The 144,179-nt window shown below is 39.8% G+C and overlaps 2 protein-coding genes and 1 long non-coding RNA gene across 5 annotated transcripts; 2 read left to right on the forward strand and 1 right to left on the reverse strand.

Moving 5' to 3' along the window:
* The first annotated feature begins 640 nt into the window (after positions 1–640).
* Positions 641–51,827, forward strand: LOC139085274 (uncharacterized). The gene is made up of 3 exons (XR_011543512.1): positions 641–892; positions 31,130–31,293; positions 50,933–51,827. It is a non-coding gene; the product is annotated as an uncharacterized lncRNA (long non-coding RNA).
* On the reverse strand, positions 14,678–81,510 carry ATAD2 (ATPase family AAA domain containing 2). Of its 3 annotated transcripts, XM_070631984.1 has the most exons (29): positions 80,960–81,507; positions 69,802–69,950; positions 65,087–65,136; positions 63,574–63,739; positions 63,130–63,232; positions 62,794–62,881; positions 61,733–61,915; positions 61,020–61,137; positions 54,674–54,781; positions 52,419–52,527; positions 52,041–52,156; positions 47,685–47,859; positions 46,718–46,806; positions 43,090–43,249; positions 42,250–42,340; positions 41,283–41,597; positions 34,667–34,799; positions 34,109–34,295; positions 33,212–33,397; positions 26,795–26,930; positions 25,370–25,566; positions 24,646–24,805; positions 21,834–21,956; positions 21,585–21,728; positions 19,672–20,067; positions 17,978–18,111; positions 16,770–16,898; positions 15,970–16,021; positions 14,678–15,070 (listed from the first exon to the last, which is right to left on the reverse strand). In XM_070631984.1, the coding sequence occupies exons 1-28, from the start codon at positions 81,275–81,277 to the stop codon at positions 15,977–15,979; spliced, it is 4,308 nt and encodes a 1,435-aa protein (XP_070488085.1). In that variant the 5' UTR covers positions 81,278–81,507; the 3' UTR covers positions 14,678–15,070; positions 15,970–15,976. The 3 variants fall into 3 exon arrangements, with proteins under 3 accessions (XP_070488085.1, XP_070488084.1, XP_070488086.1); XM_070631983.1 differs by having other exon boundaries at positions 14,678–16,021; positions 80,960–81,510; XM_070631985.1 differs by lacking the exon at positions 80,960–81,507 and adding an exon at positions 80,435–80,868 and having other exon boundaries at positions 14,678–16,021.
* Positions 81,511–90,008: 8,498 nt separating this feature from the next.
* Positions 90,009–112,257, forward strand: NTAQ1 (N-terminal glutamine amidase 1). Its single transcript, XM_070631998.1, has 6 exons — positions 90,009–90,841; positions 100,825–100,924; positions 101,706–101,756; positions 105,529–105,677; positions 106,308–106,432; positions 111,577–112,257. The coding sequence occupies exons 1-6, from the start codon at positions 90,753–90,755 to the stop codon at positions 111,684–111,686; spliced, it is 624 nt and encodes a 207-aa protein (XP_070488099.1). The 5' UTR covers positions 90,009–90,752; the 3' UTR covers positions 111,687–112,257.
* The last annotated feature ends 31,922 nt before the right edge of the window (positions 112,258–144,179 follow it).

A 144,179-nucleotide genomic window follows, 5' to 3' on the forward strand; every position in this document is an offset into this window, starting at 1 on the left:
AAGTGCAAACCAAAGCCAAGAGAAACCACGCACCATCCAAGCTACTCAGCACAGTAGAGTAGTAGAGTCACGGGCCTGGACGTGTGAGAGCGTGGTGCCTTGATGTTCAGTCCCCACCGCAGTCACGGACCCGCTGTGCTTCGACTCAGCGCTCCACTGAGCCACGTTAATCCTAAAATATGCAGTTGCTTACAGAGAAAGCCTGATCGTTGAAATCAACGTACACCAGCTTGTTTTTATTTGTATGTTTCGTCTTAGAATCCCAGAACTTGTGGAAGCAGAATCGAGCAAAGCTTAATGATCTTATAAGCAGAGGTGTTCGCTCCTGCCATACTCAACACTCTGTATTTACAACAAAAATTGAATACCACTTTACACTCCCGGAATTAAATTCATAGATAATGTAAACTACACAAATAATTTCAAGAAACCAATGTAATGTTCTATTAATACAAAGGCAAAAAAGAGGAAAGTAGTTTATTCTAAAATACAATACTAACATCAATAAAAGATAATACGTTTTTCACTATACAAATACACTGGCACCAATATGAGAACAATACCCAACAAAAACTGCCCCCACAAAATTTCAATATGCCCCCCAGGGGGCAGTACTGTGCCCACCGAGAACCTCTGCTTTAGGACTTGAAGAAAGGAAACGCTTCAGATACAGAAATTCATTCTTCCGTTCATGCATTTAACAATCAGGTTTTTGAGCACCAGCGTATTATATCAGGCACTGTGGGAGCTGCCAGGCTGAGTCAGGCGATATTTCTGTCTTCAAGGAGATTACAGTCTAGAAACCAAGCAAAAAACATGAGCATAAAAACATCAAGCAAGAGGAGAGGTGAGAAGAGATCAAGGAGAGAGACATAAAGAGACCCCTTTAAAGGTACGGATTGACGAATATAAATGTCACCTTCCCTTCTCTCTCCTTCCCTCCGTCTCTCTTCCTCTCCCTTCTTCCCTCCCTCCCTCTCTTCCTTTTTTCCTTCCTTCCTCTTCTCCCACCCATCCTCCTCCTCCTCTTCTGTAGTACCAGTTTATAGAGTCACCTCCTTCTCTCTATAAGCTGTCTGCCTGGTTCACTGCCCAATGCCAGTAGCCCAGAGTCCTTCCAATTTAGGGCCATGCCCACAGGGCAATTCTGTCCAGGAAAAGAATTTCAATAGCACAGTGCTGAGAACAGTGTCCTTAGCTGAATTGCTGCCAATTATTTGGTATCCTTTTACAAAGCAAGACTGTTATCACACTCAAAAAAATTGGTTGCAGACCTAAGCATTATGAATATATGTTTAGCATAGCAGATTGTGCCAGCCCACATAAATCTGTTTAGAGATCATGCTCAGAGTAACTTGTTTTTATTAAAATAAACTCATTTGTAAAAATTGTAAATATGACTGATTTCAACAGCTGTGGGACTCCAGAAGTAAGATTTTACCCAAGGATTGGCTCAATTAGAAGAGTCTAGATTTTTTTATGCATATGTTTTGCGGTTTGTCATACACAGTCTGGTGTGGCAAAACTTCAGTAGTGTTAGAGATGAGAAGTTGTCCAACAGGCTTTAAAAAGCACAGCACTCTTGCTATTTAGAGCCTCGTCCACCTTTGCAACAGTGAAAAAAAATATTTGTAGGGAATTCAAGAGCTTTGAATCAAAAGTTCGAAGCACTGGTGTCAGCTTAAGAGGAACAGGCTTCCAACAGCACTTTTTGGGGTAGTTTCCTTCTGTTTTTATTTTTCCTTTTTCTACTTTTGGTGACAAAGTCTCCTAAAAAACTTGATATCATGAAACAGATCAGCCAAAAAGACATCAAGCTAACATACTTTAAACTCTTAGCTATAGTTAGGTGAATTTGAGAATTTTGCCCTAGTGAAACACTCCCACAATTCCCTCTAACGGCTGCTTCAGAAGGTGGACAGAACATTCCTGCTAAAGCTAGTTCAGGCTGAACAAACTTTCAAAGTCAGTTCAGGGTCAGGTCATTCCCTCTTCCTTTGAATGCTTGCTTTGTGAAAATAATAGTGTTATTGATAATAACAACAATAAGGACGAGTTAATATTCTTGGTAAATGTCCTCCCACTCCACTCTTCCCATACTTCAGTATCCAGTATGAGACCATATATTTCTATATAGGACTATAGACTCAAAAGAGGAAAAATAGGAAAAACTGATTTCCCAGTGTTTGTTCAAGGAGTAACATGTTGATACACCTCTTTTGAAAACAATCATGGTGTCGTCTGGGTTGGTTCATTCATCGGTGTGCACTCTATTTCCACCAACAAGTTAGTGTCTATGTCAACACTCTCTGAAAAAAAGATGCCAGTGTATCTTTTTTGACTTAAAATCTTAGGACGCAAATAACTTTAGGAGAACATCCAACCAGAAGGCAATGCTAGAGTAAGAAAATGCTAGTTTTCGCTGTGTTTTAAAGTCTTAGCAGAGGAGTCTAGAGCAGCAGGTCTTAAACTTTAATGTGCATGAAAATTATCAGGGAACTTTGTTTAAAATGTAGCGTCCCCCAGGAGAGTCTAATTCCGTAGGTCTGGATGAGGCTGTGAATCTACATTTGACAGGCAGCTGATGACCCTTCACTTTGAGAAATAGTGATCTAGAAAAGTGGTTATAATTGGGGGAAAACTTATTGCAGCCTTGTAGAACCAAGAATTACAAGCTATAAAAAGTCACTATCTCTAAGAAGAGGTATCCATTCCTAGAACTGTGAGTTGGTTGGACATCAACACTGAAGGGGAATTCTACTTCAGTCATCAAGAACTTTTGGACCCATTGCAGATTTCCATCTTCCGGGAAACCTCATGGCTCACTAAACTCTGGACACTTTAGATATACTATCTCATTTTACCCTTCTGGTGTCTCTGGGAGGTAGTTGGTATTGTTTGCAGTTAACATGAGGAAGCCAAGGTTTAGAGAGGGTAACCTGCCTAGTCAGTTGCCCAGTAATCTGCAAGGAAAGGTGGGTTTTGAACCCACGCTGACTGATCCTAAAATCTAATGACGATGCTACATATGCTGCTTCCCAGAAGGAAGGCATTGGATTCGCCAGGTGACAGTGTGCAGAAGATTTGAGAGCATTCACTGGTGTTGAAGTCAGATGGTCCTCTGTTCAAGTCCCAGATTCTCTACAATAGCAGTTGTTGCTGCGTAACAAATCCACCAAAGTTAGTGGCTTAAAAGCCTCAGCAATCATTTAGCTCATAAGTCTGTGTGTTGGCCGGGTGGTTCTGATGATCTGGGCAGGGTTTGGCTGATCTTGGCTGGACTCACTGATGCATCTGTGGTTAGCAGGTGGGTTGTCTAGGGGCTGCCTAGTCCAGGATGAAATCATTCTTACTTCAGTGGATCATCCAGGCGCTGGCTCATCTAGGACAGCCTCAGTCACACCTCCAGTGGTTGGCTGGCTATTGGTCACAGGGGTGACTGATTTTCTCATCTTGATTTCATGATGTTCCAGTTAACACTCTTCTGGTTGTGGTACAGAATCCCGCTCAAGCTGGCTCAACCAAAGAAGCGAAAGCTACTGTTTGTCCCTGCATGTGCACTCCATCCTCTCCTCCCTTGACTCTCCTTTTAAGATTCCTCTAGAACGTGGCCCAGCCAAGTGGCCTTAACCTAGGAGTCTTTGTTCCTTAGAGCTAAATGGCCTGGTTCTCAGTGTCCCAACTTCAAAATCGAGAGAGAGAATCTGATTGGTCCAGCACATCTTTTCTTAAAAAGTTCGCTTAGTCCAATCTGCCATGGCAGGAGGGGTGGGCAGACCTGGGGGGAAAGGGCAGCTTTATGTGGGCAGCAGAGGCTGTGAGCAAGGGCAGTTCCTCAGAAGATGGGTGTGAGCCAGCAGACACAGTCACTCACGTTACCCGGACACAGGCAGCCTTCTCTAATATTTTAAGCTACCGTCCCATCATATAGTCAAAATACTCAACTTCCGGGCCCGTATAAAAACCCACCTCCTCTCTGAACAGCTCTTGATAAAGTGGAATCAGGGTGGCTATTTCTCCCACCCACTGACCAAACACCTACCACGCCTTCAGCTGTGCACAGGTGTACTGGTTTGCTAGGGCTGCCATAAGGAAGTACCACAGACTGGCAGAAACAGTCCCAGAGACCCTCAGTCCAAGACCAAGGTGTCGGCAGGGTTGGTTCTTTCTGAGGGCTGTAAGGGAAGGATCTGGTCCAGGTCTCTCTCCTTGACTTGTAGACAGACGGTGGTCTTCCCCCAGTGTCCTCACATCATCTTCCCTCGGTACATGTCTGCGTTCAGATTCCTCTCTTATAAGGGCACCAGTCATATAGGATTAGGGTCAACCCTAATGGCCTCATTTTAACTTAAGTACGTCTGCAAAGATCCTATCTCTAAATATAGTCACGTTTTGAGGTGCTGGGGTTAGGACTTCTACATGTGAATTCTGAGGGAGTCACAATTCAGCCCATAACAACACGAAAACAGTCATCGCTATAAACAATGTAAATGGTATCTGAGCCTGTTCTTTCCGTTGCAACATCACTGGGCTTATCTGCAGTTCTGCTTATCGGAATGCCCTTCAGTCCCTGAGAGCATCCAGTAACTATTTATTGACTCTTTGTGTCTGCTATTTATAAATAAGCCTTTTATAAAGCTCCACGTTTGTGAAAAAAGTGGTCCCACTATGTACTTTGAAGTTTTCTTTTATTATGAAGGCTTTATTTTAGATTATATATAATCAAATATTTCACTTACGCATTGCCTAAGGCAATGTTTCTCAACATTTTAAAAACACATCTAGGGGCCCGCCCTGTGGCTGAGCGGTTAAGTTCCCTTGCTCTGCTGCGGCAGCCCAGTGTTTCGTCAGTTCAAATCCTGGGCGCGGACATGGCACCGCTCATCAAGCCACGCTGAGGTGGCATCCCACATGCCACAACTAGAAGGATGCACAACTAAAAATATACAACTATGTACCGGGGGGCTTTGGGGAGAAAAAGGAAAAAAAATTAAAAAAATAAAAACACATCTATACTCCAGCCCCACCTCCAAAGATTCTGATGATTTGGTTTAGGGTGGGATACGGGCACTGATTTTTTTTTTTTTTAAGCTTCCCTAATAATTCCAAAATGCAGTCACTGTTGAGAACCGCTGGCCTCAGGTAAAGAGTAGCGGAGGCAAACAACTCTTATGAAGCATCCCTCCCTGCCAGGCCCCCAGCTCAGTGTTTTTCTATATAATTTAATTTTCAAAACAATCTTATGAATATTAGTACTACATCCCCCTTTTTATAGACTAAGAAACTGATGCTCAAGAAGATTGCCTTGGTCGGGTCCCACAAGTTGTGGGGGCAGAAGGTTATTCAGGTTTAAATATTGGGTAGAAGGGGCCTGGGTTGGGCTGGCAGCTGGTCACATCTTTTCCACTGTTTGTGGAGGGGATCAGCACAGAAAGACACATCAATTTTTGGCCACTTTTAGAAAACAGATCTCATAGTCTCGCCTTCACACTGATTCCTCCATCACAGGTTCAACAACCATTAAGTGAGTATATTAGTATTTCTGTTTGTCAAAACAGACTAGGCTGTGCTGCTGTAACAAACCCAGCTACCCTGGGCTTCACATGTCAGGATTTCTCATTCATCGAGCTGTCTTGTAGCTCTCAGTGTCTCTCTGGGGCCACTCCCTACCGAATGGTGGCTCGGGGATCCAGGCTGCTTCCTCTTTTGGGCTATGTTGTGTACAGGTCTTCCAGGTTGCCCAGGGTGGGGGAAGTGAGATTTCCACCAGCTATTAAATGTTTCGGTTTAGAAGTGACACGTGTACTTCTGCTTAGAGTTCTTTGATCAGCCCTAGTCACCGGAAACGTGGAGGAGCACAAGGACAGTCTGGTGAGAGGTAAATATCTCGGCCATGTTACCTTAACAAAGGCATCTTTTGTGGAGAAGATGTTCAAGAAGATTGAAACCCATATTGATTCCACAGGCCCTCCTTTTCCACCAGAGTGAAGTCAATAGTCCATCCTCTCAGCCTTGGATGATAAAGTAAAGGCAAACCTAATTTCTTTAGTGAAGTATGAGGCAATTTAGGTGTGTTGATATGTAATTTTACCGTGCTGTACATTCTTTGGGGGGCAGGGGCCACATCTCATTCTTCTCTCTCCTAATGCCTTGCACACAGTAGGTCCTCAGTAATACATATATACATAAATTCAGCAAATATTAATTGGACTAAACAGAAATAGTCCCTGCCCTCATAACTACAATTAAAATACTCTAATAATAACATATGAGTGTTGTGTCTTGTCATTTGTAATGGAGTTTAACTCCCATTATCTCATTTTAATTGTGAATGTTATAAATTGAAAATACAGACCAGTTGGCTTGGACGTGTCATTAAGTTAATTTCTCAATTTGCAATTTCCCTCATCCTTACACATTTCTTTCCCTTCTGCTTCATAGCTGCATGAGAGGTCGGCAGCTTACAGCCAGCAGGGTAATATAACACTAGGCTTATGTTATGCATGTACCCAAAGGTTACACATCTCCTTTCTGAGCACACAGATAGGTCTGCAGACTTTTAACAACTTTTTTGAAAAACACTTGCCCAAAGACAGTTAGGGATAATATAAAAATACACGGACATAATTTTTCAGTTTAGATACACAAGAATATTTTTTCTGATTTTTTACCTTCCTTTAAATATTTCAGATTTCATAATTAAAATAAATACTAGAGCTTAAAAGTAACTTTTATGTTTTTATAAAACATTTGTATTACCAAAGGAATATAATCACTTTGCGGAAACTTAAAAAAAATAGAGATAAGACTCTATCCATGGTTCTCTCTTCCTAACCACTATTAGCATTTTGATGTATTTCCAGATTAGCTATTTTTAGATGAAAGAAAATACGTTCAGTTATCTTTGTTTCTTCTCCTGCAAGGTTATTTTGTGTAAGAATATTAGAAAATTGTCATTTTGGATAGACATTTTCATTTAGCTAGTATTTTAGTGATTATATTTCATGCAACAGCTGTGAGGTGAAGGTTCAGAAGAAACCAGGGAATTCATTTGAGTGATGGTGGTAATTTACATTTTCTCCCTAGTGGGGGGGGAAGGAGACAAGAAAAATTTAAGGAAGAAACAGAAGAGACATATGCTGTGTTCCTAAATATAAAACACGTAAACTGAATGAAAAAAATAATTACAGAACGTAAGATTCGGTAACTTATTTTTCTTCCTAAATGATTAAAGCAAAACCTTGTGTCTTTTTTTAAGACCCTGCTTTTCTTAAATATTCAGCACAGTAAATAGCTATAATTAGGATTCATCACACGTAATCAGTTTCCAAATTATTTCATGAATACATTATCTATTGCAACGAGCCACCCTTTCTTCCCCCCAGTCAATCTTTAAGCCAGTTGAAGTTTCACAATGGTCCTTTAAACCAACACTTGTAGCTCACAACGTCTGCATGTTCAGGGGCCCCATGTTGGGCACTGTTTGATCCATTAAGGGTTCCAGTCCCTTATCTTGTGAATGTTGAAATCATTTGGATTTGGCGTGTGCTCTGAAGGTAGTGGTATTCCCGGAGCCCTCTCGCTGCATGTTAAGTGCTGTTCTCTGACTCCCAGCCAGAGCGCGGATGTTGGCAGGGCTGATTGCTCAAATGTAGTGATCTCATTCCCAACCTTTGCATACTAAAATTACATAGCCTAAACATGAAGCTTCCAGATTTCTCCTCTTAAAAGCAGAATAAAGACATAATTCCACATTGCTCCAAAAGAATTAAGATAATCTTTGAAATGGGAAGAACTTTGAAAATAAAATTGTTAGGCCGTCACAATAAAATATTAAGGAAATAATGCTGGTTTGTGAGGTTCAATAACAGCTGAGAAACCTAAAAAAATTTTATAGTTATTGTCAGGGCGTTTCATATTTTTCTACTTTTTATCAAGGGAGCTTAGGTTGGGTTCTCCCTAGAGCATCCCCTGAGTAAAGGATGCGAGGGCAAGGGGTTACTTGGGTGGCGATGCTGAGAAATACAAGCAGGGGAGTGGAGGAGTGGGTTGGGGAAGGGAAGGAAGCTAACATAGAGCGCAGTTTGGGGCAGGTGATTGCTCTGAGACTCGGGCCTCAATCCCAATGGGAAACCTAGAGACAACGTGTAGAACACACCTCAGAATTGTCCCAACTCGCATCTATGTCTGGATGGCAGCTATTCCCAGGCATGTTAACTTCCCTTCACTTCTAGCCTACATCCAGCATGGACCATGAGAAAAGCCTCAGGTGTGGTTTACAAATGTTTGCAGGAGGTTGCCAATGGCACGTACCTGAATGTTGGATGCCAAGAGCATATAAGAAGGGCACCTGCAGTGTCTGTTCAGGGGAGGTGCTTACAAACATGGGTTTCAATCACACAGACCTAGCGGAGTCCTGCTTCTGCCACTTATGTGTGAAACTGAGCAAATTAATCTATCTAAGCCTTTCTTTATTTGTAAAATGAAAATAATACTAGAATTTACCTCCTAGGGTCTTTGTAAGGATTAAATAAGATACAGTGTGCAAACTGCACACAAGGTGAGAGAGTTTCACGTGTGTCTCAGAGAACTGGCTCAAATGGATACTGGAAATTATGTCAGTAATTGCAGCTTTGTTAACCTTTATGACAGACAAATCTTAGGGTAGCTGCAGGGTTCACACTTCCTTATAATGGGGGTTTCCTATAGCAATGTCTAAATTATATGGCCCTGGTCTCTAGCCATAGCTAGGAAGGACATCAAGACCAATCCAATTCTTTGTTAGGGGAAACTTGGAAATCTAAAACAGAGAAACACTGGGTCTGGGTGTCTCTGTTGAGTCACATTAATAACAATTAGAGCAGCCCTGTTTCTCTCCAGCGACTTTTGGTTGTTCTGACCATCCACGAGATAACTTACATCCTTTCAAAAATACGCCTTTTTTGCTAAAGTTAGCCAGAGAGAATTTCTGTTGATTGCAACCAAAAGAATCTTAACCAATAAAACCCATCTATTCGTAATCCAACACTTTAACTGATAGCTACTCTCTTATCACTATTTATATAGAAATATAATTCATTTTTATATATAATAAACAATTAATTTATATATAAATTCTATCTTATGTTTATTTTAAATATAATTTATTGTAAATATATAAATATATAGTTACATATACATATATATTTCTTGGTATTTTGTGCTTGTTTCCAGAGCTAGTCAAAAAACAAAACATAGGGCCAGCCCGGTGGCATAGTGGTTAAGTTCACATACTCTGCTTTGGAGGCCCAGGGTTCACAGTTCAGATCGCAGGTACGGATCTACACACTGCTCATCAAGCCATGCTGTGGCGGTGTCCCACATAAAATAGAGGAAGATTGGCACAGATGTTAGCTCAGGGCCAATCTTCCTCACACAAGCAAACTAACAAAAAACCCCACAACCTTCCAGTCTTTTCACAGTCATTTTATGGAATGACTATGAAAAGCTAAAAAAATACAATTATTGATTAGACGGGTTTCAGTCTCAGGAGGATGCCTAATACGTGGACAATTAACTCTCAGCAAACCAAAGTGAAAATGTGTTCTTACATAGCCTTGGAATTGGATAAATCTAACAGAAGCAGCTCCTAAAAATAAAATTGGGATGACTTTGTGTCTTTTTAAAACTTAGACGCTATTAGGTAGATCCCATTCTCCTTTTCTGAAGTGTGGGCTTCCCCTCACCATAGCCCCCATGGGCCTCCATTTTCCATTAACTTCCTATCTTCCTATTCTGCTCCTTAATCTTCTGCTCTCCTTATCCATTACCCAGTCATGAAGTCAACTGAGACTTATTTAGTGTCACCTATGGTCCTATTATGGTAAGGGCTGGATCTACAGTCATAAAACAAAACAAACTTAGCTCCTGACCTTAAAAAGCCTATGTCTCGTGGTGAGACAAACATTAAACAAATAAACATTATAAAATATACAGCTACAAATTACGAAAAGTGTCATGTAAGAATATTGGGGATTAAATGAGAGATTAAAATAGGAAATACTTAGATTGAGGAGGGTCAGGAAAACTTCTCCAAGACAGTGACTTTTATGCTGAGAAATGAAGAATAGGAAGAGGATTTTGAAAAGCCTAGAGGTAGAAAAAAAGAACTGAAAAAAAGCTATCATGGGTGGCGTATTGTGGGCCAGGAGAAAAGTGGGGAGATGAAGCTGAGAGGTAGGCAGGAGCCATAACAAGCATCAGCAATGGGAAGCACTAATGAGCACGAGCAAATGATGGCATCAGATCTGAGTTTCTTAAAAGAATATTTTGGCTACTGGTTGGAGAATGGATGGTGGGGGCAAGAGTATAAGCAAGACTCATCAGGAGGCTCTTGCTGTAGGACAGGCATGTGATTATAGTGGGTTGAGAGAGCCGGGGAGGAAATGGAGAGATCTGAGAGGTATTTGGGAGGCAGAAAATCAGGACTTGGTGATGGATTGGAAGTTGAGAGAGAGGGAAGCTTTAGATTTCTGGCTTTGGCGTTTGGATGGATGGTAGTAGATGGTAGATTCATTGAAAAGAGGAACTTGGGAGGAGCAGCAGGTTTCAAGGAAAGATCAAAATGTGTTGGTCTGTAGTTCAGAAAAGTGATATGGCCTGGAAATATAAATTTGGGAGAGGTTGATATACAGTTGAAATACCTGTATTTAAAGCCTTGAGAGCAGGGAACCACACCTGGAGAAAGAGCGCAGAGAGAAGAGAGCTCAGGATCAAGCTCTGGAGAACAACATGAAGACTAAGAGTAGAGGGAGGTCATCAAAAAGGAAAAAAAGTACAGAGCAGCTCTTTTCTGGACTCCGGAGGGAAACCCACGAGCGTAGCGTCACGGCAGGCAGGAGAAAACTCGCTTCAAGAAAGACGCGCTCTGTGTCACGGAAGGATGCAGAGTGGCAGAGTATGAAAAAGACTAAGGCGTGTACATTTGATTTAGGAAAATGGCAGTCACTAGTGGCCTTAGTAAGAATAGTTTGAAGAAGTATTTTTGCAACCTGTCCTGCCCCATTCCAATCATGCCCTTCTCCCTGATTAAAACAAGAGAAAAACAAGCAAAGCTATTCTCCTTCCTTTTGCTTTGAAACTGGCAGCACTCCTACCACAAGGTGAGAAATCCCCCTCCGTATAAAATCCATTCAGAACCTCTTTCGTTTCCTTCCTCATTTTACTCTCATGACAACTTCCTCTTCTTCTTAGGGAGACTCATCTCAAGGTGACTTAAAATGGTGGTTCTTTCTCACCACTGGTACTTCCAGACAACCACAACTCCTTCAGTTCTGGAGGCCAGAAGGCCAAAATCGGTCCCACTGGGCCAAAACCAGTGTGGGTAGGGCTGCTCTCCTCCGGAGGAACTAAGGGAGAGTTTGTTCATTGCCTCTTCCACCTCCTGGAGGCTGGCTGCCAGCATTTCATTGGCTTATAGCCACATGACACCAATCCTTGACTTGACTGTCACATTGCCTTCTCTTCTAAAGTCTCCCTGTCTCCCTTTTATAAGGATACATGATTGCATTTAGGGCCCACACAAATAATCCAGGACACTCTACCTCAAGATCCTTAATTTAATTACTTCTAAAAAACGCTCTCGTTTTTCATTTTGCCACTAAAGGAAACATTCACAGGTTCCCAGGATTAGGATGAAGGTATGTCTTGGATGGTCATGTTTCAGTCTACCACGAAAGTTAGGTGCAAAATATAGACTAGGAAGACTATACTGTCTTCTGCCTCTCCAGCATCCCTATATTACCCGAAAATCAAGATGTTTCCAAGTGTACCCAACTCATCCCTGAAATGGGCACCTGTTCTCTATCGCTGTCAATATCCCCACCGATCCCCTGAGAGTTTATCTTTACAACTCCGGAATTATCTTTAAGGTGCATTGTATTACCAAACAAGGCCTTACTAAGCTTTCCTTTACAAAAACACCTCTGAAGACTTCCTTTTCATTCTCCTTCCTCTAGCCTGTCACTTTTCTAGACCATCCAAGAAAAGCTTTCAAGTCCATTTGATCACGCTACCTGTGTGCTCAAGGAGGCATTGTCTTCTTATTTTTCCAGCTTTTACTTCCTATAAACAGCAAGTCCTGAATAAGACCTTTTGAGTCCCTAAGCATCAAAAATATTGTCCCCAACTCTTTATGTATCCTTTCTTGCAGTCCCTTCTCAATAATGGAGATCCACTCGACAACAGCAACTTAAACAAGATAGTTTATTTCTCTTTCAAGTAAGTCCAGATACAGTTAAGGGCTTGAACAGCAATCCCCTAAAGTGATCATGAGCAAGGCTCTTTTTCTACTTTTATGAAGTAGGGCTTGCGTTCCATCTTTAAGGTCACCTCATAGTTCAAGATAGCTTCTAGAGTTCCTTGTCATTATATATATACAGCCACTTTATATTTGTATAATATATATTTTATTATATATATTTTACATATTTATATAATATACACATATATATTTCAGGCAGCAGGTACAAGGAAGCACAGAAGGGCAGAGAGGGCTCTCAAAGAGCTTTCCTAGAAATTGTGCTCACTTTCCTTTGTATTTCATTGGCCAGAACTTAGTCACATCTTGCTGCAATGGAAGAAAACATTTTTCAGCAGGAAAATTTTTATTATTTTATGAATTAATTTATTTTTACTTATTTCCAGGACTTTGTTACAAGGAATGAGAGAATGGATATTAGGAGGCAAACTGGCAATCTTTTTCTTAATGTCCTAATATAAAGTGAGTTTTTACGCCCACAGGATCCCTCAGCAAAAAGTAGTTACCTTAAATTCAAGTCCTAACAAAGTCCCTTATGTTATGGAGCACTCTCTCAATTGCAATATTTTGAGCAACAAAGTACTGTGTGTGCATGTGCGTGTAGTGAAGACAAGTGAGTCTGAAATAACCTCAACTGATCCCATAGTGCATATTTACAGGGATCCCTGACAGAATCAGTTAAAAACAAAAAGGCAAAGGGGAGCCTAACTCTCCACTCCTTAAGAGTGGGCTGTGCATAGTAATCTTTCAAAGTGTAACACGAAAAGGGAGGGGAAGGCAATTTTACAATGGACAAACCTGAAACTACTTCTGCAGGTGATCAAGGTCAATCAAGTCATAAATCACATTGATAACATGTAACCTTGATACAATCACTTTACTTTCGTGATCTTTCTCCCAACAATCCAGAATCCCAATCAAATCATAAGAAAAACAGACAAATCTCAAGAGGGGCATCTTCCAATATACTTGACCAAACACCTCAAAATTGTTGTCATCGAAAACATTCACATCCGTTATTGGATTCTTTTTGTTGTTGAGTTTTAACAGTTCTTTATGATAGTATCTGTACTAGAAGCATGACTGTTTTTAATTTTGATGAAATTGTATTTATCTAGTTTTCCTTTTGTTGCTAGTGTTTATGGTGCCCTATTTAAGAAATCATTGCCAAACTCAAGGTCATAAAAATTTGCCCGTTTTTTTCTAAGAATTTTGTAGTTTTAGCTCTTAAATTTAGGTCTTTAGTCCATTTAGTGTTAATTTTTGTATATGGTGTGAGGTAGAAGTACAACCTCATTCTTTTGCATGTGGCTGTCTAGTTTTCCAGCATCATTTGTTGAAGAGACTGTTCTTTCCTTATTGAATGGTCTTGGGCACTACTGTCAAAAATCCATTGACTATAGATATATGGATTTACTTCTGACTCTCAATGCTATTCCATTGATAAGTACGTCTGTCCTTCATGCTAGTACCACAGTTTCATTAACGTAGCTTTGTATAAGTTTTGGAATATGGAAGTATGAGTCTTCTAAAATTTTTTTCAAGCTTGTTTTGGCTCTTTAGGGTCCCTTGCAATTCCATTATGAATTTAGGAAAATTCAAAGGGCCATTGGGATTATGGTAAGTAAGTATTGCACTGAGTCTACAGATCGCTTGGGGAATATTGCCATTTTAACAACATTAAGTCCTCCAACCCATGAAGAGAGGATGTCGTTCTATTTATTTAGGTGTTACTGAATTTCTTTCAGCAACATTTTTGTAGTTATCAGTGTACATATCTTGTGCCTCCTTGGTTAAATTTATTCCTAGGTGTTTTATTGTATTAGATGCTACTGTAAATGGAATTGCTTTCTTAATTTCCTTTTTGGATTGTTCATTCCTAGTGTACAGAAATACAACAGATTTTTACGTGTTGATCTTCTATCCTGAAACTTTGCTGAATTTATTAGCTCTAACAGATTTTTTGTGGATTCTTTAGGATTTTCTACATGTAAGATCATGTCATCTGTGAATAGCGTTTTACTTCATCCTTTCCAATTTGGATGCCTTTTATTTCTTTTTCTTGCCTACTTACAATAGACTGCACTTTTAAGCAAAAAAATGAGAAAAACATTCTAGGTTTACAATTTTAGCATGGTTTTGAAAGTCTACATAGAAATGTAGACATATTACTTCCTACGTCTGTTGACAGTATGTCATGAAAAGGACAGGAAACACATTAGTCTTTGTAGCTAGAGAACATATACCATACAAACATTCCAGTGTGAACAGCATTTTAAATTATGAATAGTAATGAAACAGATTTTTGCACTTGTTTTGCACTGAATTATCTTTAGGACATTTTAAAATAATGAAGAAACAAATAATTTTGAGACGCAATTTTCACCTTTAAAATTTATTACAGAAGCTATACATACAAAATGAAATCCTAGTTACATAAGATGCATCTGGAATAAGTTATAATAAACTTCAATACACATGAGTATATATGTGTGTGTGTGAATTCAGGAATATACACATAGTACTTAAATGTTTCCAGTGACTGACATTGCTTTATGCGTTACATAAGATAGTATCTACTAATTAAGCTATCTGAATTACTCGGTTTTAGAAAGTTTTAAATACAATATCCACATAAATCAATAACAAAAGGCAGCTCAACTTTGAACCTGTATTAGAATCCGGAATCTCTCATATGAGATCATTATTCCCTATTCCTTTGAAACAAGTTTCCAACAGAAGCTATTTTACAAACTAATATTAGAATGTCTCCTAAAAAAAAAAAAAGAATATGCATGGTGATGAATGGCTTTATTGCTTTAAGAAAGACATATATTTTTGGTATCATTAATACAAAATTTATAATATTTATATTTATATAATTGTATATAGAAGCTATCTATAGAATACAACCTAAGCATAAATTTAGAATGATATAAACAGTTTGCAAATATAAAAACTTTGTGGTATTAAAAAGCTGTTTAACAAAGTAGTTATTAATACATTTGTTGTGTGTATAATCATAAAAATAACCCAAAAAATATTTAAAACTTCTATTAACCCAAATCAGGATTAGAAAAATGTTTATATAAAAAGCATTAATTTTGAACAGTCAAGTACAGAATTGTGGTGCAGCCAGAAGTTGTTCATGTCCTTTTGCAAATCATGACTTGAACATTGGCTTTTAAGTGAATGGGCAGGGGAAGCTAAAGGCAGATCAGAGATGGGCACCAAGGAGGACAAAGACAACAAAAACAATGGCAAAGACACAATGGTTAAGTAAATTTCTAGTCTGGTACAATAAACTATTTTTAGGAAGGATAAAATTAAAAGTGCTTAAAACAGAAAATGTCGATGTCACTAATTACTCGTAAATGCCATAAAACATTAGTTATCAAAATAACTTCATTACGAGTTGGCCACACTTCAACTACTGATATGCCACAGCATTACTCTTACTCTGCCTTGTTCAATCCAACTGCCAATATTTATCACTTATCTCTGTAATTTATCTTACATATGTACATAAATACTAGGAAAGTTTAAATATTTTTATTTTTATTTACTATTTTAATCTTTTCCTTAAAGATGCAGGATTTCATCTTGCATCAGTTATGTGGACACGACAAAGGTGGATTAAATAGGAAACGAAGATAAAGAATATTCAATACCATGACATCATGATCTGGAACAACTGAAGTTTTCTACCTCTTGCTCCATTTTCTAGATAAAGGGTAGGAAGGAAAAATAGTAAGTTTCAATATCGAAAAAGCTAAAGAAACATTACTCCATTGCTGTTTTTCTTTTTTCCCAGTAAACAACCTTAAGGATATTATTACCCATGTATATATCTGACAGTGAAAATAGAAATTTAGTTCAGTATTTAAGACTATCACATCTATTGATATTGCTGATGGGACTTCATTATTTAAATCCCTTTGAAATGAGTCTGAGATGTGTTCATCTTATGTTAATTTCAAATAGTTATAATCAAGGCACTTAATAGATATTAATATTTTATAGGCACTAGTATTACATACATATATTATATTATGTAGGTACCATAGTATACTTTAGTAAGCATACTAAATCCTATTCATATTACATATTAGTAGGTACCAGTAATATATGTATTATACTATATAGGTATCATTCAATATCTATTTTTAAAAGTTAGTACTCTAACGCTCACTATAAAGCAAGATTAAGTAAAGACCAATAGGTCTATCTTAAGTCTACCTTAAAAAGGAGCCATATATCTTCATTAATACACACATAAAATAAAGATTTTTCACAGTTTACTGATACTATAGGACCACTTTTTATTAAAGAAACACAAACTAATGAAGTGCTAGATTAAAAAAACTATGGAACTCAGCTATACCTAGAAATAATCCATAATCCACATATGAAAAAATGGTCTCTAAAAATTCTTATAAAATCATTTAATTTATTATATAGATTAGTTTACCTGAATAAGTGTTGTTTTGTCATAGTCCCTGCGATGCTGATAAATACACTGGCTGATTACTGCATACAAATTTTCCAACTGAAAAATATTGTACTCTCGACTTTTTTTAATGACAGTCTTCAAAAGATTCTAAAAGAAAACATGAGTGTTTACATACCTAAGAGATAAATTCCCCAAGACGAGATTATTTTAATTTTGAAGATTCTTGGAATTTCTAGCATATAAGCCAGAGAGAGGGCAGACCAAATCATTTGACAAGACACGGCAGCCTCTAATAGCGCCTCTGACATTTAGCCGTTGTTAGCTATCAGTATTCTATCATCCTGGCCTCAGCCCTGGGTAACTCCCATTCTAAAAACTATAGCTGAGCAGGTTGCCAATTTCAATTTCTAGCCATAAATCTCTACGAACTAAAAAATAGTCTCAAATTAGACTAATAGGAAAAAAAGCAGTTTTTGCAAGGTATTTGATGGTACTACAAGTAGATTAAAACTAATTCATTATGTAAAACAAAAAGAGATGGTACATTGGGGCTGGCCCCGTGGCCGAGTGGTTAAGTTCGCGCGCTCCGCTGCAGGCGGCCCAGTGTTTCGTTAGTTCGAATCCTGGGCGCGGACATGGCACCGATCATCAGACCACGCTGAGGCAGCGTCCCACATGCCACAACTAGAAGAACCCACAACGAAGAATACACAACTATGTACCGGGGGGCTTTGGGGAGAAAAAGGAAAAAATAAAATCTTTAAAAAAAAAAAAAAAAAGAGATGGTACATAAATGGTGAACTGCCTCACCAGGTCAGGGTTCTTTCTCTTATAAAAAAATTTTCCATTGCTCAGTGTTTTTCTCACAACTGAAATGACCACACTGGATTTCCGTGATTCTTCAAGTCTGGCCCTAGCAGGCATCATTACATATCACAGTCAACAAAAATATGCCATTACGGTTAAGTAAAAACCAACTGAACTGGTCATTAAAACATTTATGGGATCAATGATGTAGACAAGTATGTTAAAAACTATAATATAAACACACTAGCCATCTCCAACCAGCGCCTTTACAAAAGTTATTCCATACCAAGTTTATCCTTTCATAAAAGATGATTATTTATTGCATGCCAAATTGACACAATGTACTATCACAGCCTCTCTTTTGGTGGGTTATGCTACTAACATGCACAATGAAAGCATTACAATTTCACTTTACATACTTTTAATCGCTCGTGGTCCACAACAAGTGAGGGGGTAGGCTGAGAAAGAATCGCCAAAGCCTTCTCAACACTGATGAGCTGCTGCTGTTCGACTTGGGAACGTCTAGCTCGAGTCATTCGCAAAACACACATTTCTACAGTGAAAAAGTACATGACTATTATTTGGTTCACAGACATTATAGTGCCTAAAATAAATATTAGACAGATTAAACAGCAGGATATATTTACTAAGACACAAACACCAATTCTGGCATATTGACTTCACTGTAAGATTAAGATGCTGCCACTTACTGAAAAATTAAGGACATTTGAGAAAGTATTTCTCAAATTGAGAATTTTAGGGGATCCTTCTACTCAGGCATAAGACTCAGAATTTAAAAGCTGGAAGGGACCTCAGTAACGTAGAATAGGAGCTGCAAACTAATACCCTAGGCCAAATCTGGCCTACTGCTATAAATAAAGTTTTATTAGTATACAACCACACCTATTTTACACACACAAGTCAATGTGGATTTTCTGGCACGGTTGAGTAGTTGTGACAGACATTATGTGGCTAAATATTTACTATCTGGCCCTTTACAGAAAAAGTTTGCCTATCCCTGATCTCTAACAATCTACTCACTGACAGATGAGAAAAATGAGGCCAAGAAGGGGGAAGAGACTTTCCTAAGGCCAACATACCTAGCTGTTGTAAAAACCAGGACAAGAACCCAAATCTCCTGATACGTAAACAACTACCTGTCCCACTAAATAGTGTCCTTTGAAAAAAGATAATGATAAAAGAAAAATAAAACAACTCTGAACCCAAACAAAACATACTAAATTATATAGCTGGAGGACTAACATTTAAAATGTCCACACTGGAAAGGCTATTATGTCCTAGTCCATTTTGCTATTACTCACACTAGGACTCATTTCAAGGAAGTCCTTGAAAAAGATTTACCTACAGCATATAAGCCACTGGAAAAAACCAGTCTCTAACTTAGTCAATACTTGTTTTTGACCAAAATAAAGTGATTGTTACCCCTCTTTTTGCTTTGTAAGACTAAATAATGTTTGGCTTTTCCAAAAACCAAACAAATCTACTTCCAAAGGTCCAGGAAGATTCAGACAGACAACAATTCCAAATGAATAACTTTGGGAGCAGGATCACTGAAATAAATGTAAATAATCTTGGACTTAACCCACAACAGGGATAGAGGAATGACAGAGGTAAGTAACAGTTCTACATCACTCAGCAAGCATCACAGGAAACTGCTTATCTTGCTTAAAAATAAGACAGTATCCTGCCAGCTTTTAAAAACTGTACAGCCAAGCACTTAGCTGCATGCTTTAGATAGATTATTTATTCAATCCTCAAAATATCTCATTATCCTGCAACTATCTACCCCAATTTTGCAGATGAGAAAACTGAGGCTGATAGGTCAAGAAGCTTGCCCAGGTCCAAAACTACTAAGCTATGGACTAGGGATTAAAATCCACGTCTGTTTGATGCTACAGTTTGCTTTTAACAATAGTGATTTACTAGCTCAATAGTCATTAAGTAAAGATAATGGTATTTTTTCCTAATTAATTAACCCCTGCACTATGAAAGACACGTAAAAAGGAAGAAATTGAGAGGGTAATTAGTTGCTTAAGAACTCTGAGTAAACATCTTTTAAAATCAGTAAGTTGTTTACTTGAGAAAGACTTACCTTTTGCTTCATTTTCATCAGGAGTATCTATTATCTGAGCGCTAGAAGCATCTCCATTGCAAACAATCTTATCTTTCCTCAATTCTGTACATGCTGTAATCTTCCCAGATTCTTCAAGTTCATTCTCAATACTACAATTACTCGAAGTATTATTTCCCAATTCCATTTTGCTTTCAGAGGCATTTTGCTGCTTCTCATTTTCTTCCATTGAAGACTCTCCTGTGTTTCCAGTCTCATTGTGGTCTACACTTGTATCTTGATTTTCCTCTGTATCACTCTCAATTTTGTCACTCACGACATTTTGGCTATCATCTTTTGTCTGTGAAATTCTCCTTCGTTTTTTTATGGTGCCTAAGTACCACTTCGACTTTTTGCGAATTTTTCTCTTCAACTGGGCTTCAAAGAATGTAAAGAAAAAGGATAAAAGAATATTGAACAATTTTCTAAAGTCTAAGTAAGTGCGAAAAAAATAGCTCCTGAGATATGAGGATAGAGAGTTTGAGAAATCACTGTAGTTTTTGTATGGTAGAATATGGAAACAAAAGTAGAGAATACGGTGAGAAGCAGGTAGAGAAGTGGGCAATAACCTGTCATTCTAAGGAGTTGGGATTCTATTTTGAATAATTTTTTTAAAATCTTGAATAATTTTAAGGAGGGCAATTATGTTATCCGTTTGATGTCTATATTTACAAAGATCACTTTGGCAGTAGTATGAGGAATAAACTGGAGGAAGGGCAAGATTAGAAATGGCCCATACTTGTTGAGTGCTTGTCATATGAGAGGAACTCTTCTAAGCCCTTTATGTGTACTAACTCATTGAAATTTCATTTTAACCTGATCAAGCTTACTACTGATAACATCATTTTAGAGAGGAAGAAACTAAGATATACAGAGATTAAATGTTTTTTCTAGACTAGACACAGTATAACCACACAGCAACATGATGTTTGGGAGATTCATCTATACTATTGCAGTACTTGAAGTTTAATCATCCTCACTGTTGTGTAATAATCCCTATTTTTCCATTCTACTGTTGATGGGCATTTGGGTTGCTCCCAGTGTTGGGCTATTATGAATATTGATTCTACGAACATTCTTATATATGTCTTTTCACGAACACAATGTATGCAGTCCTGCTGGGTATATAGCTAGGAATGGATTGTTTTAAGGGAGTCATTTTTCATGTCCTCAATTTCCATATATATACTTGCTTAAAGTTGATTTGACCGAAAGCATTCTGGCAGTGGAAGTCTCTTGCTGGTTTGCCTTTCTAATCCTCCCTTACCCAGCTTCCTTCTCCCAGTTTTACAAAAGAAGGACTTTATTTCAAATCAATTACCCCTGGATGGATAAACCTGCAATACAATAAGGCAAGGTTCCAACTCCAGTAAAATACATACACACGCAGAATTTTAAAAATTGTTTAAAAGCACTGGAGATCTAACAAGGCATTGAGGAATTATGACACCCAAATATGTGGGGAAAAATGAATAGTTGAGAGGCTAAGAAGCTGAGGAGAGTCTGACATTCATGGGGCTTAAAGAGCAAAAATTGGAATTCAGAGCCTGCCAAGGAAAGGAGTCCTCAGGAAAACCCACAGCGTTTGGGTTGGTACCCTGTGGCGATATACCCTAAGAATAATGAGAAACAGAAAATACACCAGGATTCATAGGAAATGAAAATCAGTTTCAAATCAAGTCAGCCACAATTAGATGAAGGTGAACCGGGATTGCAAGTGGTACATCATTAGGAATCTGGATTTATTTCAAGAATGCAAAGTTGTCTTAATATTAACAAAATCAATGTAACTTACTACACCAATATAAACAAAGGAAACTGAGGGAAAAAGTAAACAGCATTAGAAGAGAATAAAGTTACAATCCCCTACATAAAAATTACCCAAGCACACTTACCAGGTGTGCTGCAGGCCACAGGAGTACTGGGTGTCTTCAGTTTTTCATTCTGCTCTGGATCTGACCTTTTATCACCAACAGCAGTGGCATTTTGCTTTGGCATCACATGGTAGTAAGATGGGGCATATCTGGAGGAGCTACAACCTTATAAACAGACGTGAGATATCAAATCAAATTTCCTGATTTCACAATTACATGACTGATTAAAAGGCAGAAGCATCTTTTTCTCAGGAAAAATCATCTTCCTACCTCTCTTCTTTCTAGATTCCTGAATTTCTTCACACAGCTGCTCAAAGTCTTCATCAAGCTCTTCTTTAATTATTGCATAGGCGGTATCTCTTAAAGCACAGGCTCTATGCCTGATAAGACGATCTGAGAAATGATTAAAGAATACAATTTAAAGTTTCTCCTTTTAATAATTTACCAAAAATACACTCAGCATATTGGGCTAAGAGTGCAGTCATTACAATTCTTTTTTACTTTTACCACGAATAGTAAGTTACTGGAACTGTGTTATTCTGTTTTTGGTGGTATTTAATCTGACGTCTGGACATCTGACTGAATACAGCAGAGTAAACTCAAACAGTTTGATTGCTCTGTCCTATCTAGATCACTTTGAAATACCAAAAAAATATAAGAATCAAACAACAGCAAGACCAGACAACAACACAACAATATAACAACAAAAACAGTAAGGAAGGCTATCAGTTCACTAATGTGAACAAGGGATGTGAAAAAAATTTTGGAAGAGATACTGAGGACGGTACAACATTGACAGAAAAACTGAACAACAATGAAAGAGCAACCCTACACAGGAAACACTGGAAAAAATACTAAACTCAGAATACAAGTACTGTAAACTGGGATATGCAGAGGCAGATAGCTTGAATGCCTGGATCAGCCCCCTTCACAGGGCAGTAGGTTGCAATATTCACACCCAGGTTATAGCTGACAGCAATAGCTACCATATCAGATGGGATGTTGCAGGGGGCTTCTAACATGGCATCTGGGACTGAAGACAGGCAGGGCACATCCAAGCATTGGTTTCCGAAGTGTGGCAGCACTGGCATTACCTAAGAACTTCTCAGAAATGCAAACTCTCAGGCTCTACATTTACAGAATCACAAACTGTGGAGATGGGGCCCAGCAATCTGTATTTTAACAAGTCCTTTAGGAGATTCTGATGCCTGCTAAAGTTTGAACACCACTGGTCTAAAGTAATTTTATTTTATTTTATTTTGAGGAAGATTAGCTCTGAGCTAACTACTGCCGGTCCTCCTCTTTTTTGCTGAAGAAGCCTGGCCCTGAGCTAACATCATGCCCATCTTCCTCTACTTTATACGTGGGATGCCTACCACAGCATGGCGTGCCAAGCGGTGCCATGTCCGCACCCAGAATCCAAACCAGCGAACCCCAGGCCGCCGAGAAGTGGAACGTGTGAACTTAACCGCTGTGCCACCGGGCCGGCCCTAAAGTAATTTTAGATTGTCACAATGAACAGAAAGAGAAGCAGCAGCAGCATGATTGCAATGAAACAGAAAAAGCCCTCTGCCTCCAGGGTAAATGCTTCCTTCTTTCTACAATTAAGAGGTGTTCCCAGCTTGGTGGCCTGTTTTCCATTGTTTAACTCCAGAACTCTAAATTATCCAGAAAAGCCAGGGAAGGAGGGACAGAGGACTGGGAAGGGAAGAATAGTGGATTTCTCAACTGTTGAAGAAACTCTCAGTAGGTTCCTATGCTAATCAATCTAATTGATAAGTACTACCAATTTACATTCATGCACCACATAACATTTCAGTCAATGACAAATCACACATACAACAGTGGTCCCATAAGATTAGTACCATATAGCCTAGGTGTGTAGTAGGCTATACCAACGGGGTTTGTGTAAGTGCACTCTATGATGTTCACACAACAATGAAATTGCCTCACAATCCATTTCTTAGAATGTATCTTCATCGTTAAGCGACACATGACTATAAAAACCAAAAGCCAATGTACTGGAGGAGAGAGTTAATGCAGGAAACACAACTATTAAAAAACATATTATCCACTGAAAGAGTTAAGGACACTGCCTCCATAAAACAATTTCTAGAAAGCTAGGGAAAAGAAGCACTTGAGAAAGAATGTTTTTTGGAAATGGACAAGTTTATATCAAATATGTAGATATCTGAATATATCATATCATTTAAAAAATCTCTTACTTTATAAATTTTATTAATAGACTGAGTAGGTAAGGGTGGAATGAGTATGTGCATAGAAAAGGGCTGGAAAAATATCCCCAAACTTAACAGTGTTCATCTTTGGAGAAAGTAAATGGGGGACTTAGTTTTTAAAATATTATTATTACCAAGTATTACACTGCATTACTTTTTTAATAAAAATTATAATGGTCTTAACCAAGAAAATCCTTTCAAACCTATTTTATTACAGAGAAGTGTTTACTTTTCCACTTTTTGAGAAAGAGCACTGCTAACAAAGAAAACAAGCTAAGTTGTTATGCAATTTTTGTGTCCCATTAGAGGATATATCATGTAATTGTTGATAAACACAGAGGTTTTGGAATGAAAAAAACCTGTATTCAAATTCTGCCTCTACCACTTCCTGGGAGTGTGACTCTGAATAAGTTTTTTTTTTTTTTTGAGGAAGATGAGCTCTGAGCTAACTGCTGCGAATCCTCCTTTTTGCTGAGGAAGACTGACCCTGAGCTAACATACGTGCCCATCTTCCTCTACTTTATATGTGGGACACCTACCACAGCATGGCGTGTCAAGTGGTGCCATGTCTGCACCTGGGATCCCAACCAGGGAACCCTGGGCTGCTGAAGCAGAACGTGCGCACTTAACCACTGTGCCACCGGACCGGCCCTTGAATAACTTTTTAAACTTCTCTAAACTTAATTTTCCTCAACTATAAAATGAGGGGTAAGGTTGTTGTGAGAATTAAATGGCACTGTGAATATAAAATGTTTATAATATAGCACCTGACATAAAATTAACCCTCAATAAGGGGGTCAGCAGCCCCCATTCCAGCCCCTGAAAAAAAATCCACTAATGCTCACCTCCAGGATCTCGATCTGGATTGTATTCTAAAGCATTACTACAGATTAGATCAATATCACTCAAATAGTCTTTCACAGTCAGATACTTGTGGAGATCAATTTTACTGATTACAGACGAAAGGTCCATTGGTTGCTTTATTACAGTGACATAATCAGGAACCTAAAATTCAAGCAAATGACCAAATCATTAAATTAACTCTGAACATAAAAAACATTTGACTTAAGTTTCTCTTTCAGGGAATATAGGGGAGAGAGAATGAATATGTAAGAGATAATGACAATATATTAATACGAAATCTTTGACTCTATTTAAGGCTGGTTTTGTTTTGCATTTACTGCTACTCTTGGGCACCTATATCTCCAGTAACATCCTATACCACTTTCTTCATCCAAATGCCACCCATCCTTCAGTGTCAACTTAAGACCTCACTCTCCAGCTCACTCTAACCATGTAGGTCAGAATAATGTCATGTAGCATTAAGACATTCTCAAATTGCTTCTAGAACGTCTGGGTTGGGCCAAAGTTCGTTGCCTAGTCTCTGTAGGAAAGGAAAATGCGTTACATAGCTCTTGAAGTCTCCATTTGTCTAGGACACTACTTAACATGTTTCTGTACAGAAAAAACAAGTTAATAAAATAGAGAAGAAATCACAAACAATTCAAATATTCTGATTTTGAAGCATTATAGTTTAGAACACATTTGATACAAAGACTAAATTAATACCTCATCAGGGTCAACAGGCTTAGTAAATACTCTGAATCGCTTATCAATAGCAAGCCTATGTGTAACATTTCTTAAGAAAATCCTCAGTTCTCTAAATGTATCTTCTTCTTGTTCTTCTAGTCGTTTCACTTCTTCTGCAGTCAGTGGTCTTGGCTCAGGTGGTGGTGCTACTGGAAGCACCTCCAAGGCCTGCAAAACTTCACATAATAGAAGATTTTAGTTACTACACTCCCATCATATTAAATGATTCAGTGCACACAGCAACCAGGCTTTCAGGAGTTATCCTCCTTACATCTGCCAGAACTCAGAAGATTTGGAATACTAAAGTGCTACCATAATCTCTACCCCTACATCCCCCCCAGCAATAACTGATAACTTGTCATTTGGAATACTAATTCCTAAATCATCCTCTGTTCCATTTTAGGATCATTTAAGAGACTATTAAAACTTTGAAAATGCATTATTTCCAAGAATATTCTAACAGTGAAAAAGACTTTGAACTAATAAAGAATTGTGATATGTTTTCAAATATAACAAAAGTTTAATTTTGATTAAACAGATATGCACCGACTACTCAGGATTAAAAAGGGGCTATGACAGTGCTGCCCCAATAAGATTACAATCTATTGAGTAAGACATATAATCATAACATCACCGCAATGTCATGTAGTATGAAAAAAGTACAGTGGGTCATAAAGGTAGAAAATTAATTTTGCCTCGCTATACTAGGGAACAAAAAATGAGTTATAAAGGATGAGTAGTTCCTTAGGCAGACATGGGCGATGGGTATAGAAACAATACTGAGAGAAAGTAAGTATTAACGAAATTATGAAAGGGCAGGAATATATTGTGTATGGTTTAAAGATAAGAGTGCTTTGTAAGGAAAGAGGTGGGGGAAAGGAGGGAGAACAGAAGTGCCAAAAATGGTTTGGAAAGACAGATGGGGGCTATACTATGAATTCTGGCTCAAATTCCACATGCATTGGGGCCATACTATGAAAGGCTGTGTGTGCTTTAAGAACTTTAGTCTATTTAATGGGCAGCATAGAGATTTTTAAGGAGAGGATCAACCTCATGACCAAGGTTTTTCTGGTTTTTTTTAAAGATTTTATTTTTCCTTTTTCTCCCTAAAGCCCCCCAGTACATAGTTGTATATTTTTAGTTGTAGGTCCTTCTAGTTGTGGCATATGGGATGCTGCCTCACCATGGCTTGATGAACGGTGCCATGTCTGTGCCCAGGATCCAAATGGGCAAAACCCTGGGCTGCCGAAGTGGAGTGTGTGAACTTAACCACTCGGCCATGGGGCTGGCCCCCATGACCAAGGTTTTGAGCTTACGTTCTTAGAAGATGGCAGTGCCATTAACTGATATTTTATTCCCACTTCCTTGAAATTATTAGATATTAACTTTGATAGAAGAACTAACCTGCTTTCTTTTTTGATAGAGGAGGCTTAGCAGCTTGCTTTAGAATTAAATCTTCAAAAAATTTTGTCCGTTCTTCTTTACCAGGTAACTGGACGTTAAAAATTTCTCCATAATCACGAATAAATAATTCTTGCACCTTAAAAAAGAAAGTAAATGCATTATGTATGTATACACACACATGCTATGTATGTGTCAATTATTCAACACAACCGTAGATTATACACATTTTTAATGACAATCTAAATTGTGTATTAAAGAAATTATGTTTTAAACAAATCTTTTACATATGTTGCATTTACATAAAAACCATGTATGTAATAGATTAATAACCAAAACACATGGGATCTTCTTTAAAACTAAGACTCCAAACTATAATTCATATGGTAACTAATTTGGTTATATTTTACTTAAAAGGTTTTGTTGAGATCAGCTAATTCACTTACACAGCCAAAAGTGAGATATGAAAATAAGCAGTTGTTCAATAAGAATAAAAGCCAGAAAATAACAAATGTTGGTGAGCATGTGGAGAAATTACAGCCCTTTGCTGGTGGGACTGTAAAATGGTGCAGCCACTGTAGAAAACACTATGGTGGTTCCTCAAAAAGTTAGACACTGAATTACTGTGTAACCCAGGATATATAGCCAAAAGAATTGAAAGCAAAGTCTCAGACAGACACTTGTATACCAACGATCATAGCAGGATTATTCACAACAGGCAAGAGGGAGAGACAATCCAGAGGTTCATCACCAGATGAACGGATTAACAAAATGTGGTACATACTTATAATGGACTATCATTTGGCCTTAAAAAGGAATGAAATTCTAACAAAAGCTACAACATAGATGAACTTTGAAAGCATTATGCTAAGTGAAATAGGCCAATCACAAAAGGACAATACTACATGATTCCACTTATATGAAATACCTGGAATAGGTAAATTTGGAGACAGAAAGCTATTATAACAAAGGTTACCAGGGGCTGAGGGGAGGAAGGAACGGGGAGTAATTGTTTAATGGGTACAGAGTTTCTGTTTGGGATGATGAAAAAGTTCTGGAAATGGATAGCAGTGATGGCTGCACACTGTGAATATACTTAATGCAATGTACTTGATGCCACTGAACTGTACACTTAGAAAAATGGTTAAGATGGTAAATTTTATGTCGATTTTACTGCCCAAAAAAAGAATAAAAGCAAAACAGATGCCAAAAAGATGTTTCTAAACAAACCTCTAGACCTTTTCCAATATTATTATTAGAGGATAGCAATGTTTATTCCTTGTAGGATGCTTGTGTGCTTTATTTAGGTATCTTTGATAGCGAAAAGTTTACATTCATAGCTTTTGAATTTTCTGCTTTGCAGGGCCTTCCATGCTCCAAAATCATGAAAATGTTTTTCTCTAATACATTATGATATGAATATTTTCCTCCTGTCTCAACATCACTTATGAAATAAATCTCTACTTTTGCTAATTCATTTATTACCATGTATACAAGAGTCTACTAATGGACTGTATTCCATTAATTTGTCCATTGTGGCCCAAATTCCAGAGTTTTATTCACTAACTTTGTGATATGCTTTAATATTTGGTGGGCCAAGAACCTCCTCGTTGCTTTTTCAAAATTTTCTTGGAAATTTAAGCACTTTTTTTCTTCTACATTCAATTTTAGAATCCACGTATCTTGGGATTTTTATTGGAATGCGTACCTTTCCCCCCTTTCTGTGGTCTGGAAGTTATATGTTGTATTTCTATTCTTTTAAGTTTTAACAGACATATCGAAGCTGCTTTTTCTACCAAACTGTAAGGTTAACCAATATCTACATATCAGACAAAAATCTGAACGTGCTTTTACTTTCTTCTCCTCCTTCACTGTCTTTCCTGTCATTTCAAGTTCAGACCAAGACCAACTTAGATTTAGTTTCATATTCTTTAAAAAAATTTTTTCTATCACAATTTGTGATGTTTTACTGTTTTCTTTGATCAATGCTGGTTATATGCCACTTCTGCAAAATAAAAATCCAAGAGGAGAAATAATCCTTTAATAATTCTTTCAGTCAGAGGTTTACGGGTAATAGCTTCTTAGGCATTGCATGTTCAAAAATATCTTCTCTCGCACTCAAATGCTAACTTTCTTGGGCAGAAAATTACAAGTTCAAAACTATTTTCCTTCAAAACTTGAAAATGTTGCTCAGTTGTCTCCTTAGAAGCAAGTGTTATCAATGAAAAGGGAAAAGTAAATTGGTTTTCAGTCTTTTCTAGTAATATTTTTCTCCTGGCAGATTTTTAGATTTTTTTCTGTACTTTTGGGCTTCTGAAATTTTATCCAGATGTGGGCTTTCTCTTTTTTTGAGGATATCAGCCCTGAGCTAACTGCTGCCAATCCTCCTCTTTTTGCTGAAGAAGACTGGCCCTGAGCTAACATCCATGCCCATCTTCCTCTACTTTATATCTGGGATACCTAACACAGCATGGTGCGCCAAGCTGTGCCATGCCCGCACCCGGGATCCAAACCTGCGAACCCTGGGCTGCCGAAGCAGAACGTGCGAACTTAACTGCTGTGCCACTGGGCCAGCCCTGATGTGGGCCTTTTTATATCCATCAGTTAGAACACAAGAGGCCTTTGAAATCTGAAGACGTATGCTATTCTTTAACTCTATGAAATCTTCTATTATGTGACTATTTTCTCTTCCACATTTCTTTTTTCCTCCCATAAATCTCATTAAATAGATGTTAGACCTAAATCTAGCTCCTCTGCTTCCTTTAACTTTTTCCTCACTTTTCAATTCTTTGTTCTTTTGTATCACACACTGTAAGAGTTCCTGGCCTCATGATCTTCCATCTTGCTAATTCACTCTTCATCTGTGTCTGCTCCTTTTCAGCACTGTGGGATTTATTTGGAGGGAATTATTTCATTTATAACTCCAACTGGTTCTTTTCCACAACAGCCTGTTGGTGACGCATGGATATGATTATCCCCAGAGTTGTCCTTCCTCAATTGCATACTTAGATGCTTTTTCTGTTTATTCTAGCTTCTACTTCCAGTGATTATGGAAGAAGCTAGACTATATCGGAAACAGCATGTGCTTGTAATTTGTCCTTGGGGCACAAGGGTTCCCCATTCCTCCTGATATCAGCAGCCATAGATAAGTCATTGCTCTGCTACACTAGTCCTTGAACCCACCATCACTGCTCTAGATGAGGACAAACAACTCTGCTGACTGTTGGCTGGCATGGCCAGAAGTGAAGAAAGCCAATTATCCCAAAGTTGTCCAAGGGCTCTTTCGATTCGTTCCTAGCACTGACACAGAGTTAGAAACCACTCCCATCTTTCAAAGCAGTCCTTTCACGTTCATGCTTTGAACTGTGGTTAACCTCATCAATCTAATCCCCACTGCTTTATCTTCCATGGATTCATGAAAGTTTCTAATCCATTGACGACATTCTTCCCCATTTTCCCATACTGCTCTGAGTTGTTAGGGTCCACTCATTTTTGACTTAGAGGCTCATGCATATAGGTAGCCTGACTGCAGTTATGAGATAGACAAACTTTAATGTAGCTAATAATGGTACACCGTATTTCTCATATATTATAGCCCAATGCTATACAGACAGTATCATTGAATTACTAATCACCAAGGCTCAAAGTAGACTTGCTTATTTGCATCCATATAAACTAGATTATTCATTTTTTAAAATGAGCAATTTCTGGTCCTGTGCCCATTCCATCTTACTATACAGTGTGGTACTGGGGTACTTTACCCATTTTACAATTGTATGCTTAGGAAATATTACCCTAAGGAAACAGAGAAGCTATCCTTTAAAAACGATCTTTAAGTACAGAATTCCCACATTCTTGATAAAGTTATCCCATATTAAACTGATTACAGTTTTCCAATCTCCCCACAACCATATAAAGAAAGTTCAGCTAGTCTCTTGTTATCAAGAGTATAAACTTATTATCTTTGTTTTTAATTTCAAAATGACTAACAAAGTTTTCACCGACAGTGAGTACAATAAGTCAATGGTATAACGTGGCTATTAAACAGCATTTTTTCTTTACTCTGTTAATCAGAACACTGCTAGAGTACTTAATTCATTCTGGGTACAGCCTTTCAAAAGGAATATAAAGAGAAAGACGTTCAGGAGAGTGACTAGAATTTTGAAGAAACTAAAAATATGTGTGATGTGTGGCAGAGCCTGCTATTACCATACTCCATGTAATCTTCTTTTTGGGCACACTGCTATCATATTTCCTATCTCCCTTATACTTAGGTACAGCTATGTGACTGAATTTTAGCCAAAAGAATGTTAAGGAAATAATATGCATCACTTTCAGATGAGGCCATGAATGGGCCACTCCTTTCAGGCTGAATGGAATGAAATCAACCTGAAAAGCCATGTGATAAAAATGAGAACGCTCTCTCAGTTCGAGTGTCTGAATGACTGCATGGGGGAGAGAAGACCTGCCAATCTACTCACCTGCCTAGTATTGTTAAGTGGGTAAGAAATAAACTTCTATTGTATTAACAACCTTAAGGAATATAGCATATCATAGAAGAAATGTTTAGTGTAAAGAAGCTTGGGTCAGAGTGGGCAGAGAGAAATGAACATAAAAGAATATTCAAATATACAAAGAATGACAGATTAGGCAGGTTTCATATAGTACCTGGAAATAAACAGAGATTAAGCATTGGAAGCCTCTCAAAATAAGCTGATTTTTTAGGAGTCAGAGCTAACAAAGTGAATAGTGAAGAAAGTGTTTCCACAAAGGTGGGATATCCACATAAAGGAGAGTCCTGAACTAGATGATTAATTAAACTAGAAACCTTTAAGACCCCTTCCCACCCTAAGAGTCTGTAACATATACTTATTGTTCATTTCTCAGCGTATTCAACTTACAGGAATAATTCACAATCAACTACTAAAACAGAGTGATCAGGGACATAACCTGGTCTTTTGATAACTCTGAGACCTCATTTCCTTCTCCTCTGCCCTTCACTCATTCTAGCCATCCTAGCCTTCTTGCTATTTTTCCAACAGACCCAACACAATTTTGCTTCAGGGCCTTTGCACTTATTTTTCCTCAGTCAGGAACCTTTGTCCTTCAGATACTCAAATAGGACCCTGCCTTACCTTTTTCAGGTCTTTGCTCAAATACCATTTTCTTAGTGAGGCCTTACCTAGCCTATTTAACACTGTGGCCCTACCGCACTCTTCTGGCACTGTTTAGTTAAATTTTTCTCCATAGCATAGGTTAGTATTATATATTTTATTTATTTTTGTTTGTTTCCCCCTCAACTAAAATGTAAGCCCTAAGAGGATATGAATTCTTGTCTACATTGTTCACTGCTATATTCCCAGTGCCTAGAACCATGCACAGCACAGAATAAACACTCAATAGATAGTTCTTTAAGAAAACATTTGAATTTATCTTCCTACTACTATTCTAAAAACTGTAAAACAATTTTGTCAAAGCTATGGAAAAAAGTATTAAATTCACTCATTTAAAAAAAGCCACAGAAGCCTAGTATCTGCTTCCTATGTGCTGTGGGGACAGAGAGGTAGAAAAGAAAGTCCCTGACTTCATGTACTTTACATTCTGCTAGGAGAGACAGAGTCAAACAAATTAATATTTAATGGCAGGTAGTAATAAAAACAATGCAGAGTAAGGGAAAAGAGAGTGATGGGCAGAGGAGCTATTGCTATAATTGAGAAACCGATCAGGGAAGGCCTCTCTGAGGTGATCTGGGCAGAGACCTGAGAAAAAAAGGATTATGCCAGGCGAATATCTAGGAGAAGAGTATTCTACACAGAAGAAGCATGAACTTTTGTCGTCATTGGTAGTCATCTAAGTAGGACAGTAATGATACTGTCAAAAATTTTAAATGCGCACACTCTTTGACTAAGCTGCAGTTATTCCACTTTTAGGAAGAGATGCTAGAAAAATTCACATAGTAATGCTCATAGAAATTATAAGCCAAGGATGCTCACTGTAGCAGTTCAATAGAAAAAACCTGGAAAACAAAATACCTATGAACAAGGATTTGAATAAATAAATTACAGTACATCAAGACAATGGAAAAAGCCATGCTACTCTTAAAAAGAATGTGACTTACGAATTAGAAAATACATAAAATATATAAAGCAAACTGCAGAAGAATATGCATCATACAATCCTATTTTTGTAAGAGAAAAAAACTGATAATGTAGCCTTATTATATGCATACACTTATATACACACCATCCTGCCCAATAAGCACATATACCAAAAGTTAACAATGGTATCTTTGATAAGAAAACTCTTCCTTATCATTTTATTCACTTTTGTAGCACTTGGAACTTTTACAATAAGTTCTTATTACTTTGGTATGAATAACTCTCTTTTTAAAGTATAATGATTTTCTTCCCCATAAACTACCTCTTCTGGCAGAGCACAATGGGGTTTGTCAGAAGTTGCAAGTAGTAAAACCGGAGCAAATGAAGGAATATTCTGTAATAACGTGGTAAATGTGGCTTTGAGTGTTGGTCCAACTATTTCCCACCACAAGTGAATATGAGGAACATACACTATACTTGGTGCAGTTCTCTTAGCTTCACGAATCATCTAGTAGAGAAAAAAAATTACATTCAGTTAAAGAGTCAGCACATAAGTAATGCTAGCTTTATTAGTCTCGAGCAATGTTTTACTTTCCAAAATTATCATATAAAGTCCTCAAGTTTTCAAAATGCTTCCCTCAATCCCACAATCTTATTTTTATTTATTTATTAAAAAAATTTTTTTTAAATTATTGTAGTAACATTGGATTCCCACAATTTTATTTCTGAATGTTTTGTGCAAGTCTCATATTTAGGAAAACATAATTGCTTCAAGCAATTAGAAAACAGCTCAAGAAATCTACAAGACTTTTCTGTTGTGGTAACCAAGGTTAAATATAAATATAAAAATAGCAAACACAGAAGCAGCAGAATATCTGAGTACTTAAAACAGAGCAGTCACTGTTTTAAGTACTTCACTCATTTAATTCTCACAACAGCCACACAAGATAAGCACTATTATTATCTCCATCTTGCAAATGTGGAAAACAAGGCAGAGAGATCTAATAACTTTCCTAAAGTCACACAGATGTTAAGTGGTGTAAATGGAATTAAAACCCATACTCTTTAATGTCTAAGCAATAACGCATAGTTCCATTTTATAAACCTGAAGTTAGAAAGACAAAAAAACACAGAACAAAAAGAACGCAGCAATTCTAGATTCTGTCTCAAGAAGACTGCTTTGTCTTACAGCTTATTTGTCTGGACAACAATAAATTACCTGGGCACACGTCTCTTCAGGAGATGTAGCACTGACTCCAAAAAGAACAGGAATGTCTAATGTATATACTGCAAATTTTTCCAAAGCATGGATGACAGCTGGTGCCAAATGAGAACCCTGCCCAAATCCTGGTTCTCCCACTATCAATATTCTTGGTCGAAAAGACATAGGCTGATAACAAGCATTTCTGAAAGAAATGAGAAATAGAGTATGTTTTAGAAAAAACAGAGGTTTACATTTTCCTCCCAAATTACCAATTATGAACTTTCATAAGTCAAAAGTTTTGACTACACAGCCAGCCAATCATAACAGCACAGCTGAGACGGTTTTCGGAAACAATCAACCTCCACAGATTTTTAGGAATACTTTATACAGTGTATAGGAATACTTTATACCGTGTAATTTCTACTATAGCGACAACTGTAACAACAACAAAATTTCTGATAAGTTAAAAAAACAGCAGATTAGTTGGCATCTTTTGTCTTTTCAACCACCACCTCATTTAGTTTTAGGGAATTTACACACCAAAAGATATATTTATTTCCAAGGGAAATGTACCTATTCAAATGAAGAAAATTAAAATTTTCTTTAGGCTTATTAAAGGATTTTTGAGAAAGTCCATTTTCATATACTGATGAAACATCATCATCACTGTATGCCAAGTCACTTTCTAGCAGAGGACAAGAAATATCTATAAAACAAAAAAATTGTATATTAGTAACTTTTCAGGATTGCAAACCAAATCTTTAATACTTCAGTTAGCAAATCAGTGTACCTCGATAAATTTGTATTTTAAGGATCAAAAATATTTGTGTAGATATGAATAACAAATAAATACAAAAATGCATTCCAAACTTAAAATAGATTAAGTTAAAGGCAATCTGTGAAGTAAATTTCCTTCAAATATCCAGGCAAAGCATGACCAAATTCCTTTCATTTTTTATTGAGGAGGATTAGCCCTGAGCTATCATCTGCCGCCAATCCTCCTCTTTTTGCTGAGGAAGACTAGCCCTGAGCTAACATCCGTGCCCATCTTCCTCTACATTATATGTGGACTCCTACCACATCATGGCTTGCCAAGCAGTGCCATGTCCGCACCTGGGATCTGAACTGGCAAACCCCGGGCTGCCGAAGCAGAATGTGCAAAATTAACCACTGTGCCACCAGGCCAGGCCCCCAAATTCCTTTTAAGAGGCTCTTTATAAAGAAACACTTCCGGGGAGTGACATCAGCGACATGGTGGAGTGAGCTCACCTGGGACTCTCTCCCCTCCAAAGTACAACCAAAAGGAACAACCGCATTCCAACAAAAAAATCCTAATAGCACGGAAATCATCAGAGACCCACAGCAGCCAAACGACGGATGGCGGAGAGGCTGGAGCTGACCTCGGAGGAGCTGGAACGGGGTAAGAGAGAACTTTGCTCCCTCCCCTAGAGCCTGGGATCCCTGCTGCCGGAGGTTCCATGAGGGAAGGAGTAGGGGAGGGGCTGCACATCCGCGGGATTGTCCAGGACTCCCACAGGCCCATGCAGTGGAAACCCTCTAACGAGGGAAAGCTTTTGCGTGGGAGGACCCTATCAAGCCAGGGCCCTGGGAAACCAGAGAGCGAGCGCTGATCGGAATGCAGGTCGGCGTGCAAGAGAAAGTGCCCCTCGTCCCCCAACCTGCGCTGTGCGCCGCCATTGCGGCTGAAGTCAGAGGGCTCAGAACACGTGCTCTCGACCCCTATCTAGTGGCAACAGGCTGTAACTGCAACCGAATAATAGCATTATGCACAAAAACCGCTCCTCTACCATCCAGCAATTTATAAAAGCTCCAGACCAGAAGGAAAACAATAAAAACACAAAAGTATGTCCTGAGGACTTGGAAATAGGTAAACTAAATGACAACGAATTCAGAATAGTTATCATCAAAAAGCTCAATGAGGTAAAGGGAAATATAGACACAAGTCAAGGAGTTACTTCACAAAAGAGATTGAAACTATGAAGAAGAATCAATCAGAAATACTAGAGATGAAAAATACAACGGATCAGATAACAGAGAATACAGATTCCCTGAATGCCCTTGTAGACACCATAGAGGAGAAAATTAGCATAATCGAAGACAGACAGACTGAATGGCTCCAGATAGAGGAAGAAAGAGAACTACGAATTTAAAAAACTGAAGAAAATCTCCAAGAAATAGCTGACTCAATGCGAAAATGCAACTTAAGAATTATCGGTATTCCTGAGGGCATAGAAAAGGAAAATGGAGCAGAAAGTGTGCTCAACGAAATAATAAAGGACAACTTTCCAAATCTAGGGATTCAGAGAGAAATATGTGTGGAGGAAGATTTCAGATCTCCTAGATTTGTCAATGTAAAAAGACCCACTGCAAGGCATATAGTGGTAAAAATGCCAAAAATGAATGATGAAGAAAGAATACTCAGAGCAAGAAGGCAGAAGAAAATAACCTACAAAGGAACCCCTATCAGATTTTCAGGAGATTTCTCTACAGAAACCTTACAAGCTAGCAGAGATTGGAATGACATATTCAAAACATTAAAAGATAAAAATCTTCAGCCAAGAATAATCTATCCAGGAAAAAATATCCTTCAGATATGACAGAGAAATTAAATCTTTTCCAGACAAACAAAAGCTAAGGGACTTCGTAGCCACAAGACCTCCACTACAAGAAATCCTGAAGAAGGCCCTCATACCTGAAAAAAGAAAAAAAGGGAGAAAGGGGTCACAAAACACAGAGTAGGGAGACAAATACATAGAATCAGAGTAGTATAGCAAATATTCAACTATAGCATTAGGATAAAGGGAAGGAAAATCACCAAAGCAAAGACAATCTTATCACTCTAACCACAAACTCACAACACAAGTTGGAACAAGAGATGAAAATAATGATTTAGGAGGGGAGGAGGAAAGGGACTGAATCAGTTTAGGCTAAGGAAGTAAGAGACCACTAGAAAAAGGACTATGTTATACAGGAGATTCTGAATACAAACTTCAGGGTAGCCACTAAACTAAAAAACACAACACAGACACAAAACATAAATAAGGAAAAACCTAAGAAACCCAGCATAAGAAATTGCAGAAGTCAATGGGTAGGCTAAAACACACAGGACAAGAAACAAAGTAAACACAGGAAAACCGGAAAATGAGCGACAGAATGACAGCATTAAGCCCTCATGCATCAATAGTCACCCTCAATGTAAACGGATTTAACTCTCCAATAAAAAGACAGAGTGGCAAAATGGATTAACGAACAAGATCAAACAATCTGTTGCCTCCAGGAAACGCACCTCAGCTCCAAGGACAAACACAGGCTCAGAGTGAAGGGGTGGAAGACAATACTCCAAAGCTAATAGCAAACAAAAGAAAGCAGGTGTCGCAATACTTATATCAGACAAAACAGATTTCAAGATAAGGCAGGTAAAGAGTGACATAGAGGGCCAATATATACTGATCAAATGGACACTTCATCAAGAAAAAATAAAGCTTATAAATATCCATGCACCAAACACAGGAGCCCCAAAGTTCATAAAGCAACAATTAACAAACCTAAACCCCACTCACATCAATGGACAGATCATCCAGACAGAAAATCAACAAGGAAACAGTGGAGCTAAACAAAAAGCCAAAACAGTTGGACTTAATCAACATATATAGAACACTTCATCCAAAAACAGCAGAATACACATTCTTCTCAAGCGCGCATGGAACATTCTCAAGGACAGCCCATATGTTGGGAAACAAGGCAAGCCTCTACAAATTTAAAAAAATTGAAATAATAACAAGCATCTTCTCCGATCATAATGCTGTAAAGCTAGAAATTAATTACAAGAAAAAAGCTGAGAAAGGCACAAAGATGTGGAGACTAAACAATATGCTATTGTACAAGCAATGGATCATTGAAGAAATTAAAGAAGAAATAAAAAAATACCTGGAGAGAAATGAAAATGATAACATGCCATACCAACTCACATGGGATACAGCAAAAGCTGTATTAAGAGAAAAATTCATTGCAATACAGACACATCTTAACAAACAAGAAAAATCCCAAATAAGCAATCTTAAACTACACCAATTGACTTAGAGAAAGAAGAACAAACAGCCCAAAGTCAGCAGAGGGAGAGAAATAATAAAAATCAGAGCAGAAATAAATGCTACTGAAACAAAATAGGCAGTAGAAAGAATCAATGAAACAATGAGCTGGTTCTTTGAGAAGATAAATAAAATTGACAAACCCCTAACCAGACTTACAAAGAAAAAAGGAGAGAAAGCTCAAATAAACAAAATCAGAAATGAAAGAGGAGAAATAACAACAGACTCTGCAGAAATAAAATGGATTATAAGAGAATACTATGAAAAACTATATGCCAACAAAATGGATAACCTAGAGGAAATGGATACATTCTTGGACTCCTACAGTCTCCCAAAGCTTAGTCAAGAAGAAGCAGACAATTTGAACAGACCAATCACAAAGAAAGAGATTGAAACAGCAATCAAAAGCATCCCAAAGAATAAAACCCTAGGACTAGATGGCTTTCCCGGAGAATTCTACCAAACTTTCAGAGAGGATTTAATACCTATCCTTTTCCAGCTATTCCAAAAAATTAGGGAGGATGAACACTTCCTAACACATTCTACGAGGCCAACATCATGCTGATACCAAAGCCTGACAAGGACAGCACTCAAAATGAGAACTAGAGGCCAATATCGCTGATGAACACAGATGCAAGAATTCTCAACAAAATTTTGGCAACCCGAACTCAGCAATTCATCAAAAGGATCATACATCATGATCAAGTGGGATTCATACAAGGGACACAGGGATGGTTCAACATCTACAAATCAATCAACGTGATACACCACATCAACAAATTGAGGAATAAAAACCACATGATCATCTCAATAGATACAGAGAAAGCATTTGACAAGATCCAACAGCCATTTATGATAAAAACTCTGAACAAAATGGGGATAGAAGGGAACTACCTCAACATAATAAAGGCCATATATGACAAATCCACAGCCAACATCATACTCAACGGGCAAAAACTGAGCGCCATCCCCCTGAAAACAGGCACGAGACAAGGATGCCCTCTATCACCACTCTTATTTAATACAGTACTGGAGGTTTTGGCCAGAGCAATTAGGAAAGAAAAAGGAATAAAAGTAATCCAAATAGGGAGGTAAAAAGTGAAACTCTCACTGTTTGCAGTCGACATGATCTTATATACAGAAAACCCCAAAGAATCCATTGGAAAACTTTTAGAAGTAATCAACAACTACAGCAAAGTTGCAGGGTATAAAATCAATTTACACAAATCAGTAGCATTTCTATATTCTAATAACGAACTAACAGAAAAAGAACTCAAGAACACAATACCATTCACAATCGCAACAAAAAGAATAAAATACCTCAGGGTGAATTTAACTAACGAAGTGAAGGACCTATACAACGAAAATTACAAGGCTTTTCTGAAAGAAATGGATGACGACATAAAGAGATGGAAAGACATTCCATGTACATGGGTTGAAAGAATAAACATAGCTAAAATATTCATTCTACCTAAAGCAATCTACAGATTCAACACAATCCCATTCAGAATCCCAACGACATTCTTTACAGAAATGGAACAAAGAATCCTAAAATTCATATGGGGCAACAAAAGACCCCGAATTGCTAAAGCAATCCTGAGAAAAAAGAACAAAGGTGGAGGCATCACAATCCCTGACTTCAAAACATACTACAAAGCTACAGTAATCAAAACAGCATGGTACTGGTACAAAAACAGGTGCACAGATCAATGGAACAGAATTGAAAGCCCAGAAATAAACCACACATCTACGGACAGCTAATCTTTGACAAAGGAGCTGAGGGCATACAATGGAGAAAAGAAAGTCTTTTCAACAAATGGTGCTGGGAAAACTGGAAAGCCACATGTAAAAGAATGAAAATTGAGCATTCTTTTTCACCATTCACCAAAATAAACTGGATCAAAGACCTAAAGGTGAGACCTGAAACCAGAAGGCTCCTAGAAGAAAATGTAGGCAGTACACTCTTTGACATCAGTATTAAAAGGATCTTTTTGGACACCATGTCTTCTCAGAGAAGGGAAACAACAGAAAGAATAAACAAATGGGACTTCATCAGACTAAAGAGCTTCTTCAAGGCAAAGGAAAACAGGATTGAAACAAAAACACAACCCACTAACTGGGAAAAAACATTTGCAAGTCATACATCCGACAAAGGGTTAATATCCATAATATATAAAGAACTCACACAACTCAACAACAAAAAATCAAACAACCCGATCATAAAATGGAAAGGAGACATGAACAGACATTTCTCCAAAGAAGATATATGGATGGCCAATAGGCACATGAAAAGATGTTCATCATTGCTGATCATCAGGGAAATGCAAATCAAAACTACACTAAGATATCACCTTACACCCATCAGAATGACAAAAATAACTAAAACAATGGTAACAAATGTTGGAGAAGTTGTGGAGAAAAAGGAACCCTCACACACTGCTGGTGGGAATGCAAACTAGTGCAGCCACTATGGAAAACAGCATGGAGATTCCTCAAAAAAATTAAAAATAGAACTACCATATGATCCAGCTATCCCACTACTGGGTATCTATCCAAAGAGCTTGAAGTCAGCAATTCCAAAAGTCCCATGCACCCCAATGTTCATTGCAGCATTATTTACAATAGCCAAGATGTGGAAGCAACCTAAGTGCCCATCAACAGATGATTGGATAAAGAAGATGTGGTATATATATACAATGGAATACTACTCAGCCATGAAAAACAGAATTGTCCCATTTGCAACAACATGGATGGACCTTGAGGGAATTATGTTAAGTGCAATAAGCCAGCTGGAGAAGGACAATCTCTATGACTCCACTCATATAAGGAATTTAAACTTGTAGACAAAGAGAACAAATTAGTGGCTACGAGGGGAAAGGTCGGGTGGGGGGTGGGCACAAAGGGTGAAGGGTTGCACCTACAACATGACTCAGAGACAATAATGTACAACTGAAATTCCACAAGATTGTAACCTATCAACTCAATAAAAATTAAATTAAAAAAAAGGAAACACTTCAGCGATGTATAAAAGATTTAGCTTTACTGATAATGAAAACTAAATGGGCACCCAAGTTTCATACCTGAGTCTAATGCTTTATTTGTTCTGATTTCTGCATGTGGAAATACTCTCTGCAGGGCTTCGAGGATCTTGTGAACAGTGCCTTGCAGGAGCGGTTTCACAATGGTGGACAGTGCCTGCCCAGGTGATGTCACAGCTCTTTGGGAGGCTGGTATCATCTTGTGCATGGCTACCTCAAAATCCTTAGCTGAGATATTAATTGAAGAGAGATCCAACTGCAGTTTCTCACTAGTGGTATATATCTGTGGGTAGCGGCGACGTAGAGCACATAAAGCAGCCTCAGAGCATATCGACTTAATATCTGCACCACAGTATCCTATTCAAGGCAACCACAAAAATGGTAAAAGTAAACCACTACCCTATTAGCATAACCATGGTTAAAATAAAATTGAAAATCAGCATAGCAATATAGTAGCAAAATATTTAGGAGTAATAAAGCTAAAATCCCTCATGCACCCAATGAACTTATATGGTGGTAATAACCATCAAGAGATCAACTTTTGTGAGTGAAATATACAAGCACTAAGTACAGCATGGGGCCAAGAGCAAGAATTTTAAAATCAGACAGAGTAGGTTCAAATTCCAGTTTGTCATTTACTAGATGGGTGATCTTTGGAGAATCATTTATGATTTCTCAGCAATTTTCAACATCTGTAAAATGGGGATAATGCTATGTATTTCACAGGAATGATGTGAGAATTACTTGAAAGAATATAGGTAAATACTTAATGAGATGACCAGAAAAATGTAAAGAGCAAAGACAGCTATTATTTTTATTGTCTACTTTGCTCTCCAAGTTCCCTGATAGCCAATCTGTCAAATACCTCTATTCGATATCTGGGATTTTTTAAGAAGAAAACATGTCACAAATACGAGATGAGAAACAAATATAATCTTGCAAGACTACAACTTGTTCCATCTTTGAAACGCAAATAATATTTCTTTTTAATGCTTAAAGCAATGTTTACCAACACAGTTTTCTGCTAGTTCTTCTAGAAATACGTCCAGTGGTTTAGGATTCCAATCCCTTGTGTGAATCTTCAGAATTTCTTTTCGAGCCTACATACAAAAACAATTTCACTTTTTATATCTATAATAAAGTGGTATTCAGATTAGAATTTCAATTTAAAATATTTTACCTAAAATTGTAAAGAAATCAATACCTAATATAAACAGAAATATGAAATGGTAAAAATGAAAAAAAAGATGTATTTTTAAGACTTTAAAGAATTTATGTTAACAGATTTACATTTATAGTGCTCGAGTTCTATTCATCATAAATGTGAATGAGAGAAATTAAATAACTACTCAACTATTGTTCATTCTGGTACATAAGAAGAATTGTTTTAAAAAGTACTGACAGCTCTACCCATATTTTCCTGCTTGGTTCTCAAAAGATTAAGTGGCTTTAAAATAGCTGGGGAGGATTATATGGTGGTACCCATGAAAAAGCCAAAGCTAACAAGTTGACTAAGGACTGACTGTTCATTAGGTCATATGCTCTGAAGCAAAATAAAGATGTATGATTAACATCCAAAGGCTGTGCTCAAACTGAAAGAATTTTAAGAGCATTTTTAGGGAGGCATTATTTTATTTAAAGAAAAGAATAAGAAACCATCTGAGTTCTTTTCTTCTCTTTAAATAAAGTAATGCCTCCCTGAAAATACATACAAACATGTTTGGATATTAATCATACAGCTTTGCTTCAGAACATACAAAACACAGTCTTCAAATTTTCACTGTACCAAGACTTTTTCATGATAAAGGCAACATATTTTGTTAAAATTTGAGTGATGTTAAATTCTTACATCTTTATCAGGTAGGCTGAAAAGGAATTCTCTGTCAAAACGACCAGGCCTTCGTAAAGCAGGATCAATAGAATCCAGTCTGTTGGTAGCACCAATGACCACAATTTCTCCTCTGCTGTCCAGTCCATCCATAAGAGCTAGCAGGGTGGAAACAATAGAACTAAATTTAAAAATAAGAGAGAAGAGATTAATCAACTGAATCTTGAATGTATCATTTCTTCTTTTAGTAAGATTTAATACATTAAACATGTGAGTGAATTTTCTTAGTGCATCCCACGACTTTCAATGGATTGAAAAAAAAATCTGTAAAATAACATACTAAATAGCATGTAGAGAGTAAATCAATAGAAAACACAGATGGTCTTTAGAACGCCAAAAATAAATCCTGGAAACCATTTCACAAAGGAACTTGAGAGTTCCCAAACAAGGATACATAAAAAAAATACCAGTAAGTACTGAGTAGACAAACAGTATCTAAAAATTATAAAATGTTCCATTGTGTACACATTATCAAAGGACCCCAAAATAAAATAAAATATACATAAAGCATAAAAATAAAGGATTTTAATTACATTTAAAATTTTTTTACCATGGAGAGTAGTAAAATGGTCTCCACATCTTCATCACCCAGTTTCAACAATTAACAATATTTTTTTATGTCTTTACCCACTAGCTTGAAACAAAAACACTCAGAAAGATCATTTAATCCATAAATATTTCATGTTAAGTACTTCATGTATGTATTTCTGAGATAATGCTAAAAAACTCCCACATTACAATGATACCAATGTAAATGACAATAATTCCTTAATTTCACTGAATATCCAGTTTTCCCTAATTATATTTTTATATTTGATTTGTTCGAGCAAAGATGTACACACTGCACTTAGTCAAACGTCCCTCAGATCTCTAACAGTTCCCAGCACACCTCCCTCACTTCTTTCTTCCTCCATGCCATTTCTTTGTTGAAGAAATGGGGTCATTTGTTTCGTAGAACTTCCTTCCCACATTCTGGATTGGGCTGAATCTTTCCTGATGGGGTCATTTAACTTAGCCTCTATTTTCGTATTCCCTGTAAAATGGTAGTTAGTTCTACAAGTTTGATAGATGTAGGTTAAAACTATTTGGACAGCATATTTCATAGGAAGATACCATGTACTTCCTAAGTATATCTCAGGAGGCAAATAATACCAGTTTCTCACTTAAGATCAGTGGTTGGGTTTAGGCGAGGTGTTATATCAACTTACTCCACTCATCATAAACTTCACTGTCAACCTTTTTACCTTACTGTTTTAGCAATCATTAACAATTATTGCTTAGATCAGGGTTTCTCAACCTTGGCACAACTGACATTTTTGGCCAGAAAATTCTTTGTTGTGGAGAGCTGTCCTCTGTACTGTAGGATGTTTTAACAGCATCCCTGGTCTTCACCCACTAGAGGCCAGTTGTGGCCCCCTTCAACAGTTGTGACAATCAAAAATGTCTCCAGACATTTGCCCCCTGGGGGCAAAATCACTCCCAGTGGAAAACCACAGGTCCAAAGCCACTATTTCATAAGGTATTGCAAAATGGTGATTTTCTAATTCAATGATTTCCTTTCTGTTTATTAACTGTGATTTTCCTATAAAGAACAAGGTTACTTCATCAACTATTAAATTACCCCAAATGATGGTTACAGGGCAGGAAAAAGAAATGCTTGATTCATTCCCTTTATCAATTTTCAGAGTAATGAATCACTATCTTAGCAACTTCTGGAGTAACAAATGTTTTTTTAAATCAATAAAAACTAACAGTTTTTATGTATTTGATGCATTTCAATCTATTGCAGTCATTATTATTTTTGACGATCAAATTGCCCCATCTTTGGCCAGTGGAAACTCCCTCAAAATTGGCTATGTCATTCTGATATGACCCCAGTAGTCTTCAGTTGCTTGTTTCCATGTATTACAGGATGTTCCAGGCTTGTCTTATTTCCTGCCTCAGTTCTGCAATCCACCATCTCTGCTAAGAGTCCTACTATTTAAGGATCACATTCTGGGTGCTAGGAGTATGAAGTGCTTACCGGATTGTGATTGCTTCTAGGCCTTTTTAGTGTCCAGAGCTAGAAATTATTTTTTCTTTTAAAAAAAAACCTCATCATGAGTTCATACTTATATTTCCAATTCAAAATAAAGATTTTAGGGTTTTAATTTAACTTATTTTATATTTGGATCCTTTTAGACTAAAAATCTTACTTTCTAATGCATTCACATAATTACTTATTTGCATTATCCTACAATATTATTACTAACAATAAGATAATACGGTTTAATCACATTCAAAGTGCTACCTTCTAAAAGCCTGAGTTTAACAACAAGGTTTACTCTGAGATTTTTAAATTCTTTGGGGGAAAAAACTTGTACACTAAGTTTCTCTTTAAAAAAAAAAAATATATGTGTGTATTTGAGATGGCATGTGCTTGCTAAAATTACTCTATAATTTTTGTTGCTAAAGTTTCTCCAATTTCTTTAGAACTGTTCCAAAATACAGTAAGTACTCAATTACTTGATTGTAAAGTGATGACAGTATTGTAATTGTTTCTCCCTATTAACACATGAATACAGTATGGCTGATGATGGAATGTGGACACATACAGACATAGCTATTTTTACCATACTACTTAACATTTTAATTTACTCAGAGCAACAAACAAAATTGTACAGCATCAAGTCAAAGGAGGCCACGAGAATACAGTAAATATTGTTAGATGTTGGAGAAGACAGAACCTCCCTATCACTCACATTATTATATGCTGTTCCTCTTTTATATTATCTACAATAAACAAACAATACTGGATATATGAAGGCACACAAACATTTGCTTTAGGGTATCCCAAATTAATTAAACAATTACAGACAATTCATACGACCATTTGAAAAGAAGCTCTGAAAAAGTGAAGATGAACTGGGATTAAAAGTAATTTAAATTCAAGTTAAGGCAGTGCCACTAAGGAGAAGTGCTCCCTTGGGTAAGCAGGTTATCATAGGGAAGATGTAATTTTCCCATCCTGAAATGAGGAGGTTGGGCTAGTTTTAAAATCTTAAACTAGTAGTAATGCGCTAAGACATATTTTGCTGGGCTCAGACAGTGTCTTAAATATCCAAATTTGTTGGCAACATTTAAAGATATTTCATACAAAAATCTGAATATAAAGTGTAAGAAAGAGAGGAACTTTGTTTTTCAAGTCTGAGTCAGCTTCTGCACTTCAACAGTAGGCTGGAGCTAGAAACAACTGGCTATGCTCTTATGACTGGACACACCGCCATATTCTCAACCATAGTCCCACTCTCACCACGGGCCTGCCTCACTCATTTTATTTGCCTTACCTCATTGGACTGTGGGCACTTAAGTTTTGTATCACACGTTAAATCCGTAACCAACATTTTAATGCTGTGCTTGAGAATATCCTGCCACCCAGAACACATTCATTTTTTCTTTTTGTACTATATACTGGGGTTCTACTACCAAAAAAAGGGAAACTACTGGTTCGTAAAGTTTCTTTTACCATTTAACATTCTATCCCTCATATAACATCAACATAGTTCAGAATGTAGGAAGAAAGGCAGAAGTGCCATCAAGCAAGTTTTACCTGTGAATTTGATCTTGCCTGCTTGACCGTACTGGAGCCAGACCATCGATTTCATCAAAGAAAATAATTGATGGGCGCATCTGATAAGCCTAGAAAGTAGGTCCGGTGATTGCACATTATCATGAAAAACTTCAAATATATAGACTTACTATAAACGATTTTAATCCATTTTCATTCCAACTTGCTTACTAGCATTTATTTATAGCTTATAAATCTAAATGTAAATTCAAGAACTATGTTTAAAGATCAGACTAAATTATATTAACACAGTTCAATTTTATTTGCATTCTCAACTGGCAATATTCAAAATACATACTCTACTGGTTATATACCTTAGAATTCATATAGCTTTAGTTATTGGGACACAAAAAATATCTAAAACACCAACTGTTAAAGTAAGACAAAGAATAGAAGACAGTGATATGGCATTCCTCCATGTCAGGATGGGGAAACATTTAGCAAGATGCTACAGCTTTTTTAAAAAAAATCTATTTCTGTAAAGTTAAAATAAAGAATCTCAGTGAGTTCCATAAAAAGATTTAAAAGCATCTGCAGCAATGTGCCTCGGTAGATTAGAATGTATTATCTCACAATGTGCTGTCAATACAATCTGGGATATGAAATTGAAAGCCACTCTAGGGCAGAACTAATCTTCAGTTTGCATATTGAGACATAACTCACTACTATTGTCTCTCTAAGTATGAGACTATCACTCGCTCTCTAGGTATGGGACCTAAGACTCCAAAGAACTTAGATCCAATTATTCCTTTCTCTTCTTACTATAAAACTGTTCATCGTAGGTCAGTCTTATCTTGACATACAAAAGAAAATAATCTAGAAAGATATTTGGTCTAATTCTTCTGAGTTTATTTCTATGAAAAGTGATAAAGTGCAGGCTGTATCTAATCCTTACATACTTACATCTACATTGATTATAGACCTATATAGATAAGTTTTAATATCATACCTGATCAAATAGCAATCGTAGCTGTCTTTCAGACTCTCCTACCCATTTACTCAGACAGTCAGCACCTTTCCTCATGAAAAATGCTACTCTCTTATCCCCTTGACTGCACTCATTGGCCAGTGCTCTAGCAACCAGAGTTTTTCCAGTTCCAGGTGGACCATAAAATAAACAACCTCTGTAAAAGAATAAGTATTATTTTAGTTATACATTAAAAAGTAGACTATTTAAACAAAATGAGAAACCAATTCCATGAATGCACTTCATTAGTGAATGAAAAAGTAAATAAGACAACGGAAATATCATTTCAATCCACAAAGCACAACTTAAAACCAGGGAATTAATACTGACACCACAAAATTAACATTGAAACTAAACAAAACTCTTTATTTGAAACATACTGTCTTTTATTAATTCATCATGCCGATGTATTACCTTACCTTGCATAGAAGTCATGCTTAAAAAGAGCTGATAGTTTACTTTTGTAACATTATCAGGGGAAAGAAGAGCAGATTTCATCTACAGTCTTCGGTCTTCCGCATCAATAATGTAATACCAAAAGTTTTGCAAGAAAACATGTTGGGAATGAACAGGAGAGAAAGTAAGATAAAAGAAGAGAGAACTTAAAGAAATGGTAGTTGAGTGATAGGGACCAGGCCAATGTAAATAATTTAAAATAATTTTTGGTGACATCACTGCCATGGAATAACCTGCAGCTTTTTCATATATTCCAAAGTTATTCACTACTCTTAAGATAGAAATCTGAGGAAATGGGCTATACTCATAACTCTCAGTAGAAGTTTAAAAAGGCTGTAGAAATAGAACACGTGAGGGGTTAAATTCTACCAAAGTGGGGCTGGCCCCGTGGCCGAGTGGTTAAGTTCGCGCGCTCCGCTGCAGGCGGCCCAGTGTTTCGTCGGTTCGAATCCTGGGCGCGGACATGGCACTGCTCATCGGACCACGCTGAGGCAGCGTCCCACATGCCACAACTAGAGGAACCCACAACGAAGAATACACAACTATGTACTGGGGGGCTTTGGGGAGAAAAAGGAAAAAAAATAAAATCTTTAAAAAAAAAAAAAAAAAAAAAAAAAATCTACCAAAGTAATATGAAATTGATAACCAATTTCACATCATCAAATAACTGCTCTTGAAAAGAAACACTTAAGGAATATTCCAGAAAAACAGAAATGACAAAATAAAAGTAGCAGGAAAAAATCACAAGTGATGAATGAAATACATTAAAAGTTAAGAATGAAATATTAAAGAAAAAATAAGAAGAAATGGACATAATCAAATGTAAACACACACACACACAAAAGCAACTTTTAAGAAAACAATCAGACAAACAAATGGAATAAACCATAGTGATTTTAACAATCTTATTTGTGAGACTATCTTTTTTTTTTTTTTTTTGAGGAAGATTAGCCCTGAGCTAACTGCTGCCAATCCTCCTCTTTTTGCTGAGGAGGACTGGCCCTGACCTAACATCTACTTTATATGTGGGATGCCTACCACAGCATGGCTTGCCAAGTGGTGCCATGTCCACACCCGGGATCCAAACTGGCGAACCCCAGGCCACCAAAGCAGAACGTGTGCACTCAGTCTCACAGGGGCCTGTGAGACCATGTTAAAGAGGAATTAAGGATTCACACAAAGAGGAAGCAATGAGATGTTCATGACATTAACATTTGTGATAATGAAAACTAAATAGCCAGCAAGAGCAGAATCAATTTAATAAAACGTGATATATCCACATAATGGAATACTATTCAGTCATTAAAATGGAAAGAGAACATAACATGAAAACGGCAGGTTCACACTACCATATATTTGATTTTTACTGGGGGTAATGTATGTTGTAAAGGAGAAATGAAGAGAAAAAATTGGGGGAATTTGTTGTGTCTTTCAAATTCACTAAATTAACTAGGTACTTCCAACATTTCCTGTAAGAAGTAAATGCTATTATTTAATATTAATATGCTTCTGATCTTTAAAATTTTAAAATTCACCAATGTTTAACTGTGATTAATTTATACTACATAACTTGTATAATGGAAAGGGAAAAAAGCTTACTAATTTAAAAAAGTTTACTTAAATCAATATTTCCATACAGGGTGATGCAGGGAGAAAAGCTGTATAAGGAAAAGGGAATCAGAGACTAGGGTTTAAAAAATGGGTTAATAACATATAAGAACTAGAAGAAAAAGGAAGAGGATAAATTATGGTGATATAAAAGTTCAAGAGTGGACTTCCAGGTAAACATGACAGATTGAGTATATGGTTTTGTCTGTGCTCTTCCCTTTAATTCTGCTTAAGTGCATAAAATGAACAAAGTGAACAACAAAATGAGATGATAGCACTTGAGATATCCCAACAAAATTTTGCAAGTTAGAATGCAGAAGACCTTAGCAGACCCGAAAAAGCAAAAAAATCTAAAAAAAAGAAGCCCCCAGTAAGAAAGCTAATTTGCAAAACCCCTCACAGAATTTAGAGGCAACATATCTCAAGGCAGGAGTGAAAGGTGGGGTTGAAAACAGGAGAATGGAGTAAGACATTATTAAAGAACAGTGAGACGACCCTGATTCCCTTCCCCTACCCTGTGCAGGTAACTTGCTTGGACAGCTCACTTTCTGGTACAGAACAAGATGAGACACTGCAGGAATTAAATTAAAAACTCCATACTTAATGGTGGAGACTACTAACACTTCTCAGGTCTTCTGCTAAAACGCTGGCAGCCAGGCTTTCATAAGCTTCAGACAGAGACTGAAGGATTCATCTCTGGGATAAAACACCCCTAGATACTGACTTTGAGGACTTCTGGTGAAAGAATCAGCCCCACCAATTACCCTAAGGTGAGACCTACAAGTTAACAAACCCTACTAGTGAGATTTAAAAACATGCTTCACTCTTAAATATTAACAGAGAGTCAAGGATCACTAGACACTTAAGGAAAGCCTTGACTTAATATCAAGAGAGACCAAAACAAGAGAGAAAAGGTAAGAAGAGTAGATTAATCTAGAATGTCCAACATCCAAATGACATGAATTGAGGGAAAAGAAAAATTGGAGTGGAAAAGTTCCTCAAGTGATACCAAAAACTTTCCCAGAAATCAAGGACACGTTTCCAGATTGTGAAGGTATAGCACAGTGAAGTGGAGGAGAGGAAAAAGACATATCAATAGAGTGTGAGGTTATAGGACTGCTGCCAAAAATAAATAAAAATAACTTCCCATGCACTCTTTTTCTCAGGATATTTCTAGAACGTGCTCCATCAAAACACAGCTATAAACCAAGAAGGTCTTACTTGAACCAAGGAAGTAGGGAACCCAGCACTGAAAGCAACATAAAAGGCAATTCCATAATGATGGGGATGGAAGTCCCAAGGCTTAGCTGTGCTACAAGACAACGAGCAACCAGTCCTGACGGAAGCAGGAGAAAAAGGCCCCAGGAAGATGTGTCCAGAAAAACAAGGAGCCAACAGATTACTTGATATGTTTAACTGTACAGAAAAGAGTTTTATAGCTCTAGTGAAGACTTTGTGGATGAATTGATAAGTATATATAAAACTAATTTAAAAAAACCCACAAAAATTAGACAAGTATTAACGCTGAGGAGGCGAGAGGAGAGTTGTAAAAGAGAAGAAATGTAAGTCAATATACTATATATGGGTTAACTGTAAGAAATAGTTACACAGTCATAAAGCAAACACTGAAAACTGATTCAACAATTTTACATATGTATAAATAAACTATTGGGAGTGTATGAGGAAGGGAAAAAAAACGTGTCAATGTAAAAGATGGGGTAGGTAAAAGAGCCAAATAGTCACTATTCAGAGTTAGAAGTCTACAGATTGTGCCTAAAATAGAAAAAGCAGAAATTATAGTATAAACATATTATTTAGATATGTACATGTAAAGAACAGTTAAAGGATTGAAAGTAGTTGGCTCTAAGAAGTGTAAACCGAAACGGAGAAGGGGAGAGGAGGGACCACCACCATTGTTTCTTTGTGAAACTTACAGTGCTATTTATCTTTAAAATTATGCACATATACTACTTTGATACAAATTTAAAACTAAATTTTTAAAATGAAAGAAAAAAAAGAGTATGTATGGGAGGAATTTCAATAAATGTATGAAAAGCCACAGAGAATGATTTTTTTTCATGGAGAACTAATTTTGAAACCACTATTCTTATTAAACACTGAGAAACTAAAAATATTCAAAGCACCCAGGACCTTGCAGGAAAAGTGTAACAAATTACCGCAGACCTGAAAAATTTCAAGAGAGAAGCATTATCTTTCTGGACAATAGTAGCACAGCACAAATTTTGGCTAAAATAAAATGCATAGTTAAATTACCTTGGAGGTTGAATTTTGAATTTTTCAAAGACTTCTGGATAAAGTAAAGGAAACACCACCATCTCTTTTAGAGCTGCAATATGATTAGACAGGCCACCAACACTATCAAATCGTACCTGGTAACGAAAGGGAAACACTGACATTCTTGGATTTAGAGTCAAGATTAAAATGTCACTTCATCCCCAAGTATACCCAACCTGCACAGGGTCAACTGAGTAAGAGTATTTTAGTTGTGGTCTGAAGATTTAAAAAAAAAGAAAGAAGGAAAAAAAGTCTGTAAAGATCAAAGTTTCTGATAAAATAATTGGCTTCTGTTTTAACTTTAAACTAAAAAGAACAATATTATAGTTCAAGCACACATCTCAAAACAGTACTCACTGAAGAATCCAGTTGCATTGGATCAACATCAGCAAGGCTTGCTCCAATTTTCATTCGATCTTTATAAATTCCTTTTAATTCATCCTTCCGAAAATTTAGTGGGAGGCACCTATTTGAAAAAAGATTTTGTTAAAAAAAATCCATCAATTCACCTTCCTCCCTAAATTCCATGTTAGAATACGGACATTTTTCTTAAGAATTAAAAAAATAATTAAATTTCAACTGGAGCGATCTTGAGATTACATAATTCAACTTTCTCATTTTCTTCATAGGTTGAGAACTTAAGCATTAGAAATGTTTATATCTGAAGCTTTATTATTAAAGATATACAATCAAATGAAAATACCAGTTTTCAAGATGCCACAGCACGATAAAGTACTTCATGGTTGAAAATGCAGACAGTATCAACATTCATTACAATGACTGTGTCTAACATATATAGAGTTTACCACTTGCCAGTCATTGTTTTAGTTTTAGGTGCTTTTACATGTATTAACTCATTAAACTCTCCTAACAGTCTTATGAAGTAGGTATTATTATATACCCTATTTAAAGAAAACTGAGGCACAGAAAGGTTAACTAAAATGCCCAAGGTCACACAACTAGTAAGTGCAGATCCAAGAATCAAGCCCAAGCAATGTGTCTCCAGACCTGCTACAATACCTCTCAGCAAAATATTCATAGTCCACCAGCATTTGGATCCATATCAATCCTCTCAAGCAAGAATGAATCACTACTTTCCAAATACTTTCCAAAACAGTTACAGTAGGTTACAAAGACTACACCTAGAAGAGCCTGCTTGTTTTATAGACAGAAGAACGAAAAGTGCTTATGTTAGAGATTAAGATATTTGTAACAGAATGACTAAGCAAAGACTGACTGGTGCAGCTGAACACAAGTAAAAGCATACCATGCTCACCCCAAGTGACGATTCTCGCTAGCCCCAAGTTCCATGAGGAATTTATACTGTGCAATGTAAGATGGACAAGTTTTCAATTGCGGCTTTTAAAAGGGTATTTCTGGGGCAGGCCCCATGGCCAAGTGGTTGGGTTTGCCACTCTGCTCCGGTGGCCCAGGGTTTCGCCAGTTCAGATCCTGGGTGCGGACATGGCACTGCTCATCAGGCCACGTTGAGGCAGCATCCCACATGCCACAACTAGAAGGACCCACAACTAAAATATACAACTATATACTGGGGGGATTTGGGGAGAAAAAGCAGGGGAAAAAAATAAAGGGTATTTCTTAAATAATTCTTCATAGAAATATAACCTCATAATATAAAATCCACAACCTTTCTACGAACGAAAGCAAAGAAAAATCCAAGTTGTCTAAGTATACAGTTTTTGGATGATCTAACCCTCTGCTGTCCAATAGAAATGAAATACACGCAAAAAAGGTAATTTTAAATTTTCTATTAGCCACACTAAACAAAGGAAAAAGCAAAGTTAATTCTAATATTTTACTTGTCCAAATATATCCAAAATATTATCAACATGAAAAATCAGTATTTTAGAAATTGAGACATTTTACATTCTCTTTTTTTGTATTAAGTCTTTGAAACACAAGAGTGTATTTTTTTACAAAAACTTAGTGTATCTCAATTCAGACTAGGTACATTTCAAGTGCTCAAGAGCCACATGTGGGTAATGGCTACCATAATGGACAGGGTAGATCTAACATGATAGAAGAATAGATACAAAAAACAGTTGGTTCGCATGCCCCTTCAATTATCATGTTCTAATTGCTTCATCAAGCATTACTTTCTACCCTAAGAATGCTATATTACTAGAATCGAAGCACTGCCTTTTCATTCACCTACCCACATCTGTAAAATGGGAATAATCCTTGCCCTATTCTTCATATAATTACTGTGAAAATCAAATGAGTTGATTAGTATATATGTACTAATACTACAAGGAATTATGAAATGAGCAAACCCTTCAATATTCTTTAACAGTTCTACAATAAAAAGTATTATTATTATAAATAGAAAAAATATTTGAAATGAAAAAAAGTTATCTCCTTAAGTCAGTGTTTACCAAACACCATTTTGGGCAGATAATGGTTGTGCAAGAAAACATATGTCCTGTTATTAGTTTCAACTGTAGATCTCAAACTAGAAGTCATTCTAAGTTTACACATTAAACTGTTGTGTAATTCTTTAATCAAACTGTACCTATTTCCCAATTATTCAGCTTTCTCACCACTTAAATAAAATAGCTGGTAGTTTTGAAAGGCATCATTATGGGACCTACCTGTTGATAGCTCTATTACGGCTCCTTTTTCTTCGCCTCTCGAAGTGCTGCTCATCTTCAGAAGAGGAAGATGAAGTAGAGTCACTACTGTGGATTGCATGCCGCCGCCTAAAGTACAGAGAAAAACTGAAATCATGATGGAGGAGGACAGGGAAAAAAAGGCGTAAGACGCAAACATCAGAAATACCTAATATCCACAAAGGTTTATCATAAAATCAATATATTTCCTGAACCCATGAAGTAAGCTTATTGGCTGAATCTTTTAAAAGGCATAAAATAAAAGACTTGGATAGCTGAGAGGAAGGGAAAAAGAGTCAGGGGGCCGTGATAGAGTCAACCATCAAATGTTCACTAAGACAGGATATGGTCCAGGCAGAGTGACTTCTTAGTCTTAATATAAATCAGTTATTCTCAAAGAGAAAGATGGAATAAAGAGGGTATCATAACCTTTGAGACTGTAATTTTAAAAAGTATTTTCCAATATTATACTATATATAATTTCACATCTGAAAGCCATCACCTATTTTCAAGTGTCAACCTTAAAGGGAGAACATCAGAATTGGTTTTTTTAACTGTTTTTTAAAAAAGATTTTATTTTTTCCTTTTTCTCCCAAAGCCCCCGGTACATAGTTGTGTACTTTTAGTTGTGGGTCATTCCAGTTGTGGCATGTGGGACACTGCATCAGCATGGACCAATGAGTGGTACCACGTCCGCACCCAGGATTCGAACCACTGAAACCCTGGGCTGCCGAAGCAGTGTGTGCGAAATTAACCACTGCCACTGGGCTGGTCCTGAGAATTTTTATATAAACAAAAAGGGATCAAGAAGGGTTAAAAAAAAATTCTAGGGGGCCAGCCCGGGTGGTGCAGCTGTTAAGTGCACACGTTCCACTTCTCAGCAGCCTGGGGTTCGCTGGTTCGGATCCCAGGTACTGACATGGCACCACTTGGCAAGCCATGCTGTGGTAGGCGTCCCAGGTATAAAGTAGAAGAAGATGGGCACGGATGTTAGCTCAGGGCCAGTCTTCCTCAGCAAAAAAGAGGAGGATTGGCAGTAGTTAGCTCAGGGCTAATCTTCCTCAAAAAAAAAAAATTCTAGGAAACAGTGAGGAATAAGATGGCCTTTTATCTATAGTATATCATCAACTTTAAATTCACAACTGCCACTTAACAGCTGTGTAAATGTGGATGAGTTACTCAACCCACGTAGGCCTCAATTTTCTCCCTTACAAAAAAGGATAAAAATATCATCAAGCTGTTAGGCTGCTTGTTAGTATTAAATAAGATACAAAGCAATACAAATGTTTAAAATTTTTACTTTATTTTTTTTAAGATTTTATTTTTCCTTTCTCTCCCCAAAGCCCCCAGAACATAGTTGCATATCTTGTTTTTTTTTTTTTTGAGGAAGATTAGCCCTGAGCTAACTACTGCCGGTCCTCCTTTGTTTTGCTGAGGAAGCCTGGTCCTGAGCTAACATCCGTGCCCACCTTCATCTACTTTCTGTGTGGGATGCCTACCACAGCAAGGCATGCCAAACGGTGCCATGTCCTCACCTGGTATTCGATCAGGCAAACCCCGGGCTGCCGAGGAGCGGAATGTGCCAACTTAACCGCTGCGCCACCGGGCCAGCCCCCACAGTTGCATATCTTTAGTTGTGGGTCCTTCTAGTTGTGGCATGTGGGACACCACCTCAGCATGGCTCGATGAGCAGTGCCATGTCCACACCCAGGATCCGAACCAGCGAAACCCTGGGCTGCCAAAATGGAGCGGGCAAAGTTAACCACTCGGCCATGGGGCCGGACCCTAAAAAATTTTTAAATCACTTCTACCTTTGGACAGTGGCAAAACACCCACAGGAAAAACAAAGAACCTGGCTGGAAAACCCTTTAATCATTCTATTGGCTCAGGGTCTAGAGCTTTTCCTGAGTCAGAGTGCAATCATGGTAAGTAGGTATTTCCAAAAATATAAAAGGTTCACAATCCACTATCTGCATAATGTACGTTGAGAATCTTGTACCTAACAATTCTGAAAACAAGTTTTTCCATTATTCACTTAGCAGCAAAACATGATCTAAAATGTCATAAAGGCAATTCATAGTCTTTATTTGTCACACAGACTACGATCACTCATATATTTTGCTATAGAATATATCTGACTACGAAGTGCTGGCCTAGACACCCCTAAGATGTTAATATTACATATTATGTATGTTGCATGTTACCTTTGTAAGTCCCCTCCCCCCACAAACAAAAAATCTGAATTCTGAAACACAAATGGCCCCAAGGGTTTTAGATAAGGGGTTGTGCAAACACAAAATTAAGTGAGAAAATAATCTTCCACCATCCACCTACCCAAACACACCCAAGACCATTTTTGTCAGCAGCCTGAAACTAAAACTATCTAGTACAAGTCTGCAATTTTATATGAAGACATTTAATATTACCATTAATATTTCAAAGAGATTCTAACCTGTTATGACATAATTCACATAATTGTATGTGAATTCACTATGTAGCCACATAATTAACACTAACTTCACAATTAATAAAAAGAACATTTTGTGAGTGCTTCTTGTACCAGGTGCTTGACATATTATCTCACTTAATTTTAATTAAAACTTTGGACAAGTACTTATTATAGGCTCATTTTACAGTCAGGGCCAATGTGGCTCATGGCTTATGTAACTTGCTCAAAATATCAGAATTAGTCAATGATGGCGTCAGAATTCAAATTTATGTCTGCCTATTCCCAAAAACCACATGCTATACAGTACTACACTGGTAATCTCCAGTTGTTTACTTCACAAACCAACCAAGTTATAAGCCAACAACAAAACCTTGTAGACTGACAAAGTTTCCAATGTTTCACTTGCAAAGTAAGGATTATTTTTAAACATGAAAGTACAGTTACAATAACAAACACATATAACACTTAATATGTGCCAGATATTGCTTTAAATGCTTTACATGTATTAAATCATCTAGTTCTCACAATACCATGAGATAGGTGCTATCATCCTCATTCTACGTATCAAAAAACTGAAGCACAGAGAGTTTAACTAACTTGCCAAGGGTCACTCATAAGACATAGAGCTGAGCTCGCAACCCAGGCTGTCCTAGTCATGGGTCTAGGTTATTTATAAGCACTCTATTCTGTAGAAAGGCCATTACTTCAGTTTTTAAAAGATCCTAAACACACATAAACAATTTCACTCATTTTTTTTCATTTTACTAAAAACTTTTGAAAAATCTGGCACGAAGAAGAACTGGACCAGCACTTTGAACCTAACCAGAGCATCTAGAGTTGCCAGTTGAAAGAGGTAAGGAGCACTTTGGAAAACTGGTGAAGCAATTGTGCTATTGTCACCTTCTTGTTCAAAGGGACTAGAAAGTCCAGAAACTGCAGACTGAAGCTAAAGAATAAACCTTAGATGACCAGAGGTTAGCAATCCTAAGCAAGAAAAGCCTGCTGAAAGGCAGCATTCCTGAAGTTCTTCTATGATAAGTATGCCAAAAGACCTTTGGAAGATCCTGCACTGTGGCTGCAAGACTTCGTGACCATTTGCCATGGATACTAAGAGCACTATTCAAATGATTCTTCAGAAGTGTGCTTTGTTTCCATTGCTTACGTAGCTGAAGTAGAACATCAACTATAAACAGAAGCTGGTCTCTTCAAGAAAAAGTAAAGAGGCTAAGCAAAATGACTACCACTAAGGTTGTTAAAAGGGATGAGATGTTCACACCACCTTGGCAAGAAAGTTAATAACATAAAAAAGGTGTAAAGAGCTATATTCAGGGCCAGCCCCAGTGCCCTAGTGGTTAAGTTTGGTGCGCTTCGCTTCAGCAGCCTGGGTTCAGCTCCCAGGCATGGACCTATATCACTCATCAAGGGCCATACTGTGGCGGCAGCTCACATACAAAGAGGAAGACTGGCAACGGATGTTAGCTCAGGGCAAAGGTTCCTCAGAAGGGAAAAAAAAAGGGCTATATTCAAAAGGTCAGGTAATACAAGTGTTAGTAAAGATGTGCAGAAACTGGAACTTTCATACATTCTTTGTGGGAATGTAAAATGAAGCAGCCACTTTGGAAAATAATCTGGCAATTCCTCAAAACGTTAAACACAGCTAGTATTTGACCCAGCAACTCCACTTCTAGGTGTATACCCAAGAGAAATGAAAAAGACATGTATGAAAAGTTGTACACAAATGTTCACAGCAGCATTATTCATAATAGCCAAGAAGTGGAAACAACTCAAATGTCTATCAACTGATAAATGAATAAACAAAATATGGTATATATTTATACAATGGAATCTTCTTTAGCACTAAAAGGGAATGAAGAGCTGATACATGCCACAATGTGCGTGAAGCTTGAAAATGTTACACCAAGTGAAAGAAGTCAGTCGCAAAAGATTCCACTTATGTGAAATTGTTCTGAAAACGCTTCTGAAATTGATTGTGGTGATAGTTGCACAACTCTGTGACTATATTAAAAGCCATTGAATTGTACAGTTTAAATGAATGAACTACATGGTATATATGAATTATATCTCAATAAAGTTATCAAAAAGAAAAAGAAAAAGTAAAAGTCTTAAAGGGCTTTATCAAAACCAACACCAAGAAGGTCATTAAGTCAAATAATGTGACTCAGGGTACAGCTTAAATCTCTTAGTTCATACTTAAATTTAAATGTGTCAGAATCTTCTACTAGTCTATGAGATCCAAGGGTAGGAATCCTGGCTTAATCATTTTTATATCCATAGTGTTTGGCACATGGTAGTATTCATACATTTGTTAAATAATTGGAGGGCAAAAAAATCCTGTACCCAAGGAGCTATGCAACAATGTGAGACACTTTCCATAGGGAAAGAGTAGACTGTGAACCAGATATGGAACTTGAGCACCAAAGTGACAAAAAAAATTCCAACCTGCTGTAAGATACATTGTAGGTGACAAGTGTAGAGGCAGTCAATCAAGTATGTTACTTCCAGAAATATAAATCCATTAAAGATGGGAGAAGAAATTAAATCTCAAAGTAACTGCCCGTCTCTCACTTCTGCTGGATCACACAGAGGCCTGTCCCTTGAGTCAGGCTACCCAGACAGCTGCCCTGAGCCCCATGCTTCGTGGGGATTCCACGGAGCACTAAACCTTACTCTCCTTTTCAGAAGACTATTAAATTTCACTAGTGAAATGTCAGTCTTTAACAACATTCTAAGGGTCCTATGAAAAGTAAGAACAGTTCAACCTCTTTCCAGTGCAATTCATCTTGGGAAGGTTGACAAGTTGAGTTTGCCTTTCTGATCCTCTATCCTTCCAGGTCGTGCTTGTGTGAAAAGGGATGATGAAACAAGAAATCCAGAATGTACATTTGTAGTTTTGACACTCAGAAAATGAAATTAAAAGACCCAGAGACACAAGTAGTAGTTCATGTATTTCCTAAAAGAGAGGAATTTCTCAGCACCTATGAAGATGTCACCTTCCATGACCAAAACATGAAGAGATAGTTTGCTTCTAAGAGGAGAGATGCAAGAACAGTTCAAATAGCTGAAGTCTCATAGGACTTTACTCTTACTTCTGAGCGAACTAATAATGTTAGGAAGAAAGTACCATTTCCCACATCAGTGTCATTTCTTTCCTGCCTTTTTCGTCTTCAAGAAGCTCTCTCATTAAAGAACTACTATAATGCTTCTATTACCCAGAAAGTTCTAACGCATCAGAAAACCTTTTATTACTTGGGAGAATGAGGAAATAACAAGAATTACCTCTTTGGATTTAAATATGACAGACAAGCAACAAGCGTTGGGATGTAGAAGGAATAGTAACCCACGATTTGAATAGTCAAAGAAAATTAATATTTCCTACTTTATAAAATAAACAAATCAAAAAACACATCCAGAAAAGGATGGTCAGAGTCATGAGAAGTCTAGAAGTTACGTAACTTATAATATTTATTATGGTAGGAAAATATGTCCATGATAGCGAAGACAAGGCTAAACCGCTATTTTAACTTAATGTAAAGATTAAATGAAACAGTCTGTAAAATGCTTAAGACCAAGCCAAAAATCAAGTAAATACTGAAGCAAAGATAGCTCTATTACTAAAGTGTGGAACAAGTGGAATAAACTACCTTATCACAGTAGTTACTAACAATTCCTATTAGTGGAAGCAAAAGCAAAAACATCAGTGGTAGTGGGGATTAGAGCACTAAAGGCACAGAGCTAACTCTCCCAAATACATGATTCTAAAATTCCATCCTGATACATCCAATCCTAGGATTCTAGAATCCTATCCTAACATAGCCACAATTATGTTGTCACAAATCAATCACTATTTCAGAACCAAACCTGTTCATTCGTTTACAATAAGGACTTCTTGGTCCTGCAGAAGATAATCGATATCTTGGTCTTGCAGGAGAAGCTGGGCCACTATAAAATATGTTGGGCTTTCTCTGGTGACGAGGTTCTAAAAAAAAGAATTATAACTACATGACATATAAGTATGTATGAAGACAGTTTTGCTCTTCACCTATATACTTACAAAAGTGCTGCCTTCCATGAAAATACTAGTACGTATCTACTATGGAATATTTTACTGTTCATGTTTTAAATAATTTATGTCTGTAAGGTTGCTGTTGAAAATATGTATAGCACAGACACTAACCAACCAAAACATACACTGGCCATAAACAACCATTATGATTATACTGATGCATAACAGCTGATTATTAGCCCCCAGGTATATGCTCATAAGTACTAAGGCACAACTTTTAACATAAATCAAAAGCAGTCTTATTTATGCAGACTGACAAAATAAATTAAGTACAAAGTTATGAAATCTAAAGACATACACGAAATTTCAAAATAGCCCAATTATTTGCTTTGGTCAAGGCTAACATTTAACTTTCTTTGGCATAACTTCTTGTACATTTAGGATAGGTTAAGAAAGACAATAGCCATGAGTGTTCTGCAAACATGAAAAATAATAATAATAGAGGAAAGGTAGTAAAGATAAAGGTAATACAATTATATCACCTGGAAAAAATATATATAGCACTTACTTTCCAATGGAGCCTGGTAGTAAACAGTAGCTTTTCTCTGTCTAAGATAATATCGTTTCTGATTATCTTCTTCTCCATCTTCTTCATCTTCATCATCATCATCATCATCATCATCATCATCATCATCATCTTCATCTTCACCATCATCTTCATCTTCTTGGTCTTCACCCTCTTCAGATGATTCTACAATTAAGAAACATTTACTTTCAGAAGGACACTCACCAAAATGTTAACAATCTCTAACATGGGAAATTGGGAAAAAAAGAAAGACACCCTCCTTTAAAAATTTATCTACTTCTACATTGTTCATAGAAAGAATCTGTAATTCTTTTGCAACATTAAATGAAGATTTTTAAAAATCAAGTAAAAAATTGTAGAATTAAAAACAACTAGAGGAAGGGAAAGATGAAAGTAGAGAAAGAAGTTTAAAGGCTACTGTAAGTACCAAACTAAAGTTTATGGTATTACTGCTAATTTCATTAATATAGGTGACTATACTTACGCTTCCAGGTTAATGCAACCTCTAGACAAATTTGAGTATCTACACACTTAGTTTTTGCCTTTTAAACTTAAGTTTGACATTCTATCCAGCCCTTCTGGCTGTCACTGAGTTAGTTACATGCAGCATAAATCAATCTACTTATGATAATGTAAAATACCCTTACCAAACATTTAAAATGCATTTCAGAAAACTGGTTTCACTCAAGAAAAGTTCTAATAAATTACAGTACTAAGTCCTCAACAGAATAGCAAAACTTAATTTTAATTACCTTTTAACTAAAATATGTAGAGATATATATGTGTTGTCTGTAAATGTATTACACAAGCAAACCAATTTTATTTGATTTAGAATTGTTGATTTCAAGTAGTTTCCCAAACAAAACATACTATCCTTCTAAGCTCTCCCTTGTCTTCACTTTTTTCTTTTAAATTATGACCAATTCTCTGATCTCTCACAAACTACCATAAATGTCACAGCTTCTGAATAAAAAGGCTATATCCTACTAAATTAAAAGTACTGAAATTCAAACCCAGAAGACAGAAGAAAAGAAAAAACTAACCCACACTGCCTTCTTGATTGTCAGTTGTTTCCTCATCAGTTCTTTGAATATCTTTTTGTTTTCCTCTTGTATACATATTAAGATTCCCCTAAAAATGTTTAAATAAAAGTGATTAAACATCTAGTATATTTATAAATAAAAATACAGTAGGATCTTCCAATCTTGCTTAATTATGAAGATATTTTCAGCTATAAATGCTTACAACTCCAGCAATAACTAGTGACTGATCAAACAAATGCTGAACAAAATGAATAATTTAACCAAAAAATGGATAGGTACGTAAGAAAAGGTTAAACTGGAGATTAAACCATCCCCTTAATGGAAGAACATATTTACTTCTTCTGTTTCATTAAATACTCCCAAGTCTTCAAGTTCTCTCATTCGCTGTCTACGCATCTTCTTCATATCATCCATTTTTTGAAGTACAGCTTCAGCAGTGCTTTAAAAAAATTGATATAAATATAAGCTAAAATTATAAAAGAGTAGTATATTTTTAAAAACAATTTTTCTTCCATTGTACTCTTTGAGTGTTGGGGTGTTAAATATCTCTATAAATAGCATTGATTTACTTGTGTAAAAATATTTTTAAAATTTTTTCCTAAGAATTTAGGTACATACTGTATACAGAATCATTACAAAGTCCTCTAACAATCATTCTCCGTTACACTTTACACAAACTGAATGCGTTAAATATTCACGCTATTCAAAATTTATGATCCCGCCTCAACAAAAGGTTTTTGCCAGATAAATCATCTTACAATGTAAATAATTTTTACTTACTTTGTTATAAGTTTGTCAAACAGCACAGACTGGTTCACAGTACTATAACGACTTCTAATCCTACAACTGCGGCGAACTTCAACATCACCATTCTCTTCATGCAAGTGTTCTGTAGTCTGAACAATGTTCCTAGTCCTCAATGACCGAGTAGTTGGAATCACTTTGTCTTTACAGATGTGTACATAAAAATAATGAAAAGATTTGAAATAACAGCATTTATGAAATAATTCTAAAATGAACAATTAAATAGCTACACTTTCATATAACAAAATTTTAGTGTCTCGAACTTACCTTTCTTAAAAATATTAGAAAACAAAAATAATGTTACAAGAAACACAGTATATACTTACCATATGATCCAGCAATTCCACTCTCAAGAGAAAAGGGAAGATATATAATACAAAGATTTGTACACAACTGTTCAAAGCAGTTCTGTGATAACCCCAAACTGGAAACAACACAAACATCCATCAAAAGATGAATAAACAAATTGTGGGAAACAACCTAAGTGTCCATTAATGGATGAATGTGATGAAGAAGATGTGAAATATACACACAGCAGAATATTATTCAGCTGTAAGAATGACATCTTACCGTTTGCAATAACATGGATGGACCTTGAGGGCATTATGCTAAGTGAAATAAGTCAGACAGAGAAAGACAAATACAGTATGATATCACTTACGTGTGAAATCTAGAAAAGCTGAACTCACAGAAATAGAGAATAGAACACTGGTTACCAAGGAATGGGGGTTTGAGGGAAAAGGGGAGATGTTGGCCAAAGGGTACAAATTTCCAGCTGTAAGTAAGTTCTAGGGACCTAAGGTACAGCATAGTGATTACAAGTAATAATAGTGTATTATACACTTGAAAGTTGCTAAGAGAATAGATCTTAAATGTTCTCACCACAAAAAACAAATGGTAATTATGTGACATGATGAAGGTGTAAGCCAAAGCTATGGTAGTAATCATTTTGCAATATATAAGTGTATTAAATTAATATTTGTTGTACACCTTAAACTTTCAATTATATTTCAATAAAGCTGTAAAAAAACCAAAACAAATTGTGGTATATGCATTTAGTGGAATACTACTCAGTAACAAAAAGCAACAACATGGATGATACTCAAGGTAATTTATGCTGAATAAAAGCCAGACAAAAAAGAATGCATGCTGTATAATTTGATTTATAGAAAACTCCAGAAAAACGGAAACTAATCTATAGTGACAGAAAGGAGATCAGTGGTTGCTCAGGAATCTTAGTGGGTAGAGGCCACGGAGAGAAGCAAAAGGAGCCAGGAGGCATTATAAAGGGGCCTGAGGAAATTCTGGGAGGTGATGGTTATCTTTACTATCTTATTGTGGTGATGACTTCATGGCATATACTTATGTCAAAACCAAAAAATGTGTACACTTTAAATATGGACAGTTTCTTGTATGTACCTCAATACACCTATAAACAAAATATTAATTACATGTTTTTAAAATGTGGAAGGCCTTTAACATTACTTACCTTCTTTGCACTCTTCTTTTTTTTTATCAGCCTGCTGTCTGGCCAACTGCCTATATGAGAAAAATACATTACATAATTCAAAATAATTTTAAATCCTACATTTCCTAATACTCCAAACTATGACAAAAAGTTAAATCAGTTTGGAGAGTAAATACTCGTAGCTACCTAAAAACCTAAAAAACAGCTTCAGAATATCTCTGCTTGTATAATATAAGTTACAGTTAAACAGTCTGAGAACCTAAACAGAATTAATCAAATGAAAGTATCTTACCTAAACAGGAAACGAAATCCTTAGCCTAAGTGTTTAGGTATAATTGAACTAAGCATTGAGCAAAAACAAGTCAATGTGTTTTATGCCATAGGGATATAATGGTCCCACATCATTGAGGAATTTATAACTATAAACAAAACTAATGTCCCTTAGTGACATGTTAATTTCCTTCTAAGAACATTTGCTGGCCACAGTCTTTACACGACATGCATTAACATGTACACGTAGAAACAATCCCATTTATGAATCAGATGTCCTACCTACAAACTGGCAGACAGAATCTACTGAATCGGAAAGGTTTAAAAAAAGGTACCCTACCCTTACCTTTTTCCAAAATTCCACTGAGCAAACAAAATAGTTATGTCTTATTAACTTATTTTTAAGGATTTAATTTTCCATACTTGGATAGGCTATACCTATTAAGCAACCCATGTATCAGGCTATTTGCAACTGGGCTGGTTTTACATGTGAAATTTCAAATGTGATACTTTAAAATAAAAAGAAACCATCTTATCCAGAAGAGTTAACTCATGCATCCTCATAACAATGTAAGTCATCACTAATTCCTTCCCTTTCTTGGAACACAGATAAGAACCAAGAACAAAATCAAAACCCTTGGAGCAATCCATCTACAGGTGAAGGCCTAGTTTGTTCACAGGCTCATAGACTTTTCTCATAAAGGAGCCTCTGCCTATATACCATGTATGTCCACACTTTTATAAACCAGGCCTCTGTTAAGATGGTAGGGACACAATGACTAAAGCAGTGTTTTTCTTTTTTTTTTGCCTGTAGGGGAAGTGGGGGCACCTTTTCCCTTTGCAAGGGTTGATAAACTTTTTCTTAAGTGGATAGTAAATATTTTAGGCTTGTGAGCCATAAAGTCTGTGTTACAACTACACACACAACTCTAACACTGAAGTGGAAAAGCAGTCACAGACAGAATGAATGGGCATGGCTGTATTCCATTTACAAAAACAGGTGGCTGGACTTCTGTTAACACCTGCAAATCTGATGAAAGCTATCGATCTCTTCTCCCTAGAAAACTGCATATACACATACAAGTTTAAACATTATTTTGGAAGTTTCATGTGCCCCCTGAAAACCATGATTACTGGACTCTAGTTAAGAACCCTAGCACCAAAGAAATACAGATTTTGCCCTCAAGGCATAGTTACTCAAATCTTTCTGTTTAACAGTCTTGGTCCCCTTGTTTTTGAGCCCCAAATAGCTTGAAAACAAAGTGGGGGGAAAACACAGGAAGGAAGGAAGTAAAGAGATTACTTCAGTCAGGCAAACTGGCGACAGCAAAAAGGGTCACCCTAATAAGAAACAGGAAAACTACACAAAGCAGAATTCAAAAATATTAAAGGCCACTTTACATAATTCTTATACAAACAGATCCTGATGTTATCATTATATAAAATAATAAATAGTCCCTGTAATAATGATCTGAATACAGAGATTTTTTTTTAAGATAGGAATTCTTCTCCACAGAAGACATACAAATGGCCAATAAGCACATGAAAAGATACTTAACATTATTAACCATCACGGAAATGCAAATCAGAACCACAATGCAATACTTCACACCAATTAAAATGGCTAAAACCAAAAAGAGAGACTATGACAAGTGTAGGCGAGGCTGTGGAGAAACTGGAACCCTCACACATTGCTGGTGGGAATGTAAAAGGGTACAGCTGCTTTGAACCAAAGTTTGGCACTTCCTCAACATTAAAACAGAGTTACTATTTGACCTAGCAATTCTACTCCTAGGCATAGACCCAAAAAAATCAAAATCATACGTCCACACAAAAATTTGCACACCAATGTTCATAGCATTATTTATAATAGCCAAAAGGTAGAAACAATCCAAATGTCCATGAACTAATAAGTGGATGAACAAAATGTGATATATTCACACAATGGAATCTTATTTGGAAATAAAATAAAAAGAATGAAGTGCTGGCAAGATATTCTAATACAGACGAACCTTCAAAATATTGTACCAAATGAAAGAAAAAACAGTTTCTTTTTGGAGTGACGAAAATGTTCTCAAATTAGATAGTAGTGATGGTTGCACAATATTGTGAATATTCTAAGACCACTGAATTACACTTTAAAATTATGAATTTTATGATATGTGAATTATATCTCAATAAAGTTATTTAAAAATAATTAATTGAAAAGGTAGGAATTGAATATATTTTAGAAGGAATCTAATTAAAAAATATCAAGTCACTCATCTTTAAATCCAGATTAAAAAGCACTTATTTTAATACACTTCTTTAATACTTTTCAAGCATAAAGCCCAGCACAATGTTTCACAAACTTGAAATAATGTACACATCCTTCTAAAGGTAAAAACTTACAGGACTTCCAACATTAATTCTTTTATGTCTATCTATAAGCCAAACTAGATATAAATTCATTTATGTTTTATACAATAAAACCAACCACCAACAAAAATATTAATACAACATGAGGTTTTGCTGAAACAAAACAGCCATTTGCTGCGTGAATGTGGTACTGACTGCTATCAATTTCTCTTGAGTTTGGTATGTTATGTATCCTGTTTGTTGCGTATTGTGATGATTCAATTCATACTTCTCTTTATCTGAAGTGCTCTAAACCTTCATTTGAACAGCTTGTCATGACATCACATCACGTGGCTTTCTCTTAGAACAGACATGTCATTTATGTATTATGGTCAGATTTTGTTATCTCACAAACCTGAGATAACTAAAGCAGTATTACTTGGTGCCAATTTAGTTGTAAAAACAAATGTAGGGCCTGGAATTTTATGGCTGTTCTCTGTAGGGTAGCAATTTAGATGACCCAAAATATTTATTTTTTTCTTCAGATCATAAAACAAACTTCAAAATTCTCACAGAGAATTCATGGCCCACTCCCCCCCCACCCCAAGAAGACTTCAAGTTTCAGAAATACTGGGGTAGCTTAAATTGTATTTCACTGATTCTAAAAGTTGTACATTTCTCCCATTTTAATGTCTCTGAAATTGGGATGTCTTATAAGAGATGGCATGTTGTAGTTTAACTTTCACTACTTTTTCTTTTTTACCATCTTATAAAATAATTTTGTACGTTTCAACTGCTGTTATCTTGGATTCCCTGAAATACAACAGTAAACACTCCATAAATAATGGACGAAATAAGATGCAAATTTAAAAATATATAATAAAAGACCAAGTAACTGAAAAAGAAACACTAATGCAAAACTTAAAAGGGCATAACCTCACTTATCTGGAAAGCCTGCTACACAAAATCAAAATCAAAATCTAAATTCTGTTTAAGAGTACGAGAGTTCTCAGGTCTGGCCTTCTAGCCGAGTGCTTAAGTTTGCGTGCTCTGCTTCGGTGGCCCAGGGTTTTGCTGGTTTGGTTCGTGGGTGTGGACATGGCACCATTCACCAGGCCATGCTGAGGCGGCATCCCACATAGCACAACCAGAAGGACCTACAACTAGAATATACAGCTACGTACTGGCAGGCTTTGGTGAGGAGAAGACAACCAAGGGGGAAAAAAAAAAGAAGAAGAAGATTGGTAACAGATGTTAGCTCAGGTACCAATCTCAAAATTAAAAAAAAATCTGGTAAACATATAAAAAAAAGTAGGAGAGTTCTAGTCTTCTAAGTCATGAGCAATTTATGAAAAGAATTAATGTAAAAACAATTATTTCATCAAACAAATTTTATTCTAATTGGCACTTCCTCCCATTTATGTTAGGACCACCAAAGTGGGGGAAAAAGTGAAGGTTTTGAGCTAATTAAACTTAGATTTAAATCTGTCCTGAACCAAACAAACCCAACTTGCATGAACTACCTACTTAATTCACTGAAACTAACTCCTGGAGTATTCAAATGGAATTCATGCTACCTACCTCATGCTTCTTGGGAAACAAAGTTTAAATATGTATAAAACATCTAGTCTCATTAGACATGTCAAAAAAACCCCACATTCTGCCTCTACGTGAAGACTGCTTTATAAGCACACCAACACAGAGAAATTCAAGAGAGACTCAGAACTGATGAAAAACTTGGTAGCAAGCAATCAGAAATATAACTACTATTTTGAATAAAAGCTCTAGACAGACTACGAAACAGAACCACATATCATAAGAAAGTTACAGTCACAGTCTCTTTAGATACTCAAGTACTTAAGAGACCTGATCCCGTATCAACCAACGTTGTTAGCTGCATTCACGCACATCAAAAACATCATCTTTGGACAATAAAAACAAATCCGACTGTGTACATATTACATTTTTAATTCAATAATATTCATTTGTGGTAATTTCACTTAAATAAACAACATTTTACAACCCTGAAATCTTGATGACTGGCCAAGAATACACTTAAAAATCAAATGCAAATTCTAAATTATTACTTTAAAACTATTTTAAATTAGCATTCAACCATCTTGTATTACCTTGTAAAATGCCTGCCATTAGCATGTTTCTCCGTTATTTCCATATTCTTTTCAAAACTAGAACCTGAAGAATTCTGTGCATTTTTTCTCAAAGATCTTAAAGCACGTGTCCGGTGGTAGGTTTCAACTTCCTTAACTGAAGACCCATCCTTTAAGAAAAATTAAGAAAGCCATCTAAGTTTTTCTTTAGTCAAAATTCCCAAGTTAAACTCCTCCTAGGAGTTTTCTCTGATTATAAATTTGTAACAACTGCTATTTGTGCAGAATCATTTTGCATCTCTCTAGGGAGCTACGAAAGTTAATATTTAGAATAAACAATCATTTTATGATAAATATTAGCAACGTCTATGAAATGGCTAATATATTTATTTATGAACTATTATGAATAGTTCTATTTCATAATAAGTTGTCTAGAGAGTTTAGTTTTCCACTAGTGATAAAAAGTTGTAATAGTCCATAACAGTAAGTACACCTTTATTTTAAGGCTACAGAAATTAGAAAGATACACACACCATTCGTTGTCTGCCATGCAACCACTGGCAGCAACCTTAAAATAACTGGACCATCAGAATTGTAATTTTGGCTTGGATGACAAAAAGGAGTTATTACTATCTATTTCACCCAGATAATGAAACAACTGAATTCAGAGACTGGCTTTAGGTAAGTTAATCTGTTGTAAAACCACAGAAACTCCATGTAACTTTATTTTTGCTCAATAGACCAGAGGTTCTCTAAGTCAGTGGGCTGCTTTATGAGCTACAGAGGTTCTGTCATAAAGTATTCAAAAGTTCATACACATCTCTCTGAAATCATATAAAGAATACTTTTACACTAGAAGAGAAGGCAATAGTACCTATCAACTCTAATTCATGCATTCCTACTCTGAAGATTGACAATTTTAGAAAAACAGGCAGTGTTTTAGAAACAGTGCCCCCCACCTTAGGCTGGCTTTATTCGGTCATTTCATTGTTTTATCAGGACATTCTGTCATTAGTTTTGGGCAGAATATTTGATTGGTTCACAAGTAAAATAAGGATATTTATACAAGCATCTGTGTAAGAATTAAACAAGTACTTCATAAAATATTAAGTGACGTGTATGATTTGTTACCACTTTTATCAGTGTACCTACATTTAAGGATGTTTGAAAAAAATATCAACACTTTTAGGTAGGTATATTACTTTTTTATTTATTTATTTATTTTTTTAAAGATTTTATTTTTTTCCTTTTTCTCCCCAAAGCCCCCCGGTACATAGTTGCATATTCTTCGTTGTGGGTCCTTCTAGTTGTGGCATGTGGGACGCTGCCTCAGCGTGGTTTGATGAGCAGTGCCGTGTCTGAGCCCAGGATTCGAACCAACGAAACACTGGGTCGCCTGCAGCGGAGCGCGCGAACTTAACCACTCGGCCACGGGGCCAGCCCCGGCAGGTATATTATCTTTAAAACAACCATCTACATCTTAGATCAGTGTAGTGTAACATAAGACTTTCCAAGGCAAATATTAAGGGAATCTATTTCCAGATTCTCAACTTTCATATGTACTTTTCCTTAAAACTCATCTGCCTGTGAAGGCACCTTAACACAAGGCATCCTCTTTCATTTACCTTTCTCTCATTTTACAAAACAAAGTCATATCTCTCACTCATTCTGGATCTTACTATCGTGGACTGCCTCAAGGCATTAAACACTTCCTAAAACCAAAGAAAGAAAAACACTAGTGTAGGTGTTAAGAAATTGGCACCGGGCCCAATGGGGTAGTGGTTAAGTTTGTGTTCTCCACTTCAGTGGCCTGGGGTTTGTGAGTGGGGCTCCTGGATGTGGACCTACACACCGCTCATCAAGCCATGCTGTGGCAGCATCCCCCACATACAAAACAGTGGAAGACTGGGCTCAGGTGTTAGCTCAGCAACAATCTTCCTCACAAAAAAAAAAGACTGACCAAAATAGGCAACAAATCCTTTCCTTTGTTAGATGGTTTCCAATTATTTGCTTTCAAGAAAATTGAAAGGAGACCTAATCAAGCTAAAAGACCATTAAAAATAATTTTTGGCAAGTGATTTTCAGCATAAAAGCCAGAAAAATTGCGAGGCACTGCTAAACAAAACTCCCTTCATTACTATCTACTTATTTATATGAACAATGTTCTCAGTGCTTACATTTATAAAAACAATGGAACTGATGCCAAACGTTTTCAGCAATAAGTAAGACTCACCCACAGATCCATGAACTAACTGAGTGAGGAGGGGAACTCAACCACATGAAATCCTAATGAAATCTTACTTTCTACGTTTAATCATTTTGAATCAAAATAGGTAATGCTTTCGCTGTTTTGATCAATTGAATATTAATAACTGTGATAATTCAATACATAAAAATTTTATTCCTTGGAGCCTTACAATAACAGAAAAATGGAAAAAAAGTCAAATTTTGTTTTACAAGTATGAAATGATAATTAATAAATGACTTTCAAGCATACAAATGTATCAAGATAAAATGCTGTACATTAAATGAATTGGAAATGCAAATTAAAAGGGGAAAAAAACGATGAAGGTAAAATTTCTGACCACTAAAAGCGCTTGTTCATGTATTATTTTTTACTGTTCCAAGACAGGTATCAAATAACTATGGTTTTTAGACCAGTGGACCTGTAGAAGTCTGATGTAATAGTTTTATTTTTTAACATCAACATTAAAAGATGACAAATAGATCTCCATTGTAACTATTTAAACCAGTGGGGGTGGGGAGATTTTAGATGGCAGCTTAGAAATGTATAGAATACAGAATTAAAAAAAAAAAAAAAACACCTTAGGGGGGCTGGCCTGTGGTGCAGCTGTTAAGTGCGCATGCTCTGTTTCAGCAACCCAGGGTTCACTGATTCAGATCCCAGGTGTGTACCTACGCACCTCTTATCAAACTAAGCTGTGGCAGGCGTCCCACATATAAAGTAGAGGAAGATGGGCATGGATGGTAGCTCACGGACAATCTTCCTCAGCAAAAGAAAAGGAGGATTGGTGGCAGATGGTAGCTCAGGGCTAATCTTCCTCAAAAAAAACAAACAGGGGCCAGCCTCATGGCCAAGCGGTTAAGTTTGCACACTCCACTCGGCGGCCCAGGGTTTCCCCCGTTCGGCTCCTGGGCGAGGACATGGCACTGCTCATCAAGCCATGTTGAGGTGGCGTCCCACATGCCACAATTAGAAGGACCCACAACTAAAACTATAAAACTATGTACCGGGGGGCTTTGGGGAGAAAAAGGAAAAATAAAATCTTCAAACAAACAAACAAAAAGCCCTTAGTGGGGGGCCAGCCTAGTGGCACAGCGCTGAAGTTCGCACATTCTGCTTTGGTGCCCCGTAATTTGCTGGTTCAGATCCCGGGTGCGGACCTACACACTGCTTGTCAAGCCATGCTTTGGCAGGCGTCCCACATATAAAGTAGAGGAAGATGGGCATGGATGTTAGCTCAGGGCCAGTCTTCCTCAGCAAAAAGAGGAGGATTGACGGCAGATGTTAGCTCAGGGCTAATCTTCCTCAAAAACAAAAACAAAAACCCTTAGGAACTCTTAGAAGAAAACATAGGGGAAAACTTTCATGACATTGGATTTGGCAATGACTTCTTAGCTATGACATCAAAAGCATAGACAACAAAAGAAAAAAATAGATAAGTTAGACTTGATCAAAATTAAAAACTTTGTGCAAAGGACACTATCAACAGAGTGAAACAGAAATCCATAGAATAGGTGAAAAATTTGCAAATCATATATCTGACGAAGGACTGATATTCACAATATAAAGAACTCCTATGTTATAACAAAAAAAAATTAAAAATGGGCAAAGGACTTGAACAGACATTTCTCCAGAGAATATATACAAGTGGCCAGTAAACACATGAAAAGATGTTGAACATAACTAGTCATAGGGAAATACAAATCTAACCACAATGAGATGCCATCTCATACTCCTTGGGATGGCTATTATCTAAAAAAGAAAGTAAGTGTTGGCAAGGATGTGAAGCAAGTGGAACCTGTGAGCACTGCTGGTGGGATGTAAAATGGTACGGCCACTGTGGAACACGATATGGCAATTCCTCAAAAAATTAAACACAGAATTACCATATGACCCAGCAATCCTACTTCTGGGTATACACTCAAAAGAAGTGAAAGCAGGACCTGAACAGGTATTTGTACACTCATGTTCAAAGCAGCATTATTCACAACAGTCAAAAAGTGGAAGCAATCCAAGTGTTCACTGACAGATGAAGGGATTAAAAAAAATGTACATACAACAAAATATTATTAAGCCTTAAAAAGAAAGGAAATTTTAACATACTGATACAACATGGATGAACCTTGAAGATATTATGCTAAGTGAAATAAGTCAGTTACAAAAGGACAAATATTGTATGTTTCCTCTTAAATGAGCCTCCTAGGGTAGCAACATTCAGAGACAGAAAGTAGAACAGTGGTTGCCAGGGCCTGGGAGGAGGAAGAACGAGGAGCTGGCGTTTATTGGGCACAGAGTTTCAGTTTTGGAAGATGAAAACTCTGGATATGAAGGGTGGTGATGGTTGCAGAACAATGTGAATGCACTTACTTAATACTACAGAACTGTAAACTTAGAAAGGGTTAAAATGGTAAATTTTATGTTATCTATATTTTATTACAATAAAAAAGGAAAAGTAAATGTCACTATATTCCCGGGGATAATAATAAAAGGTTTGTTTCCATAGAAAAGAGAAGGAAGGGGGTGCTAAATACTGAGAAGAAAAGATTCCCTGAGAAACCTGGAAGATTTAATCTTATAAATGGTATGAGTGAATCTTTGATGTGCATGGTGAGCGGCTTAGTTCATCCTTCCTAAATAAGCATTAGGCATTAAGAAAGACTCTCCTTAACAGAGTGGAGAGAAAAACAAAACAGGTTTTTGGGGAATCAGCTATATAGAAATACACACTGGGGAATTTTAAAATATCATTAACTTTCAAAAAAGTTTACATAAAAGCAATATAAAAATAAAAGCAATACACATCCAATATAATTGAAAAAAATGTAACGCACAAAGATGAAACTGTCACCCTTAATTCCAGCTACCCACAGACAACCAGATAACCTTTTGGTGCATAAACCATTCTTTTCCCATGCAAACATATTCGTACTATTTTTAAATTGGGATAATACATAATACTATTATATTTTGTAACTTTTTCTTAGTAATACACTTTCCCATGTCATTAAATATCGTTCTAAAATTTTTTTTAAATGAATAGTATTTCAATCATTACATGAATCTATTTAACAACCTGTTTAATGTATTACGTTTAGGTTATCTGCAATTTCTGTGTGTTATAAATGCCTCTAGATGAATTATTTTGTGTACATATAATTATCTAAGGAAACCAGCACCGTTACTAGATCAGTCACAGTTTAATATATAGCTAATCAAAATAATTTTCTAGAGGTAAGTTAAATGCCAACTGTTAACAGTTAATTAACACTGGATGATAGAAATGGGGACTTCCATTTTCTTTTTTTTACATTTTTCCAATATGTATTACTAGAAAAAAATTTCCTAAGAAGTAAAAAACAAAGAGAAAAGATACTTAATCTGAAAACTAAACCTGTAGATGTAGTGTTCTCATTTATTCTTTAGCTAAAATCTACTTAAATATTGAGAGCACTGATAGTTTTTTAAAAGTGAAGTTTTAAAAGAGGAAAAAATATACGTTAGATTTTTAAGTATGTTATAATCTTGCAGAATCAGTAAGTTAGTACAGGGAGCATGCAACAATAGAATAACAAAAGTTTTTTCCCCAAAGTAGACACAATTGCATAAGAGAAATATTCTAATATGCTGTTTTCCCACAAAAAAACAAGCTTATTAAAGCTTTAAATTCATAACAAAAAATATGCATGGAGGGGGTCAGCTGGTTGAGTCAATTCAAATATCAATTCAACAAATGACGTTTAAACAGGATTTTTTAAATCACAGTTATAATAATGCTATGAAATGTATTCATCCAGACTTAGGCCTCCTTGAAAGCTTGAACAGCAGTAAATTTTAATGCACAATGGTAAACATGTTAGTATATCCAGTTGTGACATCCTTCCTCAGCTTCATCTTTAATTCCTCACCACTGATGTCTTCCACAAGCTCCAGCAATTTGATTTTTACCTCTACCGCTCTTTCAGTAGATCTAAAGCTATCTCCCAATAGCTAAAGCCAACGGCCTCTGCTCTACCTCATTGACTTCTACGGAGTTGATCACTCCCTTCTTTAAATGCCTTGACTCTGGTTTACATGACATTCTTTTTTACATAATTCATCCTCTTCTCACCCTTAAAATACAGCCATGGCTCCAGACCTTCTTAAATATTTTTGTTTTGCTATGTTTTTTATTCACCTTCAAGGATTCAACTATCACCTCTACAAAGATGACTCCTAAAGACATATAGTCCTAACCTCTCACCAAACTCTGGCATCACATTCTCAATGTTCTGTTGCTCACCAATTTAGCTGGAAACAACACCACCTTCCCTCCCTGTATCTGAACAACTCTCAAACTCCTTGCAGTATTATTTGGTATTTTTCTCTCCATTCCTCCTAGTATATTTATGCTCTAGTTTTCTCTGCTTTGGTCTATTGTGATAACAGTGTACTTATTAAGAGCCCAAACTCTTAAAGATAGACTACCTAGGATTGATTCTTGCCATGTCACTTACAGCTGGGTAACCTTGTCCAAATTACATAAGTTCTCTGTGCCTTAGTTTCCGTATCTGTAATGAATATAATAATAATAGTTACTTTATAGGGCAAATGCATGTGTGTATGTGCATGTGTGTACTTTGCCTGGCACATACCAAGTGCTATATAAATGGTAGCTATTAACATTATAATCTTTTAACTGGTCTTCCAAACTCCAGATTTGTTGACTATAATCCATCCTAAACACTAACTCATCAGATCTCTGTTCTAAAAGTTGCAACTTCTAAGCCTAAAATCAAGGGCCAGTCTAACACAAACTGACAAAAATGGACTACCTATTATTACACAAAACCAAGCACACTCTCTCAAATGCAGAGCAGCCACGTCACCTAACTCCAGGGAGCAAGATTTATTGCCACATGTCAAAATCTCCCTATCCATTCTTTGTGATACATTGAGCTGTATACTTTTCATTTTTCTGTGTTGTGTTATGCTTCAAGTTTTTAAAAATCTCACATATGTCATACACGTCAGTGTTGAGTCTGGAACATCTTTCCAGACTTTTAAATAAACATACAACTAAAAAAACCCCCAAAATAGTACCTTCTACATACTACACCATGTTTTATTTTACCTAACAACATACGGAAGAATAAAAATGTATGTAAACACAACCCAAAAGTAATGCACAATCATCACCCAAAACCCCCCCCCTACTATCTATCCTTAAGTGACTCTTCAGCATGAGAAACAACTCTAAATTTAATGAATCAAAGAGCCTCAGACCTGTGAAAGCACAGAAATAGACAATGGCTAATCTGATTCAGAGGAAAAAAGAAACCACAGAAGGGGCATCCAAACTCATAAGGATGGTAGGATGAAAATAAAAGTTTAAAAAGCAAAAAAACAAATTAAAAACAAACAAAAATTCAGGGAACCCATAAAAGTAAAGGGAAAAAAAAAACTAACACAGCCTTAAGCTCAGCTGAGTGAGACTATATTCAAAGTGTAAAAGTAGAATGTGGGTAATAAATAGATAGGACCGTAGGTACCTTCAGAATTCGAAGATAAGGTCAGCCTCTGAGATTAGATGAAGAAAAATTCAAGTTAACGAACTAACATGAATAAATTCAACCATCTGTAAAAGTAACCTACCCTAAGAAATGCTCTGTCAATAAATACATGGCTGAGGAGACTAGGAAAGACCCAATCAATCAGGGTGATCAAGGAGTTAAGTTTCTGAAATGCATAACTGATGTAAAAAACAAGCTATAATTAAATCAAATGAATGTATAAAGTCCGTAAATGAGAAAATATTCCAATCACAAACGTACGTTTCATTTTTAGTATTGGTGGGCTTTGTCAGCACTAATACATACATTACCCCTCAAGATTATCCATTTCTTTTGATCCAATCCCATGTTCACCAAGGAACACTCTGACCATAATTTGGTCTAGAGGCTTTACAGAAGAGAGGAGTACTATGTCTCAAAAAGGTATAATCTCTACTGGAAAGCCTGGCCTAGGAAAAAAACTCTTTCCACCGTACAACATCCAGCGGAGTGTTAATTGCTCAACCACTACACACCACTGACACAACACTTATGGCAAACAGTCTCTGTACGTTGCTGTTAGGTCTCCTCCGCTAGACCAAGGTCCTTTAGAGCAATGACAACCAATAAGAAATATTTCTTATGCACCTATTATACTCTAGGTTCTGTTTGAGGTTCTGCGAATACACTGCTGAACAAAAGGTCAAAATCCAGATTCCTATGGAGTTACATTCTGATTTAGGGAGAGAGAAAAATATCTAAAAAGTAGGAAATTATAGAATATGTTAGAAGGTGGTAAGTGCTATAGGAACATGAAGCAGAGTAAAAGGGCATGTCAATCAGAGTGGTTTGTAATGTTAAATAGGGTGGTTAGGGTCACCATCAATGAAAAGGTGGAATTTTAGCAGACTTGAAAGAGACAGATTCCTAGGTTCTCCTAGGTAGTACTCGCAGTTCTGTGGCTTATATAAAGGTGAATTTGAACAAGTTATTTAAGTCTCTGTGCCTCAGTTCTCTCATCTGCAAAACAAAGGTAACCACATCTACCTCATAATGTTATGAGGACTGAGTTAATACTTGTAAAATTCTTGGAACACGTTATTAAACACTGTCAATAAATACATGGCTGAGGAGACCAGGAAATACCCAATCAATCAGGGTGATCAAGGAGTTAAGTTTCTGAAATGCATAATTGACGTAAAAAACAAGTTTCTTTTCTGAGGTTTTTTTGTTTTTAATTAAAAAAAATGCAAAAGGTAAAGGAACAGGTCATGCTGATATCCAGGGGAAGAGTATGCCCAACAGAGGGTAGAGCAGTGTAAAGGCCCTGGTATTCAGAAGCAGCTGGGCCAGGGAGGCTCGAATAGACTAGGTTTTGCAAAAGAAAGAATGCAAGAGGATGTCATTATAAAGGGTAGGGGCTAGGAGGGCATAAGGCTGCTCCCAAACTTTTAAACTTTGACTGTTAGATAGGGATTTTTGAGCAGAGGAATAATCAACTGTTTTGACTTTAAAAAAGATCACTCTGTAAGCTATATTGAGAACTGACTGCTGGGGGGCAGGGGGGTCAGTCAAGAATCTATTTTAATAATCCAGGCAAGAGATAATGGCTTGAACCAGCATGGCAACAATGGAGGGGAGCTAAGAACTTGTCAGATTCTGAATATATTTTGAAAGTAAAGGGAACAAAATTTGCTAACATGAAACGAGAGAGGAGTCGAGGATGACTCTAAGGTTTCTGATCTGAAGAAATGGAAAGATGGAGAGGCCATTAAATAAAATTGACCATGGTCTTAAGAGCCGACAATGACTGAGTTCTAACTACATGCCAAGCGTTCAGGTAATCTCCTTACACGCATGAACACATTTAATCCTCACTACCCACGTGGTGGGTATCACCCCTTTTAACAAATGTAGAAACCTGCTGATGCTTGGCAAGCTGAGACAAAAAAACCTAACAGTTGTTTTAAGTGCCGGTTACTTAAGCAGTATTCAGTACATCATTACAGTCACAGGACCTAGCATCGTTCCTGAAGATGATAAACAGTCAACGAATATTCACCGAAATAATTAGCTTTTCTGAACATGAGCTAGTAAGTCAAGTGACCCGAGTTCAGTGCAGAAGTGTCTGGCCCCCCGAGATGTCTACCAACTTGTGCATGTGACTGAGAAACAGCTCTTGCAAGTCAGGAATTTGTTTTTTCAATGCAGAAGCACCATGTCAGAGACTGAACAGACTCTTTCACTCCCTTCAGTAGAGGAGCGACTAGGATGGGGCATCTACAACAGATACCGACAGCAAATTTCCTACAGGGATCCCTCCCTTCACTATGTTTTGTCACTCTGCCATCCCTCCCCCTGGTCTCTCATTCTGACTTCCCAGTTCCTAACCCTCCCTCTCTGGTCCTATTTTTCCCACCCCCATCCCCAGCCTCCCTCCAACACAACTATACTGCTTCCTGCTGCCTTCACTTGAACGGGGCTGCTTCCTCAACTTCTCCAACCCATTGTTAACACTGCCCCCTCCATCCGTGCCTCTCCCAGCAGCTGGGGTGGGGAGGTGGAGGGACTCTCCCTCAGCCTTAACTCGGCCAATCGCAAATCCCATCTGGACTTCAGACCTAGACGGAGAAGCCCTTCTTTCGAGAGGACTTGACTGTTCCAGCCCCTCGGAAACTTCCCCTACAGACACTGTTTATAACTGCAGCAGGATGTAACAGGAAGGGAAAGGTTCTGGGGGCAGAGAATCCAGGCTCCGATTTCAGATCGACCACGGACTGACTACCTTCTTGAGTCCGCTTCTTCCTCTGTAACGCCGATACCCTAACTATCCACCCTCGTGGAGCTGACACGGGGCTTCACGTCGGTCCCCATCCCTCACCTTGTGCAACCTGGTATTATGCACTGTGCTCTTATTCCCGAACCTCTCCGGATCGTAAAGGAAGGGCGGGGAACCTGAATTACAATCTCTATTCCCGTGGCCCCGAAAAGATTCATCTCGCATACAGTCTGTAAAAGCGTGTGACACTCGATTGATGGGGACCTCGCGCGGGAGCCTGGGCGACTGACTGGCGGAGGGAGGGGAGGGAGGCGGGGGGCGGGGCAGCCCCAACCCCAGGCCCGGCCTCCCACTGCACTCCGGCTCCGAGGGCTTCGCTTTCCCCCTGCGTCCAAGTCGGCAGGAACGCACGGCTCAGCCCTCTTCCAGGCAGCCCGTCTCCTCACCCGCCCCGCACCCCTCGGGGCTCCGGTGGAAGAAGCTGCGCTTTCCCTCGTCCTCGATCCCGTTCCTCCCAGCCCCTCCCCCCAACTGTCACCCCAACCGCGCCGCCCACCCCCCAGGCCCCACCCGGGCAACGGGTCCCCCAGGCCCGGCCCTAGGGGCCCGCCCCAGGCCGGTACTCACGCCCGCGGCGGCCGCGGTGACGGCGGACTGCCCAGCGGCGGTCGCTGAGCGCAGCCGCCTCCGGCCGATCTGCTCCAGGCTGAGGAACTCGTTGGACAGGTCCAGGGAGTCCGTGGCTGAGGCGGCGGAGTGGCTGTGCAGCTCCAGGCTGCTGCGGAGGACCACCATCTTCTGGCCGCTTCGCCCGGCCGTCCGCGGCGGGAGATGGGCCCGAGCTGGGGACGGCAGCCGCTCAGGCTCTTCCGCGCTCCGAATTCTGGCGCCACAAGCTCCGCGCCAGCGGCCGCAGCGCGCGCGCCCGGAATCCCTCCGCCGCATGTCCCGCCCACGCCGCCACCCGACACTCGCAGGCTCGAAACTTTCCTTCCATCTGTAGAGGGAAGGACTTCGGGCCGAAGTTGAGGAGAACCTGCACCTCCAGTGTCGAGCACCTGAGCGAACAGGGGCGGGAGAACGCTGACTTCTTTTTCTTACATAGTTCCGGCTCGCGGAGCTCGGCGGAGGGAGACGGCGGGTAGCGGACGTGGTCCCGTTTGGAATTTTGGCGCGTGGATGGCGGAGGGGGAGGGGAGGCTCCCGCCCGCTCTGATTGGCTGGCGGGGGTCTGGTGGCCCCTCCCCGCCCCTCCCGACACCTGCCTGCCGTTTCCCGCCCTGCAGGGTTCAAATGCAAAATGCCGAGTCCTTGACTGGAGGGGGAGAAAGCACTTGGCCTTTGACAGTTTTTGACTTTGATCCTTAACAGCTTTGTACTGATAGCTTAACCAAAACAAGTTAATACCAAAAGAAAACAGAAAAGGAGCTAAAAGCAAGCTGGCAGAGCACTATAGTTAAGAACACAGGTTCTGTACCCAGCGCTGCCTTATCCCACGCAGACGATCTCGAGCAAATTATTCCCCTCTCCAGGTCTTACTTTCCTCATCTGTAAATTAACTCTAATAATAATACCTCAAGTTCTAAAATATAATCATACCTAAGAACTGTGTCTGTATGTATGAATGTTAGCTACGGTTACAGAAGTACAGAAAATGGCTTCTCTAAGATTACAGCGATTACCTGACAACTTTGAAATAGACAACGTGCTGAATGATCGCAATGTGAAAGGAGTCTAGTGAAACAGAAACAAAAGCTATTTGTTATAGAACTATGTACTGGGGCTTTGGGGAGAAAAAAAAAGAGGAAGATTGGCAACAGATGTTAGCTCAGGGCCAATCGCTGCTCACCAAAAAAAAAAAAAAAAGTTATTGATTTGGATGACTACGTTTCCTTAATTCGATAAGTACAATTCCTTAATTCAATAAATTAAATATTTATTGAGCATCTATTATGTCCCAGGCGCTATTCTAAGCACCGGGGAGGCAGCAGTGAACAAAAAAGAGCAAAAGTGCCCTCATAGAACTTGAATCCTGGTGGAAGGAGGAAGACAATAAATTAAATGATATATTTTTTAAAGGTGCTAAGTGTTACACAGAAATATAAAAGTAGGGAAAGAGAAGGGAAGCGTGAAATTTTAAACAGTGCGATTAGGGAAGGTATTTCTGGGAGAAGAGAGATGCAAGCAGAGGGAAGGGGAGGACAGGGAAGCCAATGAGATCAAAGAGGAAACAGTGACGAGGAGTAGATCCTGCAGGGTTAAGGGCCTCAGCTTTAAGGTTTTTTACTTCTTCTTGTAAGTGAGATGAAAAGGCATCGCAGAGTTTTGAACAGAGGAGTGACATTCTGAGTTTTCGAAAGAATCCTTCTTGCTGCTGCACAGAGAATGCAATATTTGGGACATACTTAGACTAAAAAGAATTTGTTGCTTATCTGGACTTAAATTTCAACTGGGTGTCCTGCATTTTGATTTGCTAAGTCTGGCAACCCTAGTTAGGAGACCATTGCAATTATCCAGGCAGGAGATAACAGTGACACAGACCAGTGTATGAGCAGTGGAGGTAATGAGAAATGGTCAAATTCTGGGTATATGTGGAAGAAAGAGCCAACTGAATTTGCTGATTAATTGGATTTAGGCATGAGAGAAAGAGAGGAGTCAAGGATGACTCCAATGTTTGTTTTCCTGTCTGTTTTTTTGCTTGAGCTAATGGAAAGATGAAACCACCTGACTTAGATGGAGACAGCTATGGCTAAAGCAAGTTTGGAGGGAATATCAAGAATTCCTTTTGATGTGCATTTAAGACATAGAAGTTATTGTATATTCTGCACTTAAAATTTGGCCTTTTAAGGGGCTGGCCTGGTGCCTAGTGGTTAAGTTCGCGAGCTCTGCTTCGGCAGCCTGGGGTTCACATGTTTGGATCGCTGGTGCAGACCTAGCAATGCTCATCAAGCCATGCTGTGGCAATCCAAATAAAACAGAAGAAGACTGGCGCAGATGTTAGCTCAGCAACAATCTTCCTCAAGCAAAAAGAGGAAGATTGGCAATAGATGTTAGCTCGGGGCTAATCTTCCTCACACACCCACAAAAATTTGGCCTTTTAAAAAGTTTTCAAGAATGTCTGCACCATCTTGTTTATCGGAGCATTGTTTGTGATGTGAAAAAACTGCAAACAACTTGAATGTCCTTCAGTGGGGCCTCACTTAAGAATGCTATATAGTCATTAAAAATTATGATGTAGGGGCCAGCCCCATGGCCAAGTGGTTAAGTTTGCACACTCTGCTTCAGCAGCCCAGGGTTTCGCCGGTTTGGATCCTGGGCTCGGACCTAGCACTGCTCATCAAGCCATGCTGAGGCAGCATCCCACATACCACAAATAGAAGGATCCACAACTAAAGTATACAACTATGTACCAGGGGGCTTTGGGGAGGAGAAGCAAAAAGAAAATATTAAAAAAAAATTGTGATGTAACTGTGTTAATTTAATTATATGGAGAGTTGTGCACAATGCACTGTAACTTGTTAAGAAACTACAAGGAAATAGGTATCATATGGTTCATCTTTTTTTTTTTTTTAAAAAGTATATGCGTATACTTGCATTGGAACCCAGAAGAAACAACAACAAAATGGTAATGGTTAATTTCTGGATGGTACTATGGTTGTGGCATAGTTTCTTTGCACTCTCTCAATCTTTCTGATTTTTTTTTGCATTGAATGTATATTACTTTTACAGTAGGAAAGAACCTTTAAATGATTGTTTGCTCACTATAAATGAAAGAGGAAAGAACAATATTTAAAGTAGCATAGTCTATCCTTATGATATGTTTACTTTTCTTTATGCATATTATACCTCAATAAAAATTTATAAAAAGCACTTCCACCCAAAAAGCATATGCATTTGTAATTTTGTTAGCTATTACCAAATTGACTGCCATGGAAGTTACAGCCATCACTTTAGTTCTTTTAAAATAAATAAAGAAATAGAAATTTCAGAACACCAAGAGGCAGAACCATCCGAAAGGTTTTCTCTGTTCCTTTATTCTCCCTCTAACAATATTAAGAATTAGCACACTTGTTTCAACCTTTGTTTGGTGTAGTCGGTTGATTTGTGTACCCCAAAGGATACGTCCATGTCCTAAACTCTGGTACCTGTTCATGTGATCTTATTTGGAAATAGGATCTTTGTAATTAAGGGATCTTGACATGAGATCATCCTGGATTTATATGGTGGACCCTAAATCCAATGACTGGTGTCATAAGAGAAAGGAGAGGGAGATGTGAAACACAGAGAAGGTGATGTGAAGATGCAGGCAGGAATTGGAGTGATGCTTCGATAAGCCCAGGAACAGCAGGGATTGCTAGCAACCACTGGAAGCCAAGAGAGGTACAGAACAGATTCTCCCTCAGAGCCTACCAGAAGGAACCAACCTTGCTGACCCCTTGATTCGGACTTCTGGCCTCCTGAACTGTGAGAGAATACATTTCTGGAGTTTTTTTTTTTTGAGGAAGATTAGGCCTGAGCTAACTACTGCCAATCCTCCTCTTTTTGCTGAGGAAGACTGGCCCTGAGCTAACATCCGCGCCCATCTTCCTCTACTTTCTACATGGGACGCCTACCACAGCATGGCTTTTGCCAAGCTGTGCCACGTCCGCACCGGGGATCCGAACCTGCGAACCCCGGGCCGCCGAGAAGCAGAACGTGTGAACTTAACCCGTGTGCCACCAGGCCGGCCACCGTTTCTTTGTTTTTTTAAGACAACTAGTTGATGGTAATTTGTTACAGCAGCCTTAGGGAACTTAAAGAGTTGGTCTGGAACTGGTCTTCAGCGGGTGAAAGTTCTTTCCTTTTCTGAAGTCTTAGCTATTGTAGATAAGAATGACTTGATTTAGGAAAAGAAGAGGCAGTAGAAACTGAGGTTCTTTCCCCGAACCCCTGACTACTTAAAGTGGATCAACTGTTTTTACCTTATGTGAGACAGAAATCAGGGCTGAAGTGAGAGCTAATCCTAAATCCATTACCTCATTTGAGATGAGGTCATAGGTGGGTCTCTTTCTGTTCTTTGGTAACAATGTTAAAAAGTAAACATCAATTTGGACAGGGATTTCTTTCAAGAATGTTGTAAATGTGACCTTAAATCCATGAGCTAATCTCGTGGATTTCCCACAAAAGGGGAAAATCATTAATCACATGCAGGTGGGGGGATCATAGTTGCCATTTGCCATTGAAACAGACACCTCTCCTATCTGAGAGATTTTCTCTTTGTGTGGTTTGGGTTAAACAGGGGATGGCCTCCTTTGATGGAAATCCTACAAGGACAGATACTTCATTTCCCAGTTAACCTGGCAGTTAGGATTCAGGCGTGTGACCGCAGGTCAGAGGGCTGCTCCCACCTCGGAATTCATTGCCTCTCGAAGGAGTGACCTAAAGATGCACGGCTGCTTAATCGTGGTGGCAGCAGCAGAGGTTACAGAGGTAGGGGCATTAACGGTGGCATCCTCACCAGCTGATTCTTGGAGCATTGATCAATGTGACTTGGTTGTGCTTCCTCCCCTCCAGGCCCCGCTCAACCTTCCTTCTCCGCCATCTTTTCAGTAAATTTGATTTTCTGTTTAAGTTAGCCAGAGATGATTTCTGTTGTTTGCAACCAAGAACTCTGACTGGTATACAGCCTTCAGGTCTGAAAGGGAAATTTCACTAGTGGTTTCCTAGAACGGACACTGACACAACAAATGTTGGAGGCCGCGTGAGACAGACACCCCTTCCAGAGCTGAGGAATGAAGGGTCAGGAGAGAAGGTACATGGGCACAGGAAGTGAGCTGGGAAGATATCTTATAATTTTATGATACATTTTTCAGATTTACCCTCTTTGTTAGCCTCCCCTGAATATACTTCAGTTTCCCAATTTTCCCATGCAAGGTGTGGTACACAGCCCTGAGTCTAACTCCAGGGGCATGGGCTGGCCTGTGCAGAGGGCCCTGGGACTTCTGCCTTCCTCCCATCCCATTCTAAGTAAGACAAATAATAACAGGCATTCCACCCCAGCCCAACACCCCCCACATAGTGAGATGCTCCTCCCCAAAGTTCCCTTAATACTTTGCTGCCTTTTATCCCTTTAACAGAGGAAAGTTGTAATCAGATAGATGCAAATTAAAATAACAATGAGAATGCCAGAGGTTTTGCCTGTATCTTTGTTTTTAAATACTACTACTCAATGTGATATTGAAGCATAGGCCCATTTCTTAAAAAGCAATATAGCAACATGTATCAAGAGACCTGGAAAATATTGAAAACCTTTGGCCCAGGAATTCCACTTCTGGGACCCCATCCTAAAATAATAATCAGAAGCATGGACCGAGATTTATGTACAACGATGTTGATCGCAGCTTTATTTATAAAGTAGGATCTCAAAACAAACTAAATGTACAGCAGTAGGGGGAAAGTTAAGTGAGCAATAGTCTGTCCATGCAGCTCTCTATATTAATGTTGATAAATGGTTTTATTTAGAAATTTTTTATTTTTAAAAATTCGTTATTAGAAAGTAATACATGTGAAAAATTCAAGCAGTACAGAAATGTAAAAATAAGGGTACAAGTCGCTCTGTGTGATTGCTGTGAGGAAAAAGATGTTTGCTCTTTCCACTGGGATTGCCAAGCCTGGAAAATATGAACGTGGGGCTGCCAGCGGCCATCCTCCCCACAGCAAGAGGTGAAGTCACCTCTGAATGAAGCCAAGCCCTGAGAAGCAGACTGAGAGACGGGAGAAAGAAGGCCTGGGGAAATGAGTTCTGCTTTTGGTCCCCTGAGGCCCCGGTTTCGGCAGCTCATCCTTTGACTGTGAGAGCCACTTCAGCGTCCTTCCTGTTACACGAGCTGATAAACAGCCTTTCTGCCTTCACTTTGAACTGAGAGTCATGGCTAAGACAACTGGGCCAGCTGTTTTTTAGAATCAAATTACGTTGTTTGTGCTATAATCCTATTCTAATGATCAATTAATTCTTCCAAGATCATGAAATGAAGTCCATTTGACACGAAATGGACTTGGTAAACCACTAAAGGCCCCTAAATAATCGCCTTTTCTTCATGGTCTCAAATCATCCTGGGAATAAGCATCCAGTCTGGAGCACATATTTTTTCCTTTTATGAAACTCAAGACAGGAAATAGTCATAGTTACCCTTATGTCATCTCCTCCAACATTTTCTTAAAGATCCATAAGAAAGGCTTCGGGGTCATAATCTAAAGCATTTGTCTACTGAGATATAACTCATCTGGGTCTGAAGATTTTTAACCCATTTAAGGCAACTTGGTGCTTTCTACCACTGCACCTATCTTAGCTTTAATTTCCTCTTGCTGCTATTTTCCTTATTCTTTCAAGCTTGAGGGTCACTTTCTTTAATAGACAAAATGCAAGCAAAATCGATGTTGGGTATTTCTGTTTTCTTTCAGTTGTCTGATCACATCATATCATAGGGTCCCAAGCGATCAGATTATCTCTTCCTTTTTCTTCTAGCTCTTAACATTGAGCATTGAAAATATCCCTTCCCCCAATAAAAAATTAACCCCCCTTTTGTTATTAAACCACAGTGTATTATGTGCTGTAGACTTCCTGAATCTCCCCTTTCACATCTGTGGCTCTTTTTATATTTTCCTTTGTTATGTGTTCCTCCTCCAAAACCTTGCCCTTTAACATCCTGATTTCATTGGGTATTGGCTTCTTTGAGTGCATCTCTTATTTCTTCCTCATCCAGATCACTGGCGTTTGCAGGTCAGAATCTGGTTCTAAGCACCTCCTACTCCTCTGAAACCATATCCCTTTTTATAGTCTCTACTACGCCCTGGTGGTCTAGTGGTTAAGATTTGGCGCTCTCACCACGGTGGCCCAGGCCTGGGTTTGCTTCCTGGTCAGGGAACCACACCACCTGTCTGTCAGTTGTCATACTGTGGCAGCTACATGTTGCTGTGATGCTGAAAGCTATGCTACCAGGATTTCAAATACCAGCAAGGTCACCCGTGGTGGACAGGTTTCAGCAGAGCTTCCAGACTAAGATAGACTAGGAAGAAGGACCTGGCCACCCACTTCTAAAAAAATTGGCCATGAAAACTCTAAGAATAGGAGGGGAGCATTGTCTGATACAGCACCGGAAGGTGAGAGGATGATGCAAAAAGACCAGGAAGGGTTTCACTCTGCTGAACACACGGGCACTAGGAGTAGGAATCGACTCAACAGCACTAACAACAAGAAAATAATGAAATCATATGAATTTTTAAAATATGATATTTTTTCAATTTAAAAAGCAATTCCTATTTGTAAGAGAAAGTTTAAAGCATAAAGAAAGCACATTACGGCAGAGACTGCTGGTTCTTCTGTACTCTGTTCTCTACCGCTTGCCCAGCAGCTCCAGACCATCTCCAGCCTGGGTAAACCAGTGAACTTCTCTGCTATCTGGTAGCCAACCTACACCTTCTCCAACGAGGTCCAAACCCCTTTCATACTTGTCCTTCTTAAGTACTCTTCCTCAGCCTTAAGTACCATATAGAGTTTCTTTGTATCTTACAGCTACACTTTTATCATAGTTAATTCTTGACATTTAACTTCCATTAAGCAAAGTAGAGAAGAGGGGTAAAGGCGAGCTATCACCTTTGGCATGGGCCACCAGTGGTGTGGGAATGCCTTGGGAGGCCTGGAGCCAGCAGGGGCAGAGGGCCTCAGATTGCCTGCGGAGAGTGGAGGCATGGGGGAAAGGGAAAACTCAGTGTGCGACCCTGCTGGCCACAGGTAATTGCGTGCACACCATGAAGGGCTTGCAGAAGGAGTAGGGGCAGGTGGCTGCCTCGAGGTCTCGCGGGACTCTGGTTTCTGTGTCAAGAGGGCTGCAGACAGATGACTGTCAAGCTAAAGCTGCAAGGTCACAGACGGACCATGTCTGGGCTTGTAGCTGGGGCAGACCCTGCTAAATGTTCTCTTGACCACCTCCAATTCCAGAAACTGCAGGAAGCTTCTTCCTCCAGCACACCTTACTGAGAAGGCTTAACATTGTGCTCACTTTAAAGGAGAAATGCTTAAAGGAAATCCACTATTTATCATAGAGCCTATATTGAAGTGTGTATTCAGAGCTGAGGGGCAATAAACTGATAACCGAAGCAAGGATTTATGTTCAGTCTTTAGAACTCATGAGATTGAGAAAATCTGACGGTAGATGGCCTATAAACCAAGCTAAAAATTTCGGTTTTTACAATGGGAAGCACCCTGATCAGCTCTTTAAGACCATTGCAAATACACACAATTCAGAAGGCTATAAAGCACAAAGTGAAAGCCTTCCATACCTTCATTCACCAGAGATATACACTGTTTTAACAGTTTGGTTATCTTTCCTTCTAGATTGCCAGCAAATAAACAAATGCATGATTAACACAAAATGGATACCATGCGGACTCTTTTTTAAACTTTTTTCACTTAGTACATCAAGGAAACTATCTTTCTGAACCAATATATACAATTTTCCTTCTTAAAAAAAATGCTCGAATACGGTGAGATTTGGGGGTGATATGCCTCTCTAAAACCGTCTTGACGCGGACATATTTGGAACCAACCGGCCCCCTCCCTCCTCTTTGCCCAGCTCTCGCAGACTCTCGGCTCCAAGCGCTAAAGCTACGTTTTTCACACACAAGGTTCTCCTATTTCACTCGCAGCAGTCGAGCCTTCGGCGTCTCATCTGGCTCCTCCCCAGCTGGCAACCCGGCCCGGGTTGGAGGAGGGGTCTCAGACTCCTCCGGAAGACTCACGAAGCGCCGTGCAGGGTCCAAGGGCTTAGCAACACCAAGCCCACCCCTGATTGTAACCTCTCGTGTCCCCCAGCTGACCAAACCCTCGCCGTTACCGCGGTCCGCAGCACGCCTGGCCCCGCCGCAGCAGGAACCATCGCGCCGCCCCGCCCCTGACTCCACCCACCTCTCCGGGCTCCGCCTACTCGGAACACTCTTTCCTCCTGGCCCCGGGCTCCGCCCCATGGGAACTCACGCCTCTCACCCCACCCCGGATCCGCCCACTTCGCCCCGGCTCCACCCTTCCGGGACTTGCACCACGCGTCCCGTCCCGGCTCCGCCCACCGGCTCCGCCCACCGGATCCGGCCCCGTCCGCTCGGGGCCGCCCTGGGTCCGCCCGCTCAGCCCCTGGCTCCACCCACTCGGATTTGTACCTCCCGCCGGGGCCCCGCGGGCAGGGAACCTGCGCCGCTCGCCCCGCCCAGGCCCCGCCCGCCCCGTCCCAGGCTCCACCGCCCGGGAACTGCAGCATCGGCCCCCGGCTCCCTCCACGCCGCCCCGACGAAGAGCGCGGGCCGCATTACGCCCGCTCCTCCCCCTCTGCCCGGGGGCTGTTCCAGGCGGGTCGTCTCAGGCCGGTACCCCGGCGCAAGCTAGCCCGCCATGGAGGGGGCTGTCCCCACTGCCGCAGCCGCCCACTACCAGCCGGCCAGCCCCCCGCGGGACGCCTGCGTCTACAACAGCTGCTACTGGTGAGCGGGCGCGGGTGCAGCCTCCGCATCTCCCCGGCTCGCTCGGCCACGGCGTCCAGCCGGGCCCCGCCTCTTCCCGGCCCCTCCCCGGGGTCGCTCGGGGCCTCGACTGGCGAGTTTTGCAGTTTGCGGGGAGGAGGGATCGGGAATGGCAGCCCTCGTCTCTTGAGTAGAGCGTGGGCATTTGGATTGGGGGACGGATTCCCCAGGAACAGTGGGGTCGGTGGTGCATTACTTCTGCCTGGCGCTTTTCGCTTGGACGTTTCTCGGCGGGATCTCAGTGCTTGGGGGCCAGGAAGGGGGATTGGAGGCGAGGGTGGAGGGCAGAGAGCCTTTGGAAATTAACTCCATTGAAGCCTGTGTGGTTGCACATTGATGCGAAGGTCATTTTAATTTTGAGAAAGAATGGGGGCACAGAGATTTTGCAGTAACTTTGCCAGGGTCACCCAGCTAGTAGCAGCCAGGAATCCAGTTTGGGACCTCTTTTACCAGAAACCATGATCTTAACCGCTGTGCTGTCATTATGATGGCGATTACACTTGCACATCACTTGCTGCATGCCAAGCATTGTAATTCTGAGTGCTTTCTGTAAAATAATTCATTTGAACCACAGGAGCCCCACCGCGGGTAGATAGTGTTGTTCTCTGCAGTTTGAAGATGAGAACACTGAAGCACAGAGGGGTACAAGTAATTTGCCTAAGGACGTAGCTAGTGAGTGAAGGAATGGGGATGTACGTGCAGAGTTTGGCTCTGAGTCCACACGCTGTACCCCTCTTTTAGGCCGCCTGCGTAGCAGAAGCATCACTCCTAACCTTTGTCCTTTTCACTCCCACAGCTGCACTTCCCTTGCCTGAGTAATGACTTCTTCCCCAATTTCCAGTCCCTGCACAAGAAACCTTAGGGCCGGCTGAAACCTCCTTTTCTTCTTTCAGCTGGTCAACAAATCACTGCCACCAAGAGCTTAATATTTGTTCAGCTCCTACTGCATGTGAGGCCTAGTGCCAAGTGCTTCCATCCATGCCTGGGAGACAGGTTCCATGACCATCATTATCCTCATTTTACTAATGAAAAGGCTGAGCCACAGAGTGCCTGTTGTTTGCCCAAGATCACAGATGTAGCAAGTCTTGGTGTTGAAACCAGAACCTCTGCAATGGCTGAGTCCATGCTTCTGCCCTGCCTCTCACCTAAATCCTATTAGCTCTTGTCCATAACGTCCATTCATTATTTTATTCATTCATTCAATAAGTGTTTACTAGGCACTTGGAGTGTGTGATGCATGATTCTAGGCACAAGGGATACAGCTGTGAACAAAATAGACAGATTCCCTGGTCTGGTAAGATCTCATGGCTCTTAGGTTTTGCAGACAAAAACAGGTAAGCCATGTTTGGGTGGTGTTAAGTGCTGTGAGAACAAATAAAAACAAGGTGAGGGATGGTGACTCATACTGTTTCATACAGTCACGGACAGAATGAATGGGCATGGCTGTGTTCCAGTGAAACTACAGTATTAGGATATTTAAGGAAGACGTTGTTGATAAGGTGATATTTGAACAGAGAGCTGAAGAAAAAGAGGGTGGGAGCTTTGTGGATATTGGAGGAAGATCATTCCAGGCAGGAGGAGCAGCAGGTGCAAAGGCTCTGAGAAGGAAGTGTGCCGTGAGTGTTCCAGAACACCAAGGAGGCTGGCACAGTTGGAGTGATTTGGTGGAAGAATGGTGGGAAGTGAATGTCTCTTCAATAGATCTTCTCCTTTTAGTTTCTTCCCTCAATGGCTGTCAGGGTCTGTTCCAGTCCTTCCTAGCAGGCCTCCCTGTCCAGCTTGCTCCTATCCCGTCAGGTCTGTAACTTTCGCTGGCTTCACACTGCCCAGAGCTGTTCTAAATTTGAATGCGCTGGAGAATCACCTGGAAGCTTGTAAACCGTGTAGATCTTAGGGTCCCACCTCAGACAGTCTGGATGTGTGAGCAGCGCAGTGCAGGGGCCTGAGTCTGTTCTATCGATTGCTTTTCAAGGAATACAGGCATAGACAGTAAAGTCTATCCTGAGCATAGCAGGCCCTCTAAGATCTGGCACTGTCTGTTCCTCCAACCTCATTTTGAACCTGCCTTCTGTGCTCTACCCCAGGGTTTCTCACCCTTGGCTCTGTTGACGTTTTGAGTATGTTAAGTCTTTGTTATGGGGGGCTGTCCTGTATGTGGTAGGATGTGAGGCAGCATCCCTGGCCTCTACTGGTGGCACCTTCCCCCAATATGTGACAACCAAAAATGTCTCCAGACTTTGCCAAATGTCCGCTGGGGGCAAAGTCACCTCTGAGTGAGGACAGTGCTCGCTCTCTCTGAACACATCAGATAGGTACAGTTGTTACTTACTACATTTGTTTTTGTGGGTTCTTCTGACTTGAAATAAATGCCTTCTTTCTGCTTCTGTTAGCTTCTGTCAGATGTTACTTACCTTTAAGACCCAGCTTAATGATAATAGTGGTAGGCAGTATTTGTGTGGCACTGTGTGGTTTGCAGAGCACTCAGATTTGGTTGTAATTGTTTTGTATTTTTCCAGCATTTGTTGGGCACCTGCTGTGTGCCAGGAATCCTCCCCTTCTCTATGCTTCTCTGACCTCAGCCCATCACCAGTAACCCTTGCAGAATGTTGACCCTAATGCTGCTTTGTTAGCCTTTCTACTATCAAAATAATGAACTGACAGGTTAGGACATTATTATCACACCTCCCACTTTTTTTTTTTTTTTTACCAGTTACATTGGTGCCAGAACTCACACCAAATCCACCAAATCTTTCTATTCCAACAGTGACTCCTAGCATTTCCAAGAATAAGGCCCTCTTTTTAAAAAAAAATTTTTTTTTTTTTTAAGATTTTATTTTTTTCCTTTTTCTCCCCAAAGTCCTCCCGGTACGTAGTTGTATATTCTTCACTGTGGGTCCTTCTAGCTGTGGCATGTGACGCTGCCTCAGCGTGGCTTGATGAGCAGTGCCATGTCCGCGCCCAGGATTCGAACCAACGAAACACTGGGCCGCCTACAGCGGAGTGCACGAACTTAACCACTCGGCCACGGGGCCAGCCCCCAAACAATGATTTTTTTTTTTTTTATTAAGATTATGATAGATTACAACCTTGTGAGATTTCAGTTGTACATTATTGTTAGTAATGTTGTGGGCACACCACTTCACCCTTTGTGCCCTTCCCCCACCCCCCCTTTTCCCTGGTAACCACCGATCGGTTCTCCGTGTCTATATGTTAACTTCCACCTATCAGTGGGGTCATATAGAGTTCGTCTTTCTCTGTCTGGCTTATTTCGCTTAACATAATACCCTCCAGGTCCATCCATGTTGATGCGAATGGAACAATTTGGTCCTTTTTTATGGCTGAGTAGTATTCCATTGTGTATATATACCATATCTTCTTTATCCAGTCGTCAGGTTCTGGGCATTTAGGTTGGTTCCACGTCTTGGCTATTGTAAATAATGCTGCAATGAACATAGGGTGCATGTGATTCTTGGGATTGCTGATTTCAGATTCTTAGGGTAGATACCCAGTAGTGGGATGGCTGGGTCATAGGGTATTTCTATTTTTAACTTTTTGAGGAATCTCCATACTGTTTTCCATAGTGGCTGCACCAGTTTGCATTCCCACCAACAGTGTATGAGGGTTCCTTTTTCTCCACAACCTCTCCAACATTTGTCACTTTTGGTTTTGGATATTTTTGCCAATCTAACGGGTGTAAGGTGATATCTTAGTGTAGTTTTGATTTGCATTTCCCTGATGATTAGGGATGATGAACATCTTTTCATGTGTCTCTTGGCCATACTTATATCTTCTTTGGAGAAATGTCTGTTCATATCCTCTGCCCATTTTTTGATCGGGTTGTTTGTTTTTTTGTTGTTAAGCTGTGTGAGTTCTTTGTATATTATGGATATTAATCCTTTGTTGGATAAGTAGCTTGTAAATATTTTTTCCCAATTAGTGGGCTGTTTTTTTGTTTCAATTCTGTTTTCCCTTGCTTTGAAGAAACTCTTTAGTCTGCTGAAGTCCCATTTGTTTATTCTTTCTATTGTTTCCCCCACCTGAGGAGTTATAGTGTCCGAAAAGATTCTTTTGAAACTCATGTCAAAGAGTGTACCACTTATATTCTCTTCTAGAAGACTTATTGTTTCAGGCCTAACCTTTAAGTCTTTGATCCATTTTGAGTTTATTTTTGTGAATGGTGAAAAAGAATGATCGATCTTCATTCTTTTACATGTGGCTGTCCGGTTTTCCCAACACCATTTGTTGAAGAGACTTTCTTTTCTCCATTGTAGGCCCTCAGCTCCTTTGTTGAAGATTAGCTGTCCATAGATGTGTGGTTTATCTCTGGGCTTTCAATTCTGTTCCATTGATCTGTGCACCTGTTTTTGTACCAGTACCATGCTGTTTTGATCACTGTAGCTTTGTAGTATGTTTTGAAATTGGGGATTGTGATGCCTCCGGCTTTGTTTTTCTTACTTAGGATTGTTTTAGCAATTTGCGGTCTTTTGCTGCCCCATATGAATTTTAGGATTCTTAGTTCAATTTCTGTAAAGAATGCCCTTGGGATTCTGATTGGGATAGCGTTGAATCTGTAGATTGCTTTAGGTAGTATGGACATTTTAACTATGTTTATTCTTCCAATCCATGTGCATGGAATGTCTTTCCATCTCTTTATGTCATTGTCCATTTCTTTCAAGAAAGTCTTATAGTTTTCATTGTATAAATCTTTCACTTCCTTGGTTAAATTTATCCCAAGGTATTTTATTCTTTTCGTTGCCGTTGTGAATGGGATTGAGTTCTTGAGTTCTTTTTCTGTTGGTTCATTGTTTGTGTATAGAAATGCTACTGATTTATGTATGTTGATTTTATACCCTGCAGCTTTGCTGTAACTGTTGATTATTTCTAATAGTTTTCCTGTGGATTCTTTGGGGTTTTCTATATATAAGATCATGTCGTTTGCAAACAGCGAGAGTTTTACTTCTTCATTGCCTATTTGGATTCCTTTTATTTCTTTCTCCTGCCTAATTGCTCTGGCTAACACCTCCAGTACTATGTTGAATAGGATTGGTGAAAGTGGGCACCCTTGTCTTGTTCCTGTCCTCAGAGGGATGGCTTTCAGTTTTTGTCCATTGAGTATGATGTTGGCTGTGGGTTTGTCATATATGGCCTTTATTATGTTGAGGTACTTTCCTTCTATACCCATTTTATTGAGGGTTTTTATCATAAATGGGTGTTGGATCTTGTTGAATGCTTTCTCTGCATCTATTGAGATGATCATGTGGTTTTTGTTTCTCATTTTGTTAATGTAGTGTATCACGTTGATTGACTTGCGGATGTTGAACCATCCCTGTGTCCCTGGTATAAATCCCACTTGATCATGGTGTATAATTTTTTTTATGTATTGCTGTATTCGGTTTGCCAGAATTTTGTTGAGGATTTTTGCATCTATGTTCATCAGTGATATCGGCCTGTAGTTCTCTTTCTTTGTGTTGTCCTTGTCAGGTTTGGGGATCAGAGTGATGTTGGCTTCATAGAATGTGTTGGGGAGTACTCCATCTTCCTCAATTTTCTGGAATAGTTTGAGAAGGATAGGTATTAAATCTTCTTTGAATGTTTGGTAGCATTCTCCAGAGAAGCCGTCTGGTCCTGGACTCTTATTTTTGGGGAGGTTTTCGATTACTGTTTCTATTTCTTTGCTTGTGATTGGCCTATTCAGATTCTCCATTTCTTCCTGGTTCAGTTTGGGGAGGTTGTAAGAGTCCAGGAATTTGTCCGTTTCTTCTAGGTTGTTCAATTTGTTGGCATATAGTTTTTCATAGTATTCTCTTATGATACCTTGTATTTCTTTGGTATCTGTTGTGATTTCTCCTCTCTCATTCCTAATTTTATTTATTTGAGATTTCTCTCTTCTTTTCTTGGTGAGTCTGGCCAAGGGTTTGTCAATTTTGTTAATTTTTTCGAAAAACCAACTCTTTGTTTCATTGATCCTTTCTATTGTCTTTTTAGTTTCAATATCATTTATTTCTGCTCTTATTTTTATTATTTCCCTCCTTCTGCTGACTCTAGGCTTTGTTTGTTCTTCTTTTTCTAATTCTGTTAGGTGTCGTTTGAGGTTGCTTATGTGAGCTTTTTCTTGTTTAGTGAGGTGAGCCTGTATTGCGATGAATTTCCCTCTTAGGACTGCTTTTGCTGCATCCCAAATGATTTGGTATGACGTGTTCTCATTTTCATTTGTCTCCAGATAATATTTGATTTCTTCTTTAATTTCTTCAATAATCCATTGTTTGTTCAGTAGCGTGTTGTTTAGTCTCCACATTTTTGCACCTTTCTCTGCTTTACTCTTGTAGTTGATTTCTAGTTTCATAGCATTGTGATCAGAAAAGATGCTTGATATCATTTCAACTCTCTTGTATTTATTGATGCTTGCTTTGTTTCCCAGAATGTGGTCTGTTCTTGAGAATGTTCCATGCGCACTTGAGAAGAATGTGTAGCCTGCTGTTTTTGGATGAAGTGTTCTATGTATATCTATTAAGTCCATCTGGTCTAATTTTTCATTTAATTCTATAATTTCCTTGTTGATTTTCTGTCTGGATGTTCTGTCCATTGGTGTTAACGGGGTGTTGAGGTCCCCTACTGTTATAGTATTGTTGTTGATGTCTTCTTTTAGTTCTGTTAAGAGTTGCTTTACAAATTTTGGTGCTCCTGTGTTGGGTGTGTATATATTTACAAGTGTTATGTCTTCTTGGTGGAGAGTCCCTTTTATCATTATATACTGTCCCTCTTTGTCTTTCTTTACCTGTTTTACTTTGAAGTCTACTTTGTCTGATATTAGTATAGCGACACCTGCTTTCTTTTGTTCATTATTAGCTTGGAGTATTGTCTTCCATCCCTCACTCTGAGTCTGTGTTTGTCTTTGGGGCTGAGGTGTGTTTCCTGGAGGCAGCATATTGTTGGGTCTTTTTCTTTGGTCCATCCTGCCACTCTGTGTCTTTTGATTGGAGAGTTCAATCCATTTACATTTAGAGTGATTATTGAAATGTGGGGGCCTACCGCTGCCATTTTATGTCTTGTTTTCCGGTTCTCTTCAATTTCCTTTGTTTCTCGTGCCATGGTTTAGTCTGTTCTGATGTAGAGCTGCTACTCTCTGTTGTTGTCCTTCTACTTATCTCCTTTGCTCTTGGTTTTGTGGTCCCTTTCCTTTTTTTGATTTTTCAGGAATGAGGGTTTCCCTGAGCATTTCTTGAAGAGGAGGTTTGGTGGCAATGAACTCCCTTAATTTTTGTTTATCTGGGAAAGTTTTTATTTCTCCATCGTATTTGAAGGATATTTTCGCTGGGTAGAGAACTCTTGGCTGTAGGTTTTTGTCCTTCAGATTTTTGAATATATCATTCCACTCTCTTCTAGCCTGTAAAGTTTCTGCTGAGAAGTCTGCTGAAAGCCTGATGGGGATTCCTTTGTAGGTTAATTTCTTCTGCCTGGCTGCCCTTAGTATTCTCTCCTTGTCGTTGACCTTTGCTAGCTTCACTACTATATGTCTTGGGGTTGGTCTACTTGCATTGATAAAGTTTGGAGATCTATTGGCTTCTGTCACATGAAGTTCCATCTCCCTCCCCAGGTTTGGGAAGTTCTCAGCCATTATTTCTTTGAATAGGCTTTCTGCCCCCTTCTCCCTCTCTTCTCCCTCTGGTATACCTATAATCCTTAGGTTGCATCTCCTAATTGTGTCAGATAATTCTCGGAGAGTTTCTTCATTTCTTTTTAGTCTTCGCTCTCTCTCCTCCTCTGCCTGCAGCATTTCTATATTTCTATCTTCCAAACTGCTAATTCTTTCCTCCATATTATCGGTTCTACTGTTCAGTGCGTCTAGATTTAAAAAAAATTTTTTTTTAAAGATTTTATTTTTCCTTTTTCTCCCCAAAGCTCCCCAGTACATAGTTGTGTATTTTTAGTTGTGGGTCCTTCTAGTTGTGGAATGTGGGATGCCGCCTCAGCATGGCTTGATGGGTAGGGCCATGTCCATGCCCAGAATCCGAACTGGCGAAACCCTGGGCCGCCGCAGTGGAGCGTGCGAACTTAACCACTTGGCCATGGGGCCGGCCCCTAACGCCCTCTTTTTATTAACATCAGAAGTTTTGAGATCCTCCTACGTGATGTTAATTGTACTCTTCAAAAAAAAATTGATGATGAAAAGTGACTACAAGTTCAGTAACTCTTATGTTTAAATTTGATTTTTCCCTATGTAACATTCACACATCTTTGAAAAATAATAGGCAAAGTGTGTCCAAGTCACATGTGTCTTCAGCCTCCCCCCCCAGTGCTTGGTTCATATGAATTCTCAAACTCTCTGCATTAACTCTGCCCATCCTCGGAATGGGGGGAAGGGGAAAAAACAAGAAGAAACTAGTGACCTATCCCCCTTCCATCTTCCCACATCCCTTAAAATGAATGACTCCCTCCTCTATGCTTTCTCTATGCATCTTTTATGGCCTTCTATGATGCTTGCTTATTTATGGATCTGTGTGTCTCCTCTCTCCATCTGTGAGGTATAATTTATCATTATGGCCCCTAAGCACTCAGCACTGTGCTTTGTACATCACAGTTGTTGAAGACGTTTGTGGTCAGCTCTCCAAAACATCTATAGGCTGGACAGACAGATGTCTTTGCCAAACTTGGTCTTAGAACATCCAGATTGAAAAAATTTTGGCTATTACATGTTATGAAACAGTAAATTTTTGTTACTCCATACTACATATCCTTTGGAAGTAGTTAGTAGCAATTTTCTGCTGTTACCTCTACCACCCGTTTTTCTGTAAGGTTTCTTAAGATATTTTAGAGAAAAACAAAATCATAGGAGAAAAATACGGATGCTCAACCTCGGTACTGTAAGCCTGGTCATACGGAGCATTGAGACAGTAGAGAAGGGCTAGACTTGTGAATTGAAAGTATGTACTCCATAAAATGGTGACAGTCCTCAATGCCTTTCATTGCTTCATTTTTAGGTAGCGTGGTGTAGATGGCTGGAAATTAGGCCTTGACAGATTGAGTTGTGTGTGTGAGCAGAGTGTTGGTGTAGTTTATTTTGAACAAAGGTGCTGTGTGGCTCGTTGGAAAAAGACAGGAACACAGAGGCTGGGCTCTGAACACAGCCAGCACTGACTGTTCTTGCCCACGTGGGAGTGTGTCTGTGGCTACCACTGTGGCTTGGTTTGATCCACTGGTCATCGCTTTACTTAGGTTCTGACCACTGCTTCAGATAACTAAAGGCCTGTCATATAAAAGAGGGATTCATCTGGGGCAGAGCTACAGGAAGCTGGATTTCAGTTCAGTATGAGAGAGAACTTTCTAAAAGTCAGGACCTCCTCCTTACCAGAAGGGTCTGGGGAATCCCACTCCCAGGGGCTCCTTCTGAAAGAATTCCTGGACAGATCACATAACTGCCCCCATCCTTTCCAGCCGGCAGCCCTCCTATCCAAAATACCCATCCTGCCCATTCCTAAGGGGAGTGGGGAACCAATGTTAACTAAGATATATTGAGTGTTTATAATATGATGTAATTATGTCCATTTTACAAATCAGAAAAGCAGACCCTCAGAGAGGTCACGATGTTCAAAGCTTCTTGCATTTTAAGTGGCTGGGTTGGAATGCCAGCTGTATACCAACAACGGGGCCCAGAGCTTGTAGAATGTTGACATAGCATTGGATCAGTTATCAAATGCCTCCATACGCAAGCACTGCTGGGGGGCATAATGAGCTCTGTGTTTGGAGAGGTGTGCACACACAGTATAGGTAGGGTAACACCTTGTGGGGGATGTTTTAGAGGAGGGTCAAACATTACCCAGTTGTTGGATAAGACCATGTTTGAGGTTTCTTCCAACTTTTTAAGGACATTATCAGTCTTTTGTTCAAATTTGGAAGACAGAGCATTCTTGCTTAATTATATTGACTAAACAATCATTTTATTTCAGTGAAGAAAATATTTGGAAACTCTGTGAATACATCAAAAACCATGACCAGTATCCTTTAGAAGAGTGTTACGCTGTCTTCATATCTAATGAGAGGAAGATGGTAAGTTGGCGAGTGAGTGCAGAAAGAAAACGAGATTTAAGATGATATTAGAAGCTAAATATAACGTGGGTTTAGTACTTTTCTAAAATTGCTTTATAAAATACAGCAACATTGTAAAATTTATTTTTGAGTGAGATTTTTTTTCCTTACGAGGCATAGTTGATTTAGAAGAGTTTAGTTCCTTCCTTGTAGTAAGGAAATAAGTGATGGTGTGTTTACACAGATTAAGTCTGTTTTCTTTACATATTAAGTTAAAGCTTTTTAAGTTGCTTAGATTAGAGTCACGTATCTCGGGTTTGAAGTAAAGATTTCTTTGTCTCTGGAGTTTAGATAGAACTATAGTAAACCTATGTAAAGTATTAAAAAAAGTAAGCCCTTCATATTTTATAGAGCGCTTTTGCAAGCATCATCTCATTTGATCCTAATGGAAACATTGTGAAGTAGGCAAAGTTCAGACAACTGTCTCCGTTTTATGGATGAGGAAGTAGAGACTTAGGGAGGTCCCATGAATAATTAAGCGGGAAAGCAAGCCTTGAACCTGGCAGGCCTGATTCCTAGTCCAGGTCTCTTTCTACTCTCCAAAGAACATCATATAATTAATTTTTGCTCTTTCATTGTTAAGGACATGTGGCAGGATTTGGATTTCTTCTTCTTCACTCATTCTTTCACCTTGGTTGTTGGTTGCTTAGAAATATTTTATTTTTCCTCTCTGTGTTTCTTTAAAGAATGTACTAGTGGTTTAACTGAAGTTGTGGCTTATGAAGTTTATTGTGTTTCATAGATACCTATCTGGAAACAGCAGGCAAGACCTGGAGATGGACCTGTGATCTGGGTAAGATGGTCAATACAGAGAACCTCTGAGGCATTAGTACTTGTAATCCCTGAGTGGTCTTTTTTTTTTTTTTTTTTGAGGAAGATTAGCCCTGAGTTAACATCTGCTGCCAGTTCTCCTCTTTTTGCTGAGGAAGACTGGCCCTGAGCTAACATCCGTACCTGTCTTCCTCCACTTTATACGTGGGACGCCTACCACAGCATGGCTTGCCAAGCAGTGCCATGTCCGCACCCGGGATCCGAACCAGCGAACCCCGGGCCACCAAAGTGGAACGTGTGCACTTAACTGCTGCGCCGCTGGGCTGGACTGCCCGTGTGGTCTTTACGTTTTGGTAAAGCAGAAACGATAGGCCAGTAGAGAAAGGCTATGATGGTTATTAATAAATTGACTTCTTGAGAATAGATGTTATTTGGCCTCAGAGAGAAGCACTTAACAGGCATGCTTTCTTTTAATTTTGACATTATTATAGCAAAGATTTTAAATGGCTGATGTGGCAAATATATTTATGATCCTTTAGACTTTGATCCATTTAGCACTGGAAGGAACTTTAGCGGGATCTAGTCCAGCTGCACATTAGAATTGTCTGGAGACTGTGTTAAGCATACAGCTTTCTGATTTAGTCAATTCAGAGAAGAGTTCAGGAATTACTGTTCTTAGCAAACTGCCAGGTGACATGACTGGAATTTGAAAAACACGGATCTACTCCATCCCCTTCATTTTTCAGGTGAGGAAACAAGCCCAGAAAGGCAGAGCAAGTAGCTCAAGGTCATCTAGCCGATCGGGGCGGGACTAGGTGTCAGGCCTGCGTCCTTTCCAGTCACGTCTATGTCACCCTCACCTGGTCCCCTGAAGAACGGAATTGTTTATGCTAATAAACATGAAGATCAAGAAAAAGAAAAACTCCATTCATGATTATGTAACAGACGTCTAGTTTTGGATAGTTATTTAAAATAAGATCATCTGAATTGCCTTCATTCATTTATTTCATATATATTTATTGAGAGCCTGTTACATGCCAGGCACAAAATAGACTCAAATCTCTGGCCTCATGGAGCTCACGTTCCCGCTTCCTTCACCAGCAGCTGATCTGCTCTAGCATTAAAGCCCAAATCCAGCAGTGTTGGGTTAGGAGCGAGGGCTCGGAGTCAGCAGACTGGGGTTAAGTGCCAGGCCTCCATTGCACTGAGTGAACTGGACATATTATTTTCCCTCTTGCTTCAGTGTCCTCCACTGGTCCGTGGGGTTGAGGGCTTAACTGAAAGAATGCTTTTGAAGCATTACCCTGGTATCTGGTGTGGTGTCAGGTCCTGGTGCTCGAGAGGTGTTAGCTATTATTGTTAGCAATGCCACGGAACCCCTGTTGCAGACTGTCCGTCTGCCCTAGAAGTCATCCCCAGTGCTGCCACTCAGCTGATTTTGAGTCATGGCCTTGCTTCCTGTCTTAGGGAAAGGACGTGTGGTCATGTCCCCCTTACACGACATCTCATGGCAGCTCAGGGTGGGGAATCCTGTTGCAGGAAGTCTCCCTGTGCCCCCTGGTGGATTTATCCGTGCCTCACTGCTGTCCTCTTGTAGGAAATGGGTAGGCCCCCTGGAGTGTGTAGAGAAACCAAACCCCAAGGAGCAGATCACCTTCTAGCTGGGCATCCCTTCCCCCAGCCCCCGGTCTTTCCCTGGCAATTGGGCGAGCCCTGTACCCAGCTCAGAGAGTGAGGCTGCTGCTTAAATCTGCGTTCCTTGGCTCCACATTTGCACTAGGAAGGCAATTCCTAGTCATCAGCCGTCCGGTATGTAGGAATATGGACCTGAACTAACCAGCAGGTTGCAGGTATTCACTGTTAATGCCTTTTCACAAGTCATATCTTCTTTCTGGAAAGCTCTCCCTTCAGGCAAGATTCAGCAATGGCTGCCCTTCCTCAGTGAAACTCTTCTTGGCAGTTGGGCCTCCATTCCCTCTGTTTCTTGGTTGGCTTTTAGAAAGACCACACATTTACGTAAATAATCTCATTAATTCTCCCAGTAACACTCTGAGGTAAACACTGCAGTTATCTCCATTTTATAAAAGAGGAAACTGAGGCTGGTAGGTAGAGGGGCTGAGGTTTGAAGCAGGCTCCCGACTTCAGGATTCCCTTACCTGCATGTTCTCTGCCTCCTTATTCTGTCTCATCATCGTGCTGTCTGGCAACAATTCTTCCATGTCCCACTCACTTCTCTGGGATTTCCTTGAGGGTCAGGACTTATCTTTCTCATCTTCATATCTGTGTTTCAACAGAACAGTTTCCCACAAATAATAGAGAGTATGTACTTCAGAAAAACTGTACTATGAGGTAGAAGATGTCAAGAGAGAAAGAGATTTTGGGTAAGGCAGAGACTACTTCTGGCTGGGGGTGGGAGAAGTCAAAAATGGACTCGGGGGGAGAAAGCATTTGAGCCGGAGCTCAAGTGATGGACGTGGGGAGAGAGGTGGAGACGGTTGCTGCGGATGGAGGGGAGTAATGTGAACAAGCCCAGGGGAAGAGAATTGTGGACTCTTACAGGGGGAGCAGCTCTTGGTTTATTTATCTAGAGAGTAGGCTGCATTACGAGGAGTACAGGGAAAAAGCATCCATTTCTGAGGCTGTTTCTGCTTTACTAAGATAGAATTGGAGCCAAAGGAAGCACTTCAGGCTCTAATGGTGCACCATGGCCAGTCGCAATTAATTATCTTCCCCACCTCACAGGGTCAAATGAAATAACATTTGAGAAAGTGCTTTGTAAGCTCCCAAGCACTAGAAATGTAAGACGGTGTTACTAGTGTACTAATGTGATTGAACTTTTTCTCTCTCACTGCTGTTCCCTGTGAGAGCGTTTGTCTTCTGAGGAACTCAAAGCACCAGCCTGCCCTCGTGCCCCTTGATAACCTCCCTCACATCCCTCCCGGCAGTGCCCAGTGTCTGGGAGTGAGAGTGGGAATTCCCATAGGCACTGTGCCTGAGCTGTGTGGGAGAAGTTCTCTTTATCCATCTTCCTTGATGGTTATGGATTAGGGCTTGTCTGATTTAAAAAAAAAAAAAAGTAGAAAACCAAGCTTTTTCTTTCTTTTAATTACAAATGTAGTATAAAACAAGAAATTAAAGTCCTTCTTCCCCTCTCCTTGCTAACCTTAAGCAGTTCCATTTGTTAATAATTTGCAAGATATCCTTGCAGACTTTCCCTCTGTATTCATATGCATGCAAATGTATTTCTGAAGGCACGTGTGTGTCTTTATATACACAAAGCTTTTTAAAAATAATGTATAATACATATCCTGCAGATGCTTTTTCCTTCCAGCTGTATAATATGGACCTTTTTCTATTTTCCACATAAATTTATCTAATTGTTTTTAGCAGCTGCACAGTATTCCATCATATTCCCACATCGTGGCTTATTAACTATTCCCTTCTTGGTGGGTTTTTGTTGTTTCTGTATTTTCACTATTATAAACAATGCTGCAGAGATTTTCTTTACATGCGTATGGCCATTTTCTGTAGGATAGATTCCTAGACGTAAAATTGCTGGGTCAAGGGGTATACATTATTAATGTATATGAACATTTCCACTTTTTAGTTAACTGTTCCCTGTCACTAGACATTTGATCTGATTTCAGTGTTTTGTGTTTGTTTTATTTTGGTGTCATAAGGAGGGCTGTGTTAGCCTTGTTTCCCTTTTTCATGATATATATGCGTTATTACTGTAATGTTGGAATTCACCGTCATAAAGTATCTTGGCTAATTTCAGCAACTTTGACTTCTAGGATTACCATGTTGTCTTGCTTCATGTTTCAAGTGGAGGACAGAGCTTCATTTATGATCTCGACACCGTCCTGCCATTTCCCTGTCCCTTTGACATTTACGTAGAAGACGCCTTTAAGTCTGATGAGGACATCCATCCACAGTTTAGAAGGTGAGGAAATTCAGGGTGGATTTTCCTACTTTCTGGAGTTATACTTTGACAAGTACACAGAGTTTGTTTGTTTTTGCATTTCTTTCGTAAAGATCACTTGTCTTGGCATCACCATTGAATTGATACTTGAAAATGACTACCCAGATAATTCAAAACATTTTAAAGTTGTAAAAGTTGTCCACTGTATAAATGGTTGGCAGTCTTTTAAAAATTTGTGTGATACGATCCCAGACATTTTCTTAAAGTCATTTTGGGGATTTTCTTGTACTCTTGTTTTTGGGAGTGTGGGTGGGCGGGGTGGGGTGGGGGAGCTGAATGCCTTATGATGCCAAAATTTTGAGGGCTGTGATGGCAGCACCTGAAAATTATGCTCTTTGCTCCTGATACATAATTGAGTAAATAAAGGGAACCAGATATCTTTCTGTGCCTTTGTAGTTTTGGATTTCAGCTGATCATTTCTCGTGGCTTCTTTGACAGGTAATAAAGCTGCATGTATATTCGTGTATTACTAATAGTAAAAATGCCCACGTAGTTTTGTGCATGTCCTAGAGAATGAATCTGTATAAAAATTGAGTTAGAATTTCAATTGTGATACCTCCCTGATATAAATGAATGTTGATGTATCTGCAGGAAATTTAGAGTGATCCGTGCAGATTCATATTTGAAGAACTTTGCTTCTGACCGTTCTCACATGAAAGATTCCAGTGGGAACTGGAGAGAACCTCCTCCGTCCTATCCGTGCATTGAAACTGGAGGTGAGCCAAAGATGTCCGGTCACTGTGCAGCTCAGCTTTTCCCCTTCACCAAAGACAAAAATGGCATTATTCTTTTACTAAAACTCTCTGAGTAGAAGGAGGGAAGTGGGAGTATAGTTCTGTTTGTTTATTAGATTCAGAAAAGGAGGTACAGAGAGCAGGACTGGAGGCTCAAGAACCCGTGGGAGAGGAGAGGTGATAAGGAGCAGAACCACGGCACTTGCTGGAGTGTTGGTTGTACCTACTGCTGGGACACTGGACTTCAGGAGATCTGCGTGTTTGTGTCATTTAACAGTGGGGCTTGTAGCACCCTCCTGTGGTAGGGTTTCACATTACGGTGAAAGAAATCCCCAGTGCAGCCTTGTGATGTGTGACATGTCATTTCACTGGCTCTGTAATAAAATCTGCATGAGAGGGAGGTGAGAGCCAGCGGATTTTATGGTACCGCTCATCTCAGTTATGTGCTTTTAGGCATCAGGCCAATTAATAATTTCTTGAGATTTAAGTTGATAAAGCATTCTTCGCCCTATTGCTATTGTTTGGCCTTCACATGAGTTTGGAACATTATTTATGATTGTAAGTACTTCACAGCCTTGCCATTTGTTGGTGAGATCATCCCATCTCATGGACGATACTGTCTAAGTGAAAGTGCTCTGTGAGCTGTGCAACATGTCCGAAAAATAGGACAGCCATATTCAGAGTTCAGCAAGGAAGAAAGTGAAAAATATATTTGGCATATTCGAAGGGAGTGAACACTAAAAGAGGATGCAAACTGATTTTTGAGGCTTTCCGTGAAAAGCTCTTGTAAGTTTAACATTTATATTGGAATTGCTTTTTGGTCCACCAGCCTGCTTCCCAGCCTCAGCGTTAGTAATGGGATAGCTCGTAGGTTAGGAGGCGGTTTGATGGGTCTACCTCTGAGTTTTGGACAACTGGCTGTACAGCGCGTGGTCTGGAACAATGCACCCTGGGCAGCTCCCCATTTCTCTTTTGGACATGAGCACTAATGCAGAGCCTAGTGCATAGTTGGCATTCAGTAAACACCACGTCAGCCATGATCCTATTTGAGTCATCCCTTTGGGTTTTGATGACTGGTACCCAGTAGGTGCCGTTTTGTGCCAGGCTTTGTGCCAGCCCCTTTACATATGAGTTTGATTTAGTTTTCACCACAGCTCAACGGGGCAAGCTTTCCTTTCCACATTTGATAGAAGGTGGAAGTCATGAAGGATCAGCCCTTTGCCAAAGGGGCACAGCTAGAAAGTGGCAGGTCAGGTAGCACACGGTGCTTGAGGAGGGGTTTCTATGGGGAAAACAATGTCTTTTTTTGCCACATGTGTGATCAGTTCATCGGCGGCCCTCTGAACTTGGGGTTGAAACTAAAAGAAGTCTGCTCTGACTGTGGGGTAAACATGTTGGTTTCTCATGTAATAATTTAACCACATTGTATTGTTCTTTCATGTGGTAAATTCGTTACTTCAAGCCCTGTATTTATCAAAGGAATCCATTCAAAGTTAGGATAAGTGGGAATTACTGTTCGCTAATTAGTAGTGTTTTATTAAAAAAAAAGAAAAAAATGGTTCAAGAAAACGTCAAACTTTAAATTAACACGTGTTTTAGATATTTTACTAGCCGCTTTACTCAGTCCCCTGCATTTAGTTATGGGATTGACTTTTATGACTTAAAATTTAGTATATTTGATGTGTTATGCATTAAGATTAAGCCTATTCACTTACTAATTTTGGGGGCCATTTGTCTGTAGGACCACTGTTTTCAATTCAGCATTTAATGTATTTTAAAGAAAGGAACTCATTTTTTTTTTCTTGATAAGAAGGAAGCTTAGATTTCCAATTGTACAGCCTTGCCCTAAAGACTCAGTTCCAGCATCAGCTACCCATGGCTCAGTTTTTAAGGACATTTCCCAAGTCTTAGACTGAATTACAGAGTACACCAAATTTGTCCCTCCTCTTTCTGAGCCCCTGCTGCCTCTTGTCTGCATATACCACTCATCTTCTTGCCCTCAGATGTGTTACAGTAACATTGGCTAATTTGTGCTGAGCTCAATGACTAGTTTCATGTAAATAGAAATGTTATTGTGCCTCTTGGGGAGGTTATAGGCAAATGCTTATTTGTTATACATATATATGCATTTTTAAATTTTTATTTTGTTTTTGTGCCTTGATCTTTTTAAGTAATGAATGCCTGCAGATAGTAATCATTTTTTATTTAATTATATTTAGAAGTCCTAGAAAACCAATACTATTGTATTTCAGAAGTTGAGGTTTCCTTTAGCAATTTGTTAAACGTTTTAGCCGACTTACATCCTGCTTATGTGGAGTCTGGCATCTACCCAGGTAAGCAAGAACTTCCGCCCACCTCTCCTTGGTGGTGTCTGTCTCTCCTTTGTTTCCAGTTTCTTGGTCATCCTGCATCCCCAGCTCTCTGATGACTACAACAAAAGTTCTGGTTTTGCCGATTAGCTTTTTTTGTTTAAGGGTGGTAGTGACTGTTCTAGTTTTCTATGTCCTAAGTGCCTACCTTTCTTTTTGAAAGATATTTTTGTTGGGTAATGAATGCTGGCTTCACATGGTTTTTCTTTCAGTTCTTTAGCTCTTTTATCACTAGTTGTCAGCGATTTAATTATGATGGACTGTAGTGTAGTTTTCTTTAGGCTTATTCCACTTGAGGTTTGTTAAAATTCTTAGATTAGTGGATTTATAGTTTTCGTCAAATTTGGAAACATTTGGCCATTATTTTCTGACTCACCCCTCTCTTTTTTTTATTCTTATCCTTCAGCTACACGTATGTTGAATGGCTTGATATTACTCCTATAGGTCAATGATGTTCTGTTCATATTTTTCAGACTTTTTCTGTATGTGCTTCATTTTGAATAGTTCTTTTGTCTGTAAATTCATTGATCTTTTCTTCTGCATTAACTAATTTGCTGTTAATCCCATCCAGTGCATTTTTTTCATTTTACATATTTTATTTTTAATCTCCAGAAATTCCGTTTGGGGCTTATTTACTATCTTCCATTTCTCTCTTCCTCGCGCTCATGTTTTACTCTACTCTTCTGAACATATGGAACCTACAGTATTTATGCTGGTCCTTGTCTGCTAGTTCCATTATCTCTGTCATTTCGGTCTGTTTCTGTTGATTGATTTGGGTCATATTTTCCTGTTTCTTTGTATGATTTGTGATATTTGGTTAGATGCTGGACGTTGTGAATTTTACATTGTCAGTTTCTGGATCTTGAAGTGCTTTTTAAAAATGGTGTTGGATTTTCTTCTGGCGGGCAGTTAAATTAGTTGGAGTCAGTTGGATCCCTTCGAGGCTGCTGTTAAGCATCTTGAGTGCAGGTTGAGAGCAGCCTTCCACTAATTCAGCCCCACTCCTCTGGCATGACCCATCTGAGGACTCTACCAAATGCCTGTGTGTTAGGAATTCTCTCCACCCTCACTGGTGGGGACTGTGGAAGTTCTGGGGGTTATTAGACCAGCTACTTCCTGGTGTTTCTTTCCCTGGCCTTGTGAGATCAGTACTTAGCTAAAGACGGGTGTGTGTGTGCGCGTGCGTGGGGTGGGTCCCCTCTGGTCTCTGGAACTCTCTCTGCACAGCTCCCTCTTCTGATACTCTCCTTCCCCAGATCTAGCTGCCTGGGCCCTCCTGGACTTCCACCTCTGTCTTCTCACCTCAGGGAGACTGCCCGGCTATTTGTGTTCCCCGCTCTATGCTGTGCTCTGGAAATGGCCTGGGGCAGCAAGCTGGAGTGATCCGAGGGCAGTCTCGCTTGCTTCTACTTCCTCAGGAGTCATGGTCGGATGCTGCCCATTGTCCAGTGTCTGGAAACAGTTGCTTCATGTATATTGTCCAGTTTTCTGGTAGATTACAGTGGAAGTACACTTCCCATAACAGTTCTTTGATGGGCAGAAGCAGAAATCTGTACACACCTAAAAAATTTTTTAGTACGGAAAATTTAAATCCTTTGCAAAACCAGACACAATAGTATATCAGACTTTCAACAGTTATCAGCTCCTGGCCAGTCGATTTATTTATATCTCATCCACTTTCCCCCTTCTCGTGTTACTTTGATAGCAAAGCAAATCCCAGATATTATGTCCTTTCAAGTCTAAATATTTCAGTATGACTCTCTAAAATACAAGAATTTCTTATTAAAAAAAATATGACCACAATACTATTACTACATCTACAAATTAACAGTAATTCTTTAAAATTATTTTATATCTTTCTAGTCAGCGTTCAGATTCACAGTTATCTCACAAAGTCATAATCTTTTTTCATCCAGTTTGCTTATTTGAATCAGGGTCCAAATAAAATCCCCAGATTGTGCTTGGTTGGTATGTCTCTTAAGAATCTTTTTTAATGTGCAGATTCCTTGTCCATCTCTTTGTTTTTTTCTTGTAATTTATTTCTTGAAGAAACTGAGCCTAGGAGAAATAGTCTGAATTTTGCTGATTGTATCTTTTTTGTATCCTCTGAATTTCCTCTGTAAATTGGCAGTTGAGTCCTATAAACTGGCAGTATGATTATTCATGCATGTTTTCACTTAACTTTTTATTTTGAAATAATTTTAGCATCTAGAAAATTTGCTAAAACAGTACAGAGAGTTCCTATACACCTTTACTCAGATTCCCCTAACATTACATGTTATATAACCATAGTGTAATTATTAAAACCAAGAAAATAATATAATTGATACAAAAATATTGACGTAATACTATTGATACAATATTAACTTGTAGACCTTAATTAAATTTTGGAAGTTTTCCTACTGATTTCTTTTTTCTGGTCTAGAATCTAGCCCAGGATATTACATTTAGTTGTCATGTCTCCTCAGTCTCTTTCAATCTGTGACAATTCCTTTTTTTTCCTTTTCATTTATAACTTTGACACTTTTGAAGAGTACTGGTCAGTTATCTTGTAGAGGACCCCTCAGTTTGGGTTTGTGCGATGTTTTGTCCTGATTAGATTAAGGTTATGCCTTTGAGACAAGAAATACCACAGAGGTGATGTTGAACTCTTATCTATTTGAATAATTTTCCTTACTTTTCGTCTTCTGGGTTGTTTTATTGCTGTTAAACCAAAATTATGCTTTCAGTGAACATTTCTCTCGTGTCCTTTTTTAGATTCCAAAATGAACCTGAATGATTTCATCAGCATGGATCCTGAGGTAGGGTGGGGAGCTGTCTACTCCCTGTCTGAATTTGTGCATCGGTTCGGCAGTCAGAACTACTGACATCTGGATATAGAAGCGTGGAGAAATTCTAGGACATGAACCATCCATCCCTTTGTTGGGACAACAAACATAATGGTACCTTTGGCTTCGAATTATGTTTTCCTGTTCTAGTTCAGTTGAGTTGAAACATGGGTGAACAGAAAATAAATAAAAACTTTTTGTTGATATGTCAGGTTAAAACTTGACGTAGTGTGTGTTTGCTAAGGTACTCCTATGGCTCATTTGTTAAACCCTGTGATGACTTACGCAGTAATTGCTTTTGTTATGATAGATGCGTGGACTTTGTGTCTGTTCTGGGTGTTTCGTTCTCTCCAGCTACACTGTAAGCTCCTTGAGGGTGAGGCTGTGGCTCACGGCTCTGTGAATCTCCATGCCCGTTATAAAAGTGCACGTTAAATATTTGCTAGCGGTTGTGCTGCTGTCTGAAGAGGGCTGCTAACTGAGCTGAATCAGCAATAAGTACTAGTCTTTTTGGACTATTATGTTCTTTAAAAAGATTGCAGCCCCCTCAGGCTTGAGTGTTATTTGGCCTATTTATATATGTTTTAAAAATAAAATTGATGTAAAATTCGTTTTGTTTTGAAGATTTTGTGTCACTCTTGATGATCTGAGATACCCAAGAATGTCTTCAATTGCAGATGGGAACCGTGGCTCTAAAATACATTTATCAACTTTCCTTCTTGAAGATGAAATTTTGGGAATTTGCCTTTATTCATATAATTCCAAATAAAAGATGTTTGGCATTATATAGCACTAGCTCTCATTCATGTCTTCATGATCCTAGTTGTAAAAATGAGCAATTTTGGGGGCTGGCTCATGGCGTAGTGGTTAAGTTCAGTGCACTCTGCTTCAGCAGTCAGGGTTCGTGGGTTCAGATCCCGGGTGCAGACCTACACCACTTGTCAGCCATGCTGTGGCAGCAAGCCACATACGAAATAGAGGAAGATTGGTACAGATGTTTTCCACATCCTCTCCCACATTTGTTATTTTTTGTCTTGGTAATTATAGCCATACTAATGGATGTAGGGTGATATCTTACTGTATTTTTATTTGCATTTCCCTAGTAATTAGTGATGTTGAACATCTTTTCATGTGCCTGTTGGCCATCTGTATATCTTCTATGGAAAAATGTCTGTTCCCATCCTCTGCTCATTTTTCGGTCAGATTGTTTGTGTTTTTTGTTGTTGAGTTGCAACAACATGGATGTCCACCCACAGCCCCCAACTCCCAGACCCCTAGCTTAGCAGTCCTGGTGGAGAGAGAATGTGTCTCTCTGAACGTCGATGCAGCAAATCCATACAGCAAATCCAGAGAACACTGTGACAGGTCATTCTTAGACTTGTCCAGGGATGGGGTCCAAGCCTGCAGCTTAGGCTACATGCCTTTACCCATGGGCCACCAGGCCATGTGAAATGTGCAACGAAGAGTTCCCCAAAGGGCACTGCAGGAGTGCTAGGTGGAAAAAACAACAAATGTCCTCTGTTGCTTCTAACAAGTCAAGATTATGGCCACTGGATATTTCAACAGGCTTAAAGCTATAAACGTTTCTCCCTAAACTGATAAGAAGCCGGGGGTTTTCAATTTCAAGGCAAGGTGGCTGGGAAGTTCAAACTTACACACATACATTGTCTGATTTGTCTGTACCGGATGTAATTTTGAATACTAGATTGGAAACGTGCTCATAAACTGACAAAAAACACTCTCCAAAAATGCAATTTGTAAATCAGATTACAATCTTTTGGTCCCTCTGAAACTTTTTGCTCGGGACAAAGTATTTCCATAGTGCAGTCTGCCACAATTTATCTTCTTCATTTTAGCCACATACTTTTTAAATGACCCTCTGAAACTGAATGAAAATATCTAATTATGGGGTCTATATTTAGCTCTAAGTTATAAAATAACTTAACAGGTTGTATTCTTTTCTCTTTTTTTTTTGGTGAAGAAGATTGTCCCAAAGCTAGCATCTGTTGCCAATCCTCCTCTTTTTGCTTGAGGAAGATTGTCACTGAGCTAACATCTGTGCCAATCTTCCTCTACTTTGTATGTCAGATGCCACCACAGCATAGCTTGATGAATAGCGTGTAGGTCCGCACCTGGGATCTGAACCTGGTGAACCCTGGGCCCCTGAAGTGGAATGTGCGAACTTAACCACTACACCACCAGGCTGGCCCTTGTATTTGTATTCTTACCAAAAGTTCATTCACTTTCTCCCAGAAGTCTTCCTGGTCAGCTGAACCAAATGAATACATGATACTTCCTTAGATTGATGTGCAAATATTTTCTTGCAGTTGGTGGGTTGTCTTTTCATTTTGTTCATGGTTTCCTTAGTCTTGCAGAAGCTCTTTAGTCTGATGTAGCCCCATTTGTTTATTTTTTCTTTTGTTTCCCTTGCCTGAGTAGACACGGCATTTGAAAAGATACTGCTAAGACTGAAGTCAGAGTGTATTGCCTATGTTTTTTTTCTAGGAGTTTTATGGTTTCATGTCTTACATTCAAGTCTAATTCATTTTGAGTTAATTTTTGCTTGTGGTATAAGATGAGAGTCTACTTTCATTATTTTGCATGTGACTGTCCAGTTTTTACAACACCATTTATTGAAGAGACTTTCCTTTCTCCATTGTATGTTCTTGGCTGTTTTGTCGAAGATTAGCTGTCTGCAGATGTGTAGTTTTATTTCTGGGCTTTCAATTCTGTTCCATTGATCTGTGTGCCTGTTTTTGTACCAGTACCTTGCTGTTTTGATTACGATAGCTTAGTAGTACATTTTGAAGTCAGGGATTGTAATGCTTCCAGCTTTGTTCTTTTTTCTCAGGATTGCTTTAGCTATTCAGAGTCTTTTGTTGCCCCATATGAATTTTAGGATTCTTTGTCTATTTCCATGAAGAATGTCATTGTGATTCTGTTTGGGATTGCGTTGCATCTGTAGATTGCTTTAGGTAGTATGGACGTTTTATGTTTATTCTTCCAATCCATGTACATGAAATATCTTTCCATTTCTTTATGTCATCATCAATTTCTTCCAATTATGTCTTAAAATTTTAATTGTATAGGTCTTTCACCTCCTTGGTTAAGTATATTCTTAGATATTTTATTCTTTTTGTTGCAATTGTAAATGGGATTGCATTCTTGAGTTCTCTTTCTGTTAGTTCATTATTAGGGCATAGAAATGCAACTGATTTTTGCAAGTTGATTTTGTACTCTGCAATTTTGCTGTAGTTGTTGATCATTTCTAATAGTTTTCCAACGGAGTCTTTAGGGTTTTCCGTTCATAAAATCATGTCCTCTGCAAACAGTGAGAGTTTCACTTTTTCATTGCCAATTTGGATAAGTTTTATTTCTTTTTCTTGCCTAATTGCTCTAGCTAAAACCTCCAGTACTATGTTGAATAAGAGTGGCGAGAGTGGGCACCCTTGTCTTGTTCCTGTTCTCAGAGGGATGGCTTTTAGTTTTTCCTCATTGAGTATGATGTTGACTGTGGGTTTGTCATATATGGCCTTTGTTATGTTGAGGTACTTTCCTCCTGTACTCATTTTATTGAGAGTTTTTATTGTAAACAGATGTTGGATCTTGTTGAATGCTTTCTCTGCATATATTGAGATGATCATGTGCTTTGTATTCCTTATTTTGTTAATGTGGTGTATCACGTTGATTGATTTGCAGATGTTGAACCATCCCTGTGTCCCTGGTATAAATCCCATTTGATCATGGTGTATGATCCTTTTAATGTATTGCTGTATTTGGTTTGCCAGTATTTTGTTGAAGATTTTTGCATCTATGTTCATGAGTGATATTGGCCTGTAATTTTCCTTCTTTGTGTTGTCCTTGTTTGGTTTTGGGATCAGGGTGATGTTGGCCTTGTAGAAAGTGTTAGGAAGCATTCCGTCTTCTTCAATTTTTTGGAATAGTTTGAGAAGGATAGGTATTAAATCTTCTTTGAATGTTTGGTAGAATTCTCCAGAGAAGCCATCTGGTCCTGGACTTTTATTTTTTGGGAGGTTTTTGATTACTATTTCAATCTCTTTACTTGTGATTAGTCTATTCAGATTCTCTATTTCTTCTTGATTCACTTTTGGGAGGGTGTATGAGTCTTAAGAATTTATCCATTTCTTCTAGATTGCCCAATTTGTTGGCATATAGTTTTTCATATTATTCCCTTATAATCCTTTGTATTTCTGTGGTATCCATTGTAATTTCTCCTCTTTCATTTCTAATTTTATTTATTTGAGCCTTCTCTCTTTTTTTCTTAGTGAGTCTTGCTAAAGTTTTATCAATTTTGTTTATCCTCTTGAAAAACTAGCCCTTAGTTTTGTTGATGCTTTCAACTGTTTTATTGGTTTCAATTTCATTTATGTCTGCTCTAATTTTTATTATTTCCCACCTTTTGATTACTTTGGCTTTGTTACTTCTTTTTCTAGCTCTATTAGGTCTAGTTTAAGATTACTTATTTGAGATTTTTCTTCTTTGTTAAGGTAGGTCTGTATTGCTATGAATTTCCCTCTTTGGACAGATTTTGGTGCCTCCCATGTGAGTTGGTATGGTGTATTTTCATTTTCATTTGTTTCCAGATATTTTTTGATTTCTCCTTTAATTTCTTCAATGATCCATTCGTTTAGTAGCATGTTGTTTAGTTTCCACATATTTGTCACTTTCCCAGCTTTTTTCTTGTAGTTGATTTCTAGTTTCATAGCATTATGGTCAGAAAAGATGCTTGATATGATTTCAATCTTCTTAAATTTATTGAAGCTTGCCTTGTTTCCCAGTATATGGTCTATCTTTGAGAATGGTCCATGTGCAGTAGAGAAGAATTCATATTCTGCTGATTTTGGATGGAGTGTTTTATATATATCTATTAAGTCCATTTGGTCTAGTTTTTTGTTTAATTCCACTATTTCTTTGTTGACTTTCTGTCTGGATGATCTATCCATTGATGTAAGTGGAGTGTTGAGGTCCCCTACTATTATTGTGTTGCTGTTCATTTCTCCTTTTAGGTCTGTTAATAGTTACTTTACGTACTTTGGTGCTCCTGTGTTAGGTGCGTATATATTTATAGGTGCTATGTCCTCTTGGTGGAGTGTACCTTTTATCATTATATGCTGCCTCTCTTTGTCTCTCTTTGCCTTTTTTATCTTGAAGTCTGCTTTAGCTGATAAAAGTATGGCAACATCTGCTTTATTTTGTTTGCCATTAGGTTGGAGTATCATCTTCCATCCCTTCAGTCTGAGCCTGTGTTTGTCTTTAGAGCTGAGATGTGTTTCCTGGAGGTAGCATATTGTTGAATCTGTTTTTTTAATCCATCCCACCACTCTGTGTCTTTTTATTGGAGAATTCAATCCTTTTACATTTAGAGTGATTATTGATACATGAGGGCTTAATACTGACATTTTATCTCTTGTTTTCCAGTTGTTCTGTATTTCCCTTGTTACTTGTCCTGTGTATTTCAGACTGCCAGTTCAGTTTGGTGGTTCTTTATGATGATTTTCTCAGTCTTCTCTTTATTTAGCATTTGGTTCTCTGTTCTGGTTTTTTGTTTATTGGTTACTGTGAGGTTTGTTTAAAAGATCTTGTAGATGAGATAGTCTGTTTTCTGATAGTCTCTTATTTCCTTACTCTAAGCAGGTTCCATCCCTTTCCTCATCACTACGTTGTTGTCGTCACAACTTATCCCATTTTGTGTTGTGAGTTTGTGTTTGAAATGAAGTCCCTATAGTTATTTTTGATGTTTTCCTTTCCTTTATCTTTAATGTTATAATTAAGTGTTAGCTAACCTGTTCTGATAGAGAGCTATGATTTTCTGATTTTCTCTGTCTATTTATCACCTTGCTCAAGGCTTTGTAAACCCTCTCTTTGTTTTTTTCAGGTATGAGGGCCTTCTTGATCATTTCTTTTAGGTGTGGTCTTGTGGTGATGAACTCCCCCAGCTTTTGTTTCTCTGGGAAAACTTTCATTTCTCCATCATATCTGAAGGATAGTTTTGCTGGATAGAGTACTCTTGACTGAAAGTTTTTGTCTTTCAGTATTTTGAATATATCATTCCACTCTCTCCTAGCCTGTAAGGTTTCTGCTGAGACATCTGCTGAAAGCCTGATGGTAGTTTCTTTCTAGGTTATTTTCTTCTGCCTTGTTGCCCTTAATATTTTTTCTTTGTCATTGACTTTTGCCAGTTTTATTAATATATTCCTTGGAGAAGGTCTTTTTATATTGATGTAATTAAGAGTTCTATTAGCTTTATTTACATGTAATTCCAGCTCCCTCCCCAGGTTTGGGAAGTTCTCAGCTATTATTTCTTTCAAGAAGCTCTCTGCTTCTTTCTCCCTCTCTCTCTTCCGTCTGAATACCTATGACCCTTATGTTACATTTCCTAATTGAGTCTGATATTTCTTGGAGAATTTCATTTCTTTTTAGTCTTAGTTCTCTCTCCTCCTCCATCTGCAGCATGTCTATATTTCTGTCCTCTACATTACTAATTCTTTCCTCTATAGTATCAGCTCTGTTTTTTAAGGATTCCAGATTTTTCTTTATCTCATTCATTGTGTTTTTCATCTCCAACCTTTTTTTTTTTTTTGAGGAAGATTAGCCTTGAGCTAACTGCTGCCAATGCTCCTCTTTTTGCTGAGGAGGACTGGCCCTAAGATAACATCTGTGCCCATCTTCCTCTACTTTATATGTGGGATGCCTACCACAGCATGGCTTGCCAAGCAGTGCCATGTCTGCACCCAAGATCCGAATTGGTGAACCCCGGGCCGCCGAAGTGGAACATGCGCACTTAACCGCTGCACCACTGGGCCAGCCCCTCCAACATTTTTTTTTAAATATATATATTTTTAAGATTGGCACCTGAGCTAACATCTGTTGCCAATCTTCTTTTTTTTCTTTTTTCTTCTTCTCTCCAAAGCCCCCCAGCACATAGTTGTATATTCTAGCTTTGAGTGCCTCTGGTTGTGCTATGTGGCATGCCGCTTCAGCATGGCCTGATGAGCGGTGCCATGTCTGCACCCAGGATCTGAACCGGTGAAACCCCAAGCCAGTGAAGTGGACCCATGAAGTTAACCACTCAGCCACAGGGCTGGCCCCCTCCTATATTTCTGATTTTTTTTTTTTAAATAGTTTCAGTCTCTTTTGTGAAGAATTCCCTCTGTTCATTAATTTTATTCCTGAGATCATTGAACTGTCTTTCTGAATTTTCTTGTAATTCACTGAGTTTTTTATGATAACTATTGTGAATTCTCTGTTGCTTAGATTGTAAATTTCTGTGCCTTCAGGATTGATTTCTGGGTACTTGTCATTTTCCTTTTGGTCTGGAGTGTTAATATACTTCTTCACGCTATTTGATGGGGTGGACTTTGGCTGTTGCATAGTGGTAGTATCTGGTTGCAGATTCCATCTGCCACTACTAGGGGGTCAGGAGCTGTGTTTTCTGAGCCCACTGCACCCCTGGCAGATGTGCCTGTCTGTTGGAAGCTAGGCTGACAGGGCCCATCTGCATTTGCCTGCTGGCCACTGCTGCTTTACACACATAGGCACAGGTGCTGTGGCAGGGATCCTGTGCTCCTGCTGACCAGCTGAGCTGGTGTGCCAGGTGCGGTGGAGAGGGGCACTTTCTTTCACATGCACGATCCTGTGCACTCCTGCTCTGCACTGTCTGCCCACTTGGGCTGCTTGGCTTGGTGTGGACACCCCTGTGATTGCTTAGCTGCCTTGGTGTGGAGCATTCCCACAGGCTAGGAGGCAACTCCAAGAAAGCAAGCATTCCCGCTAGGGCTGCCTTTTCCCCCTTCTCTTCTCAGAGTCATGCACTGGCCACCCCTGCCCTAGTCACTGCCACTTGGAAGGGAGAGGAGAGCCGCTTACCTCCTTCCACTGCCTCCTGGGGGGTGTCCAGCAGCCCCATGTTCAGACGTTTGGCTGTGTGGATCCCTGAGATGTCTGTCGTGTTGTGTGAAAGTCCTCTATTGGTTTATGAATGTCCTTTTCGTTGTATCTTGTTTGGAGAGATTAAGAGAAGAGCTCACTCTGCTGTGATGTTGATGTCACTCTCTCTGAGATAAATTTTGAAAGTGTAGACTGCTAATTGTCCCACTGAACCTGTTCTCCTTTTTTTCTAGGAAAGGGAATAGCAAGTTTTCTATAAAGGGAAAAATAGTAAATATTTTAGGCTTTGCAGGCCATAAAATCTCTGCCATAACTGCTCAACTCTGCCTTTGTAGCCTGTAAGCTGCCATAGACAATATGTAAGTGAATGGGTGTGGCTGTGCTCCAGTAAAACTTTGGTTATAAAATCTGGGGGGCTCAAGGATTTTGACCCTTAGACTATAGTTTGCTGTCCTTTGTTCTAGAGTAGTAGAGTTGCAGCTGATATGTGGCTGCTCTCCGAGGGACTACATTTCCCAGTCTCCCCTGCAGCTAGCTGTGGCCATGTGACCAGGTTATCACCATTGGAATGTAAGGGGAAGGGTGTGTGCCACTTACAGGGCTGACTTGTGAAACGTTGCTTGCCCACTCCTTCACACCTTTTCCCCCTTTCCTACTGGTTGAAATGGTGATGACTAGAAGGACCTCAGATGCTCCCCACTGAAGATAGCAGAACCACCATCAGCCTGGATTCCTGAATGACCCTATGGAGCTGAGCTGCATGAAAAGTATATTGTTGAACTGTTCCATAAGAGACAAACTTGTGTATATTTTGTTAGTCACAGGATTATTGGTAAGTCTTCATTCTGCAGCTTAGCCCTCCCTAAATGAGACAGTGTCCATTCAAGTACTTGTGATGGGGTATTTTGACTGGGTTGGAAATAAGACTTTGTGATGTTCTGTGTGGAGCTAGATCCTCAGTGTGTTTGCGCAAGTCACCCCTTGTGTCCTACAGTGTTTGTGGAATTATTGCCTTTCACAGAATGTTTAGGAATACTGAAAACAGATGTCCATCTGTACCTTTTGTTTTGCATGAGGTTCAGGAGCCTAGTGGGAGGGAAGCCAAATGAACCCTGTCTTCATTTACAGTTTAGACATATTCAGGCCTGTCTGATGGACCAGGGCTCCTCAAAGCAATCCTTGCTAGATGAGAGAAAAATAGCTTCTTGAAAGAAACTCACTCTGCGTGAAGAAGACATCTGACTGAGTGGACCAGACTGAGCAGTGAGGCCTGGAGATTAGAGGGATCGCTGGTGGCAGGTACAATGTAGGATGTGCCTCCTCATTACTCCCCCTTAATGCAAGGCACCCTTGATCTCATTCTCTCATTCTCTTGAAAGTGCTGTACTCTGGGAATTAAAGGAAAGAACTGTGTCACTAGGGGCCCAGCGTGGCTCTGTGGGAACTTTGGAAGTAGCTGGTCTTAGGCAGTAGAAGGAGAAGAAAAGTGGAGATTAGTAGTCTGACAGAGGTTGGAATTTTGGTGGTTGAATGGTTGACTCAGAGTAATGGAGCAGAAGCATGATAAAGCCTGAAGGCCATGCCTCTGATTCTCTATGAATCTCCATTTCATCAGGACCTTGAAAATGACCTTACATAGGATTCACAAGCTAGTGGGGGCTTGAGCACATTCATCTTATAGTAGTAAGTACCCCTGATGATTCACAGAAATTCTTGGTGGAGAATGCTTATTTAAAAAGCTAGACTTAGTGTTGCTGAATGTGGGCTTAAATCATCAAGATTTGGGATTACTATAAAAGTGACAGGTTTGTACTCACTGGTGCTTGGAAACCTGGGACACACCAGATACGTACCATTCAGGAAGAGGAAGTGTTGGTCATTTGCATTAAATAAATTTTGGAGAACAGAGTTAGAAGTTATAGGGAGGCAGGTTCCATCCATCCTTCCCTGTCCATCTCTCCATCCATCCATCCATCGATCCATTCATTCATCCATCTGTCCATCCATCCATCCAGCCATCCAGCCATCCAGCCATCCATTCACCCACCCAACATCTATTGCATGCCTACCATTTGCAAAGTTAGACCCTGATGAACAGGACAAAGCTGTCCTAAAAGAAGACATATACAGAGTGCTCAGGATGAAGGGATAGAGAGCTGCCACATCGCTCTCAGGAATATGAAAGGCAGAGGGCCAGCCTTTGAGGAGCCTGTTTTATAGAAATCTCTCGGTAAAGACTTCTCACTTGAAGATTGTGCTTTGAACAAATAGATAAGCCAAAATGAAGAACCTTTCTGTAATTACTTAAAAGGGCCTTGAAGGAAGAAGTGACTGTTCTAGTACAGACGGTACAGAACCAGAAACTTTGGAAATACATGAGGATCCCTAGGACCAGAAAGAATAGTCCAGCCTGAACCCGAATGGTTCACTTAGCTCCCCTGGTTGGGGGTGATCATCAGCTCATCCGTGAGGAGGAGCTGGAGGCCCGTATTGACACCGCTGCCCCTTCTGTGTGGTTGGTTGTAGGTAAACATGTTGAGGGTATAGTACTCATTCTGGAGGCAAGAGACAGTCTCTCCAAACAAGTCCTTCTGTCCCCTTTGTAGAACACCGAGTTAAAGAACCTCTCTAGTTCTAACTGCAGTGAGGTATCGGTCAGAATGCTGTAACTATTACAGTCCAGCCTCTGACGCTCAGTGTGGGAAAAGGGGCTAAGTAGTCCCCACACTCCATTCTCGTTGAGTGTGTGGCATACAGGAGATGCTCAATAAACATTTGCTGAAGGAATGAATATATGCCTATGAGGTTCTCTAAATGTGCTTCTCTTAGCACTGTTAGTTATAAAATCAACGAAATGGTACATAATTGTGCACATGAAATAGCTGCAGCCCGTTGATGTGGTTGAATTTGATGGTGGGACAAACAACTGTTACCACCAAAGCCAATTTCTCTTGGTGAAAAAATGGTAAGAATGCTCTGTGGGAGGGCCTCTCTCTGCCTCTTCTTTTGCCCTTCATCCCTTATTCTCCCTCCCAGTCCTGTTTAGACATTATCGTTTATGCCGTTTCTGAAGAGTGTTCAGAAGTATCCCAACTAATTCGAACATTTTGTCAGGGTATCTACTTCCCTCTGTGCCATCACTGAAGAAGAGAGAGAAGGGTGACATTCCTGTGTTTCAGCCTGCGAACCACAGAGGAAGTTTAGCCTGTTGTAATACAGCTAGGGTGCTGCGGTCTGAATATTTGTGTCACCAAATTTCATACGGTGACATTCTAACCCCTAAAGGTGATGGTATTAGGAGGCGGGGCCTTTGGCAGGTGCTTAGATTATGAGGGTGGAGCCCTCATGAATGGGATTGGTGGTCCTATAAAAGAGATCCCACAAAGCTCCCTAGCCCTTTCTGCCCTGTGAGGGTACAATGAGAAGTCTGTGACCTGTGACCTTATCCGATCATGCTGACACTCTGATCGGACTTCCAGCCTCCAGAACTGTGAGCAATAAATATGTTTCTGTTGTTTTTAAGCCACCCAGTCTGTGATATTTTGTTAGAGCACCCTGAATGGACTAAACAAAGGATTCCTAAGCTGGAGTCCTAACACACATTGTGTGTGTATGTGAGTACCTTTTTCTGGAGAGAGGACCCATAGCTTGTATTATCTCTTTATTCATTTAAAAATATCTATTATTATTATTTTTACATATTGAGTTCTTACTCAATGCCGGGCTCCAGGTTAGATGCTGGTAACCAAAACTGAAATAGCTCCTGCTCTCATGTAGTTTATCAGCTGATGGTGGAGACTAATGTCACTCAGAGAACCACGTTGATGATTGTACAATAGCCACTGTAAATGCTCTCAGGGAGAGGTCACGGTTCTGTGAGAACACGTAACCGGGGAAGTTAGCTGGTTAAAGGGGCTGGGAGGATCCCTTGAGGAGGCGTTTCATCCATTCAACAACCAGCTCCTACTGTGTGCCAAGCACTGGCCCTGCCCCGGTGGCTCCCATGCTGGGGGAGGAGACAGGCAGCGTGCACACACTGTGGGGAAGGCTGGTTGCTGTTCCCTGAGTTGAGGAAGATGGTGGGCGGAGCAATTCTGGGGAGGAAGATCAGGAGCTTTATTCTGGACACGTTCAATTCAATATGCCGGCTAGTGTCTGAGAGGAGATGTCAAATAGGAGGTGGCTAAAGGAGACTGGGATTCAGGGGAGGGGGTCAGGCTGGGAATATCAAATGGGACACGTCAGTTAATAGATGGGATTCAAAGGCACAGGGCTCAGTGAGATCACTGAGAGTGTGGAGGGAGGAGAGGTCGGGGGACCTAGCCCCGGGAGCTCTGACATTTAGAGGTCAGGAGATGAGGAGGCACCAGAAAGGAGACAGAGGGGATGGCCCGGGAGGGAGGAGGAGAAGACAAGGAAAGCCAGAGGAGAAAGTGATTCCAGAGGGAGAGAGGGATCAGCCCCATCGAGTGTTGCTGGTCAGCTGAGTAAGCTGAGGACTGAGAGGACCTCTGGCTTGGGCAACGTCTCCAGAGCGATTTCAGTGCAGTGATGGGGACCAAGCCCTCTTGAAATGGGTTCAGGAGAGAACGGGAGGAAGGAAGCAGAGTGGTATGGCACAGGGAGCAGAGCAATGGGGCAGTTCTGGAGGGGGACGGGGGTCAAGGGAGACTGCTGTGTGCCTGGCCCCCATCCAATTCCTCCTTCATGATGAACAAACTGACCATTTCCACCCCTCCAGGAGACCTTAGTGACATCAAAGACCTGCCCTCAGCCCACTGATCTCACGCAGGGCGACCCCTGCTCAGGTCTTGCTCGGGGTGCGGGTGGGGGGCTCTCTTTGACTAGACCCATCCTTGGTTCATACGGCCTTCCTCAGCATCAACGTGGAGGAAGGAAAGCTGGGTGAACTGTAGGGATATTGCATCCAGGCCACGGAGAAGCCTCAGGCACCACCCTCAATGGGCTCCCTCCTTTTTAAAAAAATTTTTTTAATTTATTTATTTTTGGGGGGTAAGATTAGCCCTGAGCTAACATCTGCCTCCAATCCTCCTCTTTTTGCTGAGGAAGACTGGCTCTGAGCTAACATCCGTGCCCATCTTCCTCTACTTTATATGTGGGACGCCTGCCACAGCATGGCTTGCCAGGCAGTACGTAGGTTCACACCCGGGATCTGAACCCATGAACCCCGGGCCGCTGAAGCAGAATGTGCGCACTTAACCTCTATACCACCAGCCGGCCCCCTCCCTCCTTTTTTCTTGTCCCCTTCCCACCTTTCAGTGTTTTCTCCACAAAGCAACCAGTGATCTTTTAAGGATATAAATATTTTGTATTAATTAATATGTAATTAATATAAATTCATAATTATATATTATATTAATATAAGTTAATATAATTTTATATATTAAATATATTTAAAAATATAGATCATCTCACTCCCCTGCTTTAAAACGACATCAAACAATAACAGCCACCGCCCCCACTTTACAACGGCTTCAATGTGAACTTAAGTAACATCCGCCATCCTTCCCATGGCCCACAGGCCCCTGTCGTCTGGATTGTGGCCATGTCTTTGTCTCCGGCTCCCCAACTCTGGCTGTTCCCAAGCCTGCCGCCTCCATTCGGCTTCTGTCTTGAGCAGGATGAGCTCATCCATTCCTTGCAGACCTCACACTCCATTTGCCCTGATTTGACCCTTTCCCCATATCTTCTCTTCGCTGACATCTCCTTGCCATGAGGTCAGCCAGACCTTCCCTGATCCCTTCTGGAAAGCTGACCACCCCCCCCCCGCACCAGGCAACGTCAGGTGGTGTCCCCACTGGTTTTCTTTCAAGGCAGTAATCACTATCCGAAACGCTCTTGTATATTTATTTGTGTAAAAGCCTGTTTTCCATCTCCCTTCACTAGACGTGTGCGCGCTCTCTGCCTTTTTCTCCACTCTAATGCTAGTGCCCAGTACAGCGTCTGACACAGTGTAGGTACTCAGCAGACAGTCCTGGAATAGCTAATGAAGGAACAGTCTTGTCACCAAAGGAGTCTGAAGGGTCCAGGCCCCCTCCACTGGATCTGTGTAGTGCCAGACAAACGCTGCTAAGTTCTTGCTCTCTGGAGTCCTCCCTTTGACTGGATTCTGTTCCTTTTTTAGGTTATACTGCCCTTTTTTAGACATGTTTCTTTTGCATTCTCTCAAGCCTCAACTCTGAGCCCTACTCTCTCCCCTTTTGATCTGGAGAGCACATTACAGATGACCTCTGCAGACAGCACAGTTTATCCCGAGTTGACTTAATTAGCGTCACTGGCCACTCTTGGTGGGCCCCTCACGGCAGCCTCCTGTCGTAAACATTTGGAAAAGTGCCTTGTCCTGTGTCTCATTGTGACCGTTGGGACTCAGGTGACATTTCTCCCCTTTCGTCCAAGCCGACCACGCAGCCTGGCCCCAGAGAATGGACTCTCTCTTTCACCGTCTCCGTCCGAAGAGAACGTGGCTTTCGCCATGAGCTCCAGCAGTCATCTGTTGGGGCTGAGCTTCTGATAACGTCCATTTGTTATCAAGGGAGTAGTCGCAGCTGAATTTCACTTAGAGTCAACAGGCAGTTTTTCCTGAGGTTTCCATGGGGACCTGGAGCAATTTCTGGGAAGAAGATTAGAAAGAAATTGAGGAGCAAAATGTTAATACAGTCACACTGTTCTGGCACACACTGCTTCTAGAACCATGGGAGAAGGATGAGTCACTTCCCACTCAAGGCCCCCAGGGCGCAGAGCTGAGTGTCAGCTTCTTGGGGCCAGGTGCGGAGGAGACTTAGACCCTGCACTCAGAACATAGGAAAAATCAGGTTTGAGTCCTTAGTCCCCCTTAGAGTTGTGCTTTTGTTGGTTACTTGCTGTGTGATCTTGGGGAAGTCACTTAACCTCTCTGGGCCTTGGTTGCCTTAAGAAATAGTCATTTTGAAGCTCACGTGAGATTGTGTGTGTGTGTTTGTGAGAGAGAGAGAATGTTTCATGCTATGAAAGATAACGTGTTTTAAGTGGCTAATACTTTTTGTGTGCCTAATATGTGCCAGATAGCCCTTCTAAGCCCTTTCTGTGTATTAACCCATTTAATCCTCAAAACAACAGTGTAAGGTAGACACTGTTATTCTCCCCATGTTACAGATGAGGAAACCAAGGCACAGTGAGTGAGTTAAAGTAACTTACCCAAAGACACATAGCTAGGGAGTGGCAGAGGCAGGATTTGAATCCAGGTGGTCTCACTCTGGGGCCAGGCTGCCATCCATTTTACCCAGTTCCAAGTCCTCAAGTCCCTGCCATCCCTGATTTCATAATCAAATTCTGCTCACTAGAGAGGTGTTCTCTGTTGTGGGGCATCCAGCTTCCCCATGGCCCGGGCGAAGTATCCTTAAAAGTTCTCCACCCGAAGTAACCTACCTTGTAATTATTGTAAAGAACGTTTATCAGTTCATTTCCAACTTTGTAAGTTTAAGATTTATTGGAAAGTTTGTTAAAAAAAAAAAAGCAGATGCTCAGACCCTTCCCTGAGAGATGCTGATGCAGAAAGCATGCCAGTCAGGCTTCAGATGCAGATAACAGGTCACTCTTGCTACTTAAGGCCAAAAAGGATTTAATTCAAAGTCGAGAGAAGGGAAGCCAAGGTTTGGAGAGAGGCTCATTACGTAGCAGCCAGAGACCCTTCACTTCTACCCCTCAGTGACCAGACCCATGAAATTCTGGTGGCACCATCGCTGGCTCACTGCATCCTATGGGACAGAACCCCAACACTACCAGGTGTTTCCCAGCGGGTCCTGTGCCTCGACCTTCAAGAGCTGTTCATTCTGCCATCTAGAAGATCAGCCACTTTGGGTTATGGGCAACGTGGCAAGACCAGAGAGTCCTGAGGCCACCAGCTCACTGACTCACTTCTTTTGCTGTAAATGGATTCACAATCAGAAGCAATGTTGGCTTTGGGTAAGTTACTTTAACTCTCTGTATTTAGTTGTACAAATCTCCAATTCCAGCCACATTCCAGAGGCTGTGACATTCCATTTCAAAGCTTCCTATAATCTGACAGTGGTTATATTTCTGGATAAATGCTTGAGTCAGTAATCATCCTGCTTGTTGCTGAGGCTTTTGAATGTCGAGGGAACTTATATACTGCAGGAATTTGTATTCCAAAACTTAGAACCCAGGATGCTCGTCTTAAATGGCTAAGGCATTAGGCTTTTGTAAGTAAACAGAATTACAAAAAAGTGTTTCTGAACTTGATTCAATAACTACCTCATTACAGGAAATAATTATTTTAGTCAGTTCTGACCCACATCACTTCTTACAGGGATTAAACCAGAATAAAACGTATATTTGGACTCTTCACCACGTGTGGAAGGAGAAGCCGGGAGTTCTTTTATGTGATTGTATCAGGGTAAAACAAAAAAAGATAGTGCTTCTTTTTTTAAAAATGTCAATTCAATATGATGTTTTTGCTTTCCCATCCTCTTAGCTCTGTCACTTAAATGACTTTGCCACCTATTGAACTTTGAGGCATCTTGAAAACTTTTAAAAACAAATCAAGGGGCTGGCCCAGTGGTGCAGCTGTTAAGTTCACATGTTCCGCTTTGACGGCTCAGGGTTCACCGGTTCGAATCCCGGGTGCAGACATGGCACTGGTTAGCAAGCCATGCTGTGGTAGGCATCCCACGTATAAAGCAGAGGAAGATGGGCATGGATATTAGCTCAGGGCCAGTCTTCCTCAGCAAAAAGAGGAGGATTGGCGGCAGATGTTAGGTGACTGCTAATCTTCCTCAAAAAAGGAAGAAAAAACAGATCAACTTGGTTCAAGCTCTATGGAGGGTAATCCGGATGTTTATCTATAAAAATGACCTATGAACACACCCTCTGACTTAATAATTCCTTATCTAGGAGTAATCTTCCAGATGTACTGCACATATGTAAGATGATGGATAAACAAAGTTATTCATTGTAGTGTTGTGGATAACAACAAAAGATAGGAAACCGCCTATCGGCTCATCCGCTGGACTGATGAAATGATTATTATAGAGCTGTAGAAGAAAATATTATGAAGCTGTGAAAATCAATGAGGAAGCTTATGTTTCTTAAGCCAAGTGGTGGTGCTTTTTTATTCTTTCATCTTAAGCTTACTCTATATTCTTACACATGTGTTAAATATATAGTTAAAATTAAGTTTAAAAAGGAAGTGGAAGAGTATGTATGAAAAGAGAAAAATTATGTATGTATTTGCTTGTATTGGTACAGAGTATCTAAAAGACTATCCACTATTCAAAAGAAACTGGTAAAATTGGTTGCCTCTGGAGGGAGGACTGGTGGCTGGGGTCAGGGAAGGGAGGGAAACTTCTTTGCATATCTTTTTGTGTTTTTAAGAGTTGTGAGCCCTGTGAATATATTACCTATTAAAATAGAATTAAAATAAAAGCACAGGGGCTGGTGCAGTGGTGTAGTGGTGAAGTTTGTGTGCTCTGCTTCGACGGCCGGGGGTTTGCGGGTTTGGATCCTGGCTGCGAATCTACACGCCGCTCATCAAACCGTGCTGTGGCGGCCTCCCACAGACAAAATGGAGGAAGGTGGGCACAGATGTTAGCTCAGGGCCAATCTTTCTCACACGGACACACGAGACCCACAAATAAACCACACCTTCCCTCACTTACACATTTACCAATACAATTCTTTTTTTTTAACAAGCAGCTTTGAACAGGTACAGCTTCAGAGGTGCTCTGTAATTAAAGTTGCATTGACCAACAGCAGGACCGGCCGGGATGTGAGCTGGAATCACAGAGGCGGCCACAATCCAGACCACAGGGCCTGTGGGCCACAGGAAGGATGGGCGTTTTTATTTAAGTACACGTTGAAGCCATTGTAAAGTAAGGATGGTGGTGGTTGTCTTTTGTTGTTTTAAAGCAGAGGAGTGAGACGATCTATATTTTTAAATATGCATATTTAATATATAAAAATTATAATAATTTATATAATTAAATATATAATTATATTACTATATTATATAATATATAATTATAATTACTTATATATAATATAATATAGTTATATAAATTATTGATAACTTATAATATCATTTATTTAATATTAATTACATATTCATTAATATAAAAATATTTATATCTTTAAAAGATCACTGGTTTGTGGAGAAAACACTGCATGGTGGGAAGGGGACAAGAAAAAAGGAGGGAGCCCATTGAGGGTGGTGCCTGAGGCTTCTCCGTGGCCTGGATGCAATATCCCCACAGTCCATCCACCTTTCCTTCCTCCACATTGATGCTGAGGAAGGCCGTATGAACCAAGGATGGGTCTAGTCAAAGAGAGCCCCCCACCCGCACCCCGAGCAAGACCTGAGCAGGGGTCGCCCTGCGTGAGATCAGTGGGCTGAGGGCAGGTCTTTGATGTCACTAAGGTCTCCTGGAGGGGTGGAAATGGTCAGTTTGTTCATCATGAAGGAGGAATTGGATGGGGGCCAGGCACACAGCAGTCTCCCTTGACCCCCGTCCCCCTCCAGAACTGCCCCATTGCTCTGCTCCCTGTGCCATACCACTCTGCTTCCTTCCTCCCGTTCTCTCCTGAACCCATTTCAAGAGGGCTTGGTCCCCATCACTGCACTGAAATCGCTCTGGAGACGTTGCCCAAGCCAGAGGTCCTCTCAGTCCTCAGCTTACTCAGCTGACCAGCAACACTCGATGGGGCTGATCCCTCTCTCCCTCTGGAATCACTTTCTCCTCTGGCTTTCCTTGTCTTCTCCTCCTCCCTCCCGGGCCATCCCCTCTGTCTCCTTTCTGGTGCCTCCTCATCTCCTGACCTCTAAATGTCAGAGCTCCCGGGGCTAGGTCCCCCGACCTCTCCTCCCTCCACACTCTCAGTGATCTCACTGAGCCCTGTGCCTTTGAATCCCATCTATTAACTGACGTCTCTCACTTGATATTCCCAGCCTGACCCCCTCCCCTGAATCCCAGTCTCCTTTAGCCACCTCCTATTTGACATCTCCTCTCAGACACTAGCCGGCATATTGAATTGAACGTGTCCAGAATAAAGCTCCTGATCTTCCTCCCCAGAATTGCTCCGCCCACCATCTTCCTCAACTCAGGGAACAGCAACCGGCCTTCCCCACAGTGTGTGCACGCTGCCTGTCTCCTCCCCCAGCATGGGAGCTCTGGGAGCGCGGCGGCTTTGTTTTGTTCACGGCTGAACCACCGGGGCAGGGCCAGTGCTTGGCACACAGTAGGAGCTGGTTGTCGAATCGATGAAACGCCTCCTCAAGGAGTCCTCCCAGCCCCTTTAACCAGCTAACTTCCCCGGTTAGTGTTCTCGTAGAACCGTGACCTCTCCCTGAGAGCATTTAGAGTGGAGCTTGAAGGTGGTGTTCACATGACAAGAGACTGAGGCATAAGGAAAAATGCCCAAGTTGTTTTTCGGTTTTACTGCTCTCAGCCTTTTGTTTAACAGTCTGACCTTTGATTTTGCTGTGTAGTAAAAGGTGCGATCTTTACATAGCTGAGGAGCTGTTTGCCGGGAAGGGGGATGTTTCTGTGCTCTGGCTTTGAGCTGCAGTTTGGGTGCAGAAAGCTCAGGAAGGCCATGAGCTCATGAAAAGAGAGAAAACCTTCTTTGATATCTCTTGATTTCTTTTAAGAATCTGAAAATAACACCTTGTGGGAACCCATAATGATAGCTACCATTTTTTGGGTACTCATTTTGTACCAGGCACTGCTGAAAGCTACTTATGGTGCATATAATTATTAATCCAGCTAGCAACCCTATAAAGTAGGGATTATTATTATCCCTATTTTTTCAGTGAGGAAACAGACATGGGTAACTTGCCCAAAGGAGCACAGTTAATACTTAGAGGAACATGATTTGAACATAGGTCTGATTCCGGAATTACTACCTGATAAGATGAAAATCCAAGTCACATTGGAATAAATCCAAAGGCAAAATTAGGGCGTTGCTTCTCCTGCTGGCCTCGGGACTGAGGAGCGGGGTGGATTATAGAAGTGAGAACCTAGGGAAGTGATGGGGTCGTCTATTTTTGGTACGTGGGGTGCCTTTACTACTGGAAAGCCTCGAACCACATGGTGAGATTTAGGGCTTAATCTTGTGGGAAAAAAGGAGCCACAGTGGGCAAGCTCTTAAACAGGGGAGGGAGGTGGGAAGACTAGTATGTTGCCAAGTGTCCTTTGACTGTGGTTGGCAGATTGCGTTGACAGAGTGGAGAGAGTGGAGACCAAGAGAAGGAGGCTCGGGGTCAGGCCTGGGGAGGCTGCTGTGGAAACGGGAGGAAGGATGGATCTGGGAAATTTTGTTTGGAGCATTTGGTAGGGTTCATACTAGTTGAAGGTTGAAAAGGGAGCAAGTGAGAATAACATGGTTAACGTGCTCTGTCATCCAGGGATGGGTTGAACAGGTGCTTCAGCCCACCTTTACATTCAGGTGCATTTCATGCTTCTGCTGGGTGTCCTGCTCAGGGCTTTCATAGTCCTCATTTATACCCCCAAACAGTTCTTCCAGAAGGCGAGCAGATGCTGTCAATCCCCATCTCCTCTACAGTATCCAACTCCCCTTACATTTCTCACCTAAGTGGAGCACCTGTGCCTCTGTGAGAGGCTTTGCCTGGTCCTAGCATGCTTGGTCCCGGCTCCTGCAGACCAGAAATGTGAAGGAGTTAATATGCCCCAGAGCAGCCTTCAGCCACTGATGGATAAATCCTTCAGCTTTCTTGCTCCTTGGAGGGTACGACTCTGAGTGAGGTGCTGCACCAGCTCCCAGGGGTGCCCAGCGGGGTTGAGGCCCAGCTGCCCACAAGGGCATACCCACTTGGCACCTGCTCAGTAACCTGTTCCTTGTCTCTCCTGACTCACTTCCCCACTCCCTGTTGGTGCTTCCTAGGATCTCCTCTCAGATAAACTGCTTGTATGCCAGTCCCCGTCTCAAGGTCTGCTTTGGGGGGACACAATCTAAGGCAATTTACAGATGATACTATTTAGGCTCAGAGAGGTTATTTTATGTGTTCAAGTGCACAAATCCAGTAGGTAGCAAATCTAAGATTTTAATTCAGGTCTCCTAAGCCCAGTGGCCTCTTGATATTATTTTTTGCTCTGCCATGTTTAGCGTCTGCTATAATGCCATCCTGGGTCATCTTACATGTCTAGCTTTACTACCAGAGGCTGGTCTGTGGGACTACAAACTCATAAAAGGCAGGAACTATGGTTTTGATAATTTTGTACCCCAAACCAACAAGCACTGTGTCTTTCAGAGTAGATACTCAGTGAGGATTTGTTGAGAGGAAGAGAAAGAGCAAGAGGACGTAGGCAGAAGGAGGGGGAGTAGGCAGTTGGGCGCATGACATTGAAGCATGGACGTGCGATTCTCCAGGCATGTTGACATCAGGCACGAGAGGGACTTGCCTTGGTGAAGACGATGGTTAGAGTGTCAAAGGCAGGAGAGCCAGAGGAGGCACAGTGGGGAGCAGAAAAGTTGGTGGAGAACTTGAAAAGTCCATTTTCTTGGAAATCACACATGAGGAAAGATATTTAGTGAAATAGTCCTTTTCATTGTATATATCCCTGGAGCTTTTTTCCTTCTTTTTTTTTTTTATGAGAGTAGTAATCTTAACTTTGTGGGAAAAATATTGGATGGATTCTCAACAAAGCGTAAAGTCTACAAATCAGATACTCCAGGGCAGTATTTTTCTTTTAAATTTTTAAAATTAATTAATTATTTATTTTGCTGAGGAAGAATTGCCCTGAGCTAACACCTGTGCCAATCTTCCTCTGTATTTTTGTACGTGGCACACCTCCGCAGCGTGGTTGGTGAGTGGAGTGGGTCCACGCCTGGGATCCGGGCCCAGAGCGAGCAGAACTTTAACCCCTCGGCCACAGGGCTGGGCCCTCCAGGGCAGTATTTTTTAATACTCTACAAGTCACTGGGACTTCTAAGAAACTTTTAGAAGCTTCCTCAAGGGTAGGTTAATAGATACTAATAATTAATCGTTATTGAACTCTAATTAGACCATCTTGGTTTGCATTATCTCATTTAATCCTCCTAGTTAACCTTTGGTAATAGGTGCTGTTGTCATCCCTGCTTCACAGATGAGGAAGCTGATGCTCAAAGAGGTCACCCAGCTAGTAACTGGACAAAGTAGGATTCAGCCTCAGGGCTGTTTGACTCCAGAGCCCATGCCCTTCCCAGGCAAGGCTATAGGTACCCTCCTCCCCACCCCTTTGCCAACCAGGCCCTCCTTCTACCAGAACTGAAACTCAGATTTTGACGTCATGGAAAGCAAACTGGGGGATGAGAACTACACTGATGGCTGGGGTTGGGAGAGAGTACATTAAGAAGCGCCACACTTTGATCACCTTTTCTAGAAGTCTTGGAGTCTTGCTTTCCCACTGTGCAGGGGAGTTTTGAAGTGCACTTTGATAAATGCATTCTGCTCTCTTGGTACACAAGGGGGAGCATTTAGCACAAGAATGGGAGTAAGATCGCTGCAGGGAGTGTCTTCTTGCTCTTTGCGGGAAGAGCTCTCTCGCAGTCACTCACGATTTTTTGCTGAACCATTTAAAAGCAAATTGCAGACATCATGAGATTTCACTATAAATACTTCAGCAGGATTTCCTAAGAACAATGACGTTCTCCTACCCAATCACGATGGTATTATTGTGTCCAAGAGATTTAACATGAATGCAACAATATTATCTTATGTATGGTCTATATTCAAATTTCTCTAAACATTTCCAAGATATTGCTTTTTTTCAATCCAGAATCAATTTTGTATTCTCTCTCTCTCTTTGTTTTTAAAGATTGGCACCTGAGCTAACATCTGTTGCCAATCTTCTTTTTTTTTTTCTTCTCTTCTTCTTTTCCATAAAGCCCCCCAGTACATAGTTGTGGGTCCTTCTGGCTCTGCTATGTGGGATGCCACCTCAGTATGGCTTGATGAGTGGTGCTAGGTCAGCGCCCAGGATCTGAACTGGTGAAACCCTGGGCTGCTGAAGCAGAGCGTGCAAAGTTAACCGCTTGGCCACGGGGCCAGCCCCCAATTTTGTATTCTCTCTCTTTTTTTTTCTTTCTGCTTTTTCTCCCCAAATCCCCCCAGTATATAGCTGTATATTTTAGTTGTGGGTCCTTCTAGTTGTAGTACGTGGGGCGCCACCTCAACGTGGCCTGATGAGCGGTGCCATGTCTGTGCCCAGGATCCGAACCAGCGAAACCTTGGGCCGCCATAGCGGAGTACACCAACTTAACCACTTGGCCACGGGGCCGGCCCCTATATTCTCTTAATGTTAGATCATAATTATTTTTTTTGGAATATTTTGCTGCAAAATGTTCACAATATTTACTGAGTTCTAAATATTCCATGTAGCTGATTTACCATGATTTATTACTGAATTTCCCTTTGGTTATTCTTATTATAAGTATAACATCGTGTTAAGTGGCGCTTTTTCTTTCTCAGTTTTGACTAAGGCACCAATTCAATAGATACCAGATTCCAAAGTGAGAGTGAGATTGACCATCATATATAGAATTCCACAAGTGTCACCGGTCAGGTTCCCTGGAGAAGACTCTGTGGTGGAGATTTGTATACGGGAGGTCTATTGGGGAGTGTTTGAGGATCAACATGTGTCGGGGGATAAGGGGAGTAGGACTGGACAAAGAGAAGAATTGAACTTCAATGAAGTCAGTAAAAGACCTCAGCCTATCCCCCACGGATTTCTGGAGATGGTCTTGCAGAGTTGTGCCCCATTGAGGCAAGGAGGCTGGGTCTTTACACCCTTCATGGACCAGTCGTTGGATGCAGGTTACCCGTGGGAAGAGGACAGGACCTTGGAGAGGTAGTTCTCTTCAGCTTAGAGCAGTTTTTAGAGAAACTCAGGGTGGGAATGAGGGTCTCAGTCCTGAGGGGAGATCAGGGCAGAGACCACAGCATCCACTACACCAGGGGAATTCTCATGAACCTGTTGTGTAAGTCTTGAACGCCCGCAGCCAGACTGAGTACACAGGCGGTCAGAGTGTGAGGGAGAGCAGAGTGGAGAGATGCCATGGAGAGAGCATTGCATGTTTTGACTCCTCCCTGACTCCCCAGGTGAAGGGCTGGGGTGCTGCCTCCTTCTCTGAAAGTGTATGATGGGGACTTCCTTAGGACCACACATTGAGCTTGAAATATATTTCCTGCACTTTTACCCCCAATTCTAGAGAACAGGCTAGAATGGCCTGTGGCAGCAGGACACAGAGGGCAGGGTTTGGTCCTGTCCTCCCAGCGTTTGTTGGGGCAAAGGATGAGAGAGTGTTTCCTGGGGCTCAAATATGTGCCCCCTGGGAGGGAAAGAACTGGATCAGAGCCATTTAAAGAAATCTTTTCTTTTGGAATCATTTAAGACCCACAAGAAGCTGCAAAACTAAACCAGAGAGTTCCCATGTGCCCTTCATCCAGCTTTCCCCAAAGATAACATCTTATATAACCATAGTACGCTTTCAAAACTAGGGAATTGACAGTGACGTTGGCACAACGCTAAGAGCTAACCTACAGAGTTGACTTGGTGTTCAATTTGTACATGTACTTGTGTGTGTTACTAAGAAATTTAATCACATGTATAGATGTGTGGATTTGTGTAAACACCACCACAATCGGGACACACAATTGCTCCATTCCTATGAAGAAGCTCCCTCATGCTACACCTTTGCAGTCAGACCCTCCAGCCAGTCCTACCCACTGGCAACCATTGATCTGTTCTCCATCACTATAATTTTATCATTTCAAGAGAGTTATATGATGGAATCAGGCAGGGTGTAACCTTTTGAGATTGGTTTTTTTCACTCAGTATTACATCCTAGAGTTCCATCCATGTTGTTGCATGTACCAATAGTTCATTTTTTAAAAATATCTTAGTAGTATTTTGTGTATCCATACACTGTTTATCCATTCCTGATGGGAGTCATTTTAAGTCCTGCCAGAGAGAACCCTCTGGGACGGTGGGAGGAACTCAGACCGTGATATCTAAATGGAGAGGATTACCAGGGAACCAGGGGCAGAGGGAGTAGTGGCAACTGGAATGGAATTCTCCCTTATCCTGAGAATTAAAACTGAAGAGGTCCCCAGGGATGGGAATCTCCAAAGATCCCATGAAAAGTACCACAAGTGGGAGGCAGTTTTAACATAGCTGCAAAGCCCAGTGAGCACAAAGTCAGCTTGTGACAGTACCAGTCACAAAGCAATTAAAATATTTCCAGACATAACCACTTACCTCTTGGCCTTCCGTCCATTTTTAACATGGGACCCAAAACAGCAGCTAGTGCATGGGGGAGGCAATGTGAAGGAGCCGTGGAAGACAGAGGAAGCTGACTGCATAGGAGCCCCCTTGTCTCTCCCCGCCTCTCGCTGAACTGGCCCTTGCTGAGAAGAGGCAGAAACCCTTGGAGTGAAAATAGAATTGTTATTTAATATAGTGGACTGACACTAAATTACTCTATTAAGACCATGTTTGTGACTTGATGTGACCATCAGACTGTCATTGCCTGAAAGTGACCACACCAGGCAGGGTCCTGCAATAGTTGTCATCTAATGTCAAGGATAAGCTCCTTTCCTCCTCCTACTGGCCCCCCTCCCCCAAAAAAAACCTGAATAAATTTTAAAGGGATGGTGGGAGAAAAACAACAAAGTGTGTTTTGATTATGTCCACACAGCAGTTACATAAATAACTTGCAAATAAACATCTTCTATACACGTATTCTTTTTTTTCTTTTATAGTATAATTTCCTTACAGCAAATTCCTGGGAATGGGCTCAATAAGTCAAAGGGCAGAGATATTTCTGTGGTTTTCAAAACATATTGCCAGATTGCTTTTCTAAAGATTTGTGCCAATTTCCATTCTCACCAGATATTGCATGAAAGTTTTTATCACATATGCAGTGGTACAGGATAGCATCATAAGATTGTTTGTTAATGTAATGGAGTTTAAATGCTGTTTGATGTTTGAATAATTTTTTTTTTAAAGATTTTTTTATTTTTTTCCTTTTTCTCCCCAAAGCCCCCCGGTACATAGTTGTATATTCTTCGTTGTGGGTCCTTCTAGTTGTGGCATGTGGGACGCTGCCTCAGCATGGTTTGATGAGTAGTGCCATGTCCGCGCCCAGGATTCGAACCAACGAAACACTGGGCCGCCTGCAGCGGAGCGCGCGAACTTAACCACTTGGCCACGGGGCCAGCCCCAATGTTTGAATAATTTTTAAAGTGCTTTTATAATATGACAATTTTTGCATTAGGATTTTTATAAATCTCTTTAAACTTGGCATTAATATCTTGAGTATAGAACATTGCTAAGAGTCTGATTTTATAAATTAAGTACAGGCTATTCATATCTAGCTTCCAGGAGGTTCTCTGGACCTAGGAGATTAAATCCTGTAGGATTTGTGGGCAAGGAAGAAAGGGAGAGGTGAAGACCAGAGGATCAGTGAACACAAGAGACGGGTTCAATGGCGACGAGTGAGAGGTAAATAAATGAAACAAGGGACAAGGAGCAAAGAGATGGCCATGAGGTCAGGAGATGAGGGGGTAAAGGGCCTTAGGAGACAAAGATTCTGGCACCGGCTCCAAACAAGGCAGTGGGGTAGGAAATCTGCCTCCCCTCCCCAATATCAGTTAACTCAAAATTTACTTATTTATTTATAGGAAAAAACACATATTTACTATCTTAACCATTTTTAAGTATACAGTTCAGTAAAGTATATTCACATTGATATGAAACAGCTCTCCAGAATCTTTTCATCTTGCAAAACAGAAACTCTTTGCTTGTTGAAGAACAACTCTCCTTTCCCCGTCTCCCCCCAGCCCCTAGCAATCACCATTTTGCTTACTCTCTGTGAGTCTGACTATTCTCATATAAGTGGAATCATGCAGTATTTGTCTTTTCTGACTGGCTTATTTCAGTTAGCATAATGTTCTCGAGGTTCATCCATGTAGCTTAGCATTTGGTAGGATTTCCTTTATTTTTTAAGCTGAATAATATTCCATTGTATGTATATACCACATTTTGTTTATCCATTCATCTGTTGATGGATATGTGGGTTGCTTCCACCTCTTGGCTAGTGTGAATAGTGCTGCTGTGAACATGGGGGTGCAAATATCTCTTTGAGACACTGATTTTGATTCTTTTGTATATATACTCATAAGTACAGTTGCTGGATCACATGGTAGTTCTATTTTTAATTTTTTGAAGAACCTCCATACTGTTCTCAATATTGGTTGCACCATTTTACAATCCAACCAACAGTGCACAAGGGTTCCAGTTTCTCCACATCCTCACCAACACGTTTATTTTCTGTTTTTTTAAATAGTGGTCATCCTAATAGTTGTGAGGTGATATCTCATTGTGGTTTTGATTTGTGTTTCCCTTATGATTAATGATGTTGAGCATCTTTTCATATGCTTGTTAGCCATTTGTGTGTCATCTTTGGAGAAATGTCTGTTCAAGTCCTTTGCCCATTTTCAAATTAGGTTATTTGATTTTTTTGTTGTCTTTATATATTCTGGATATTATTGCCTTATCAGATATAGGATTTGCAAATATTTTCTCCCATTCAGTAGGTTGCCTTTTCACTCTGTTGATTGTGTCTTTCGATGTACAAAAATTTTTAAGTTTGATGTAATCCCGTTTGACTATTTTTGCTTTTGTTGCCTGTGCTTTTGGTGTCATAGCCTCTTGGTTATTGCCAAGTCCAATGTCTTAAGACTTTTCTCTGTGTTTTCTTCTAGGAGTTTTATAATTTTAGGTCTTTAGTTCATTTTGAGTTAATTTTTGTATATGGTGTAAGATAAGGTCCAACTTCATTCTTTTGCCTATGGATATCCAGTTTGCCCAACACTATCTGTTGAAGAGACTGTTCTTTCCCTATTGAGTGGTATTGGCAACCTTGTCAAAGATCATCAAATATTATTATTATTGACGGAAAAATAATAACAAGGTCATAGAATTCTTCTTTTGTAAGGTAGATTTGGGGGTGTATAATGACCTTTTGAATGAAATGGAGAGGTCAACATAAAAACAAAAATGTGAATAAAACTTTGAGCCTATTGGATGGGGACCTAGTAACACCTTTTTTAAAGATGTCATCAATGCCAAGGGGCAGCAGTTGATTGACCAACTAATTAATTCACCAAGCAAGTGATCATTGAGGGCCTATTATATAGGCACTAACCAGGCCAAGGGAATATAGGTGTGTATAAGAGACAAGTCCCTGTGATGTGTGTTCATGTGTGGAATCTCATTTGCTGTTAGCAGCATCAACAAAAATGTGTGTGCCTGCCCTCCCTCTGCTAGGAGTTTGGAGAGGGACTACAAGACACTGTCCATGCCCTCAAGGGCCCCTGTGAGCTTACTCTTACTATGGCCCCCAGATCCCCTTCGTGTCCACTGCTCTTTGCTAAGGGCTAATACCTGGTGAGATCGACCCATTGCATAGGCTGGAGAATAAAAGGAATGAGGCCTAAAGGCTGAGGGTTATGTCCAGATGTCTGAAGGAGTCAGTGTTCCATCTGAAGCTGCTCTCTATAGGGCTGTTTCTCAGTGTCTCCCTAGATGCATCCCACTCTGAGTGAAACCAAAGAATCTGTCATTTCAGCGACCTGAGTGTTCCATTCAAGAAACACAGAAAATACAGTAAAAAGACATATTGCTTTTGCAAGCCCCAGACCAACAGAGACATTCAATAGCAGCCCATTTGGGCTGACCAATGGCAGTTGTGTGTGAGTTAACGTAATGCTTTGTTTTACAGTCACTTGACTGGGCATTTTATTTCTTCCTAGTGAGGTGGGTATGCCTGTGTTGGAGTCTCTTGCATTGCCTGTTCTCTCAGCGCAACTTCTCTCAGCTCTGCCAGATGAATGGTTGTCAGTATCACTAGAGAGGTGTTTGAAATTTATGTAAGAAACCCAGTTGGTAACATTCATCGTTGTAAACAAATTATTAATGTTTAAGCTAACTGTCCCTTAGCCTGTATATGGTTCTCACTCCATAATGTAGGTCCAATCATTTTTTTTTAAATACACTTTTTACTTTGGGATATTTTAGATTTACAGAAAAGTTACAGAGTTCTCATATGTCTCTTACCCACTGTCAATTTCCTCTAATTTTAACATCTTATATGATCATGGCACTTTTGTCAAAACCAGGAAACCAACAGTGGTACATTACCATTAACTAAACTCCAGATTTTCTTTGTATTTCACCAGTTTTTCCACTAATGTCCTTTTTCTGTTCTACAATTCAATTTAGGATACCACATTGCATTTAGTCGTCTCTTTAGTCTCCTCTTGTCTGTGACAGTTTCTCAGTCTTTGTTTTTCTTGATCTTGATAGTTTTTAGGAGAATTGGACGTGTATTTTGTAGAATGTTGGGCCCAATTATTTTTGATGCATTATACTGTGGTTTTCATAGGCCCAGAGTTAAAGCACTTCTCCAGTTTTATTAAGGGCAATTTTTTGGTTGAGTGGGCCTGAATGGACCCCTGCAGCTCGTAAACTAATTAGTTATGGTAGTTAAGAATCCAGAGCCAAGAAGGGACAACCGCAGATATATCACCCTGACAGAGTCCAGCCTTGGCCAGGTTTACATGACTTTGGTTTTGCAAATGACCACTGTCTTAGTCAAGGTCTTGGAAGGAAATCTAAGACACATTCAGCTGGGATTTTGAAGAGCATTTAGTGAAATGATTATTCACCCACGTTGGGCAGTATCTTAGTCAGCTTGAGCTGCTGTAAAAAAAATATCATAGACTGGGTGGTTTAAATAACAGATATTTATTTCTCACAGTTCTAGAGGCTGAGAAGTCCTTGCGAGAACAAGGTATGGCCAACTGGGTTCTTGGCGAGAGCCCGGCTCCTGGCTTGCAGACGGCTGCCTTCTCTCTGTGTCCTCACATGGAGAGAGTGACCTCTGATCTCTTTTCTTCTTCTTAAAAGGACACTCATCCCATCGTGGGGACTGCACTCTCATGACCTCATCTATACCTAATTACTTCTCAAATGCCCCATCTCCTCATGCCATCACATTGTGGGTTGGATCTTCAACATACGAATTTTGGGGTGACACAAATGCAGTCCATGATAGGCAAGATTAGAGGGAACCAATAGGGATGTTGGGCACAGGAGCTGGCAGCAAAGGGAAGCTGGTTCCCCCTAAGAGCTGAAGGAGCCAGGGCAGGGAATTATGTGATGGAGCTCAGAGAGAGCTGCAGACATCAGGTGGGAGTGGGGAGGGGTGCCCAGCAGGAGCTGTAGTAGTAGAGAGATGAAGGCATTGCCAGAACACTGAGGCAAGAAGAGAGCAAGAGGGATCCAACCTTACTTCTACCCTCCAGTTCCCAGTTGTTGTCTCCCATTGGCCAAACCCAACCAGAAGCTCAGGGCAAGGCAGCCTGGATACTGCCATCCTTAGGAATCAGCCCTCCAGGCCCAGAGAAGGGTAGAGAATGGAAGAGGTTGTGTGTAAATAGAGAATAACCGACACAGACACCTAGAAGTGTACCTTTGTTGACTGTATCCATTTGTTTCATAATGCAATCTTTTGGAGGGCAGGAACATCATCCTTTTAAACTTAGCCTTGTGAAAGCAATGCGTTTCTAGGACTGCATATCAAAGCGCCACAAACGGAGTGGCCCAAAACAACAGTCCTGGAAGCTGGAAGTCCAAATCAAGGTGTCATCAGGGCCATGCTCCCTCTGAAACTGGTTGGGGGGAATTCCTTCTTGCCTTTTCTAGCTCCTGGTGGTTACTACGTTCCTTGGCTTGTAGATGCACCACTCCAGTCTGTTTCCAAAGTCACATTGTTGTCCTCTCCTTGTATGTTTCTATCTCCTCTTCTTATAAGGACACGGGTCCTATTGCATTAAGGGCCCACCCTATTCCAGTATGACCTCATCTTAAATTAACAATTATATCTGCAATGACTCTGTTTCCAAATAAGGTCACAATCTGAGGTACTGGAGATTAGGGTTTCAACATGTCTTTTTGGGGGACACAATTCCATAGCAGCAACCATCATGCCTAGAGAACATTTTTTAGCTGATGAGATAGAAGGATCCATTCAAATCTGTATTTACTGCTCTGTAGTGTTATTATTTGATAGGCATCTTCTCCCACTCCCACCCCTGAAAGGATAGCAGACGCTGTTTTCCAGAATTTTAGAGTTCCTAGTAGCTGGGCAGTGACTCAGAGTAGCTGTGGGTGGAGAAAAAGGCAGGGAGGTGCCAACTAGTGCTAAAAAATATCCAAAGCTGAGAAACAGTGTAAGCAACCCTGACCTCTCTCAGCCTTCCTCTTAGCTAAAGCTGAGCAGCTAGATGGCTAACAGCTTATTAACTGCCCTCTGCTAGTCAGTTGGCATGCCTTGCCTCCTGAGTTGCTTACTCCATTAGTTTCCTAGTGCTGCCAGAACAAATTATCCCAAACTTGGTGGCATAAAACAACAGAAAATTATTCTCTCCTAGTTGTGGAGGCTGGAAGTCTGAAATCAAGATGGTACAGGGCCACACTTCCTTGAAGGCTCTAGGGAAAAATCCTTCCTTGCCACTTCCAGCTTCTGGTGGCTCCCGGTGTTCCTTGTCTTGCTGTTGGCTCACTGCAATCTCTGTCCCCATTTTCACGTGGCCTTCTATCTGTTTCTCTGTGTGTCCTCTCTTCTTCTTATAGGGACACCAGTCATTGGATTTAGGGCCCACCTAATCCAGTATGACCTTATCATAACTTATTTACATCTGTAAAGACCCTGTTTCCAAAAAAGGTCACATTCTGAAGTTGTGGGTGGATGTGAACTTGGGGGGGACACTACTCAACCCAGGACACTTACTAAAACTCTTTTTCAGTTGAGAAAGAGGCAGGAAGAATAACTTGTCCGGGTCACAGCTAGAAAGTGGCTGAGCTGAGCTTACACACATGCTCTTAACTATTAATTAGCCCAAAGGCCTTCCTTCTTCCCATTTGCCTGTCCCCTCCCCTGCCACCACCACTGTTCTTTCATCGCTTATTTTCTTATTCAAGGATACCCTGGATATTAGTTTACCCTGATTTCAATTGGTGAAAATGACTGGGGTTGTTAGCCTTTGAGTGGGGGGGATGAGAAGATGTGCAGGGAAAATCTCTCAATCTCCTTGAGATTTAGTTTTTGTTTGTTTGTGGGGTTTTTTTTTTGTAAAACGGCAAAAATGAAACCTATCTCATTTGGTGGTTGTATTAAATAAAATCAATGCGTGAGAAAGTTTTGGGTAAAATCTTCTAAGGCATGCTTGCAAACCTAAGGAATTTTTATAGACAAATTTTCAGAAAGTAAAGGGGATGTTATCATCTACAGTGTTAATTAATTTCTATTCTTGAATTTCTACACTGTTGACATGCCTTCAAGTCTTAGACAAATGAACAAGAAACAGAAATAGTGGAGCACAGATATTCAGCATTGCCTATATATAATTTTATGTTTCTCTTTAGCCTCTTTCAAGTAGTAAGTACTTTGCTTTCATCCTTTCTGCTAGGTTACAACAAAAGTTGAACCCATAATTCTGCCACTTACTGGCAATATTACCCTTGGTCATGTGACTTAACCTTATGA

The sequence above is a fragment of the Equus przewalskii genome, chromosome 8, assembly GCF_037783145.1.
Source record: "Equus przewalskii isolate Varuska chromosome 8, EquPr2, whole genome shotgun sequence".
Classification (NCBI taxonomy): domain Eukaryota; kingdom Metazoa; phylum Chordata; class Mammalia; order Perissodactyla; family Equidae; genus Equus; species Equus przewalskii.

Excerpts from the sequence above, each read along its gene's own strand:
- ATAD2 (XM_070631983.1), bottom strand. The coding sequence starts at position 81,277 with ATGCGGCGGAGGGATTCCGGGCGCGCGCGCTGCGGCCGCTGGCGCGGA. Across the intron at positions 34,296-34,666 it reads AATTTTCTTCATTTGAATAG|AAATGCTTGTTATCAGCCTA; the intron begins GTACATTTCCCT and ends CATTTCTTTCAG. Across the intron at positions 16,022-16,769 it reads ACAAAACAACACTTATTCAG|AAAATGGAGCAAGAGGTAGA; the intron begins GTAAACTAATCT and ends CCCTTTATCTAG.
- NTAQ1 (XM_070631998.1), top strand. The coding sequence starts at position 90,753 with ATGGAGGGGGCTGTCCCCACTGCCGCAGCCGCCCACTACCAGCCGGCC. Across the intron at positions 105,678-106,307 it reads ATCCATCCACAGTTTAGAAG|GAAATTTAGAGTGATCCGTG; the intron begins GTGAGGAAATTC and ends ATGTATCTGCAG. Across the intron at positions 106,433-111,576 it reads TCCGTGCATTGAAACTGGAG|ATTCCAAAATGAACCTGAAT; the intron begins GTGAGCCAAAGA and ends GTCCTTTTTTAG.